Source organism: Prunus persica, chromosome G7, assembly GCF_000346465.2.
Source record: "Prunus persica cultivar Lovell chromosome G7, Prunus_persica_NCBIv2, whole genome shotgun sequence".
NCBI lineage: Eukaryota > Viridiplantae > Streptophyta > Magnoliopsida > Rosales > Rosaceae > Prunus > Prunus persica.
In genome coordinates, this window is record NC_034015.1 from 15745332 (window position 1) to 15862735 (window position 117404).

The 117404-nt window shown below is 37.2% G+C and overlaps 16 protein-coding genes and 1 pseudogene across 28 annotated transcripts; 14 read left to right on the forward strand and 3 right to left on the reverse strand.

Annotated features, from left to right (window-relative positions):
• Positions 4061 to 8135, forward strand: LOC18770532. Its single transcript, XM_007203168.2, has one exon. It carries the CDS (start codon positions 4878 to 4880, stop codon positions 7749 to 7751), a length of 2874 nt encoding a protein of 957 aa, XP_007203230.1. The 5' UTR covers positions 4061 to 4877; the 3' UTR covers positions 7752 to 8135.
• On the forward strand, positions 13890 to 17846 carry LOC18770263. 2 transcript variants are annotated; one of them, XM_020568716.1, is made up of 2 exons: positions 13951 to 15016; positions 15326 to 17846. In XM_020568716.1, the coding sequence occupies exons 1-2, from the start codon at positions 14567 to 14569 to the stop codon at positions 17432 to 17434; spliced, it is 2559 nt and encodes an 852-aa protein (XP_020424305.1). In that variant the 5' UTR covers positions 13951 to 14566; the 3' UTR covers positions 17435 to 17846. The 2 variants fall into 2 exon arrangements, with proteins under 2 accessions (XP_007203231.1, XP_020424305.1); XM_007203169.2 differs by having other exon boundaries at positions 13890 to 17846.
• On the reverse strand, positions 18368 to 23282 carry LOC18770264 (protease 2). Of its 3 annotated transcripts, XM_020569254.1 has the most exons (12): positions 22715 to 23165; positions 22463 to 22641; positions 22312 to 22372; positions 22150 to 22245; positions 21917 to 22058; positions 21638 to 21838; positions 21219 to 21350; positions 20959 to 21087; positions 20109 to 20527; positions 19690 to 19906; positions 19141 to 19331; positions 18368 to 18985 (listed from the first exon to the last, which is right to left on the reverse strand). In XM_020569254.1, exons 1-12 carry the CDS (start codon positions 23065 to 23067, stop codon positions 18808 to 18810), a joined length of 2298 nt encoding a protein of 765 aa, XP_020424843.1. In that variant the 5' UTR covers positions 23068 to 23165; the 3' UTR covers positions 18368 to 18807. The 3 variants fall into 3 exon arrangements, 2 of the variants coding, with proteins under 2 accessions (XP_020424843.1, XP_007203790.1); XM_007203728.2 differs by having other exon boundaries at positions 22150 to 22372; XR_002272679.1 differs by having other exon boundaries at positions 18880 to 18985; positions 20191 to 20527; positions 22150 to 22372; positions 22715 to 23282.
• Positions 24739 to 28055, forward strand: LOC18770820 (annotated as a pseudogene).
• Positions 30244 to 32455, forward strand: LOC18770471 (B3 domain-containing protein Os12g0591400). Of its 2 annotated transcripts, none has more exons than XM_020568820.1 (5): positions 30244 to 30361; positions 30481 to 30876; positions 31177 to 31507; positions 31663 to 31829; positions 32003 to 32455. In XM_020568820.1, the coding sequence occupies exons 1-5, from the start codon at positions 30272 to 30274 to the stop codon at positions 32075 to 32077; spliced, it is 1059 nt and encodes a 352-aa protein (XP_020424409.1). In that variant the 5' UTR covers positions 30244 to 30271; the 3' UTR covers positions 32078 to 32455. The 2 variants fall into 2 exon arrangements, with proteins under 2 accessions (XP_020424409.1, XP_020424410.1); XM_020568821.1 differs by having other exon boundaries at positions 31663 to 31740.
• Positions 34712 to 36399, forward strand: LOC18770971 (B3 domain-containing transcription factor VRN1). 2 transcript variants are annotated; one of them, XM_020568823.1, is made up of 4 exons: positions 34712 to 35133; positions 35439 to 35796; positions 35906 to 36067; positions 36262 to 36399. In XM_020568823.1, the coding sequence occupies exons 1-4, from the start codon at positions 35023 to 35025 to the stop codon at positions 36270 to 36272; spliced, it is 642 nt and encodes a 213-aa protein (XP_020424412.1). In that variant the 5' UTR covers positions 34712 to 35022; the 3' UTR covers positions 36273 to 36399. The 2 variants fall into 2 exon arrangements, with proteins under 2 accessions (XP_020424412.1, XP_020424411.1); XM_020568822.1 differs by lacking the exon at positions 36262 to 36399 and having other exon boundaries at positions 35906 to 36167.
• LOC18771487 (B3 domain-containing transcription factor VRN1) lies at positions 38659 to 40081 on the forward strand. Its single transcript, XM_007202923.1, has 4 exons — positions 38659 to 38751; positions 38866 to 39367; positions 39453 to 39688; positions 39839 to 40081. Exons 1-4 carry the CDS (start codon positions 38659 to 38661, stop codon positions 40079 to 40081), a joined length of 1074 nt encoding a protein of 357 aa, XP_007202985.1.
• LOC18770018 (B3 domain-containing transcription factor VRN1) lies at positions 41682 to 44173 on the forward strand. Its single transcript, XM_020568819.1, has 6 exons — positions 41682 to 41789; positions 41962 to 42397; positions 42560 to 42771; positions 42919 to 43405; positions 43568 to 43689; positions 43803 to 44173. The coding sequence occupies exons 1-6, from the start codon at positions 41682 to 41684 to the stop codon at positions 43839 to 43841; spliced, it is 1404 nt and encodes a 467-aa protein (XP_020424408.1). The 3' UTR covers positions 43842 to 44173.
• On the forward strand, positions 44842 to 48710 carry LOC18771847 (B3 domain-containing protein Os11g0197600). 4 transcript variants are annotated; one of them, XM_020568815.1, is made up of 8 exons: positions 44842 to 45193; positions 45510 to 45918; positions 46116 to 46327; positions 46651 to 46921; positions 47013 to 47374; positions 47543 to 47813; positions 47888 to 48111; positions 48235 to 48710. In XM_020568815.1, the coding sequence occupies exons 1-8, from the start codon at positions 45086 to 45088 to the stop codon at positions 48508 to 48510; spliced, it is 2133 nt and encodes a 710-aa protein (XP_020424404.1). In that variant the 5' UTR covers positions 44842 to 45085; the 3' UTR covers positions 48511 to 48710. The 4 variants fall into 4 exon arrangements, with proteins under 4 accessions (XP_020424404.1, XP_020424406.1, XP_020424405.1 ...); XM_020568817.1 differs by having other exon boundaries at positions 47963 to 48111; XM_020568816.1 differs by having other exon boundaries at positions 46119 to 46327.
• LOC18769112 (B3 domain-containing transcription factor VRN1) lies at positions 49136 to 53090 on the forward strand. Its single transcript, XM_020567757.1, has 6 exons — positions 49136 to 49997; positions 50655 to 51120; positions 51271 to 51479; positions 51662 to 51932; positions 52022 to 52359; positions 52528 to 53090. The coding sequence occupies exons 1-6, from the start codon at positions 49890 to 49892 to the stop codon at positions 52795 to 52797; spliced, it is 1662 nt and encodes a 553-aa protein (XP_020423346.1). The 5' UTR covers positions 49136 to 49889; the 3' UTR covers positions 52798 to 53090.
• On the forward strand, positions 53508 to 56300 carry LOC18770084 (B3 domain-containing protein At3g17010). 4 transcript variants are annotated; one of them, XM_020567762.1, is made up of 5 exons: positions 53508 to 53656; positions 54896 to 55417; positions 55604 to 55709; positions 55824 to 55871; positions 55968 to 56300. In XM_020567762.1, exons 1-5 carry the CDS (start codon positions 53579 to 53581, stop codon positions 55991 to 55993), a joined length of 780 nt encoding a protein of 259 aa, XP_020423351.1. In that variant the 5' UTR covers positions 53508 to 53578; the 3' UTR covers positions 55994 to 56300. The 4 variants fall into 4 exon arrangements, with proteins under 4 accessions (XP_020423351.1, XP_020423350.1, XP_020423349.1 ...); XM_020567761.1 differs by having other exon boundaries at positions 55979 to 56300; XM_020567760.1 differs by having other exon boundaries at positions 55604 to 55871.
• Positions 56671 to 59539, forward strand: LOC18771089 (B3 domain-containing protein At3g17010). Its single transcript, XM_020569006.1, has 5 exons — positions 56671 to 56779; positions 56975 to 57057; positions 58209 to 58343; positions 58689 to 59165; positions 59345 to 59539. The coding sequence occupies exons 1-5, from the start codon at positions 56671 to 56673 to the stop codon at positions 59537 to 59539; spliced, it is 999 nt and encodes a 332-aa protein (XP_020424595.1).
• LOC18770317 (putative B3 domain-containing protein Os03g0621600) lies at positions 62615 to 65057 on the forward strand. The gene is made up of 4 exons (XM_020567758.1): positions 62615 to 62758; positions 63130 to 63616; positions 63693 to 63838; positions 64254 to 65057. The coding sequence occupies exons 1-4, from the start codon at positions 62693 to 62695 to the stop codon at positions 64491 to 64493; spliced, it is 939 nt and encodes a 312-aa protein (XP_020423347.1). The 5' UTR covers positions 62615 to 62692; the 3' UTR covers positions 64494 to 65057.
• On the forward strand, positions 65139 to 68448 carry LOC18769441 (protein root UVB sensitive 4). Its single transcript, XM_007203576.2, has 10 exons — positions 65139 to 65875; positions 66114 to 66260; positions 66484 to 66630; positions 66728 to 66790; positions 66873 to 66949; positions 67064 to 67169; positions 67322 to 67424; positions 67524 to 67675; positions 67767 to 67832; positions 67960 to 68448. Exons 1-10 carry the CDS (start codon positions 65399 to 65401, stop codon positions 68197 to 68199), a joined length of 1578 nt encoding a protein of 525 aa, XP_007203638.1. The 5' UTR covers positions 65139 to 65398; the 3' UTR covers positions 68200 to 68448.
• On the reverse strand, positions 68647 to 74272 carry LOC18770670 (extra-large guanine nucleotide-binding protein 1). The gene is made up of 8 exons (XM_020567756.1): positions 72536 to 74272; positions 72300 to 72437; positions 72109 to 72213; positions 71828 to 72013; positions 71050 to 71230; positions 70476 to 70705; positions 69716 to 69879; positions 68647 to 69372 (listed from the first exon to the last, which is right to left on the reverse strand). The coding sequence occupies exons 1-8, from the start codon at positions 73637 to 73639 to the stop codon at positions 68778 to 68780; spliced, it is 2703 nt and encodes a 900-aa protein (XP_020423345.1). The 5' UTR covers positions 73640 to 74272; the 3' UTR covers positions 68647 to 68777.
• Positions 76786 to 78445, reverse strand: LOC18770823 (protein JINGUBANG). Its single transcript, XM_020569007.1, has one exon. It carries the CDS (start codon positions 78443 to 78445, stop codon positions 77036 to 77038), a length of 1410 nt encoding a protein of 469 aa, XP_020424596.1. The 3' UTR covers positions 76786 to 77035.
• Positions 83924 to 106116, forward strand: LOC18770940. 2 transcript variants are annotated; one of them, XM_020568439.1, is made up of 37 exons: positions 83924 to 84671; positions 84781 to 84877; positions 85015 to 86431; positions 86714 to 87245; positions 87855 to 87969; positions 88468 to 89325; positions 89513 to 89798; positions 89880 to 90352; positions 90524 to 90650; positions 90733 to 90857; positions 91679 to 92343; positions 92458 to 92575; positions 92713 to 92829; positions 93742 to 93836; positions 95509 to 95660; positions 96617 to 96672; positions 96777 to 96990; positions 97736 to 98155; positions 98237 to 98514; positions 98708 to 98793; positions 98868 to 98954; positions 99058 to 99319; positions 99477 to 99887; positions 99990 to 100086; positions 100499 to 100818; positions 101501 to 101617; positions 101759 to 101926; positions 102134 to 102256; positions 102372 to 102461; positions 102590 to 102696; positions 102776 to 102924; positions 103715 to 103797; positions 103881 to 103976; positions 104072 to 104194; positions 104857 to 104940; positions 105257 to 105400; positions 105598 to 106116. In XM_020568439.1, exons 1-37 carry the CDS (start codon positions 84391 to 84393, stop codon positions 105928 to 105930), a joined length of 9306 nt encoding a protein of 3101 aa, XP_020424028.1. In that variant the 5' UTR covers positions 83924 to 84390; the 3' UTR covers positions 105931 to 106116. The 2 variants fall into 2 exon arrangements, with proteins under 2 accessions (XP_020424028.1, XP_020424027.1); XM_020568438.1 differs by having other exon boundaries at positions 85015 to 87245.

A 117404-nucleotide genomic window follows, 5' to 3' on the forward strand; every position in this document is an offset into this window, starting at 1 on the left:
GTTGTTGAGGAAAAAGGGAAACGAAAATAAGCTTTTAGTGCATAAGTACATTGAAGCAAAACATGAAGAGAATCCAATATCTGAAAAAAAGGGGAGGAGAGGTTGAAAAGAAAAGAAAAAAGCATTTGATAACAAAAAAAAGAGATCATCTTTTACTCATTGCTTGCAACAAAAAGATCCCTTAGCTTATCCCACTTTTGGCAAAGTTGGTGTTCTTGTGCTTCGAGTCTCATCATTTTACATTTACCTAGTTGGGCATGGATACCATGAGCTAAGGTCGTGGCCATAATGCAAAGCCCCTTTAAGCCTTTTCTTTTTTCTGGGATTTTTTTTCGGGGTAGGAAGGAAGCATGCTAATTTAAAAGTCCTCCCTCGTGATTTGACAAGGAATTTGTGATTATTCAAAAGCTTAAGGTTGGTCAACCATGCATGATTCATTATGGATATGTTCGTATTCTTAGGCTGGCTTCGATATGATATAATTGATATATATACAACTTAAAAGCTGCATTTGTCATATTAAAACGGATCAAAACCATCCCATCCCAACAATGTCAAAGAATTTGCCTTTGTTTCAAGTATAAGTAACGTGTCCTTTTAGAATTTCGAATCAAAAAACTAAAAAAAACTGTATCCTTTAAGAATTTTTTAATATTAAGTCAGAAGAGAGATTTCTAATTTGTATCAATTTGGTGGAAAATTATTACATGTTGCAATCTCGATAACGAAACGGATGTAATTAGTTAAGTATATATATGATTATAATATTTCCAAATTATACATAGGCATGGCTTTGAATGTTTGACTTTATTTTCTTGATAAGAACTCAATTATCTCACATTTAAAAATAAAATGTTTGAACTCGTAGATGAATTCTTGAGCTTCTTTCACTTGCAAGTAAGATTCTCAATAACAAGGCCAGACAATTATAAACAGCAAAAATTGGCCATGAACATTACTATTTGATTAAAAAAAAGAATGAAAAATATATATATATATATATATTTTTTTTCTTTTTGACTTTTTGTTTTTTGCTTTAACTTTTAGTTAGTAGTCAATATATAAATCAGTCCAAAGTTGAAAAGTAAACTATAGTACTGCAGGTTCTAGGGTTTTGTGCACTCTCTCCTATTGAGGAGAGGGGAATCCAAAGGAGCTGTATACTTGTGAGTTGTCTCATTTGTATGTATGTATACTTTGAGAGCCTTGCTATTATACTTGGATTCTATATCTGGTCAAAGAAACAAAAAACTTGGATGTTGTTGTGCTCTCATTCACTCATCAAGAGCAGGGGTGCATGCCTGTTCTAGAATATGCCTTATATCGAAATTTTGATGAAATAAAATAAAATATTTAATGAATAGTTCAACTACTAATATCACTGAAGTCTTTTGTGATAAAATTCTATACTTAATTGAACTTTGAATGTGGTTAAGTTTGAGACAATTTCGATTTTGCTAATAATGGGTCACTGACCCATCTTTCTGAAATTTAACATGCCCCTTTTTACTGCAACACACATTACGTGACGGCGTGGTTGCACTTGCACGCTATCATAAGAATATCAACTAGCTCTTAAATTAATTTTCTTCTCAATATTAGAAGAAATTTAAGTTTAAGTTCGAATCCTCCCTCTTAAAAAATATATAAAAAATTACCCTCGTTGCCAACTTAAAACTTTAAATAGGATTATGATTTTATTTTTTTTAAATACAAAGCGATAATGTTTTATTAATGAGGAAAAAAAAAGTAACAAGTACAAAATATCATTTTATTCTATTTCTTCTCATTCTTCTCAACGCCCGAACACCAATAATATCAAATACAACAAACGAACAATCAACAATGATTATTAAAAAACTTTTTCTATATGGAAAGTGAACATCCATAATTCTGACAAGATTCCATTAAGGGCATACAAAAATGAATTCCACCTGTCAATATCCCATTGAGTTCACAATAAAGTAGAATGTTTTTGCTTTCTTTACCAAACCGTGACAAACTTTTTTCCTAATAACTACGTGATATGTATTTTTTAATTAACTACAACAAAGCAATAAAACTTGTCACATTAAATTGCAATTAGTACGAAATTATTAGGGAAATGTCGTGTCGTGCATTCATATCTAGAAGGAAGTTCCTCTTCATCGGTATGCTTCTTCAAACCCATCATAAATTAAACATTTAATAAGTCTTTTAAAAGCATTCATTAATCTTCTTCTCTACCATGGTGTGTTTAATACTAACTTAATTTGAGTCTTTTGGATCCTCTCTATCTTCGACTCTGAATAAGCTAAATTCCTGATTAGTTTACTCATTGTCTTGAAGTGCTTTATTTTTCTTGATTCTTGTATGCAAGAACCTCTTATAGTTGTGTTCATCATGTATTCTTCCTGTATTTCAACTAATGGAACTGCACTTTAAAAAAAAAAAAATTTGAACAAATATTCTTCTCTTCAACATTGTTTTATTGTGCAGATTTTTTTGTTGCCAAATTTTATTGTATAAATTTATTCATAAACAAAAACAAGGGGCCTGCATAATTACGTTTGAGCCTTCCCACTTTCCACCAAATCTCTAGACGATAGGGCTGCCTGCCATAACTACAATAATATACACCAAGGATGAGCTTAAGATATTCTGTTTATCAAGAATTAGCTGTTTCATTTCTAGAATGCCTCCAGTCTATGCACCAAGAGAGAAGAGGAGAAGAAGAAAAAAAAGAAAAAGAAAAAAAAAGTCTTTTGCGTATTCATGATGGATACAACTTACAAGGATAAGATATATGTTGAAATTAAATAAAAAAACATACATGGACTAATAACCAAATTACAAAACAACAAATTAGGGTTTGCTTTGTTTTTTTTAATTTGAACAAAAATAGTGTTGTTAAAGTTTTTATTCGTTTATTATCATGTGGGGTTAGCATCCGAGAAGCATTAAAAAAAGGAAACCAAAGACAAATTAAAACTCCTTCTGATTGATTGATATAAGAGTTGACTAAGATGTCATTTTGTGGTAGTGGACAAATATGCTTATTTATTTAACTTCTTTTTTTTCATGAGAGAATATGCTTTTAACTTTGCTAAAAAAAAGAGAGCAAGTGGACAATTTGCACAGAAGTTGATTTGCATTTTATTTTATAAGATTTTGCATTGCTATTCTTTATTTGCTTGGGAAAAAATTAAGGGAACTTATATAAATACTAGCTTGTTTTAAAAAAAGAGAAAGCATTTCTCACACCATAGACATACCTATCAATGTAGGGGGCAGAATCTTGTAGTAAACAAAAATACCATCCAAAATTTTATTTGACATGTTTGGGGAATGCTTCATAGACTTATAATTTTTTTATCTTAAAAAAAAAAAATCTTATTTGGAAATTAGTAGGTGTTAAGAACCAAGAAGTCAAAAACTCCAATTGTAAACACTAAACAATTTCTTGATAGGGTTGAGTAGTTTGAAGAACCACATGATGTTACTTATTGTGAATGCTTGTACTCGGGTCAAGTATTATGCCCTTTATATGTCTTTTGATCAATAAAATTTTTATCGTACCGTTGAGGTTTCTGAAAAAAAAAAAAAAAACAATTCCTTGCTAGAAAAACAACCTTTCCACATTCTTTTCAAACTGAAAAATACACCTTTGAAGTCCTTTTTTTTTTTTTTTTTTTTCCAACCAACTTTTTAAGTCTTTTGAGAATAATAATGTTTGCAAGGGAAGGGAAGATCAAAATCTCCCTATGAAATTGTAATAATAACAGAAATGGAATTATGGAGATATATTTCAATACTAAGAACTTGTTGAAAGTAAAGTTTAATTTGAGATTGAAACAAGAATTATGGAGCTGCCTGCCTGGTTGGACAGAAATCGGCTTTTGTACAAAGCCACCTGATTATTTGACTTTTAAGGCGCGACCATGGAAAGGAAGGATGGTGGCTTCCGCGGGTCCCACCACCAAAACACAGCGAAAAACCAACTAACCTGATTATTATGGATTGATTAAAAATTTGGAAAGAAAACTTAAATAAATAAATGAATAAATAACATCATTTTACGTTTGGTTTGTGAAAGTCAATGTTCTTTCTATCTGTTTGTTTAGGAGCGATTGGCGTGGAAGATTGTAGAGAGAGAAAGCAACTGTAGATTGAGTCAAAGTGAGAGAGAGAAAGATAGATAGAGAGAGAGAGAGTGAGAGAGAGAGAGAGAGAGAGTGAGTGAGTGGGGCTGAGAAAATCAATACCACTATGTTCTGGATTTACTAGAATTTGAGTAAATGAGCATGTGGTGTGGTGGGTTTGATTTGCTATTAATTGTGCTGCAGTGAAAGACTTTTGATTCTTGAAGGAAATTCTTAAATTTGTTCAATTTGGATTTCCTTTCTTTTGTAAAGTGGGTTCCTTTGGCATTTTTGAGATCTGGGTTTTAGGTTTGACCCATTTGATTTGATTTTCTCTCTTTCCTGGGTCTTTTATTTTCCCTTTTTCCAGAGTAATTCTCTTTGTTGACGTTTTTTTGGAAATGGGGTTTCTTTTGAATGAAAATTTGGGTTGAAAATTGTTCGTATGCTTCACTGAGTCACCGGCTTCTTTGATAGCGGTTCTTGTCTGCAAGCAAAGCTGCTTCCTTCCTCTCACAATATTTCTGTTTAAAAGCAATAGTTGCTTCCTTCTTGACTCCCAATTGAAATCTAGAGTTGGGTTACATTGATCTGGCCAAAATCATCTCTTTCTTGCCTAGGAGGACCTAGGGTTTGAGGCTGCTTTTCTGTATCCCTGTTTGATGGGCTAAAGCCAATACCCTTGTGTTTTGTTGCTCTGAGCTAATTTCCCTTCTGGGTTTTTGAATCAGATTGAATTCAGTTACACAAGCTTTCATGCATTTTTCACTATGGAAGCCCATATATCAGTGTGCTGCTCTGCTTATAGACAAGAAGAGCAGCAGAAAGAAAGATGGGTCAGATTCAAATCTTGACATCAAGAAAACCACATCAATTCTCCGAAAACTTCAAGAAAACAAGCTCAGGGAAGCTCTTGAGGAAGCATCAGAAGATGGATCACTTATTAAATCCCAAGACATGGAGTCTGAGTCCCTTGCCAACCAGGAGGAGGGCCTTGGCCGCTCCAGATCCCTCGCTAGGCTCCATGCCCAGCGCGAATTCCTCCGAGCCACTGCTCTGGCGGCTGAGCGCATTTTCGAGTCAGAGGACGCCATACCTGACCTCCATGAAGCTTTAACTAAGTTCCTCACTATGTACCCAAAGTACCAGTCTTCGGAGAAGATTGATCAGCTGAGGTTGGAGGAGTACTCACATTTATCTCCAAAGGTATGCCTTGACTACTGTGGATTTGGTCTTTTTTCGTACCTTCAAACACTGCACTATTGGGAGTCTTCTACATTTAGCTTGTCTGAGATAACTGCAAATTTGAATAATCATGCTCTTTATGGTGGTGCTGAGAAAGGTACTGTGGAACATGATATAAAGACAAGGATTATGGATTATTTGAACATTCCTGAGAATGAGTATGGTCTTGTTTTTACTGTGAGTAGAGGGTCTGCATTTAAACTGTTGGCTGAATCATACCCTTTTCAAACAAACAAAAAATTATTGACCATGTTTGATTATGAGAGCCAGTCCGTGAATTGGATGGCTCAGAGTGCCAGAGAGAAAGGGGCAAAGGTGTACAGTGCCTGGTTTAAGTGGCCAACCTTGAAACTCTGCTCCACTGATTTGAGAAAGCAAATTTCGAACAAAAAGAAAAGGAAGAAGGATTCTGCAACTGGTCTGTTTGTGTTTCCGGTGCAGTCTAGAGTTACTGGGGCCAAGTATTCGTACCAATGGATGGCACTGGCTCAGCAGAACAATTGGCATGTCTTACTTGATGCTGGGTCATTGGGTCCTAAGGACATGGATTCACTCGGGCTATCCTTGTTCAGGCCTGATTTTATCATCACATCATTTTACAGGGTCTTTGGGTTTGATCCAACTGGATTTGGCTGCCTTCTGATTAAGAAATCAGTAATCGGATGCCTTCAAAATCAGTCTGGGTCAACTGGGTCTGGAATGGTGAAGATTACCCCTGAATACCCATTATATCTTAGTGATTCTGTAGATGGTCTGGACAAATTGACTGGATTTGAAGACGACGAGCTAGCTGAAAATGGTGAGAAAGCCTCCGAGTCTCGCCAGGGATCACGGATGCCTGCTTTCTCTGGAGCATACACTCCTGCTCAGGTGAGGGATGTGTTTGAGACTGAGATGGATCAAGATAACAGCTCTGACAGGGATGGAACTAGCACCATATTTGAAGAAGCAGAGAGTGTCTCAGTAGGGGACATGATGAAGAGTCCCGTCTTCAGCGAAGATGAGTCATCAGATAATTCAATTTGGATCGATTTGGGTCAGAGCCCATTGGGTTCTGACTATGCAGGCCAGATTAACAAACAGAAGATTGCCTCTCCTTTGCCTCCATTTTGGCTTCTTGGCAGGAAGAACCATAAGCAACTTTCCCCAAAACCTACTTCTAAGATATATGGCAGTCCCATATATGATGACAAAGAGGTAAACTCAGGGCCACGTGATGACTCCCATGTGCTATCATTTGACGCTGCTGTCTTATCGGTTTCCATGGAGTTGGACTGTGTCAAGAAAGTGCCTGAAGAAAAGCAAGTTGCAGAAACAGGCCCCACTTCTCAAAATGGTAAAAGTGGTTCTGATCATCACCACAGAGAGATCCAGGAAGAATGTGGAACCAGCAAACCCTTACCTACTGGGTCAGTGTTAAATTCTGCCGTAAATGGGTTTTGTCCCAAGAATTTGACTTCAACGTCTCAGCATCATAGCCTAGAGAATGGATCAACCACTCAAAGTTGTGCAGAGATAAGAGAGAGTGCCATAAGAAGGGAAACTGAAGGTGAATTTAGGTTGTTAGGGAGAAGGGAGGGGAGTAAATTTGCTAATGGTAGGTTTTTTGGTTTGGAAGAGAATGAAGCACCAAGCAGGGGAAGAAGGGTGTCCTTTAGCATAGAAGACCCTAAAGACCATGGAAGCCATAATCTTGAGACAGGAGAAATTTCTGCAGCTAGTCTGGAGGATGAAGATTACACCAGTGATGGGGAATATGGTGATGGACAAGACTGGGACAGGAGGGAAGCTGAGATCATATGCCGGCATATTGATCATGTAAATATGTTGGGCCTCAATAAAACCACTTCCCGATTGCGATTTTTGATCAATTGGCTTGTGACCTCGTTACTGCAATTGAGGTTGCCTGGTTCAGATGGAGACAGCAGAACGAATCTGGTTCACATCTATGGTCCAAAAATAAAATATGAACGAGGTGCAGCTGTAGCTTTCAATGTGAGAGACCGAAATAGAGGGTTAATCAATCCTGAAGTTGTTCAGAAGCTGGCTGAAAAAGAAGGTATCTCTCTTGGCATTGGTTTCCTCAATCACATACGAATCCTAGATACCCCGAGACAGCAACATGGGGCTTTGAATCTTCAAGATACAACACTGTGCAGGCCAATGGAAAATGGAAGAAATGATAGAAAAGGCGGGTTTGTAAGGGTTGAGGTGGTAACAGCTTCTTTGGGTTTTCTCACCAACTTTGAAGATGTTTACAAGTTATGGGCGTTTGTGGCGAATTTTCTTAATCCATCCTTTATCAGAGAGGGTGGACTGTCTACTGTTGAAGAAGAATCTGAGACAAAATCTGAAACATCTATCAATGATATTGTTCCAAATTGAGAGAATTGTTTTTTGTTTGATGTGGAAAATTATTTGGTGGTCTCTCGAAACGTCTAAGCAGATGGTTTCCAAGCCAAAAGAACAGGGAGGGTTTACTTCCTGTATGGTTGGATTCTTTTGCTCTTGTTCGAAAAACTCATCAAAGCAGGCCTATGAATTTGTTGATTCATGTTTGTTATTGCTCTGCATTTTAGTTTTATTTTATTTTATTACTTTTGGGTTCTTGTAGAGTTGGTTTAGAAATTTGTATCATCTTGGCAAATGGTAAAGCAAAAGCAGAGTTAGCATTGTAACTAGTCCCATTAGTCACATTCTGCTCTTGCAAAATACATGGTGTAGCTTATTTCTTGTAAGAAATTTCAGATTTTGCCCCTCTTTTTTCTCTTTCGCATTGTTCTCCAGAACATGCATGATAAATACTTCCCCCTATGTTAACAATGGGAGGGAGCCAATGGGAAGAGTATTCTGGTCAAAACAAATTTGAGCTCTGTTAAGGCAGGTGAATTCCTTCTGTCTTCCTCATTTGAAATTCAAAGCTTATGTTTTACAGCTTCTATTCCTCACAAAACCTGTTATTTTAGTTAAGAGCATAATTGATGTCTGTGTTTAGCTAAGGCTTTTAGTTTAACCCCTTTTAACATTTTGAGGAAATAAAGGAAAATCAAAATCAGAGAAGGCACCGTTGAATTGGACATTGGCAAAGCAACATTTATCTGATAGGAACAAAATATGGGCATGCATTGAGTAATTGAATGTGAAGCTTTGTCATCAGAGTGGAAAAGGTAGAAGAAGAAACTAAATAGCGGCTGCTTTAGATGTATGGGGCTTCTTTTTCTCGTAGTGATAATCATCAGTGGGCCATAGCCGTTGGGTTTTGTTTCCCTGGAAATTACAGTGATCATAAAAGCGTATGTATCAGCATACTTCACTTTTGGCTTTTGTGTACTCTCTGTTGTCTGATAAAAGCTTGAGCCTCCCTTTTCTTGAAGTTGGTAGGTAATGTCACTGCATTTCATGCTTCCTTTTAGAACTTGATACTGATAATCAAACTCAATTTGATCATCCAAGCAAAGAAACAAAAAAAGACACCTAAAAAGTAGCAAAAACATATCCCATATTATATGGCAAATAATCTATTCTAACTAAAATACAGAATGGTAGTTATCAGCTTGACTCTTCAATTAACTATTGATATAGAAACCACTTTTGGGAGGAAGCTAACTGCTAGAGGAAACTTGTACTTGGTAGTTGGTGTGACATGAAACCTACCATTAAATGTATTCCCCTTACAAGAAATGGAAAGTCCAATGCCAACTCCTTGCACTGGAGCTACCCTGTTTTTGCTCCACAAAGTCTCTTGTTAAATCAAGCTGTATTGGAACTTTTGGGTCATTGTGCAGCTTCCCACAACTCCAAATCTGAAGAATTGAAAATTTAAATCATGAACACACCTGCCAAGTTTTTCATTTTATTGGCTCATAAAAAAGCTGCTTGTTACTCTTGTGAGGAACTAATGAAGTAGCATACTCAAACTTGAGACGCAGTGAAACAGTAACAAAAACCAAATGAAAAAGAGTATATTAGAAGAGAGAGATCAATTCGGCTGGGTAAAGAACATCCTTTTGAATCCAACCTGACCATAGTTATATTTAGAAGAGTCTATCCAACCAAAGCACCCGCTAAAAACCATGCAACAGAGAACAAATTAATAAGAAATAAAAAAGATACTTAAAAGTTAAAACCCAAAAGATCCATGTTTCATTGTATGCCGTCAAAACTGCAGCATGGAATAAGTATGGGCATTGATTGCTGGCCGAAAGCAACCATCACACTCCTCTGCCACAGTGCACTGAAGATATATAATCCAAACTACTTGTACTCTGTGGTAAGCAAACCAACCAGACAAAGCTCTATATGAAGAGAAGAAAAGGCAAGTATGCAGAGCAAAGGGGTCAATTTGAGATTGAAGTAAAAAAGATGGAGGGGTTTTTCCTGTTAGAGCATTTCCAGCAGGGCTGGAAACACTCGGGCTGGGGGGGGTTTGGGCAAAAAATCGATTCCAGCAGCAAAAGTCCAGCCCGGGCGAGCGTGGGCCCCAGCAAAACGGGCAGGCCCGAAGGCGAAATCGGCCCGAAGTCGCGCCCGAAGTCCAGGACAAAATAGCTGACGCCAGCATGGCGTCAGCCCAGAAATTTCGAATTTTTTTTTACCGTTGGCGCGTGCATTGCACGCGCCAACGTTAAAAAAAATTTCACATCAGCGCTACAGTGCCGCCAACGGCTCTTTGACACGTGGCGGCCTCTGGTCGCTCTGATTGGAATTTTTTCTTCAATCCAACGGCAGCCAATTTTTCTGCCAAAAAAAATTGAAAAAAAATCGAATTTTTTTTAAAAAAATACACAAAAATTACAGAATTTTTTGTGTATAAATACCAACCAATACTCTTCACTTTTAACACCAAATCCTCATATATTTTCTTCTCCTTCTACTATTGTTAACTTTCTCCTCAAAATTTATTCACTTTCTATTCAATATTTTTTCACTTTCAAGTTGTAATTTTTTTCTAGCATATTATGGGTTCTTCTAATGAAAATGGAGGGGCATGAAGCATGATGGAAGATGTTAGCTTGTGTGAGGCTTGGGTCCAAATTAGTCATTGTCCAGTAATGGGCAATGAGATTAAATTTTTTCATATGTGGAAAAAAATTCATCAAGCATTTTGTGAAAGGGCAATTGGTTCTACACGTACGGAAATGACATTATCCAGTAGGTGGAAAGTTCTTAATAAAGAGTTGGGGAAATGGAGAAATGCTTTAGCAAAAGCAATTGACAACCAACGAAGCGGAGAAAATCTTAGCAATGAGGTAAATTATTTGTCATTTTTCTTCTATTAATTTCTATGTCATATTAATTTTTATTTAAATGTTTCTTGCAATTTATATATTTTGTTAATATGTCTCTATTTTTTTTTAATACATGTTGCATTTTTTTATTAATTCTTTAATTTCCATTAGTTTTTTTTTTACATGTTGCATTGCCAATATTTTAAAAATTCTCTTGCATTTCCATTTCATTTTTTTTTATAGATTATACAAGCACAAATGTGGTTTGGTGCTACTGGCCAAGGGAAAAAAAGTTTCATCCATACCCATTGTTGGGAGGTGGTGAAGACTTGTAAGAGATTCCAAATTATTCCAACCGGTCCGACGGTAGTCTTGAACGAGACTCCACTTCGTGAGACTCCGGCATCGGATTCACCTATGGATTCCCCGATGAATCTAGACTCACCAATTGAAAATGAGCCAAGACCTATTGGGAGGAAGGCGGCGAAGGCGAAGAGAGGGAGTAATTCTAGCAAGAATGCATCTCAATTTTTGGAGGAACTTTCAAAGCACCAAGCCATGAGAATTGAAATGGACTTGAAACAACAAGAGCATGATATGGCTATTCAAGTAGAATATGCAAAAGAAAGGGAGTATGTGCGCAAAGAAAGGGAGTATGTACGCGAACAAAACATTGAAAAAAAAGATCGGGAAACCATGGCCATGGATACAAGCCATATGTCCCCTGAAACAAAACAATATTGGAAGCTAGAACGAAGGGATATTATGAGACGAAGACTTTTTCGTGACGATGGACCTAGCAACACGGATTGGTTAAATGATGGAAACCATTAAACTAGTTTGTTTGCCTTTCATGTCTTAGTTTACTTGGCTTTGATTTCATTGTATTTTTTGTTTTCTTTAATTCATGTACCTTTGATTTCATTGTATTTTTTGTTTTCTTTAATTCATGTACCTTTCATTTCATTGTATTTTTTGTTTTGTTTAATTCATGTATTTTATTTTATTATTAGTTGTATTGCTTTTCTTTTAGTCAGTAAAGAAAATATTCAACAAAAATCCTTTTTATTCAAAACATTCCATACATAAAAAACAAACCACAACCAAAGCATAAAAAATAAACAACCCACAACCAAAGCATAAAACATAAACAACCCACAACCAAAGCATAAAAAATAAACAACCCACAACCAAAGCATAAAACATAAACATAATAAAATAAAAACAACTTCTTCACTTCACTTTATTCACCTTCATTTCCTTCATTGCCTTTCACCGCCCATAAATGCTCCATCAAGTCAACTTGACGGTGTTCATGAATATATGACGATTGCATCTCCGTGTAGCGATCAATCATACGAGGCATGAAACTACCGTCTCTAACCAACGGTTCATGCTGCACTGCTTCTCCATTTGGCCCCACTGGTTTTTCATAAATTCGTGTTAGGGCCGTGTCCATGAGATTTGGTTCATACACGTCATCAGCATCGTAATCATATTCATCTTCCACAATCATGTTATGGAGGATGATACAAGTCATCATTATACTCCTAAGCACCTCCTCGTCAAATAGACGTGCCGCGCCCCTGATAATAGCCCACCGAGCTTGAAGGATACCAAAGCACCTCTCAACATCTTTTCTGTACCCCTCTTGATAGCAAGCAAAAAATTTTTCCTTATGGGATCGGGGATGTGGAATTGTTTTCACAAATGTTGTCCACCTCGGGTATATGCCATCAGCTAGATAATACCCGGTCTGGTAGATGGTATTGTTAATTTCATATGTGATATTTGGGGCTTCACCTCTCAAAACATCATTGAACACCGGGGATTGACCTAGGACATTCAAATCGTTTTGAGATCCGGCAACTCCGAAGAAGGCGTGCCAAACCCATGTATCAAAACCAGCAACTGCTTCCAGGATGATACTTTTCTGCCCTTTTCTATTTCCGTAGTCCCCTTGCCAAGCAGTTGGACAATTTTTCCACTGCCAGTGCATGCAGTCAATACTACCAATCATGCCAGGGAATCCTCGAGACTCAGCTTTTTGGAGAAGCCTTTGCAGGTCCCTGGGCGTAGGTTTGCGGAGGTAGTCTCTGGTGTACAGAGTTTCCACTGCATCACAAAATCGCACCAAGCTCTCCAAAATAGTGGACTTCCCCATCCGAGCAATCTCATCCACCTGATCAGCAGATGACCCATACGCCAACATTCGTATCACAGCTGTGAATTTCTGCTCTGGAAGAAGTCCCAAATTTCCAGCACAATTTCTCTTTTGAACAAAATATTCATCATAATTGCAAATATCATGCATGATTTTATTGAACAAATGGGGTTGCATTCTATATCTCCCTCGAAAATGAACATCAGAGTACAGAGATTGTGGGATAAAATAATCTTCCATAAGATTCTTACCCCGGGAATGTCTATGTCTGTCCACATTTGGGCGACGGCCTTCTCGTGAACCACGGCGAGCCTGCTTTTCTTCCTCCAGCAAAGCAACTGCTATGCCAAGTTGCTCATCTAGTTCTCTCTGCGCCCTTTTGCTTGCAGCTCGTCTACGCATTCTTTCTCTAGTTTCTCGCTCTTGCCTCTCCAAAACCTCTTCCATGTCTGCCATTGAGAATGGAGAATGAAATCTAAAATTTGACAAATGGAAATGTAGAGAAGAACTGGTGTGGGAGGTATGAGCTGAACATCTGATTTTATAGAAAAATGTACACAGATAGATATGACACGCGGCGCAATCTTAGAGGGTGAAAATCTTATCTGAAATTTGAAATTCAAATGAAATTTCAAATTTATCTGAAATTTGAATTCCGAAATGTATCTGAAATTTGACATTTTGAATTTATCTGAAATTTGAATTTTGAAATGTATCTGAAATTTGAAATTTATCTAAAATTTGAAACCGAAAATCTTATCCGATATGAATAGTATTGACACGTAGGAACCCAAAAATCTTATCCGAAAATATTATCCAAATTAATTGTTTAAGTAAACAAAATTGTGAAAAAAACAAAAAAATGAATAGTAATTGCCATGGCAAGCCCCAACTGCTGGAAACACATTTTACTGGAGGGGGCTAGGGCAGCCACTATTCACGTGAATAGTGCCTGCCCTAGGGCTAATCTTGCCATGGCAAGAGTCAATTGGTGGAAGTGCTCTTAGGACTATCAAGTTTGAAACTTTGACCAATGCAAATCCATTCTAGCTGCCCAGTTGAACAGAAATCAGCTTTTGCACAAAAGCCAGCTTATTATTTGACTTTTTACCATTGACCATAAGAGGAAATTGGCTTCCCGGGGTCCCACCACCAGCAGAGCAAAAACCAACCTGATTATTATGGACTGATTAAAAATTGGAAAACAAATCAATAAACAACATCATTTTACGATGGGCTTGAGAAAGTCAATGTCTTTTCTCTCTGTTTGTTAACAAGGGATTGGTATGGAAGATTGTAGAGAGAGAAAAGAATTATACATGGGTCAAAGATAGACAGAGAGATAGTGGGGTTGTCAAATCAACACTGGTATGTTTTGGATTTGCCTTACCACTCCAGAATATGAGCAAATGAGAAATTGTTGTGGTGGGTTTGCTTTGCTTCGCTATTAAATGTGCTGCAGTGACAGTTGACGTTTGGTGATGGGGGTTTCTTTTGAGTGAAGTTGTGGGTTGGTTTTGACCTGGAAATTGCTTCATTCAGTCACCGGTTTCTTTGATAGGGGTTTTTATACTTGGGTAAAGTTGCTTCCTTTGTGACAAATACTTCAATTTTAAAGAAATCCAGAGTTGGGTTTCATTGATCTGGCCAAAATCTGTTCTTGCCTAAGAGGAGTTAGGATTTGGAGGTGGACCTGCTTGTGCATCCCTCTTTGATGGGCTAAAGCTAAACCCCTCGAGTTCTTTTGCTCCGAGCCAATTTTCTCTTCTGGGTTTTCTGTAACATTGGGTTACTACACAGAAGCTTTCATGCATTTTTCATTATGGAAGTCCATATCTCAGTGTGCTGCTCTGCTCAAGGACAAGAAGAGCAGCAAAAAGAAAGATGGCTCAGATTCAAATCTTGACATTAAGAAGACGACATCAATTCTCCGGAAACTTCAAGAGAACAAGCTCAGAGAAGCTCTTGAGGAAGCTTCAGAAGATGGGTCACTCCTTAAATCCCAAGACATGGAGTCTGAGTCCATTTCCAACCAAGACGAGGGCCTTGGCCGGTCCAGATCGCTTGCTAGGCTCCATGCCCAGCGAGAATTCCTCTGCGCCACTGCTCTTGCTGCTGAGCGCATCTTCGAGTCTGAAGACACCATCCCTGACCTCCATGAAGCTTTCTCTAAGTTCCTCACTATGTACCCAAAGTACCAGTCTTCGGAGAGGATCGATCAGCTGAGGTTGGATGAGTACTCACATCTGTCTCCAAAGGTATGCCTTGACTACTGTGGATTTGGTCTTTTTTCATACCTTCAAACTCTACACTATTGGGAGTCTTCTACGTTTAGCTTGTCTGAGATAACTGCAAATTTGAGTAACCATGTTCTTTATGGTGGTGCTGAGAAAGGCACTGTGGAGCATGATATAAAAGCTAGGATAATGGATTATTTGAACATTCCTGAGAATGAGTATGGTCTTGTTTTTACCGTGAGTAGAGGGTCTGCTTTTAAATTGTTGGCTGAATCATACCCTTTTCATACAAACAAAAAACTGTTGACCATGTTTGATTATGAGAGCCAGTCTGTGAATTGGATGGCTCAGAGTGCCAGAGAGAAAGGGGCAAAGGTATACAGTGCCTGGTTTAAGTGGCCAACCCTGAAACTCTGCTCCACTGATTTGAGAAAGCAAATGTCGATCAAGAAGAGGAGGAAGAAGGATTCTGCGACTGGTCTTTTTGTGTTTCCGGTTCAGTCTAGAGTAACCGGGGCCAAGTATTCCTACCAATGGATGGCACTGGCTCAGCAGAACAATTGGCATGTCTTACTTGATGCTGGGTCATTGGGTCCCAAGGACATGGATTCACTTGGATTGTCCCTGTTCAGGCCTGATTTTATTGTCACATCATTTTACAAGGTTTTTGGTTATGATCCAACTGGATTTGGGTGCCTTCTGATTAAAAAATCAGTTATAGGATGCCTTCAAAATCAGTCTGGGTCTACTGGGTCTGGGATGGTGAAGATTACCCCCGAGTTCCCCTTGTATTTGAGTGATTCTGCAGATGGTCTTGACAAATTGGCTGGAATTGAAGATGATGAAGTAGTTGGAAATGGTGAGTTAACCTCTGAACCTCGCCAGGGAAAGCAGATGCCTGCCTTCTCTGGAGCATACACATCTTCTCAGGTAAGGGATGTGTTTGAAACTGAGATGGATCAAGATAGCTCTGACAGAGATGCAACCAGCACCTTATTTGAAGAAGCTGAGAGTGTCTCAATTGGGGAGGTGATGAAGAGTCCAGTTTTCAGTGAAGATGAGTCATCAGACAACTCATTTTGGATTGATCTGGGTCAGAGCCCATTGGGTTCTGACCAGGCTGGCCAGATTAGCAAGCAGAAGATTGCCTCTCCTTTGCCTCCATTTTGGTTTGGCAGGAAGAATCATAAGCAAATTTCCCCAAAACCTACTTCTAGGATATATGGCAGCCCCATATTTGATGACAAAAAGGTAAACTCAAGGCTACACGATGACTCTCATGTAGTTTCATTTGATGCTGCTGTCCAATCAATTTCTCAGGAGCTGGATTGTGTCAAGGAGGTCAATGAAGAACAATTTTCAGAAGCAGCCCCCACTTTACGAAATGGTCAAATGGGTTCTGACCATCATAATGGAGAGATCCAGGAAGAATGTGGAGCTATCAAACACTTGTCTAATGGGTCAATGTTGAATTCTGCCACAAATGGGATTTGTCTCAAGAATTCAACTTCCACTTCTCAGCATCAGAACCTAGAAAATGGATCAACCGCTGAAAATTGCAGAGAGATAAGAGGTTGCGCCATAAGAAGAGAAACTGAAGGTGAATTTAGGTTGTTAGGGAGAAGGGAGGGGAGTAAATATGGCAACGGTAGATTTTTTGGTTTAGAAGAGAATGAGGAACCAAATCGGGGAAGAAGGGTGTCCTTTAGCACGGATGACAATGGAAAAGATAATGTGAGCCATAATGTTGAGACAGGAGAAATTTCTGTGACTAGTATTGAGGATGAAGATTACTTTAGTGATGGGGAATATGGTGATGGGCAAGACTGGGACAGGAGGGAACCTGAAATAATATGCCGACATCTTGATCATGTTAATACGTTAGGTCTCAATAAAACCACTTCCCGATTGCGATTTTTGATCAATTGGCTTGTGACCTCGTTACTGCAATTGAGGTTGCCTGGTTCAGATGGAGACAGCAGAACGAATCTGGTTCACATCTATGGTCCAAAAATAAAATATGAGCGAGGTGCAGCTGTAGCTTTCAATGTGAGAGACCGAAATAGAGGGTTAATCAATCCTGAAGTTGTTCAGAAGCTGGCTGAAAAAGAAGGTATCTCTCTTGGCATTGGTTTCCTCAATCACATACGAATCCTAGATACCCCAAGACAGCAACATGGGGCTTTGAATCTTCAAGATACAACCCTGTGCAGTCCAATGGAAAATGGAAGAAATGATAGAAAAGGTGGTTTTGTAAGGGTTGAGGTTGTAACAGCTTCCTTGGGTTTTCTAACCAACTTTGAGGATGTTTACAAGTTATGGGCTTTTATGGCGAATTTTCTTGATCCAACCTTTATCAGAGAGGGTGGGCTGTCAACTGTTGATGAAGAGTCTGAGACAAAGTCAGTAACATCCGTGAACGAGTATGTTCAAAATTGAGAAAGAGTTTTCTATTTGATGTCGAAATTTATTTGTTACCACTGTCTGAGCGCCCGAGCAGATGATTTCCATGCCAGAAGGATGGAATGGCCTTAATTACTGATGTCCTGTGTTGTTTGCATTTTTTTGTTCTTCCTGAAAAAGCTCATCAATGCAGGTGGATGAATTTGTTAACCTCTGTATTCACCTCTTTCACCTTCTGAGTTCTTGTAGAGTCCTGTTTTCCTTTGTTTTTTTTTTTTTTGTCTTTTGCTAGAAAGGATTCATGTAGAGATTTGAATCTTCTTGACATTGTAAACCAAAAGCAGAATTAGATTGGAAGGGTTCCCATTACTCACAATGTGCTCTTGTACAATACAATTACATGGTATAATTTAGTTCTTGTGAAAAGGAAAACTCATTGATTTTGCTCTGTTGTTTTTTCGCGTTGTCCACCAAGAAATGGACAATAAGTTTCCCCCTACAGAATTGGCAAAGAAGAAGGAATCTGATATACGTAGTGTACAGATATATACATTGAATAAAATCATGTACCATTACGCATGTTCTGAGTAAAGCTCTAGGGTCCATTTGTCCTTGGATAAAAAAGAAAAAAGAAAAAAGAAGAAGAGGTCACCTAACCTGCAAATAGCATATCCCATATCATAAGGAAAATCATTTATGAATATCTAATAAAAAGAATACATACAAAATGGTCAATGGTGGTTCACTGTTTGACGACAAATGATTTTATTAAAGAAACCATTTTTGGGGAGGTAGGTAATTGGGGAAGCTAACTTCTAAAGGAAACTTTTACATGGTGGGTGATGACAGTGATCAGTTTTGACAAATTTCGGCCGATTGAATTTGTTGTTGGCCATGGTAAACTATTAGATGAAGATAGTGCCGGTCAAAGTCGCCATCAGAATCAAAAGGTGTAACGATAAATGAAAGTATTGCAATCAGAAAGCTTCTTTAAATTAATAATGTAAGATAAAGAGGATAAGGACATCTTCCTTATCCTACCTTGTATTTAATTAACCAATCTGGTACATTGACATGTAGGTAACAAACTAATTGATCACAACAGTTGAAAGCAACATGTACTATAATTTGAGTGTCTAATTCAGGCACCAAAGAATATTCTTCTGTATTTGGTCATTTGCATTACCAAACAAGACTTTACATATGGAGACCTACCGTGATCAAAAGGGGGATCCAAAATGAATATAAAACCTATAGTTTTTGCCCCTGATTGGATCGTGGTTGGCAGCTGAAGGATGTAACAATTTCAAATTGATTCTGGAAGTGATGCATATTTCCAAATTCCAACGGCTAGCTTCTGAGTTGCTGATCAACAGATTCAGTAACAGAATGGGGAGGTATAATGAAAACTATGATTCCATCACCTTTATAAGAAATGCAGACTCCAGAGCCGACTCCTTGCACTGTAGGTACCGGTTTTCCTCCACTATATCAGTTGTTAAATTAAGCAGTATCGGACGTTTTTGGTCATAAATTGTAAGCTCACGAACCCGTGCGACCCATTTTGCAGCTTCCCAAACTCCAAATCTGAAACATCTCAAACAAAAAGATCATGAACGGGGCCAACATTTTCCATTTTTCTGAGCTATGAAAAGCTGCTTCTCAATCTTGTGAGATACCATATTTCACATCCTTTCCCGCATAAGAGTTGAAAACTAACAAAAGTATATTTGAAAAATTACCGTGTATTGAAAGATGAGGATACCATGACAGCTGGATAAAGAACATCCTTCTGAATATTGTCATAAGGAGAATAGTCACGTATAGCGTGAAAATCAGCAATGTCCCCAGGATATCCAAACTCTTCATAGTCGGCTGCTGTAAGCGGTAAAATGGGATAGAGAAGAGTGTTTGTTGGATCTAAAAATGGAACCTGATGGACCGAGCAAATGGATTAAGTTACAAACAAAATATTTATAATTCAGCACAACTATGTATTTCTTTTATCCAAAAGAAAAAACTTAATGCCTCCTTACAGACATATACTTGCAAATGCCAGTTCCCAAGTATTAGTTTACTGTTTCTTTTGGCAAAAGAACACAAAATTAAAGTTGTTAAGAGAATAGGATGAGGTTCTCTTCATGCTGAGAAGCCAAAACAATTTAGACTCCTGATTAGAAAGAACAACTCCATTTAACCAAAGCAAAGCACATCAAAACTATACAACAATAACTAAATGAGAAACCCAAAAGACATGTAAAACCCAAAAGCAGATCAAGATCCATGTTTACCTTCAAAATTGCAGCCTTAAATAAATGCGGGGATTGATTGATGGCCGAAGCAACCACGAGTCCTCCAGCACTATAACCCCAACCAGCAAGCTTGTTTTCATGCACAATTTCTTTGTCAACAAGGAAATTCGCACATGAGATATAATCTTTGATGGAATTAATCTTCTTTGTACGTCTTCCATCATGGTGCCACTTCTTACCTCCACCTCCTCCGCCTCTAGAAATATTATCCAAACAAACATTGTTAGTAGGCAATCACAAGGCTCTTTAGGAAGGAGAAAAAACACGTGAGTTTTGCAATGCAATAGATGCAAAAATGCCCCTCAACCCCACAGAAAAAAAAAAGGCATCTCCTTTACCAAGTTTAATTAGTAGGATTAAGCCAAAAATAACTTAGAAATAGATTTATGACACCAGACCTAACATCAGCATATGCAATGATCCAACCACGACCAAGAAGGCTTTTCAACTCACTGCGCCACCGTTTGTCAAGTAGCTCACCGTAAGTTCCATGGACATGAAGCAATCCAGGGTTCTGATCCTCTTTCTTGTTCTTGCGAGAGTATACAACAGTCAAGGGAAGCAAAACTCCGTCATAAGAGGCGACATTATACTGTTCACAAGCATAAAACTCAGAAAGACCATTCCACAACTGATCATCATCAGAGTTGACTTCATTTGAAGGATTAGAAGTTTTTGAATTTAAGGTTTCCTCGTTGATGCTTGCTGAAGAAGCTGTTCCATACAAAACCCGTGTTCTCTCGTGAAGAATATTCTGCTGTTGAACGATATTCCACTCTCCATTTGACAGGTCATAATCAACCACAGCATCAGGCATCTGTGAAAAGTTCAGAAGATTGGGTTCATAATCTGAAATAGAGAGACAAATCAAAACTAATTTGAAGAACAATTATGAAACATCATATTTTCTGTCCTATTTAGGAGGGTGCTATCTGTGCTACAAATTCAGTAATCATAAAGCAGAAGGATGCATATTGTGCTTAATGGTCTTAATGCGTAAAGTGAAAACCTTGACCTTCAAATAATCATGAATTCTAAACCAAGCTGGGCAGGTGATCAAAATTTTGAGATCAGTCTTTTGGGAGAGGATTACTTTACACAACCCATTTAGAAAAGGCAGAGGCTCAAATTACAGTCATGACATTTAACATTTCTCTGGTATAACGAAAAGCACATTATGAAAGCATATAGCTATGGAATAATCCTGCAGCAATTTTTAGAAGGAAGTGATCATCGTAACTGACATACCACAGGTGATGATATTGTAAAGCGCATCTTTGATGAATGGTAGTCATAATTTGGTCCAGGTGAAATTTGCGAAACATATTTTGGAAGAGGCAGGAATTGTGGGTGAAGCTCCTTTAGATGAACTGGTCCCTGATACAGCATGAGGTGAAAAATATGAGAACAATAGAATTGAAGAGCATGTTCGAAATACTTTCACATTGAAATTGTTGTTGACAATGCATTATGCACATACCCCAAAGAAGTTGGTGTTGTTAACCTACCTTCCCAGCAGGCAAAGGTAAAGTGACGGAACAAAGTCTAAAGTTTCTCCCTTCCCTTAAAGTAACTACCAAGTGTGTATGACTGAAATCAAGATCCTCAACAACCCAATCCGGGTCATCAGTAAATACACTCTGCAGTAAATAAGGGCAGTAAATTATTGTCTTGGAGTAACTATCCAGAGTAAACAAGAAAAATCAAGCAGATAAAAACAGAAATCCAACTTAAATGCTCATACTTGAAAACAAAACATTTCTACTCAAACCATCCATTTGAAAGCCATACACAGATAAAGGACTAAAAAAGAGAAATGAGCTATAGTTGCATGCAGAGAATGACAAACAGTCAAAAGCAGAAAACTTCAAAATCCAAAAAATAAAGATTGATTAAGAAACACATAATGCACAGTTAAGCCACAGACCTCCCATGTTCTTGGACTGGAAGAAGAATCTAAATGACTACGAAGAAGATAATGGTAATCAACCGACTGGCCCTCTTTGGCAGCATCCGTAAACAGATAAAGATATCCTTGGTGATGCTCAAGTATGCCATGAGATATACCTTCACACTCCCAAACTAAGTTCACCCCGGACAATGGATCAGCTGCATTTATCAAAAAAACCTAAAAAGAAGTCACAATTACTATATCACTTGAAACAAAATGGATGCTCTGATCACAAAGTCATTTTCAAAGCAATACCTTGGAAGATGCGGTAGAGAAAGTATGTACAGTCACAAACCGGAAATCTTTGGTGTGTCGAATGTTAACATAAACATTTTCATCCGGTTCTTCTAGAATCAAAAAGTCATCATCGGTCGATCCAATCATGCTACAATATATCCTGATTGATCAAAAGCTTAAAATTAACAACATTTCATTTTGGTTTAACAAAATAACACACATAAATTGTAAAAATTTCGCAAATTACAGACCTACATGGCCGCATGTTTTGATCAGTAACAACATAAAGCAATGCCTGACCGTCTTTAGCCCAAGCCAAGCCCGAGACACGATCTGCTTGAGGCTTACTACACAATGCACCAGAATTCAAATTCCTAACAGATAACTTAAAGAAATCACTCTCCTTATCATACATTGTGTAAGCTATAAACCGATGATCTGGAGATACTTCTGATAACTCTTCGTAAGCATAACCTACACAAAATTAAATAGAACAAATAAATCCAAAAACAAAAAAAAATATAGCCTTTAAATTTATAAATTATTTAAAAAGTAAAAATTTACCTCCGAATCTTTGGGCTTCTCGATTGTAATCAAGGAGCTTCTGCTCAATTCTCTTCCCCGAAGTGAAATCAAATCCAGCAGAAGGCGATTTATGCGAAATGAACTCGTCGTTTAAACTTGCGAGTCTGCGACAGAGCACCGGGAATTGCTTTCCTTCCTCCACACGCCGATAGTACAACCTGTCTTCACAATTCTCAATCAGCTGAAACAACCAAAAAGGGACGAAGTTGAAGCGATAATTACGGTTCATACCACGGGCCCCAGCGAAGGGGAGGAGTGGAGAGGTCGGAGGCGAAGCGAGAGGCCATCTCGGACTGGAGCTTGCTCTGGAGGCGATCGGTGCCGGACATGGTGGCCTCAGTGTACTTCTCCTCTTGCTCCATGTACATGTCCAGGTGGCGCATCGCCACCTTGTCGTTGAGCTTCGACATCCAGCTGTACGGGTCCTCCCACGAGTGGTCGTGGAAGGTTAAGCTCTCGGGCTTCGGAGGCGGCCGTGGTGGTCTCGGCGGCGGTGATGGGCTCGCTGCCGCCTTCTGGGCCCTGTGGTGGGCCCACCGCAGGCGACGGCAGTTATGGCGTAGGGGTTTTAAGAGGTGGCGCATGGTGGTGGGGGTTAATGTGGTGGCGAGGGATCTACGTTGGGGATTTTATGTGAAGCCAAATTACGAAAATGGGTCTGTTTAGTTCGACCATTTGTCTACAAGTACAACGGTCAATTTATAAGTTCCAATTTTATCAATTTTGCCCGCAAATGTGGGAGAATTCCTCTCCTCCAAACGGAGAATTGAGAATTTATTTAGTTTGGTATGGTTTTCACTAGGGTCCTTTTGCTTGGTTTAATTTTCTATTGAGGTCTTTACATATCACTGAAAATGACTTCAAAAAACATTTATATACACTCATAAAGTTATCTCTCTCATCGCTTGTTGGGAAAGATAAACTTATGAATTAACAATGACACCAACAAATCTCTCCATAATCATATGTTATCTTTATATAGATAACTAGTTAATATATTCAAGGTAATTCTATATTCATAAAGTATGGTCTCAATAGAGTATGTGTGTGAAAAAATGAACTCTGAAAAAGTAAAAAATAAAAAATAGACAATAGAAACTCGGACAATGACTTAATAGTAATGGATAATGCTCTAAATTACTCTTATCGAAAAGCGAAAATCAGGGAAAAATAATTATATATATATAAAGGATTGGAGTAGATTTTTAAAGAGTATAGTCCCGCGACTATATTATTTATTAAAAAATAAAAATAAAAAGAACCCCAGTATAGCCGGGCATCTACATTGTTACAATATTTTTAAAGAGTATAGCCGAGCGGCTATACGATTTAAAAATCTTTTTTTATTTTTTTATAAGAAGGATACTCGTGTTTTTGTGAAAAGAGTATTGCTGTGTCGCTATACTCTATAAATAGATTTTTTTTTATGTATGGCGGCGCGGCTATACCCATTGAATAGCATACTATGTACTTCTCTTTTTTACATACTTTAGTTATTTTTTATGCTTTAATCATTATTTATTTAGTAAATAATTAGTATTTAAATATTATAATATTTTTTATTCAATAATATGTGAGTATTTTGTGAATAATATATGAATTTTGTGTGTATTATTGAAAATACTAAATTCTTTATATGAATAATAACTCTGAAAAAGTAAAAATTCAAAAGAGAACAATAGAGACTCGTGTAATACCCTAATAGTAATGGATAATGCTATTTTTTATAATTAAAAAGTCCGGCGTATAGCCGTGCGGCTATACTCTTTTTTATAATAAAAAAATCTGGGGTATGGCCCAGCGGCTATACTTTATATATACATATTAAATAAATAAAAAAAAGAAGACCCGCCCAGCACGTATCTTTGTAAAAGCGTATAGCCGCACGGCTATACTCGTTTTTATAAAAATATCCGGAGTATAGCCGGCCGGCTAGACTATTTATAAAAACCGGCTACACTTTTTAATAATAAAAAATCCGCAGTATAGCCGCGCGGCTATACTATTTTTTAAAAAGGACCCACCCAGAGCTCGGCGCCTTTTTTGTGAAAATAGTTTAGCCGCGCGGCTATACACCATAAATAGAATATTTCAAAAGTATAGCCGCCCGGCTATACTCCATAAATAGAATATTGCATAAGTACACCAAATAGAATACTTCCTATCTTCATTATTGTAAAATATACTAACTTTATATCACAACCAGTGAAGGTCATTAACCAAAGGTCCTTCCTCCACTACCAGTAACCCACAATTACTTTTCACAGCCCTTCTCTCCAACAAAAACCCAAGACTTTTCCTCTCTATAATTAAAGACCTCCAACGTCCTCTCTCCAACAAAAAAGGGCTCAAACGTTCATCCTCGCAGCAGAGCCTACACTACTTTCAACTCTCTGAAACTAAAACTGGGTTCGTGTGGAGCAGGAGAGAGGGTAAAGGTGCTGCCTTTCCAGTGGACACGCTAAGCTTCTTACAAGATTTTCCTTCAGCTGGATCTTTGAGGTGGAAAGCTTTGTAAGTTTTGGTCTTTTTTTTCCCCTTGCCAGCTTCATAGTCGCCCAGAAATAGAGATTCTTGGGTTTTTGTTTTTTTGTTTTCAATTAAACTGGTAGATGTCTTGTAATCTAAGAGAGAGAGAAGAGAGATGGATGGATCTAGTATTCCAGTAGCTGAGACTGAGGAAAGGTTAGCCAAGAGATTGTACGATTCTTCGACTCCCATCAACTCCCATTTGACTCCGAAGTGGCTGTTTAGTTTCCATGGCTGTTGCTAGGATTGGGAGAAGAAGGATAAAAATGAGAATTTCATTTATAACAAAAACCATTTATTTATTTTGAAAAGTAAGATATACGTTGTAAAATTGTGAAGTGGGTAACTGGTGATATTCAAACTTTTCCATTTACATTCTTTTCCTGGCACTAAGATATAACTTTGAAATTTGAGAACAAGCGTAAGAATTGTGTTTGTGAGTAGCAATTTGGGTTTTTTTTGCAGTGATTATACTGGATACCAATTTAATTGGACTTTACTTTTGCTCCTGTATACTTCCAATATTTCAAGTAACTATGGCTTTCTTAAGATTCTTCCACAAATTGGAGACAAAGTTTTGAAGTTCTTCTATGGCCTGCCCAACATTTTCACCTACCACTCCCCATTTTTTCAAAATCATTCTAGACAACAGTTCTAGAGACAGAAAACTTGTAAGCACCTCTCTCTCTCTCTCTCTCTCTCTCTCTCTCTGTGTGTGTGTAGATGGAGTTTCAATTGGTAATGCGTGTTAGATGTTTCATCCCTTAGCTACAAAAAGATCCGGAGGTAATTTATGCATTATGGTCAGTTACTTGACTTGTTTCTATTGTGCAGGGGATTCTAGAGAAATTTGTGATGGAATATGTTGATGGTCTGTCAAATCCAGTGTATCTGAAGCTCCCAAGTGGTTCAGAGTGGAAAATAGAACTTAGAAGATGGGATGGTGAGGTTTGGCTTGTCAAAGGTTGGCCAGGGTTCTCCAAGTTTTATTCTCTAGACTTGGGTCACTGGCTAGTTTTTGGATATGAAGGGAATTCCAAATTCCGTGTTTGCATATTTGATGGAAGTTGCACAGAGTTTACTATCCATTAACAATGGCCCAGATGGAAGAAACTCAATGCGATGATGATTCTCGTGATGGTTTTCGTGATGTCTCTTTTGAAGATTCTGATGAGAATTCCGTGGAAATGTTTGATTTTCCACCCTGCCAAAGGAAAACAAGGGAGAAATCTACATTGTCTTGTCCTTGGCCTCACAAGAAATGCAGAAGAGTTCAAGTGGTAAAGCAGAAATCAACACCAACTTACAAAATGGGTCGCATTGTTCTAAATCAGAAGTGAAAAGAAAAGAACTTATATGATTCTATTTTATTACCTTATTGTGTTTTCTGATATTCTATTCTTTCTTATAATATCCTTTATTGTATATTTTCACAGGGAGACATGATTTTCTAACCAAAAAAGGTGGTGGAGGCACATCTGGCAATCGAACTGGAAAAGCTACAGCTCTTGATAGAGCTAATGCTCTCAAATCGCAGAACCCTTCTTCTTTTATTGTTTCCATGAGACCCAATTACATAAATAATTGAAGTTTGGTAAGCATTCTATAGACAACCTGCTGAGCCATTACCAATTCTCTTTACTTATTTCAGTAGACTAATCATTAATATTCTCCGTCATCAAACATTTTCTGACTTTCTTTTCTTTGGTTTGCTTCTTTGTTTCAGTGGTTGCCATCCAAGTTTCACAAGCTACATCCTATTAATCATTCCTGTGAAGTCATCCTTCAAGTTTTGAATGGGAGAACTTGGTCTGTTGATTTGAACTGTGGTAAAGGAAGGACCACATTCGGGCATGGTTGAATGGACGTTGTGCGTGACAATCATTTGAAAATTGGTGATGTGTGTGTTTTTGTGTCGATTTCCAACAGCGGTATACCTTTATTTGATGTTGTCATTTTCCGCTCTGGAGAAGGTTCAAATGCACCAATGATGGGGAACAAACAGTACCTACGATGGAAGAAACTGATAATGAAGACGGTGATTCGAGTGACGATTCAAGTGATGATTTTGGTGATGATTCCAGTGATGATTCCAGTGACGATTCTGTTGAAATATTGGACAAGTTTCCACCCCCAAGAAAAACAAGGGTTGTGAAAAGATCTTGAAAATCTGGTGAAAGGTCCTTAGCAATTGTTCTTTAAGACTTAATATTGTTTCTTTTTTGTGTATGCAAGTCAGTTAACCAATTGGATAAGCCAGACTCCTTCCTCTAATTGCAAGATGTATCAGTCCTTTTGTGGTTTTTTAATTTCTGCTTTCTTTCCATACCGAATTTGCTCATGAGATTATCTGCCCTATCAAACTAACAAAATCACCAACATCAACTTACACAATGTGGTTCCATTTTTTTATTAGACCAAGAAACTCTCAACCTTTTGAAATGATATTTGAGAAGTCAATTGAATGCAAAGTATTCTTTTCTGCCATTCTGTTCTTGCTTCTAATATCTTATGGTAATCTTTTTACAGGTAAAGATGGTTTTCTTGCGAAAAAAGGTGGTGGAGGCACGTCTAGCACGAGAAGATTCCAAAAACAAACACCTGGAGGATGCATCCATCGACTAAAAGTGATCATGAAGATGATTCAGTTGAAATCTTGGATGATTTTCCACCTTGCCCAAATACAGAGGAGAGTTCTCCAGCACCACTAGCTCAAAAGAAAAAGAGAACAAGTTCAAGTCGTAAAGCCAGAGCTGGCCCTGAGTTTTGTGGAGCCGGGCCAAAATTCTAAAATGATTTCCTTTTGAACAAGTGACTCCTTTCTCTAATGGTTTTTATTTTATTTTTAGGGGCTCATCACTGTCCAAAAAAAGATCACTTAGTTTCTAGTGATTGAATTTTGGTTAGCAAAATGGGATTTTATTTTGTTTATTTTATCTAAATTTCGGTTTGTAATTCATTCTACAAGCACATGTATTTGTACTGTCTAGCATCTGTGGTGTCTAGATTCATGCCCAGCTTAAAACATGCATGTTTTTATCTATATTGGAGATTTCACTAAAATTGGTATAAATAAATTAGGCCTAAGTGTTTTTTTTTCAAAATTAAAAGCATATGAACAATCCTGGTAAATTGGATAAATTGACCATTGATGAGTAATCGAGTTGACTGGTTGCTGTTCCTCAACTTCTATTCTTTAGGCCATGGACGCATGTTAGCAATCGATATGAAGACCCCAGCAAAGCCGTACGGCTATACTCTTTTTTAACTTATAGCCGCCCGGCTAGACCCATTGAATAGCATAATCTTAATTTCTCTTTTTAAAAGACTTTAGTTAGTTGTTATGTTTTAATTATTGGTGAAAAATTAGTATGTAAATATTATAATAATTTTTTATTCAATAATATGCGAGTATTTTGTGAATAATATGTAAATTTTGTTGTGTATTATTGAAAATTTTGTAAAAAATAAGTGTATTGAACATGAAAAATATATATGTACATGTACAATACAAATATTAAACGTGAAAATGCTTAATTCTTTATACGGGTAATAACTCAAGAAAAAGTAAAAACTCAAAAGGGGACAATAGAGACCCGAGTAATGACCTAATAGTAATGAATAATGCTCTAAAATACTCTTATCGATAAACAAAAATCGGGGAAAAATAATTATAAAATAAAAAAAGATCACACTATCCCAGTTTGTATGGAGTATAAATTAGTGAGTGATCCTTTAGGGAGCAACAGTATTAAACCAATCTCTCAGCATAAGTAATAATAACCCCTGTTTTGATTCATTAATAACCCCTTTTTTTGGTGGTGATTTTTGCAGAAACTATCTGCATCCTTTCGCAAGCAACATTTCTGGGCAAAAGGCGTTTGCAATATAAACCTACAGGATTCAATGGGAGAATTTGGCCTGCTAAGTGCCAAGTCGAGACACAGGCAAGAATCTGTGGTGGATGGAGAGCATTTGTGTGAGAGAATCGCCTGAGATTAGGGGATGCATGTGTGTTTGAGCTGATAGAAAAGGGCCGTGAAGTTACATCAAAGGTTGGCATATATACCGAGCTAAAGATGCAGGCTGATGCATTAAACAACACGTAATGTTAGTGTAGGTTTTGTGTTGATTATGTTCCCAGCAGCTTATGTGAAACCTCTCTTAAGACATGTGATGCTATGTTCTTGGTTACTCTTATCAAACTTTAGAAAAAGGATTTTAGGAAAAATAGTTTCTTTTTCTTTCTTCCCTCCTACGCTCCACACCTTCCCCTATATACTGCCCATCATAGTTTAAATCACCTTTTTTTTTTTTTTTCATCTTTTGGTATTGTGGAAGGCCGAAGCCCAAACAAAAACCTCATATCTGACAAGTGCCAACCCACCTCCAAAACAGAAACAAATTCAAAAAGGCAAAGCATGCTGGCATATATTAGGATATCTAGCTAGCTTAGCAACATTTTGGTGAAAACTTTCTGCTTTGTAATTTGTAAAGCATCTCATGATCAGTTTGTGGGTTTGATTGAATCTGCCAATCTTGAATTCTGACTCCCCAAAAAAGCTGTTTGGATGATACACAAAGATTTAAATCTCTACCTATAATGAAAAATCGCATCTTACATCTCCAAGCTCGCATTGGCAGATAATAAAACCTCTGCTGCATTTATTAATACTATCCTGCAATTCTGATAATAGGCTGCATTTACTAAAGCTCAATATATATATATATATATATATATATATAAAACTTTGCCCCCCAACTCTACTCTTTATATAAGAATGGTAATCCAAAAATACGAAGACAGAAAAAGCATTGTAACTCAAAACAGAAAGAGGCAAAGAACATTTAAACAAAGTCTCTGGTTTGTCTTGCATACTGACATATAATGGTGAAAATTTATGCTTGTAAAGCATGTTGTACGTAGTCTTCATATTGTTGGCGAGTCCTTTGTTTGACACATATGGCTACAGCTATGTGTATTCATGACTTCCAAAGACCTGTGGATCACACAGAAACATTCAAGTAACCAAATAAATATAAGATAAAATGTTTCAACAAAACTAAAACACAGAAGAAAAATATGAAATAATAAACGGTTGAGATCATATAAAAAAGATCCAATGGTGAAATGGTTTGTTCAAATATAGCATTTGAACAATTACCTCCTCCTATCGCTGCAAGCAAAGCCTGTTTCTCTCAACTCTCTCTTTTTGCAGCACAACACCTACGCTAGCTCTCAACTCTCTCTCAGCTCCAATGGGTTCATCTAGTCGACATGGCAAAGGCCTTGCCTTTCCTGTGGACTCTCGGAGCTTCTTCAAGATAGTCTTGTCAAAGGATGTTCTTGTAAGTTGAATACTTTCCTTCTTTTATTTATTCATATTACTAAGTACCTTATTGTTATATGCTAAAGCTAAACCCTATAGCTCTGGATATCTTACTCGGAGGAAGTTATTCATTTACAGAAATTTCCAGAGAGTGTTGTGACGAAGTATGGAGATTGTCTAGGAGACACAGTCTTTCTCAAGGTTCCGAATAGCGAGGTATGGCCTATAGAACTGACAAAGCGTAATGGCCAGGTTTGGTTACAACAGGGCTGGTCAAACTTCGCAGATTTTTACTCACTAGCCTTTGGCTACGTATTGCTCTTCAGCTATGAAGGGAATCATTCTCATTTCCAAGTAAGGATTTTCATGAGGTCTCCTTTAGAGACAGATTATTTCGGTTCAAGTGTTAAAGAAGAAGACAACTTAAATGGTGAGATGGATTATTCAAACTCACCCGAGTCCCCTGCCTCTCTGATGAATGCTCCAAGCTTCTTTAAGATTGTCTTGGGAAGGACACTTCAAGATGGGAAGCTCGTAAGTTGATAACTTTGCTTCATTTTCTCAGTTTAGCTTTAGTCTGTCAGTTTAAAGTTGAAACCTTGTGTTGATATTTCTCATCTTTTATTTTCAAGTTGCTTCATATAATGATTTCTTCATGCACCTCTTCTTATATCCATCTTGTTCTCCATTTGAAATTAACTCAAACCAGCTGCTGAATAACGTCCATTGATATTTTCATGGTTTTATTTGTTCATGTCATATGTCTTGTGTTTCTATATGCTACCCTATAAACTTGCATGCACAGCTTAAATTTGAGGGCACTATTAATTACAGGAAATTCCAATTATTGCTGTGCATACGTATAGAGATTATATGGCAGACACAGCGTACTTTGAAGTTCCAGATGGATCAATTTGGCCCATTGAATGGACTAGGCGTGATCGCGAGATTTGGTTAGGAAGGGGCTGGCCAGAATTCGCAAAGTCTTACTCCCTAGAAGATGGATGCTTCTTGGTGTTCAGCTATGCAGGGAAATGTTCCCATTTCCAGCTTCGCATTTTTAGAAAGAATACTTTAGAGATGGAGTATAACAGTTCAAGTGACGATACTGAAGGCAATTCTAACACAAGTCGTGATCAAACTGAAGGAGAAAAGAGGACGCGTGGTAGGTTCACCTAGTTTCCATAAAGAATTTGGTTGGTATATATGGAAATTTGGTTCTGTTTGTGTGAGTGCTCATAAGGAATAATGCTTTTGGAATGTTTCTCTTTCTTTTGGGACTTGTCACGATGAAATTGAGTCTTTGGAATAATAAAACAGGTGGTGATGGAGGAAAGACTGCTTCACACAAATCATCAGGGGTTGATTTGAGAACTGTTAAACTTGAAAGTTTGAAAGGTAGAGCCTTTGCCAAAGCTAGCAGTTTCAAATACGACAATCCATTTACTGTGATCAGTATGCAACCATCATATGTTCTAAATCACTTGGTAAGCTTTGTTTATTTTATTTTTTGGTCCCCAACAACTCCATTTGTATGATGAGAGACACGAATTTGGCACAATGGACTCCTTCAAAGATCAACACATTTTGAATAATCTCTCAGCATATATGTAACTAATAACTCCCTTTTGGCTATGTTTATCTTCTCTGATGTTTTCAGAGCATCTCGCCATCCTTTTGTCATGAAACATATCCTTTCAGATGGCGAATGCAATGTGACCCTACAGATTTCTGATAAGAAAACTTGGTCTGTGAGGTGCTTGATCAATGTGTACGGTTGTCGGTTATGTGCAAGATTAGATAATCATGGCTGGCAAGCATTTGTGAGGGACAATCAACTGGAAGAAGGGGATGCTTGTGTGTTTGAGTTGATAGAAAAGGCTCCTAAAATTAAACTCAGAGTTCGCATATTCCGAGATAAAGATCAAGTTTGACTGATCCCACCCACAGTAGTGCATGGAAGATTATGACTCTGATTATTTTTAGCTCATGTGCAAGACCTCTCTTTAACAAGTTATATGCTTTCATCTTTTGTTGTGAACTTGTGACTGGTAACTACTTAAAAGTCTGTCTGGATGTATTTAGATGTTGATTATTACATCTCTACCCTTTTCTTGCATGTTCTTTGTTTTGTTTGGCTATAATGCTTTGTTAAGCACCTAAAAACATCTTGTCAAAATTGGCATTTTCCTCTACCATTTTTTTGCCAATGTTGTACAGCTGTATTTGGACTTCACAAAGAGCTGATGGGTGGTGTTTTTCTGCATCATGTCATTCCTCTGCTTTTCTGAAAAGTTTATGCCTTGTTTGGCAATGGTATAGTACTAGCCTCAATCTGCTCATAATGCAATATCCCGAAAACCATTTGGTGTGGTAAACAATTCAAACAAAATCATACTTGTGAAGTCACTTGGCAAGTTGGCACAGCTTTTTCTTCGATCTCCACAATTTTCTATAATAAATATATATATATATATATCCACATTTGTCCAATGAGTCCAATCCCAATTTCCTACAACCCTACAAGCTTTTCCTCTTTCATGTTAAGTGTTTGTGGTTGGCAGAGCCTTCATAACACCCTGCCACGGTACTTCACTTTAGGTGAGATGGCACACATGCAACTAAATGAATACAACAGAGAACAAATCCACCATAAAAATGAAGCCACAGGTCTTCATTTTGAACATACATCTCAACTCAAAGCTTTTATTTTTTAATCCCTGGAAGTCTTGTCTGTGAACATACATCTCATCTCAACTCAACTCAATGGCTCCTTCTCTTCGCCCAAACTTTTCTGCTACAACTCCCCATTTTTTAAACATGATCATAGACAAGAATTCCAGAGACCAAAAACTTGTAAGCTAGCCCAATTGTCTCTCTTTAACTATATATATGTACATGCTTTGCACTACATATAGGACTTTTTCTTTCTTAGTCTAGGACTTTAATAAACAGGGAAGCTCTAGATTGCTTAATGTGAAGTAGACATGACAGGTTTTTGTGTCGTTACAAGAAAGTTTCAGACTTAGTTCATGGTTCCCATGTGTGCTCATTGTTAGATTAGATTAAGTTGTCGGCAATGCCATATAAGCCTGTGTAAGCTTAGTTGTAACTGATCTGGTTTAGTTTGTAACTTAATCATTGAGACCTTTTCTGCTTTTCTTCACTTCCTCTCGTCTGATACTTGTTAAAAACATTATAGCTGCACAGCTATACAATTTATTGAATAAATTAAATAAACATTACTGGGGTCCTTTTTTTCCATTTATTTTTAATAAATAATATAGCCGCGCGGCTATACGCTTTGCGCGTGTTTTTAGCCACTCGGCGATACTCCAGATTTTTTTCTTTATAATAAAAAAGAGTATAGCCGACCGGCTTTACTAGGGTCCTTTTTATTTATTTATTTTTATTAAAAAAAATCCGGGGTCAAGCCGTTCGGCTATACTCTTTTTTTATTAAAAAAATATTCCGGAGTATAGCCGATCGGCTATTCTCTCTCTCTTTTTTTTTTTTTTTTTAAAGAACTCACCCAACTGGGGTATAGCCACCCGGCTATACCGGTTATAAAAACAAAGCACCCGCAGTTTGTAAAAAGAGTAGAGCCCCGCGGCTATACTCTAGAAGTTTTTTAAAAGTATAGCCGCCCATTGAATAGCATAATTTGAATTTCCCTTTTTTTAATTACTTTAATTAGTAGTTACATTTTAATTATTATTTACTTGGTGAATAATTAGTATTTGTATATTTTATTAAAATTTATTTTTATTCAATAATATTTGAGTATTATGAGTATAATACATGAATTTGTGTGTATTATTGAAAATTTTGTAAAAAGCAAGTGTATAAACATGAAAAATAAGTACGTACATGTACAATATGAATATTAAATGTGAAAATGCTAAATTTTTTTATACAGGTAATAACTCTAAAAAAGTAAAAACTCAAAAGGGGATATATAGAGACTCGGGTAATGATCTAATAATAATGGATAATGCTCTCAACTACTCTTATCGACAAACAAAATTTGGGGAAAAACAATTATAAAAAAAAGATCACAATACCTTTAAAAGTTTATTTATTTAAAATTTTGTACAACTCAATTTGCTTTAAACATTAACTTAATTATTATATACTAAAATAAGAGTAGCACTTTATTCAAATTCTATAGCTCAAAATCGACTCCATTATGCTTTCAATTAAAACGAAGAAACTTTCTAATGCACTTGAGATGTCACCAATTGTAACCCTTGCCAACAGCCCAACTTGTATTTGTTTCATGGGACTGAGCCTTGCCTATGTATACTTATGACTTCACCTACCTACGTTAGGGGAAACAAATACGAAAAGGAAAAAGCTTGTCAAAATTTCATTTGCTTTAAGGAGGAGCTCCTAAGGAGCCAAGCTTTGCTCATATGAAAAAAAGAAAAGAAACAGAAAAAGAGTCTACATCTATGTCTGCATATCAAAAAAGTCTCGATCAATGTGGTCCTAAGTTCCTAACCCATCCACATCTGCATTAATTATTTTAAATAAAAACACAGCATTTGCACATGGTTGATAAGCCATCTTCTCTGATGTCTTCACAAATGGATATATCATCAATCACCCTCTCCATAGCGTAGAAAGCCTCCCAAAAACAAAAACAGAAAAACAAAGGGTCTCATTAACTTTGATCATATGAGTTCTAGGAGCAGGAGAGAGGGCAAAGGCCCTGCCTTTCAATTGAGCACTCCATTTCCAAGCTTCCTCAAGATTGTCGTTCAGCAGGCTCTTCAAGATGGGAAGCTTGTAAGTTGAAACCTAGCTAGCTTTTTCTTCATCTTTATTCTCATGGTCAGTCTTCTTTTCTAGTTATAAATTTTAGACCTTAACATGTTTTCCTTTTTCATCTAAAAGAAAAAGAGAATGCTATACTCTTTAACACTAAATTTAATTAGTTTTCAAAGGGTAACTCAAACTCAAAGGAAATTAACCAGCTGCATGGCGCAAGTAGTCCGATCTTTGTATCCTTTTTATTTATTTATTTTTCATGCACATATTTAAATTTATACATGAATACATATCTTAATTTGAGGAAGTTTTTAATATTGTAGAAAATTCCAAAGATGCTTGTGATGGAATATGGAGATTTAATGGCGGACAAAATATTCCTTGAGGTTCCAGATGGTGCAGTTTGGCCAGTAAAACTGACTAGGCCCTGCAACGGAGAGATTTGGCTGCAAAAGGGATGGCCAGAATTCGCGAAATTTTACTCCCTAAAGCATGGTTGCTTGTTATTCTTCAATTATGGAGGGGAACATTCCCATTTCAGAGTTCGCATTTTCATGAGAAATACTCTAGAGATGAACTATTTCAGTTCAAGTACTGATGATGAAGCTGAAGGCAATTCCAATCCAAGTAGTGAAACTGAAGGTCAAGGAAATAAGCATGACAGGGAAAAAAGAACTCATGGTAAGTTCACCTAGTCCTTAGAGAATTCTGTAAATTTGGTTATGATATTTTTTTGGTTCTTCTTTTCTTTGGTGACTTGTCATGGTTTTGAATCATGGGAGCTAAACAGGTGCTGATCATGGAGGAAAGTCTACTGCATCAGAAGCTCCATTGAGAACTTTTGCAAAGACAGAACTTGAAGATTTAGCATACTCAAAAGCTTTAAGCTTCAAATCTAACAATCCATTTTTTTGTGATGAAAATGCAGCTATCATACTTATCAACTCACCTGGTAAGCAACCCTAATGAGGTTAGGAGAGCAATGAGCAGGACACTTTTTTCTTTTCTTTTCAATTTTGGTTTGGTAAATTTGGTTTGCTTATTTTGGTTTGGTAAAGGGTACACTTTTGTTTGAAGCCAATAAGTGTACCCTTTGCCAACAAACACATACTTGCAAGAGATGTTTCATCAGATGTGACCCTGCAGATCTCAAATGATGAGAGATCTTGGGCAGTCAAGTGCATTATCACTGTATACAAGGGGAGACCAAGAACAAGATTCCACAATTTTGGTTAGGGGGCATTTGTGAAGGACAGTCATTTGGAAGAAGGTGATGCCTGTGTGTTTGAGCTTATGAGTAATATGTTGTTTCCAGCTTATATGCAAGACCTCTTTTATTATCATGTTATGCTATCTTCTCGGATAACTTGTGACTTAATTTTATGAATATTTGAAGATGATTTTTTGTTGTTGAACTTTTTAATAATATGGTTCTGCAATATTTTGGAACATTATGAACAGGATAAAAAGTAAAAATCAAAATGCCAAATTCAGGAAAAATACAAAGCCATCATCATCCCAGTAAATGCTCCTTGTCCGTAATATTTTACTTAGCATGCTGCTGTGGTGATTGGTGGGTCAAAAAAAGGAAACACCAGCTAGCTAGCACATATTGCGAGACTCGTAATCTGGTCAATGACGTTTGTGGTTTGGCTGAGGGGACAAAAGATTCTCACGTGGGTTTTGATGAGCTTCTTCTTCATAAATCATAATAGCGCAGCTCCTACGATAGCTAATAACCTTGAAAAAGAAAGGAGATGTGTTGGCGTATCTGATCTTATCAAAATCTTGAGTTTTAGGTGCATTATCTTATCGTTTAAGTTTCTAGTCAAAATCTTATTGATACATCGTATAAAAGGAAATGATTGTTAATCACAAAGATTTTTTCAGCAAGGTTTTTTTTTTATTTATAATTTTATATTTTATATTATATATATATATATAATATAATCTGGAGTGGGCCCTACAAGGGGTGTCCCTCAAATAAGCTTATTTGAGGGATCCCTCAATGGAAGTTCTTTGTATATATATATATATATATATAAAATACAACTAATAGCTACAAGGGAAGTAAGAGTTTCTCACATACACACACATTACCAAGATGTTATATGGGTTCGAACCTAAGACTGCTGGACTACAAGTCAAGACCCTTTTCATCGGGCTAGACCTCGTTGCCAACAAGAGTTATTATTGTTGAAGTAAAAGGAAATGAGAACCATGAGTGTAAAGATAAACCATTTGACTTTTTCTTGATCAAAATCAAACTAAACCCATAATTATAATTTGGATTCGCTGATTTAGTCAATTTAGCCCGATTGATGCCCACCCCTACTCTGTACAGACAAAATTTGTTTATTTGAATTATTATCTTGTCTTAACTTTCCATCAACTTAATTCCTAGGTAGGTGCACGATGAAAAGGGACAAAATAACAATGCTTGGATCTAACTACTAAGGACATTCTCATCCGTACAGCCATTAACCATGCACAATTTATTTTGACCAAATTTATTACAAAACACCAATTATGGGTAAGTAAAAATGTTCTCCTCAACAGAGGGTGGGCATGATATGTTCTCCTCGACAGAGGGTGGGCATGATCTGATTTGGATCGGTTTCACTTCAAAATTGTAGCCAAATTAATTACAATATAATGATTTGGTTCAGTTGGTTTTGACAAAAATCATGGAGGAAACTAAACCAAACTAAACCAATTTAAGACGGGTTGATTCGGTTTTCTTCGACTGGTTTAGGTCTAAACCCAATTAACTTTCCCGTTTGCATTTTTCAACATTGTTAGCCTAATTACAACAAAAAATTCATAACTTGCTACATTTTTTTTTTTTTCCTTCTATAGGATCAAACCATCCTAAAACTCAACATGTCATAAAACTTTAAATTTCAATAACTAATATAGCTACAATTCAAATATCATTAACTCCTAAGGTCCATCAAATTTCAAATTCAACATCCATATATTGTTATTATGTAATTAAAGTGCTACACATGTAAAATAAAAATAAGAGCTCAAAATCGAACCAAATCAAATCATATATGGTTCGGTTCGATTTTAAATATTTTGTTTTCTTCATCAAAACCAAACAAAATTGATAATTACGATTTGAATCGACCGATTTTATCGGTTTGACTAGATATTGATGCCACTAATCATGAACCAAAGTGAAGAAAAATAAGTGGCACACAGATAATATTGGAGAAATAACTTATATTTTTTGTTTAAACATGAAGAAATAACTATATCTCAAAAGAAGAAAATAATAATTGAAGAGTTAAAGACATGAATAAATAAATAAATAAAAACCAATCAACAAGTATGGGGTCGTAATAAGTACTGACTAAAGTATTGACTCTTCATTTTCCCTAAAAAAAAAAAAAGTAATGGCCCTTCTGTTGATTGAAATAATTAGATTCCTTTTCGAGCTTAGACTATATCAACTCCGTCTAACATGCTTCCATAAAACTCATTCAAGCTTTTGATTTTGAACACATCTCTCAATCAAGCTTTTGAGTTAATTCAGCCATGGCTTCTCTTCATGACACTCCAACATCTTCAGCTCCCATACCCCACTTCTTCAAGATCATTCTAGATGACACTTCTAAAAACATCAGAATTGTAAGCATCTCTCTCTCTCTCTCTCTCTCTCTGTGCTAAGAATGTTTTCTGATTATTGAAATATTCATTTCTTTTGTTATTTTTATTGAAGCTTTAACTTGTTCTGTTCTGCAGAAAATTCCAATGAAGTTTGTGATGAAATATGGAGAACATTTATCAAGTCCAGTACATCTTAAACTTCCAAATGGTGCAGAATGGGAAATAGAACTCAGAAGATGCAACAATGGTGGGGTTTGGTTTGACAAGGGTTGGCCGGAGTTCTCCAAGTTTTGCTCTCTTGACTACGGTAATTGGCTAGTCTTTGGATACGAAGGGAACTCAAACTTCCATGTTTTAATATTTGATAGAACATCTACTGAGGTTGAATATGCCATAACAAAGCCCGAAATGGAAGAAACTGATTATGAAGAAGAAGATGATAACTCTGTAGAAATCTTGGATGGTTTTCCACCCTGCCCAAGAAAGGCAAGGGAGAAATCTCCATTGCCATGTCCTCAGCCGCACAAGAAAATGAGAACATGTGGTAAAGCAGAATGCAACATCAACTTTAGACCAACAAAGACTCAAACTTCTCTGAGAAACAAAGCCTCAGATTCCTCAAGATCAGAAATGAAAAGTAAGTAATATGTACATTTTGTTCTTATTGTGTTTTGTCTCATTATGTTCTAGTTTGCAATAAATCCTATTATAATCTTGAACAGAGGAAGATGAATCAGATGATGATTCTGTTGAAACATTGGACGCGTTTCCCTCCTGCCCAAAAACAAGGGACAAATCTCCATTAGCACCATCAGAGGTCAAAGATCGTGTTGGGAGGATGCATGCATCAACTACATGTGGAAAATCCATAGCTCTTCAGAGAGCTATTGCTTTTGAATCTGTAAGCCCTTCTTTTACTGTTGTCATGCAGCCATCGTACATCCCATACGGTCCTTTGGTAAGCTTTCTAAAAACAAGTTACAACTATTTCCGTAGTCTAATAATTTAAGGCCGTAGCGTGAAAAATATTAAGAAAAATAATAAATCAGTATTCTCTCTTCAAAACTGTTCTTATTGTCTAATATCATGCTTTCCATTTTTTTTAAAGACTCTGCCAATTAGGTTTGCCCGGAGTTTCGTCAAACTGAGGAAGCAAACCGCGACTCTTCAGGTTAGAGAGAGATCGTGGCCTGTGAATTTGATTGGTTGGACTAAAGAATCATCAGCTAAACTTTCTGGTGGCTGGCCTGCATTTGCGACGGAAAATTGTTTGAGGAGAGGAGATGTTTGTACGTTTGAGCTCATCGAGAGAAACGACATTGTACTGAAAGTTCACATTTTCAGAAATTGATTAGGCAAAGTTATGTCATTTAAAGAGGGATGCAAAGAGCTCAGTTATCACATTTTGCTATGTAAATGGACCACTATTTGCTGTAGTTAAAGAGGATCTCCGGATACTAGTTGGGAGTCACTTTGTAGTTAAATATTTCTGATGTTGTACAATCCTGGATTTATTGTAGGTGCAACACACTATATTTTGATGCATAAAATAAAGTTTCCTAGGCAGACATCGTGTGTTTGCATTAATTCATATCCGTTTGCTACCTAACTGCACAAATTTCACTTAAACCAGAATTCTTAATTAAATAAAGATGAAAAAAGATGAAGAAAAATGGGGTTTCAAAAGCTTCCTATCTTCATTACTTTATATCAGAACCAGTGAAGGTCATTAACCAAAGGTTCTTCCTCCACTACCAGTGAACCCACAATTACTTTTCACAGCCCTTCTCTCCAACAAAAACCCAAGACTTTATCTCTCCATAATTAAAGACCTCCAACGTCCTTCTCTCTCCAACAAAAAAGGGCTCAAACGTTCATCCTTGCAGCAGAGCCTACACTACTTTCAACTCTCCCAGACTAAAACTGGGTTCGTGTGGAGCAGGAGAGAGGGTAAAGGCGCTGCCTTTCCAGTGGACACGCCAAGCTTCTTCAAGATTTTCCTTCAGCAGGCTCTTTGATGTGGAAAGCTTGTAAGTTTTGGTCCTTTTTTTTCCCCTTGCCAGCTTCAATTAAACTGGAAGATGTCTGTAATCTAAGAGAGAGAGAGAGAGAGAAATGAAGTGGCTGTTTGGAGCTTGGGCCAAAATTCTAAAATGAATCTATGAAGCCAATTTCTTAAGCTGGTGCCCCTTCTTTTGTACTTCTCAAGGCAGTCAATGTCATGTCTAACTTCATGGGAGATGATCCCATGTGCCCCGGGCGGATGAATTTACTACAACATTTTCCCCAGATCTGAATATAGCAAGCACTTTTAAATTACTTTCATATATTATTGGCTCCATTCCATCAACCTAATCAAACCCAACTCAAAAAGTCACCAGTTTACGTCCTTTCACTGACATGATATAAAGGCTAGGACAAGGATTGAGTTGATTGGTTTGTTTCCCAACTTAATTGGACTTTTGCTCTTACCTTCCCAAATTTTCTTTTCCAAAAGATTTTTATTTTTATTTGCTACCAACATAGTTACAACATTGGGTTTGTACTGCAAGCGTGATTGGTTTATCACATACATTGTCATGGTGTTATAGATGTCCAAACTTGAGATTATCATTTTATAAATCAAGATAATTTTTCATTGAATTAAACTTCGTTGGCACATGATTGATTTTTTTAATTGAAAATAAAATGCCACATATATTCTCGACAAAAAAAAAGTGCCATATATATTGAGAAAGAGAAGGAATGAATTTATCCTCAATTTTAAAGAGCCAAGTTTTTTTGTTATTTTTTTTTTTTGGTCTAAAGAATATAACAGTATCACATGAAGTGTCAGGTAGGTTGGAAAAAAAGTTGGACTTGCATTAACTCCGTTACTTTACCGTCATATTACTCAAGTAAACCACGGCTACTTCCAAAGCTTTGAAACTCAATACCACAGAAGTTCAGCTATGGCTTCTTTACCCCAAGAAATTGATGACTGGCCAACATTTTCCCCTACCACTCCCCATTTTTTCAAGATCATTCTAAAGGGCAACACTTCCAGTGACGCAAAACTTGTAAGCACCTCTCTCTTTCTCGCGCTCTCTTTATATTTTTAGTCATACATGTGTGAAAAATGCTTGTTATGCTATGCGACGTCTGAGATGATTCTTTTTTTATCCACACAAAAAAAATCGGATGATTCTTTCACGTTTTGATCAGTTACTTGACACAATCTCTGTGGTGCAGAGGATTCCAAAGAAATTTGTGATGAAATATGGGGATGATCTATCAAATCCAGTATCTCTTGAGCTTCCAAGTGGAAGTGGTTCAGCATGGAAAGTAGACCTCAGAAGATTGGATGGTGAGGTGTGGTTTGACAAGGGTTGGGCAGACTTCTCTGAGTTTTACTCCCTGGACAGAGGTCACTGGCTAGTTTTTGGATATCAAGGGAATTCCAAATTCCATGTTTGCATATTTGATAGAACTTGCACAGAGGTTGACTATCCTTTGAGAAAGCAGAAGATGGAAGAAACTGATGATACAGACGATGATTTTCATGAAGAGTCTAGTGATGATTCTGTAGAAGAACAACCAGACGATTCAACCTGCCCAAGAAAAACGAGGAAGAAATCTTCATTGCCTTGTCCCAGACCTCAGAAGAAAAACAGGACAAGTTCAAGAGGTAAAGCAGAATTAAACTAAGAAATTACACAACTTTATAAACTGATGTTTCAGAAGTCTAAATCGGAAATGAAACTAATAGATTACGTGTTCTTAATAATTACCATGTGGTGTTTTCTGACATTATGTTCTTGTTTGCTACCCTGTTGTATTCTTTTAACAGGGAAAGATGATTATCCTGCTAAATTAGGCAGTGGAAGCACATCAAGCACTCGAAGATTCGAAAAACGAACACCCGGGTGTCTTGGGAGTATCGGTCCATTGCCTAAAAGTGGAAAAGGTATAGCTCTTCAGAGAGCTAATGCTTACAAATCTCAACACCCTTTTTCTGTCATTGTTGCCATGAAGCCCTCTTATATCACAGGGTACATTTTGGTAAGCTTTCTATAGACAACCATGCTTGCTGGCTGGGCCATAACAAATTCTTTTACTTATATCAGTGGAACAATCATTAGTGTTCTCTCTCTTTAAAGATTTTCTTATTGTTCTCTTTTTTCTTTCCATTTTTTTTTTCTTTTCCAGTGGTTGCCATCCGAGTTTCACAACCTATATCCTATTAAGAATTCGGGTGAGGTTATCCTTCGAGTTTTGGATCGGAGAAGTTGGCCTGTTAATTTGAAATATGGAGGAGGAAGAGCTCAATTCCTATCTGGTTGGATGGAATTTGTGCTTGACAATAATTTGAAAGTTAATGATGTGTGCGTTTTTGAGTTGATTGACAATAAGGTTAAGCCTTTATTTGATGTTGTCATTTTCCCCAACATAGAAGCTGCAAATTGCCCCAATGATAGGGAACAAACAGTGCCTGAGATAGAAGAAACTAATGAAGATGATGATCCTAGTGATGACTCGGGTGATGAGTCTGGTGATGCTGATTATCTTTCTGACGATTCCGATAACGATTCTGTTGAAATTATAGAAAATTGTACACCTTTCCCAAGAAGAACAAAGGAGAAATCTCCAATGCCATGTCCTCAGCCTCCCAAGAAAAACAAAGCCAGTTCAAGTGGTAAAGTAGAATTACACCAAGATCAAACTTAGTCAGACTAAGAAGCATTCAATATGATGAAATGAAGTTTGAGAAGTCCATGAAAAAAGAAAGATTCATCTATTTTGTTAACCTTATTTTGTTCTGTTCTAACCAGTAATGTTTGGTTATATTCTTCAATAGGAAAAGTTGATTTCCCTGCAAGCGGATTTGCTATAGCTCTTCAAAGAGATGATGCTTTCAAATCCGAACACCCTTTTTTCAAGGTTGCTATGCGTACCAGTTATATCCATCACCGTAATATGGTAAGCTTTCTATAGAGCCATCCCATTCCTTTTACAGAGAAAATTAGATCATAAACATTCTCTCCAGAGTTTTATCATTGTCTTTCCTTATATTTATTTATTTCTTTTTCCAGAATGTGCCATCCACGTTTGTTAAGGAACATCTTAAGTAGACAAATAATTATGTCTTCCTTCGGGTTTCGGGTGCAAGAACATGGTCTGTCAAATTATGCCAATATGCTGGAAGAGCTAAATTCCAAGGTGGATTGCCGAAATTTGCGAGGGAGAATAGTTTGGTAAAAGGTGATGTGTGTATCTTTGTGTTGGTTAACAGCATCAAACCTTTATTTGATGTTGTCTTTTATCACACTCGAGACTCAACAACCACAAATCGAAAGAGAAGCCTGAATCCCGATAGATGAAGTTGTTGAATATGAACATTGAAGGCAGAGGAGGCCTGCAAATTAAGTTGCTTTTATATATATATATATTTGTCCTTGTTTGTTATTTTGAATATCAGTTTTCATCTTGAACAACTCTTTTGAAAATGCATTAATGCAAATCTATTATCTAGGAGATCTCTGTACTCTTTTTTAGTCAGTTTTAGTTGATCTCCATTATGAGGATTCATTTTCACCATCATATTCAACTATACATCTGTTTTATGTAGAATGTAGAGCTGGTTTTTCCAGGAGTTTCGTAGACACGAGAAATTCAGTGTTTGAATCCCAATTGCCAACTTAATTATCTAGTGGATTGTCTGCCTTTGCAAATTACGGTGACAATTTAAAAAAAAAGATTCTTTTTAATTTTTGTTTTTTAAAATTACGGTATATTGATGAAAAAAATGCAACTACTACGCGCATTTTTGCATTCATCACACTATTGACCAAGAAAATATATCACAAAGAATACAAATATCCCTACACTAAAAATGACCTCAAAAACTCTCAAAAAACAGACAGAATAAAAAAGACCTCAAAAATACTGGGTGTGTGAGTTGAAGCACACTGACGTTGAGTTGATTAAGTTGAGTGAGTGATCAATTACATTTTATTGTCTGTTCAATTAATTTAAGCCCGAGTAAATTGGTCACCACCTTCGTCAAAAAATATAAATATAAAAAAATGGTCACCACCAAATCACATAGAAACAATGTAGTTGTATGAAGTATTTACTCCATCAGGTAAGGTTCTGGGTTCGAATTTTAGCATTCGTGTAATGTGTGTGTGTTTAGTATGCTTTCGCGTCTCTCAATAAGAAAGATTCTCAAAAAAAAAAAAAAAATCACATCGAAACAGAACAGAAACCCTGTTTTTTTGGCTGGGAGAGAACTGGGAAGACAAATGAAGGAAACTACAGATTTCCCTCAACTTTGAAACACATCACAACGCTTTTGAACTTCAAGTCTTCAACAATGACTTCTCTTCGTAGGGAAATTGACAACCCTACAAAAAGATTCTCCTCTACCACTCCCTATTTCTTTATGATGATTCCAAAGGGTGCTTCTAGAGGCATCAAACTTGTAAGCAGCTAGCTCTCTCTCTCTCTCTCTCTCTCTCTCTCTCAAACTGTAGTTTGCTCTGCTCTCTATATATAACTTAGTCAAGGAACCTGGTAATGCTCAAAGTTTCTAATTTCCATAAGAATCATTACTGATGATTGAATCCATTGGGTTGTTTTAAATCAAGTTTACTCTTTAAAATTTTAATGCGTTTGAAAAATGTTTGGTGCAGTGGTTATGCAATATGTTATTGAGATGTCTCATATCTTAGCCACAGAAAGATGAGATAATGCTTTTCACTTTGTGGTCAGTTACTTAAATGTTCTGTGTTGTGCAGAGGATCCCAAATAAATTTTTGATGAAATGTGGAGATGATCTGTCAAATCCAGTATTTCTTAACGTTCCAAGTGGTTCAAAATGGAAAATGGAACTCAGAAGATGGGATGGTGACGCTTGGTTTGACAAGGGTTGGTCTGAGTTCTTTGAGTTTTACTCTCTGGACAACTGTCACTCGTTAGTTTTTCGATATGAAGGGAATTCTAAATTCAACGTTTGCATATTTGATCAAAGTTTCAAACAGATTGACTATGCATTAAAAATGCCCAAGATGAAAGAAACCAATTCTGATGATTCTGGTGATGTTACTGAAATCTTAGACAAATCTTTACCCCGCCCCAGAAAATCAAGGGAGAAATCTCCGTTGCAGTGTCTTCGGCCTCACAAGAAAGCCAGAACAAGCTCACGTGGTAAAGCAGAAGTTCTACATCTCAATAAGACCAAGAAACACTCAGCCTTATGAAATGATGATTGAGAAGTAAATTGAAAATGAAAATTGGTCCAAATCAGAAATGAAAATTCCGTACATTTTTGTTTTGATCTTTTACATTATTGTGTTTTCTGTGTGTGTGTCTCCTAACTTGTAATGTCCTATTATATTCTTTAGCAGGCAAAGTTGATTTTTATGCCAAAAGACATGGTGGAGGTAAGTCTATCACTGCAAGATTCCCAAAGCGAACAGAACCGATTCTTGGGAGCCCGCATCCATCGACTACAAGTGAGAAGGCTATAGCTCTTCAGAGAGCTAAAGCTTTCAAGTCTGACAACCCATTTTTCATGGTTTCCATGGGGAGCACTAATATTGATGGATATCATATGGTAAGCTTTCTATGTACTGCCATGCTGGGCCATCACAACTTCTGTTAACTTGTATGCATAGATCATGTCTTGAGAGAGCTAAGGCTTTTAAATCTGAATACCCTTTTTTGAGGTTGATAAGCTATTCATCTCCAATATTTCCTTGGAGGTTTCCTGGTAAGCTTTCTATGGAGGCATCATGTACAATTTCTGCTAAATCTATCTACACATTCAGTCTGAAAAGAATTAAGTTAGCAAAGATACCTCCTTTTACAGAGCAACAAAATCATAAGTACTCTCCAGAATCTTATTATTGTCTTTGCTGCGTCCCTTCTTTCTTTCAGTCTTTGCCAGCCGAGTTTGTCAAGGAACATTTTAACCAGGTTCATGATAACGCCATCCTTTGTGTTTCGGGTGAAAGAGCTTGGCCTGTCAAATTAGGCCACTGGGGCAGAGGAAGAATCAGATTCCAGAGTGGCTGGGGGACGTTTCTGCGAGACAATCATTTGGAAATTGGTGATGTGTGTGTCTTTGAGTTGATTAGCAACATTAAACCTTTATTTGATGTTGTCTTTTTCCATGCTACAGAAGCTCCAAATTGCACCTTATCACCAGGAAAGTTGTTGACTAATTTTTGAATTTATTATTTGATGGAAGTGCCATAGACAACTATCCCTCACTGTCATATATTGTTATGTGCCTGCAGATGTTGATGGGGAACAAACTATACCCAAGATGGAAGAAACATATGAAGATGATGGTTTTATTGAAACTGTGGACGATTATCCATCATGCCCAAAAACAAGGAAGAAATCTCCAATAGAACCACAGCCTCACAAGAAAAGCAGAACATGTTCAATTAGAAAAGCAGAAAGCAAAATCAAAGATGTTTGTGGGGCATCTAGGACTCGAAAGTTCCTAGTTCGAGGAACTGAGGTTCCTAGGAGGATTGATCCAGTTGAGGCAACTGGAAAAGATATAGCTCTTCAGAGAGCTAAGGCATTCAAGTCCGAATACCCTTTTTGTTGGGTTCTTATGCATCACTCGTATATCCATAGAAGTTATTTGGTAAGCTATCTATAGAGGCTTCAAGTACAACTTCTGTTAACTTCTATGGGTACATGTCAGTCTGAGAAGAATTAAACTAACATAGATACTTCCTTTTACATTAAAAATTAATCATAAATACTCTTCAAAGTTTTACAAGTCTTTACTGCTTTCCTTTTTCTCTTGCAGCGTTTGCCAGCCAAATTTTCCAAGGAACACATTAACTGGACTCATGACAACATCGTACTTCATGTTCCAAATGGAAGAACTTGGCCTGTCAAATTAGGGCAAGATGCCAGAGGAAGAGTAATATACCTGAGTGGTTGGACAACATTTGTGCGAGACAACAATTTGGAAGTTGGTGATGTGTGTGTCTTTGAGTTGATTAACGACGTCAAACCTTTATTTGATGTTGTCTTGTTCTGCGCTACAAAAGCTGCAAATTGTACCTTGTCACCAGGTGAGTAATATGTTGGTTAATTTGTGAATATGTTGGTTAATATGTTGCCTAATTCAGGAGTAATTTGTCACCAGCTGATGACGATTCTGGCTATGATTCTGGTGATGATTCTGGTGATGAGTCTGATGATAATTCTATTGAAATCCTAGATGATTTTCCACCCGTCCCAAGAAAAACAAGAGAGAAACCTCCACATATATCTCTTGAAAGAGCTGTTGAGAGAGCAAACTCTTTCGCATCTAAATACCCCTTTTTCAAGATTGCTATGCATGCCACTTATATCCATGGGCATCATATGGTAAGCTTTCTATAGAGCCATCACATTCCTTTAGAAAGAAAATTAAATCAGAAACTCTCTCCAAAATTTTATCAACGTCTTCCTGCTTTCCATCTTTTTTATTTTTCATTTTCTTTTTCCCAGAACTTGTCATCCTCGTTTGTCAAAGAAAATCTTAACCAGACAAGTACTTATGCCATCCTTCGGGTTTCGGATGGAAGAACATGGTCTGTCAAATTAGACCAATATGGCGATGCAAGAACTAGATTCCAAGGTGGTTGGATGGACTTTGTGAGAGAGAATAGTTTGGTAATTGGTGATGTGTGTGTCTTTGTGTTGGTTAACAACATCAAACCTTTATTTGATGTTGCTTTTTACCGCACCAAATCAAAAGCTGCACATTGCACCTTGAATAATTGAAAGTGAAGCCTGATAGATCAACTAATTGAATCTGTACTACCAAGTTGAGTCTGAATGTTCAAGGCAGAGGAGGCCTGCAAATTTAAAAGGTGTCCAAATCCAAACATAAGTATGTTTATTTGTCCTTCATTGTTGTTTTGATCACCTTAGAAAAGGCTCAATCTTCGAGTCTATAATGACATTGTTCTTTTTGAGTTTCAGTTGCCATCTTCAACAATTCATTTGAAAAAGTCATCACTGCTCCATACTTTTTGTAACCAAATCGAATTCTTCCCCATTGAAAAGGCAACTGTTCAAGTTATTATTGATCGTGGCCTGTAAATTTGTTTAATCAAATCTCTGTTAAAAAAATATACTTTTAAAGACAATGATAAAGTGCTACATTTCTCAATTTTATTTTGTTTTATTCCCTTTTTTTTTTTTTTTTTCAATCAATCACATTGAGTTCTCTAACATGCCAAAAACAAAAATATAACTTTAAAAAAATAAAGAAGTTTAAATGCATCAATGTAAATCTAGGAGATCTCTATACTTTTTTTAGTCAATTTTAATTCATCTCCATTTCCGAAACCTCGATATTTTAGACATAATTATGATAATTCATTCTCACCATCATATTCAACAATACTGTTTTAGAGCATCTAGTTTTTCCAGGAGTTTCTTATACACAATAAATTCAGCCTTTAATAGATTGTGTGGCCTGTGGAGTTGTTTGAATTCCAGTCGCCAACATTTATTAAGCTTCGTTTCTTTGTGACAAAAAAAGAAGCAGCTTCTTTTATTTTATTTTTACGGTATTTCACTTAATTGAAAACTGTTAATATTCTGTAACCAAAAAACTGTTAATATTCAAATTTAAAAAAATACAACTACTACAAACACTTCACTCACACAAGTATCCCAAAGAATATTGAAAAATAAATAAAAGTATCCCAAAGAATACAAATAATACCCCTACACTAAAAATGACCTCAAAAAGAAAAAAGGCTAAAAAAAGATCTCAAAAACAAAGCTAAAACACTGGGTGACTTGAAGCACAGACGTACGAGTTTATTGAGTTGAGTGAATTAGCATATTTTTTTATTTTTTTATTTTTTTATTTTTTATTTTTGCGAAAGAGTGAATGAGCAATTTAATTACTCTCTTCTTTTTTGTTGGTCAAGTCAAATAATTACACTTTAAGTCCAAGTAAATTGGTCACCCTCACCACCAAATCACATAGAAACAGAACAGAACCCCTGTTTTTCTAGCTGGGGGAGAACTGGGAAGACAAATGAAAGAAATATATTCAGAAACTACAGATTTGTGCCCTGAACTTTAAAACACAACTTAGAGCTTTGAAGCACATCACAAAGCTTTTGAACTTCAAGTCTTCAACCATGACTTCTCTTCGCAGAGAAATTGGTAACCCTACCAAAAGATTCTCCTCTTCCACTCCCCATTTCTTAATGATGATTCCAAAGGGTACTTCTGGAGACATGAAACTTGTAAGCAGCTCTCTCTCTCTCTCTCTCTCTCTCTCTCTCTCTCTCGAGTCCATTCTCCATTGGGTTGTTTTATTTCAAGTTTACCCTTTAATAATTTATTATAAAATAAATGGCAATCTTTTTCTATGCGTTTGATAAATGTTTGGTGCAGTGGTATTTTCTGTAATAGTGCTCACTCACACTTGTGACTACACATATTTATGCATTCATCACAAGCTCATTTATCTCAAGACATAAAAACAGAACCGCTGTTTTCCTATCTGAAAGAGAACTGGGAATACAAATTAACGAAAAAGATTCAGAAACAACAGCTTTGTTTGTTCCATAAACTTTGAAACACTTCTTAAAGCTTTGAAACTTGAAGTCTTCAACAATGACTTTTCTTCGTAGGGAAATCCATAACTGGCCAAAATGTTATGCTACCAATCCCCATTTCTTTGTGATGGTTCCAAAGGGTACTTGTAGAGAGAGCAAACTTGTAAGCTCTCCATGATGCCCATTTGACATATATTGGAATTAATTGGCTTTGGTTCATGCTTTCATGGCTGCTGTTTTCTGTTCTTTAGGGCATGGACACCTGTTAGTATTTATATATTATAGAGATGACTCATTTCTTGGCCACAAAAAGACCAATTACGTTTTTCACTTTATGATCAGTCAGATGACACGTTTTGTGCTGGGCAGAGTATTCCAAAGAAATTTTTGAGGAAATATGGAGATGATCTATCAAATCCAGTACTTCTTAAGCTTCCAAATGGTTCAAAATGGAACATAGAGCTCAGAAGATGGGAGGGTGAGGCTTGGTTTGACAAGGGTTGGCCAGAGTTCTCTGAGTTTTACTCTCTAGAGCACTGTCACTCCTTAGTTTTTCGATATGAAGGGAATTCCAAATTTCACATTTGCATATTTGATAAAAGTTTCGTAGAGATTGAATATCCATTAACGATGCCAGATAGGAAAGAAACTGACGCGGATGATGACTCTAGTGATGAATCTGATGATCATTCTGATGACGCTTCTCTTGAAATCTTAGACAAATTTCCACCATGCCCAAGAAAATCGAAGGAGAAATCTTCGTTGCCATGTCCTCGGCCTCACAAGAAAAAAAGAACAAGTTCAAGTGGTAAAGCACAAAACAACATTAACTTACAATTGGGTCCAAATCAGAAATGAAATTTATGGAATATTCATTTGGTTTTCCATGTTTTATACTGTTGCCTTTTCTGCCATTCTTCTGTTCTAAGTTGTAATTTCATGTTATATTCTTTTACAGGCAACGTTGATTATCCAGCCAAAAGACATGATCGAGGCACGTCTAGCACCCCAAGATTCCTAAAACAAACACAAGTCGTTCGTGGGAGGATGCATCCATTGACTACAAGTGGAAAAGCTTTAGCTCTTCAGAGAGCAAAAGCATACAAATCTGACAAGCCTTCTTTCATAGTTCCCATGCATCACTCTTATATCGGTCGACATCCAATGGTAAGCTTCTATAGACAACCATTCTGGGCTATCACAACTTCTGCTAAATTGGATGTATAGATCATTTCAGTGTGAAAAAGAATGAAGCAACGATACGTACTTTCACAAAGCAAAATCGTAAATATTTTCTCTTCAAAATTTTCCTAACGTCATTTTCTTGTTTTCCTTTTAATTATTTTCAGTGGTTGACATCCGATTTTTCCATCTTTATGGGACATCTTAGTAAGAATTCTGCCAACGTTATCCTGTGGGATTTGGGTGGGAGAGCTTGGGTTGTTGAATTTATAGCAAAACCAAGAGCCAAGTTCCAGTCTGGTTGGCATGAATTTGTGTGCGGCAATAATTTGAATATTAATGATGTATGTGTATTTGTGTTGATTGATGACACTAGACTTGTGTTTGAAGTTGTCATTTTCCGCGCTGTAGAAGCTGCAAATTGCACCTTGTTACCAGGTACATTGTCGTTTAAATTTTGAATTAATTTTGATGGAAGTGCCATAAAGATTAACTATCTATCCCTCATCTATTGCAACATGGGGCAGATGTTGATGGGGAAGAAACTGATGAGGATGATGATTCTGTAGATAGCTTGGATGAACTTCCACCATGCTCAAAAACAAGGAAGATATCTCCAATAGCACCACAGCCTCACAAGAAAAACAGAACATGTTCAACTAGTAAAGCAAAAAATATCGAACATGTTTGTGGCTCATCTAAGACTCGAAAATTTGTAATTCGAAGACCTGAGGTTCCAAGAATGATGCATCCAGTTGCAGCAAGTGGAAAAGATAGAGCTCTTCTGAGAGCTAATGCTTACAAATCTAAATACCCTTCTTTCACGGCTGCTATCCATCCCACAAATATATGTGGATGTTATTTGGTAAGCTTTCTATGTCACATACAACTTCTGCTAAATTCTATCTGTATATGTCATTCTGAAAACAACTAAGCTAGAAAATATACTTCCTTTTGCAGAGCAAATGACATCATAAATATACTCTCACAAAATTTGATTGTTGGTTTTCCTGCTTTCCTGTTTTCTTTTCAGGCTTTGCCAGCCAAGTTTGTCAAGGAACATCTTAACCAGGCTCATGATAAGGTCATCCTTCGTGTTTCGGATGAAAGAACTTGGCATGTCAACTTATGCAAATATGGCAGGGCATTCAGACTCCAGAGATGGATGAGATTTGTGCGAGAAAATCATTTGGAAGTTGATGATGTTTGTGTGTTTGAGTTGATTAACAACATCAAACCTTTATTTAATGTTGCCCTTTTTCGCGCCAAACAAGAAAAATTGAAAGAGCAGCCTGATGGATGAAGTAATTGAGGAAGCTGAATATTTCACCAAGAATACTACCATGTTGAATCTGAAAATAGAAGGCAGAGGAGGCCTGCAGATACCAACTTGCTTATATATTTGTCCTCCATTGATGTTTTTGATCACCTTAGAAAGGCACTGATCTAAGAATCTCTTTTGTTTTTGAAATTTCAACTTCATCTTGAAGATTTACTTTGAAAAAGCATCAATGTAGAAGATCTCTATATTTTTTTAAGTCAATATCTAATCCATCTCTATATTCTATAGTCATTGTACAATTTGTATTTCAATTATGTGTCTAGTTTGTTGCCGGCCCACTTCCTCTTGGCTCTTCTCTAATCAAGGTCCTATGGATCCATCCAAGTGTGAGGTTTTTATCTCAGTCTGGGTGCAAGTTGGAGAGAGCGACCCTTTATGAACTTCCACTTTTCCCATGGACAAATGGTATTTAATCCATAATTCCTAACATACTTCTCGCATCACATGAATTGTAATTAATTTAGGTAAACGAGAAAATTACCGGAGTTTTTTATTTTTTTATTACTTAATAAAAAGATGAATATTTCCCAAAATATAAACTATAAAATAAGCTAACAAAGGAGTAAAATATTTTTAAAAAATATAGGTACTGGTGAGGAGAGTTGGTCAGCAAATGTGATCAACAAATATTGTTTTTAAAAACCAAAACATAACTTGGGAAAAGTGAACATTTTGGACGTTTCTCCAGCAAAAAGCAAAAAAAGAAGATAATACGTTTCTCAGAAGGGGACGGAAGATCGGGATGGCAAGAAAATCAAGTGCAGTAAGAAGAAAACCCTCATTTTTCAAGGCTCTTGTAGGCAACTTCTCTAACCAGCTGGTAAGTCCACCTCCTATTATGTACTCTGTCTACTCTACACTTCCCTCTAAAAAGAAAAATCCTTTCAATTACTGGAAATGAGAAACCTAAGCTTGTTATATCACAGTGGGTTTTGTAGTTTTGATGATCCAAACCAAAGCTTTGAATCCAACAGTTTTTTGTTTTTGTTTTTGTTTTTGGGTCAATTGAATCAACAGTTTAGATAGAATACTAAAGCTGCATGCTTTACTGGGTGTCGAACAATAGTACTTTTTTGTTGTTGGAAAAGGTCGTACAACAGTACTTTGTAAATCAGTGATATCAGTTTTGGCTGTTCTATGAAGTATGGACCACCAATATCTTATTGTTGTAAATCAATGATATCTTGCTTGCTTTTTTCCCTTTTTGATGTAGTTACTTACCCCATTGAGTTCTAAACTGAGTTCATATTTTGTTTGTTTGTTATCTATATTTTGTGTTCATAATATTTTGTCTTTTGGCGTCAAATTAGGTTATGCAATGCAATGGGGTCTTAATCCTTTTAAGTCCCTTAAACACCAATGAAAAAAATCTGTAGAATCTGTAAAATGGTTAAGGTTTTGAATTGTTTAACATAAGTGACACCCTTTCTTATGAAAAAATCGTTCCTGTGGTCCTTCAATTTCACTTTCGTTAGGACAAATGGTCCTACCGTCAATTTTGTTATCTTTTCTGTTAAATGCAGGGGCAAAATGATATTTTTGTATTATTCTTAATTTCTACTATCTGAATATTCATTTCACCCAAAAAAATAAAAATAAAAACTAAAAAACCTTCTTCCTATCCTCGCCATTGCAAGTAGGGTGGGTATGGTTTGGGTGGGGGTGGGGGTTGTAGGAGCTCCATCAGTTGTTGCCGAGATGGTGGATTAATTGGCTTGGTGTCGGGTGGAGGTTGTCCATGGCTTTGTTGGAATATTTATATGGTGGAAATTAAAAATAATACAAAAATACCATTTTGCCCAAGCATTTAACAGAAAAAGTTAATAAAACTGATGACATGACCTTTTGTCCTAACGAAACTAAAGTTAAAGGACCACAAGAACGATTTTGGAAATTGAGGGCCAAAATGCGAATCTGTCAAAGTTCAAGGACCACAAAAATTTCAGTCTTTGTGAATAAACGTTGTTGTTATGTTTGGTGATTGGCTCAAGATTATATATTTGGGATTTTCTCACAAAGTTCGTTTCTATCTACATATTCCTACTCACTTTTGTCGCAGCAAATCCCGCCAGCATTTCTTGTGCATTTTGATGGTGGAAAAGTGCCTCAGAAGTCCCACCTTCGGACCTCGGCTGGAACTTGGCCTGTTAATGTGAAGAAGGCTGATGACAAGTTCTTTTTCCAAAAGGGTTGGAAGAAATTTGTGCATGACAATGATTTAAAGCTTTGTGAATTTCTAGTCTTTGGATGTGCTGGAGATTTGGGATTCTATGTTGACATTTATGGAAGAAATGGCGGCAAAAGAGAGTTTGTAACGGCCGAAAGGGACAGACCTCATGAAGAGGGACATGGTAATGTATTTCACAGAAAGAGCCCAAGACATCATGGAAAACAGAATTTGCCTTCAATTGATCCCATCAAATATGAAGCAACCGATACTGAATCTGAAACATCAATGCATCCATTGGCTACAACAAGTACTGGAAAAACTATTGCTCTTCAGAGAGACAATAGCTTCAACTCTGAAAAACCTTTTTTCAAGGTTGCATTATGGAACTCGTACATGGATCGAGGTGTGATGGTGAGCTTTCTATAGATAACCCTGCTGAGCCATCACAACTTCTGTTCTGCTCACTTCTATTTATACATGTTTGTCTAAAACAAATTAAGAATAATCATTCACATACCAAATTAAATCTAACATATTCTCTCCAGTAAATTTTATTATTCCCTTTCTTTCTTTTTTTTTTTTTTTTTCTTCTTCCAGTGTTTGCCAAAAAACTTTGTCAAGACGCATCTCACCAGGCACCGAGCTAATGTTACCCTTCGGGTTTCGGATGGGAGAACTTGGCCTGTCAATTTGATATTTGAAGGTGAAAGAGGCAAACTCGGTGGTGGTTTCATGGCATTTTGCCGAGATAATAATTTAAAAGTTGGTGACATGTGTGTCTTTGTCTTGATTAACAAGATTGAGTTTTTGTTTGAAGCTGGCTTTTACCGCAAGACAGAAGCTGCAAATTGCACCGTGCCACCAGGTAAGGAACCTGTTATTTTGTCAAATTCTACTCCTTTTGGTCTGCCCTCTGCAAAACTTAGACATGTTTTGTTCTTTCTTTTTTGTTTCGGGGAAGGCAAATCACAGCGGAGGATCAATTGAAGTCAAGTGATTAAAAGAGAAGCCTTCATAGACGAAGCTCTCATGATATGCACCTCCTGCGAAAGATGGTCGTTGACGCCTACAAATTTAAAGAAGTCCAAACATAAGTACTACAAGTTGCCTGTGCATATTTTGCCCTCCGTTATTTTGATCACATTTCAACTGACTCTTCTGAAAGAACATTATGTTATGGATATCACGGGGTGTAGCGACATAGTATTACTATTCCTTTAATTTTGATTTTCAACGTCTTCTTAAACAATTCATTTGACTTTGGGCATCAATATGCTAGATCTCTATACTTTTTTCAAAGTGTTTTTATAAACTGAAGGAACAGATTGCCACTCTTCAGGTCAGAGATATACCAGGCATGTGAAGTTTGATTATCTGTTGGCTGGTTTGCATTTGCAAAGCCAAATTCTTTGTTTCAGTAACTATTTGCTGGGCATAAAAGAGATGCCAATGCAAAGTCACTTTTGTTTTCTCGTCTTTCTTTGGTTTAAAGGAGGCCTAATGAAAAGGAGAGGAGATTCAATTTCCTATTCCCAACAAAGTTGGGTTTTGTATTAAAAAAATTGGTGGAAACATTTTGGATTATACAAATTTGAACTTGTTTGGTGCAATTTATTGTTTTTGTAAATGAAAATAAAATAAAATTTACTGAATGTGAAACAACGATGCATCCGTTGGCTGCAACGACTGGGAAAGCTCTTGCTCTTCGCAGAGACATTGGTTCTGAATCTGAAAACCCTTCTTTTGAGGTTGCAATGTGGTTCTCCTACATCCGTAAGTGTTACTTGGTAAGCTTTTTATAGAGACAACCCTTTTGAGCCATCACAACTTGTACTACCATTAAACATGTCTCTGTGAAAAGAATTGTGCAATGATACTTCTATGGAGCAAATTAAATCATAGATATGTTGTCTCCATGAATTTTAATTTTATTAGTCCTTCATGCTTTCCTTTTTTTTTCGTTTTCAGGATTTGCCGGCTTTAGTTTGTCAACGATCATCTCGCTGAGCAGCCTAGTTCGGGTTTCGGATGGGAGAACTTGGCCTGTCAATGTAAGAATGTACCAATTCCTAGGTGTTTGGAGGGCATTTGTGCGAGACTGGTTTAAAAGAGGGTGATGTGTGTGTCTTTGTCTTGATTGACAAGATTTTATTTGAAGCTTTCTTTCACCGCAAGACACAGGCTGCACATTGAACCTTGTTACCGGCAAGTAATAAATTAATGTGGTGAATCTCTGCTCGGTCTTCCCTCTGCCCTCTGCATAACTTAGGTGTCGTTCTTTCTTTTTTCGTTTTGGGAAGGCAAACTATGGCGGAGGATGAATTGAAGTTGAGAGATTAAAAGAGAAGCTTCATACATGAAGTTCTCATGATATGCTTTCTCTGCAAATTTGAAGTATAAAAGATGAGCAAACATAACTAGTACAAGTTGCCCATGTATACTTTGTCCTATGTGATTGTTTTGATCATTTTAAAACTGGTTCTTCAGAAAGAACTATGTTTTTATTTGTGATTGCACAAATCTTTTAACTTATTAGGTGCAATTTTCTATATTTTGTTCACGAAAAAAAAAATTATTACAATGCAAGGTAATGTCATTGAGCACTACAGAGGTAGTAAAGTAACCATTTGAAAAAAGCACTGGAAGGCCTGCAGATATTGTTGGGTATTTTTAAAAACCTTTTTTCCTTCATGGACCTCTTTTAATTTGCTGTACTTGACAACATTGAAAAATTATTGGTTGAAGGCAGGATTGTATAACAAATTTTGAAGGCATAATTGAAGAAGATCAAAGCATCTAACTTTGAATCTCATGGCTAATATCAATCCATGCAACAGAGAAAAAAACAAAAACAAAAAAGAGTTTTTCTTCTTTTTTAACTACTCATTCATTCCCGTCAAATTGAAACAATAATGCTATTTGTGTCACTTTTATTACAATGTCATTATGGCAAAACACTAGAGAGGTAGTAACCATTTAAAAAAGGAATGGAGAGGCCTCTAGTTACTTTCTTTCATAAATATTCTTCTCAAAGCATATATCTTTGCATCTCATGGCTAGTATCAATCTAGGCAACGGAAAAAACAAAAGATGAAATAAACTTGGGACAAAAAATGTAAAGAAAGAAAGAAAGAATAATACAATATTAAAAGGGGGTATGTTTCCAAAGTGTGGCACCAACCCAAAAAGTAAGTTCTTGTAGAAAGCTCTCCTCAGTCCAGAAGAGGAAGAAGATAGGGTTCAAACAGGAAACAGGAAACAAGAGAAAGAAAATGGTGATGGCAAGAAGAAACCCCTCCTTCTTCAGGTTCTTGTAGGTGACTCCTCTAACCAGTTGGTAAGTCCAGCTCCTATTTCTACTCTCTTCTACTTAACAAGCGAAAAAAATGGTCCCTTTTATTACTAGAAATGGGTTATGTTCTTTCCAAATATATGATCTCATCCTTTGCACTGGCATTTTGTGTTTTGGAATCTAAAACACAAATTATGAACAAAATTTTTGCAAAGCGTGTAGTATAAAATCTCAAATCTGTTAAGATGTTGAATTGTGTATCTTAAGCATCAAACTCATTGTCATTATTGGGGCATAAATTTCTGTGTACGTGTGATGAAAATGTACATGACATCACATACCATATTACTTTGTGTTTGCCTTTTGTATTAATTTTTCAATGTACCTCAGCAGTCCCACCTTTGGACCTCAGCTGGAACTTGGGCTGTTAATGTGAAGAAGGTTAATGACAAGTTCTTTCTCCAAAAGGGTTGGAAGAAATTTGTCCATGACCATGATTTAAAGCTTTGTGAGTTTCTAGTCTTTGATTACGCTGGAAATTTGGGATTCTATGTTGACATTTATGGAAGAGATGGCTGCAAAAAAAAGTTTGTAACAGCCATTAGGGAAAAAGGCCGCAGACCTCATGAAGAGGGACATGGTAATGTAATTCACAGAAGGAGCCCAAGACATCATGGAAAACAGAATTTGCCTTCAATTGATCCCATCAAATATGAAGCGATCGATACTGAATCTGAAACATCAATGCATCCATTGGCTACAAGTACTGGAGAAACTATTCCTCTTCAGCGAAACAATAGCTTCAACTCTGAAAAACCTTTTTTCAAGATTGCAATACAGAACTCGTACATCCGTAGAGGTTATATTGTAAGCTTTCTATAGACAACCCTGCAGAGCCATCTCAACTTCTGTTCACTTCTGTTTATAAATGTTTGTGTGGAAATAATTAAGCAATGATACATTTACAGAGCAAATTAATTAAATCATAGACATTCTCTCCATATACTTTATTATTGTATTTCTTGTTTTCCTTCTTCTTCTTCCAGTATTTGCCACGTAATTTTGTCAAGACACATCTCACCGAGCAGCGAGCTACTGTTACTCTTCGGGTTTTGGATGGGAAAACTTGGCCTGTCAAGTTGGCATTTGAAGGTGAAAGAGGCAAACTCGGTGGTGGTTTCATGACATTTTGCCGAGATAATAAATTAGAAGTTGGTGACGTGTGTCTTTGTCTTGATTAACAAGCTTGAGTTTTTATTTGAAGCTGTCTTTTACTGCAAAACAGAAGCTTCAAGTTGCACCTCGTCACCAGGCAAGTAACCTGTTATTTTGTGCATTTGTACTCCTTTTTGGTCTGCCCTCTGCATAACTTAGACATATTTTGTTCTTTCTTAAATCATGCCGGAGGATCAATTGAAGTCGGGTGATTAAAAGAGAAGCCTCATTCATAGATGAAGCTCTCATGATATGCTTCTTCTCCGAAAGAAGGCAGTGGACTCCTCCAAATTTAAAGAAGTACGAACATAATTAAGCAGTACAAGTTGCAGTCCTCTGTTGTTGTTTTGATCACATTTCAACTGGGTCTTCGGAAAGAACATTATGTTATGGATTTCATGGGGTGTAGTGACACAGTATAACTATTCCTTTAAATTTGATTTTCAACGTCTTCTTAAACAATTCATTTGAATATAGGTATCAATCTGCGAGATCTCTATACTTTTTTCAAAGTGTTCAAAGTGTATAAACAGAAGGAACACATTGCCACTCTTTAGGTCAGAGATATACCAGGCCTGTGAAGTTTTCTGATTAGTGGTGATTGGTTTGCATTTGCGAAGGCAAATTCTTTGTTTTTTGTTTTTCTAAGGGAAAGGCAAATTATTTGTTTAACTTTTTGCTCGGGATAAAAGAGGTGTCAATGCAATTTTGTCTTTCTTTGGTGGTTTAAAGAAGGCCTAATGAAAAGGAGAGGAGGTTCAATTTCCTATTCCCAACAAGGTCAGTTTTCCTATCAATGATTTTGGTGGAAACATTTTGGCAAATTCTAACTTATTTGGTGCAATTTACTGTTTTTGCTAACGAAAATTAAATCAAATTAGTTGGTTTTGCAACCATTATGCGAAACCAATATCCAAACTTATAAGTCAAATTTGGATTGGATTGGATTAGATCAATCACACTCATGCCAGTTAGGGGTGGGCACGGTCCGAATTGGATCGGTTTCACCTCAAAATCATGGCCGCACCAATTATAATATAACGGTTTAGTTTGGTTCGATTTTGACAAAAGTTATGAAGGAAACCATACCAAATCAAACCAATTTAAGACGGTTTGATTCGGCCAATTTAGGCCTAAGCCCAATTCTCTTTCTTTTTGCATTTTTATCAATATTTTTAGCCCAATTATAATCAACAAATTCACAACTTGCTTCATACGTAAATCACTTTATAGACTATGAAATCATCCTAAAGCTCAACATGCCATGAAACTTCATATTTCAATAACTTATATAGCTCAATTCAAATATTCATATATAATTATTACCTAATTAAAGTATTACACATGTAAACTATAATATAAATAAATAAATAAATATACACATAAACAGTTCGGTTTGGTTTAGATTGATTCATAAAAACTCAAAACTCAAAACCAAACCATATACTATCCAATTCGATTTTTAAACCGTTTGACATTTTCTTGATTAAAACCAAACCAAATTGATGATTACAGTTTAATTCGGCTGATTTTCATCAATTTTGGCCAGATTGATGCCCACCTCTACTGCCAGTTTCTCATAAACCAACCTTATCTCATATTTTCATGATAGCAAAATATGAAATAAAACTTGAACTTAATATAATGTAACAAGGAATAAAAAAATTAGAATAATTGAATTAAGTAGAGTTGTTTCCTTCGCTTTCTAGGCATGTTTTCCTTTTCAGACAAGCTTAGGTGGAGATTCTTCCCAATGTGTCATGAAAACTCCAACATGAAATTATTGGTCTGCAACTCTATGTACTTTTTCACTGGTCTTGACCCAGTGCCATCCTTTTTTATTTTCTTTTTTCACTTGGCAACAGAGTAATTAATTCATTATAGAATTGGGCCTTGATCGGCTAATAGCCGACATAGAGTTACTCTTCGGTATACACAATATTAGGAGTGGTTGCGGTTCGGTAACCGCGAATTTTTACTCAAACCGCAAACCGACCGACTATTTGCGGTTTGGTGATTTTTGAAACCGCAAACCGACCGCGTTTTGCGGTTTAAAACCGCAAATTCTCAAGCATTAACAAAAATATAAATTTACAACCTAAATAAATAAATACACAACCTCAATTTCTCAAGCATATATAAATTCACAATCGATTCCAATTCTCAAGCATTCACAACCTAAGAAAATTAAAGTTACAATTCCAAACATTCCAATTAAAGTTAAACTTCTCAAGCATTCCAATTCCAAATCCTTTAAATTTACAAACCAAAAGCAAAATGAATTAAAGTTACAACCAAAAAGAAAATCCAATTCACAGTTAATTAAAGTTACAAACTAAAAGGAAAAATGCAATACACCAATGTTACAAACTCAAGTGTTGGTGGTGAGTGGATTTGAAGAACCCCTTTGTATTGTTTGAGCACCAATGCTATCTACAAATAAAACAACATAGTTTAGTACATTTTATTATAAGAAGAAGCATAAATAACATTAGCATAAATAAACTAATTACTTACAAGTTGTCATATCTTCCATTTCCTTGTAGAATTCAACCTCATCATCTGTTGGTTCCTTGTAAAAGGAAAATTCGTCCGCTCTAAGCCAATCACTAGTACACACTAATGCTTCTACCATTTTAGGATGCAAAGAGCTTCTAAAAGGATCCACAATCCTCTTGCCTAGGCTAAAAGCATTTTCACTAGCAACCGTAGAACTTGGAATTGCAAAGATATCCTTGGCAACTTGTGAAAGAATAGGATATCTTGTTTGGTTCCCTTTCCACCAATTCAAGAGAAGAGAAGGGTTTACAATTTTACTTAATTATTCATAGAGTATAGCCGTGCGGCTATACTTTGCGGTTTGCGGTAACCGCAAATTTTGAAAATCAAATACCGCAACCGCAACCGTAAATGCGGTTCGGTTCTTAATACCGCGATTGCGGTTCGGTTTACCGCGATTGCGGTTTTATTGCAGTAAAATATCGGTTGGTTTTTGCGGTTTTTCGGTTTTTCGGTTTTTCGGTTTTTCGGTTTAAAATGCCACCCTTACACAATATCCCCATGGCGACACGCTTCTACTTTCTGACTAGAGGGAAAGACCGTTCCTCCATTCACAAGACAACAGGAGAAGAGAAGAAAAAGGATACATGACATCATAAAAGGAGTTAGAGAAAATCGTGATGGCTAGAAGAAGAAGAAAACCCTCCTTTTTCAAGGCTCTTGTACATGACTTCTCCAGCCAGTTGGTAAGTATAGCTTCACATGAAAAGGAAAACCCCATGTTCTTAATTCTTAACAGAGAAAAATAAAAATAACCTCACTTTGTTATTATGGACAGAGAGGGTTTTGAAATTTTCTTGATTCAAAACTTCAAAATACTAAAGTTTCATGCTTTATTGTCTGTCTGAGTGTGTTTGTGGTACTACTAGAATCTAATTTATGATATCATTTTACTTTATCCCATTAGTCTTGATATGAATTCCTGTTTTCTACAGTAGCTCTTTCTGTGGATATTTTTTCTTTTTGCTATTTTCAAAGTGATTATGAACCAAGGTAATTTGCCAAATGTTAGGTCTGATATAAATTTCCATTTGCATCCTAATCACCTTTGTTACAGGAAATCCCTCCGGCTTTTTACGTGCATTTTGCTGGAGAGGTACCTCGGAGGTCTCTTCTTCGGACCCCAGCTGGAACTTGGAATGTAAATGTGGAAAAGGTTAATGATGGTTTCTTTTTCCAAAAGGGTTGGAAGGAATTTGTGCACGACCATGGTTTAAAGCTTTGTGAATTTCTAATTTTTCGATATGCTGGAAATTCGAAATTTGATGTTGACGTATATGGAAGAAATGGGTGCGCAAAGGAGTTTGTAATGGCGGTTAGCAAAAATGACAGATCCCTTGAGGAGGAACATGATAATACAATTCATGGAACGCAGAATGTAGATGGCCAGGGCTTTGGCTCAGCTGATGGAACTACAACTAGTCAAGCCACTTGTGCCATAAAAAATGAAGTAATTGATGTTGATTCAGATACATCGATGGATGTTGATGAGCCTGATACTCAAGAGGATCAACTTAACGAGGATTCCGAAATTGGGTTGCCTAGTAAGTTTCTGAATGGATAAGTTTTAAAACCCTTTGGAAAACTGCACATGCTCATTTTTTTAGTTAATTCATGCAGGAGAGTTGGGTTCTACAGAGCATTTTTATTCAAGGACTCAAATGGAAAATCCGAGTGAAGCTCTTGAAGCAGCCAAAAAATTCTCTTCTAAGCATCCTTTCTTCAGAGCTATTATGCGTCAAGCATATGTGGACAAGGGAAGACTGGTATGAACATTGGACCCGTCATTCTGATGCATATAAGTATACAATAGTTCGCTACCTCTTTATTTTGATTTAGTTTTACAAAAGAAGAAAAGAGAAACAAAAAAACTTGAAAGTAGTGATTTCATCTAGACTGTCATGAATCATGATTGGAGATCATATTGCTGATTCACGTCGTCGATCATATCTGCATTTTTCTTGTAACCATAGCACGATGATTTGGAGAAGCATTAGTGCTGTTCGAATTTTGCTACTCAAGAATTGTGAAATTTATTGTGCTCTTGTTCAGTTAGGATTTCTTTTCTCTCATAATTATATTCATTTGTTGGGCTAGCTTTCTTTTATTTTGGTCAGGCATCAATTGGTTGATATATTGATAGTATATATGCAATAATACTTTTTAATCTAACTTTTGCAGGTTATACCAAAGAGCTTTCAGACTAGTTGTATTGGAAAAAAAAAGTATGTCAGGCTTCAAGACTCAATGAGGAGGTGGATTGTGAAGTGTATTTCTCGCCGCAACTCTAGCAGGCTCTCTGCAGGGTGGTACCAGTTTGTAAGGGATCGTGCTTTGAAAGTGGGAGATGTTTGTGTGTTTGAGCTGATTGACAGAAATGATGCTGTGATGAAAGTTTCTATTTTCAGATGCAACAGTTGAGTTGTTTTTCAGTATAATGGGCAGAGCATGCGACGCCAGATGCTTTTGAGCCATAGGCTTCCAGGTTTTGGCTTATTTCTGTACGTTTAAGAAAGGAAAAATAAACTTTCATTTCTTGTGTATTTTGAGACTCCAAGGATTTCACTTTGGTCTATCTAGTCTCCAAGTTTGAAGGAAATGGAGATGGTGTGAGTTTCGTGAAGACTCATCAGTTATGGACTTGGATGTGGCCGGTAACGCCAAGGTTGGGTTTGCTTAACTAGTTCCCTTGGCCAATGGTTTTTTAAAGTATGCAAGGAGCAAGTAGTTGAGAAAATTTACCTCAGCATGTCGTCTATTATCTTTCTTTCTTCTTTTTTTGGTCAAAAATATGTTGTCTAAATATCGTTTGTATGAAATTTTGAAGCTCCCCATTACGAGCATTAAAATGACTATTTTGATGAGATCAACTTAAACAACACCCGTTAAACCTTTCGCCCCAAATGCAAACTATGTTATTGTATTCATCTCCTAAAAAATTTCCATAACTTCTCCACAAAAAAAAAACAAAAAAAAAATCCCTTAGTAAAACTGAAAATAAAAGATTTTTTAGAAGAAAAAGAAAAAAAAAGTGAGTCTTGGGCGTGGCTGCCTTTTGTGAAGTTGGGCGAATCTTATCTCTCATTTATGTTTTAGAAAATTCTGCTTCCTCTTTTTCAATAAAATAAAATAACACGAGATTGAGGAACTTCTCTTTCCTCTGTTTCTCACGGTAAGTTAGCTCGGTCAGTGGTATAGTCAGTATTAACTGGTTCTGTTTAAGCTCTAAAAACCCTTAAACCCTCACTACTAAAAAGTCCCCAATACTTGGCGCGAAAATTAGACCCATTTAATTACAAACCCTAATTTTCACAAGTACATTTCTCATGCAATCTGCTTTCTACACAGCCTCCAACTCCCACCAGTTTCCTCTTCCATGGAAAATCCATGAAACCCAATTGACAGCTCAGAGACCATTCCCTAAGAGGCTCAAAACCTGCTTCAAAGCCCCAACCTTTACCAATTCATTGAGAACTTCAATTGGATATGAACCAGAAGAAAGCCTTGGCAAAGAACCAGGACCCGCCACGCCGGGTCATCTTCCGGTGGTGATTCGGAGGTCAGGTAGAGTTTCTAGGTACTTCTGGGATGGCAGTTGTTTGCAGTTAGTTGGAGTAGATGGCGGTGCGGCGTCGTTTAGTTTCAATTTCGAAGATGGGTTCCGAAAATTGTATAGAATCTGTAGTTTGGCTGTTAGGGATTTCTTTATCCCTAAACAAGTTAGTGGAAATTACATGGATTATGTGAAATGGAAGTTCTTGCACCGGGTTTTCAGTTCGGCACTACAGGTCCTCGCCACTCAGGTACGAATTTATGTGATAAAAGGCTTTTTTCTTTTATTAGTTGATTGAAATGTACAGAATGAATAAGTGAAATAAGCCAAAATAAGTTGTCAGGAGATTTTACACGCTGGTTTTGTGAGGTTTGATAATTTTAGGATTATAATGCTTATAAGATAGAATTAAAAACGATTTTAATTTTAAGATATGTATAAATTTTGGTTGATATGGTTCGTTATACGTGGGGATGCACCGATATTAGGCAATGTTTCGAGCTATTGGCATTGGGTACTCTCGTTCACTTCCAGCAGCTGCTGCCCTTAATTGGCTCTTGAAGGAGGGACTTGGACGGCTGAGTAGGTGCATCTACACTGCTAGTCTAGCATCTGCTTTTGATACCAATTTGAAGGTATTCTACTCCACAGTAATATTTGGTCAGAAAGACCGTCTTCAATTGCTTTCATATATTTCTCTATGGCATGGAATTTCTTTATTTGAGGTTGTTGTAAGCACTGTACTTTCGTTGTTTTATCAAAACTAAACAAAGTCCGAAATTCTGTAATATGGACTCCTTGTGCATTAGAATGTGATAGCTTCAGCAACTCATCTATCTTCTGTTTTTTCATTTGAAGAGAGTTAGGTTTTCAACATCAGTGCTATTCAGTTTGAGCCTTGGAGTTGAGTTGTTGACCCCTGCATTTCCGCAATACTTCTTGGTTCTGGCATCCTTGGCCAACATGGCAAAACAAATAAGCTTGGCTTGCTATCTAGCGACTGGTGTAAGAACTGAGACACTTTTTCTTGCCAAAGTTGTATGAGGTTGGGTTTTGGCTCCTCCTCATTTTGAGTGTTAATGTTCTTCCTCTGTATGTGCAGTCCGCTGTTCATCGAAGTTTTGCAATAGCAGATAACCTTGGTGAAGTTTCTGCAAAGGCACAGGTGTGCTATAATCTTTCCTAGAAATTAATTATCTTTTGTATACTTGAAACAAAACATATTTTGACTGTTGGAATTTTTTCAGATTCAAACAGTGTGCTTTGATAACCTTGGCCTTTTGCTCGCTGCACTGTTAAATATGTTGTTCAAGAACAGCCAAAGGTTCTCTTTTCCAGCTTCCATTACTTGACTTTTCTTCCTATTTGATGTATTCACTGTTATGATTATCAAATCTTATTCTTTGCATGCTTTTCTAAATTGTGATTGCCGTGCCAGATTGCAAACAGCCTTGCCCTTTTTTGTATACCCCATTTTCTCAGTGATTGACCTCTTTGCAATATATCAAGGGCTTAAACATGTCCATTTACAAACATTAACTAAGGTGAGTGATTATTATCTCTTCTATCCTATTTCTGTTAGTAGCCTGCACAACTTATGCCTCATTACCCATTATTTAGAGGACTAAATGAAATTTCCTGATAAATAAGTATCTTAATTTTCCGTGTCTCGCTTTTGCTTGGTTCTTGTGTTCAGGATAGACTTGAAATTCTACTAAATACTTGGATTGAGTTAGGTTATGTTCCTGCACCTGCAGAAGTTAGTAAAGAGGAAGGAATTGATTTCCTAAGGAGCAAAGGTTAGGTCTTTCACATGCATTTCTTATAACCTTGTTCAGTGGCTTGCTTTTTATGCAAGCACCTATGAGCTCAAGGCCGATAACTACGGTTTGAATCAGACAAAGGATTATGGCCTACCAGAATAGGGTACTTGGATCCCAAGAATCAGATCCCTGAGTTGTCCATGATGACAATGCGTTCTACAAGTGGTGAGGATTATTACTTAATATCCATGGAGATGTTCTACACAAGAATTAGAAGAAGTAGGCGAGTAAGTATACTAACAGATGTTCAACCTACATTTCATGTGCTTATGTATCATACTCTAATGATATTAATTTCTTTCCCTTGATGATTTCTAGCAAGGCATCCTTATTTGTGTACGGGAAGGAGCCAGGACAACAGATATTGTCATGGGTTTGTTACAGGTAAAATTACCTTTTTTCAAGAAATAGAAAAAATTTTGTACCATTACTAAATTAGTGTGATGCTTGCACCGTAAACAGTTTCTGGCTCCTCAACTTTTGTGAATGTGTGTGATAATATGCTATGTAGGCATGCTATATCCGCAAATCCCTCCTTATGAACAAGTATAGGTGGGAGAATTTGTTTGATGCTGGAGATGAATTAGAGTCAGCTCTGAAGGAGTGGTCTAAATTAATTGAGGAGTGCAAGCGCCGTGCACAAGGCGACATGTGCCTCTTGAACAAGCAAATGCTGACTTTGGGTTGGGCTACGAAAAACGTTTTATTGAGTTCGCAAGAACAGATTCGATACAGTTTTGTAGATGACTGAAAATTCCTTTATGCTAGAGATTCTTGCTTTTTCCTTTCTTCAGCTGTGGTTGGTTCTCCTTCATAGCATGGAGAGTTTTGGGGATTATACAACAAAACTCAGATGTAACTTATTTCATGTATAAGTAATTTTTGTATTTGCAGCTGATTTTTTATTTTGATTTGTGTATTAGATGTAGGCCGGAGGAAGAGCAAAAAATAGAATGAAATTGCCTATTTATTGGTTATCTATAAATTCTTTTCTTCTCAATTTTATTTCCGTACAAAAATTCTCTTGTTGAAAGAAGCCTGCTTTTGTTTTCCTGATAAGAATTGTTAATAAGATCAGGATTATCTCACATGCATGTCAGGCACAGTTGCAGAAGCTTTTCTAGAGCATGTTCTCTTGTATAATATTGTTCTTTTTAAAAATATATTCTAAGAATTATGCTCAATGACCTTGAAAATCTTGAAGCTGCTAGGCCTGCTTGAAGGCAACGATCTTTTCTATTGCTCATATACAAACCATTATATTCACAGTGGAATTGATAAATGTCACACTAAAGTAAAACTCATTTACAAGCCTTTTCAGTTTTGACATCAATGTGAAAAGGAGCTTGCCTCAGTGCTATAGACCGAATAATCAAAGCTGAAATTGGCTCTCTCTTCATCCCATTTCAAAATCTCCCTTGAATATTTAAGAGCTGTGTCCACGCTATCAGGCTGCAAGCCTTTCACTACGGAAGCGTACAATTTCTTCCCCGTTAGAGAAGAATAGAGCCTCTTGAACTTTGCTGCAATGTAGTGGGATGCTAGATGACCCAATGAGGGGCTACTATTAATGTTGTTGCTGCTGGTGTTGCTATTTGAGCGATGACGGGTAATCACTGGATGAAAATCGTCAAACCAGACACACTGATTCAACGGCACCCGTTCTACCTTTTCCTCAAACAAATCAAACTTGTTTAGAATCAAAAGGAAGTCCATCTGCTCGAAGGTCGGATGAGTAACGATGCTTTCAAAGAAAGTCCTGCTCAGCAACATCTTGTTAGTGAATGACCCATTCCCATCGGCAGAAAACTGATCATAGTCGCTCAAGGACACGCAGAAGATGACCATTCCAACATCTTCAAACATCTCCAACCATTTGCAGTTTTCTCCAAGTCCTCTTGCATTTACTCTAATAAGTTGGTACCTACGAAACAACCAGATAAAAGAAAGGTTAATGAACAGTCAAAGTGAACAAAGCAAGAAGTAAACATCATCTCAGTGACCAGTGGAAGTGAAAAAGAGAATATGAAAGTAGCAGTCAACTCAAGGTGTTTGACAGTACAAGGAAACTAACTGAATATATTTATGTTACCATTTCTAGCTTTAACTTCAGTTTTCCAAGCATCTAGTCTTATCTATTTCCATGGTTTTTCACCAACACTTATCCACACATGAGCTTATCAGTAGAAATAATTATTTAAAAAACAAAAAACAAAATGTAAGCAGCTCAGGGTCATCTGAAGTGTGAAATAAACAGGGTAACAGACCTAAGCAAAGAGTCATGCTGATCACTAGTGTTGATGCTATCTTCAGATGCTGAGTGGGGAAATGAGAAGTCCACACAAGCAAGCCCATTAGATGAAGTTACACCTTCAGCATATAGGATGTCTAGATCCGAGGGCTCATAGTCTATTCTTAATATGTCCACAGCCTGAAAAGGGAAATTTTCAATTTTTGAAAGCATAATAATAAACTGCAAAGCCACAAATGAGATTTGGAGTAATACATTATGAAACAGATGAAGGACAAGCAATTATCTGGCAACCAAACATTTCCAGAGCCAAAAATAGACCTAAGAATCTACTTGGTCTTTTTAACACATGTTGACTAGAGCGAACCAGTACATCTTCCCCATTCGTACAATTTTGTTTGTTTGAACTACAACTAAAAACATGTCCAAGGATATGATCATATACTTGCATCTGCAAAATGGCCTAGTTAGAGATGTGCGTTAAGGGCACTCCCAACCTAATCAGTTGCCCCAACTCTTGCTCTCTGTACTATTTTTATAATACATCAGCATATTTTACAGGATTTCACTCTATCTTACAGCCACAATTATATCTCTTCCTCCACAGACATTGTGCATCCCCATCTTTCCTATAGTCCCAATTAGTTGATACAAAATTTGTACAATTAATAGACCCAGTCCATTAGATTAAGCACAAGATAATACTATTGAACAGCATGAGTACCACAGAAACAATTTACAAGAGTTAAACACAGGTGCACACAGCATCATCTTACCCTCTCTAAGAAATAAGTAGCAACACTAGGTAGCATTTCCAATTCACTTCTCCGCTTGTATGTGGCCTGAATGGCTGAATCTTTCCACAACTCTTCAACCAATGGTGCATATTCACGAGTAGCCGCTGGAAAAATGGCTTCCAGATTGCCCGACACCATAGTCTTGAGAAGCCAATCAGAGAATGCTTTCAGCCTCGGCCCAATGGAGTAAAGAGTTTTGTCGTTATTCCCTGTTATTAACCAGAAGAGACAATTTTTAAGCAATATATCAATCTCAACATGGTTATTCTGAATGCAAGCCTCTCCAAGTATGATGCATGACTAGCCAACCTGACTAAGAGAATTATAATAATACATTGTTAATCAATCAATGCAAAAAAAAGAAAACTGAATTCCTTAAAGTGGAATTTACATAAAGTCAAATCTGGTGTCAAACAATTGTTTTGACATATAAATATCTTATAAACACGTTATCTAGTTCTCATTCTGAACAACATAAACTATGGGTATGCAGATGCACACATGCATAAAGTCAAAGAGATGGAAAAAGTTATAAAAGTATATACAATCATACCATTAGCATCCGTTTGACTGGAAGAACATTGTTTCCTCATCTCATCCAAACATTCCTCTTCAAACCGCTCACGACCCTCAAGGAGTATACCAAGATAGCCATACACATTGCTCTGTATTGTGAACTTGATATTTTCACGTTCATCCTCCAAGAAAGGGATAGCTTTATATAGAATCTTGGCCTGGAACAAACATTCATAATTACAAAAGGTTAACGTACTTTGTAAGGGTTTATCAAAATTTGGCGCAGAATAAGAGCTCCATTCTGAACAACTGGATATGAATTAGAAACTGAAAACCACATGCAAACCTGTTGGCTAAGAAATGCATCCTAGTCAATATATCTTAAAACAAAGACTCAATGACTATTCTTTTCCAGTATATTTGCTATTACATGTAGCACGCATACAATTCAAAATCCATATGAAAACAAAACTACCATTTTCAGAAAGTATGCTTGAACAATAACAACTGCATATAAATTTAAGGCATAAAGCTTGACTAGAAGTTGTTTTCTCATTTTTTTGTCAACACGTAAACTAGACTTTGAGAAGCAAGCAAAAATGTGTAATTATTTTATGCACCACTATTGAAGCGAGATTTAACTTACAAACCACACATGTTATACACACGTTCATTTGGAGATATTATCCATCTCTTGAAACTTAAAACAACAATAATTTATTCAGCTTCAGAGTTTACTATAGACAAGTCATCTTCACATAAACAGAATAGCAAGTATGAGCCATTACACTCATAATTCCTGATAAATCAATCACCTGTTTGAATATAGTACTTGTTCCAGAACCATTATATCCGACTAAAAGGATCTTCTGAAGTATTCTCTGCTCAATGTAATCAGGAACGACTCTGGTACCCACATAGTTCAGGGGTTCTCCGCAAAGATTTGAAGATTTAGAAGGGACTGGTAGTGACAAGACAGCACATACTAGCTTTGTTCCAGCCTGAATAAGTAATTAAGTGTAATTTAATATGCATGAAAATCTAAAGAAGCAAACAAAACTTAAATGATGAATGCAAGTATTCTCAGAAACCATACCTTTCCCCATATGTATCCTTTAGTGTTCTTCTGGCCCTCCTCTTGGTATGACCCATCCTCATTCACCCAAAAGTGTGGGTTACCAGCACACTGAACCCCTGCCAACTGCAATGTTGAAGAAAAGTTTCAATTAACCCTGCATATTAACCAGTTGCAACAATGATTCTATATGTCTAGAAAGTCTATTCAACCTGCAACATCCGAAGCTCTACTTTGGTAATTTCCCGACCATTTATGTAAACCTGTGTGTTTCCATTGCTAGCATTTGTCTTGATGGGACCCCCAACACTAAGATGGGGACTAATTATCTTGGAAGGCTTCTGCCCTTCCTGTTAAAATTCAACAGCAACACGAAATTCCAAAAGGGTATTAGCACAATGACAAGACAACAAGAAACAACAAAACGAATCAAGTAAACCATATTCACCTTTCCCCAAAGACCAGAAACTTTATCATACCAATAGTTTCCTGGTTTTAGCTTCTTTGGTGGATTTGGGCAGGTTTGCAATATAACCAGCTCCTCATGACAAAGAGGCTGTCCATTCACACAAATATAATCCGCCGGCAGCTGATTTGCTTCACAAAACTTTTCAGCTTTCATCACCTGTCGAACCTCCAAATCATTCAACAGCCGCTTGAGCATTCTAGAGCACTTTCCCAAGCTCCCTCTTTTAGACTCATCAATAGGAAAACCAATGCAAGTCACACATTTTCTACCTTCGGGCATCGACCCCATTGCTCTAAGCACACAACTACTGCAATACTTGGCATCACAGACAATGCAAACCTCTTTTTCAGTGAACCTGGTCCCCTTAAAACACCGATAGCACGTCTTCTTCTTCCCTTTGCTTTGAGGTTCCCGCTTGGCCTGTACAACCTCAGCTTCCTCTTCATCAACACCATCATCAGACTCAATGTCCCGAAACGTCACAAGCGGAGGCCGTCGTACATCACAATCCAAGGCCTTACTGGATGAAACCCGAGACGACGGATAGTCCAAGCTCAAAACGGACTCCGTTGAGGCCCAATCAGGATCGGGTTCGGGTTGATTCGAATCGCTATTGAAGTCCAGACTCTCCTTCCCACCATTATTCACATCCGAAAACTCACCCGACCTGTAATTTAACCCATTCGAAAACTCCAACGCACCAGAGCTACTCAACTCACCAGACAACGCACAGCCAACCCCACTCTCCACAACTCTCTCCTCAAATCCAATCACCGAAGTAGGCGAAACCGTCGATTCCGAGCCTTCCAATTCCTTCGTGTCGTCCTCGCTGCTTCGATCGAAAACGGAAGTGGGAGAGACTGTAGATTTTTTGAGCTCCTTGGAGAAGGTTTTGGGTGCCAGTACGGGCTGGACCACGGGTAAGGTGAGTTTCTCAGGCAGCGAGACCGGTCCGACCACCGCCGCCACCGGGATTCTATCGACGTTGATCGGAACTGCCCGGGGCAGATCGTAATTGACCGGAGGACCCTTGTACTCTATAGCAAACGAGTATTGGGCCCCATCGTCGGCTCCTGAAGGCATTGCGTCGTCGAAATCTAGCTCGAAACCCTAATTTGAGCAGGAACGGCACAGAATCATCTAGAACATGAGCTCGGGATTAAGACTACAAATTCACAAGGAAGGCAATGGCTTGGCTGAATTTTGATTGGTGGAGAGTGGAGTGAAAATGGAGGAAAGGGATTGACAAAAGGAGAGAGGAGAAGTTTTCATGGGAAGCTGAAGGTGAGAGAAGATGAGGGTAGCGTTTGGGGCGAAGGAAAATGTGTTGGGAAAGTTGGGGAACTGAGAGAAAGTGACGGGGAGAAGTGAAGAAAAAATATACACAGCAAGCTGGTTTTTGGATTGGAATCTTTTACTACTTTTTTTTTTTTTTTTATGCTTTTCTGGGTTGGTGGAGAGGGGTGGGGTCCAGTTTGGGGTACTTTTGTCTTTTTTGCCGTGGTGTTGGTATCGAAGAGGACCACGAAAGGGCATTACAGACCTTTTCTTTATGCACTTTTTATATTTTTTTCTTGGGATGTCGTTCTGCTTTGGCGGAGTTGCAGCCAATCAATTTTCTGAGCGTGGAACTGGATTTAGGATTCTCTGTTGCTTTGTTGAGTTCAGTTGCATTTAATGCTCTCTCCCGCAATGAAATCTGCAATAATGGGCTGCTTGTTCTAAACATGAAATTCCAATTATGAAAGTGGGCTTCGATCATAAAATTTTATTTTACTTTCAACAGATATAAAATGAAAACTTTACAACAATTACATATGATACATGCCTTCGATGAAATCTAGATATATTTGTGGAAATTTCTTTTTATTTATTTATTATGTCTCGTTGATATTTAAAATGCTTGTTTGATTTCATATAATTACTGATCTAATAAGATAAACGATTGTTGTTGAAAAACACTTTCATTTAATAATCATCTATTTTATTAGATAATTAAAGATTAGTTAGGATCTTGTGTGATGGTGAACTTTTCAATATGTCAAAACCTAATTTGAACTGCAATAATATTTGACCAGCAGGTGTCATGAGAATTGGTATTTAAGCATTCTTCTTATAAAAACCGGTAATGAGGGTAAATGTGTGACTTGCTTTGTGTTAGATTCTTCTTCTTTAGAAGTCACAAATATAGTGTTTTTAATTTGTAAGAATGTAAAGAAATGTCTCATATCATATATCTTTTTTATTGGTTGAGTTTGGATATTATAGAGATTGCATCACTTGTGGTGTTGTAAGTGTTTGTAGTCTATTAAGAAAAAGTGAAAAGAAGCCAACGTAGTCTGGCCAAAGGGTCTCGATATATAGATTAATGGTCTCACGTTTGAATTCATGTGGCACTTTGATATTGTGTGTGTGAGAAACACCCCTCATGTAGTTTAGATTATAATTTGTATTTAAAAAAATAGTAAAAAGAAAAATATATTCTTAAATTGTCTGTAGTTCAACCCCACCTCTGCACCTATACATATATACTCTCCACTAGTGTATAGTTCAAATTTGTGACTCAAATCATATATAACGATATGGACCTTACATTTCTATACTGTATGGATAAGCAAAATGCATAGGATTGGCTAGTTTAAATCTTATGGTTATTAGATAAAGGTGGTGCTAAAAAAGTTCAAAAGCATGTTTTTTTCATTTGTCGGCATGCATGATATATTATAGTGCATTTTTACTGAACCCACCACCACCATTTTCCCCAAAGTCCGTAAATATTACAATTCGTGTATAACGTGCGTGTTATCAAGTAGCCAGAATTATTTTATAAAAATAATAAATAAATCAAAGTAGCCAGAATTAGGAATTTGTTACTAAACGTCAATAAGTTGCATATATATTCAAAGATTAAGGGGATTGATTTTCCCGCTCTTCTTTTGTTAATTTATATTTTCTTTTTTTGGAAATTGTATGTTCTTATTTCTCTTTTGTTCACTTACACTCTCTTATTGGGAGTTGTATGTTATAGTAAAATGTTTTTTTTTTTTTTTTAAAGGGAGTGTAAGTGGACAAAAGGAGAGTGGAAAAATCATCATCCAAGATTAATAGGAGAACAAATAAGTTGGGAGGTGTTTCAATCTATCGATCCCAATGATATATTGAGTTGCATACAATTAGATCAAAGGGCTTAGACTACTTACACACAAAGTACTTTTTCCCATAAGTCTTTTTTACTCAACGCTCTCAAGCGTTTAGTTTTAGTTCTTTAAAAAGTGGGCTTTAAACAGGCCGGCCCGTTGGGCTTCGGGCTGGCCCAACTCATTAGGCAGAATTTTCTTGTCTCAACTTGCCTAAAAATACGGGTCGTGATGTGTCGGACCTTACTTACTCGGATCATACTTAGGCCGGCCCAATCCATTTTAACACCTCTAATCACGAACATAGAGAAATGTATCATTCACAATAAACAAAAAGAGAAAAGACAATTAATTATATATATAATTTTATGATGAGTACTAATAGGAAGATAAGAGTAGAAAATAGGAATGGAGGATGATAGTAACACCACCATTAACCAATAGGAATGTAGAGGCACCAGGAGAGGACTGGAGATGAGATAAATTTTAGAGAAAAGGAGGAGCCTTGATTGGGTTGGTGGCCACCATTAAACAACCATTAATCAATAGGAATGTAGAATTTCTCCTAAATCAACCAACTCATTATGTACAGTACAGTAATATATATTCATCCACTTGTTTTCATCTTTGACTCACCTGTATCCATAATCTGATAGTCCAAAACCACCAAAAGTTAAATTCGAAGGCAGGTTGCTTACAAGTTACAGCCACACACAGAGAGAGAGAGAGAGAGAGAGAGAGAGAGAGAGAGAGAGAGAGAGAGAGAGAGAGATTCCTCACACCTAACCTTAATATATCATACCCATTGAAAATTAGTAAATATTAAGTAAGATATTCTAAGATATGCCATATTGTCACGAGTATGAGAAGACTTTTGGTGATTCACATTCGTTAGTTTCAATACCAACGAAGCATATATATATATAGGAATCAAAGATGGTGTGAAGTCTTAATCATCATAAAGTAGATAGAATTTTAATTGGTAATAATTAGTTTTTTCAAGCCATATTTTTATTGTTTAATTTGTAAGCCTGCCCAACTCAATTATAAACGAAAGACGACCAACAAAACACGCGCATGTAGAGTTGAAAACATAATTAAAATGTGTAGTTACGCAATTAAAATCCTTCAGACACAGTATATATGTTTGTTAATTTGTGACCTCAAGATCAACAAGTGGTGAATTTGGCATCCCACTCATGCCCTAAAAATTTAGCTTTACAAACCCACCGAGCCAAACCTTCTATCGACGAACATGTTATAAGCATGCACAAAGTCACATCCATTGATCACATGCACACAAACACCATCATAATAAATTTGATCATACATAAATCAAACCCTAAAATCTTCTTGAACCCATTTTCCCTCCACGAGAAGCAAAGCTAGGCGCCGAGCTCAACATTGGCACACAATATCCATCCGACGTGTAATGCTGGTGCTTCTGATTCGGCACCATCGGCTGTGCTTGCTCTGAAACCCTCCACATCTTCACCGACTTGTCCAAACTCCCACTGTACACTGTCCACCTTTTCTCTCCGGACGTTGAGTTCTCATTATCTCTCTCCACGGCCAAGCACTTCACCGGCCCAGTGTGCCCCGTCAGCACCGACAAGCAAATGTGGTCCCCATCTACTCTTCTCCATACGCAAATCCCCATGTCCGCGGAGCCGCTGAATACCAAGCACCCGGCCGTGGCCAGGCAAAGAACCGCCAGCTTATGTCCTCTCAAAACTCCGCCGTGTTGGAGGTTCTTCTCCCGTTCCCAAAAGTTGACTAGCCCATCGGACGATCCACAATAAATGATCGTGGCGTTCGAGTTCACAGCCAATGCTGTGACCGCGCATTCTTGCTTTAAAAGCGTTTGTGAGAAGAAGTGCTTTGTCCCTTTTCCTTGTAACTCTTTTCGCCAAATCTTCACCGTTCCATCAGCGGATCCGGTGAAGACCAATCCATCGAATCCAACAACCAAGGCATTAACTGCATCGTCATGAGCGGTAATTGACTCTAAGCACTTGAAATCTGAAACCCTCCAAACCTTAAACGTCTTGTCCCAGGAGGCCGAGTAAAGCAACGTCTGATCTTCGCTCAAGCTCAAGCATGAGATGGAATCAAAGTGCTTGATCCATAGGACTTTACTATTGCGTTTCACTTCCACGTAATTACTTGGCTTCATGGAACACTTTATGTAATTCTTCAACGTTGGCAAAGTTCCTATCCGCCTGTGATTGCTTGCGTTCTTGGAGGACACCTTCCAAACCCTAATTTTCCCGTCTTGATGACCGGTGAAGATCTTCTCTCTAGCTATGATGATCGCTTTTACCAGCCCGCTATTCGACTTGAACCCCGAATACTCGTGGTGCCTCTTCCAAATCCGAATGTTCTTGCTATCCGAACCAGTGTACAATAAGTCTCCAGAGGAGGCCAACGAGTATATGTGCCCTTCTTCGCGCACCAACGAGCCCATGAGCACGTTGGGCGAGAATCTCTCGTTGGTCGTCTCTGAAGAGTCGTTACTATTATTCTTGTCGTCACTAATGTTCATGTGGGCGGACCACGGGGACTTTTTGAGAGGAGACACTGGGGCCGCCTCCTCAGCGCCCATTAAGTAATCCGGGCCGTAGTCGGGGGGGCTACTGATCGTAAAAGTGGAGTCGTTATGCTCCGGGGAGTTCTGCAACTTGTCGAACTTCTGGCCACGAATGCTGTTCTCTTCGGAGAATATGCGGTTACCTCTTGATGAGCCTTTCATGCTTTACATATAGGGTGAAATATAATAATAAAGAGGAAAAACCAGGTGTGAAGGAAGCCGACAGCTTTGAAAGCTGAGGAATAGCAACAGCCTGGGATTTTCCCTTTTTTCTGTTTTTTTAGTTTTTAGTTAAAAAATCGAAGGGAAAAAAATTTGGATTTGCCGCGCACGTTTGAGCCCGGATATTTTGTTGCGTGGTAATTGTGGATGAGGAGCTGGCCAATCAGGTGACGCCACGTAGGACTGTTGTGTGATTTCTGGTGGTAAAAATTAATGTTGTGTCCTACGGAGCTTAGGTGGCAACAAGTTGGCGCAGGTCGTAAATCTAATTTTGGATAATACCCGCCACCAGGAACGGAGCAACAGAAAAAAGGGCGGTTAAGAAGAAAAAGGTAAAAGTGGAAGTTGGCCTTTGACTTGGTCAATGGACCAAAATTGGTCCGCCATCTTCGTGCTTGGATCATTATTGTGGGAAAAGTGCTGGATAAAAATAGGATATATGTGGCAAATAGGGGAAAAATCTAGAGTCATGCTAAAAATAGGAGTTTTTGTATAACATCTCATGTTAAAATGAATTTTTGAATAAATATCTCAAATATTCTCCAACGAAGAAATAAGAGTCCTAATCTAATAACGATAGAGCCCAAAACAAGTAGTGTCTATGATTAGTTATTGGAGGGATGTATACACCTAATTAAGGAGAAATTATAGAATGATACAGTACTACCACGTCAGCTGGTAGCACTTCCATTCAAAATATGCCATATGTCATTTTTTTATAAAAATTATAATTTTTTTTTACAGCTAGATTTAATACTTTCTTTTTAACTTTAGAATAAGATTTTTTTAATTTTAAAAAGAGAAAGAACCCAAAGAAGCCGCCGAAAACCACCTCCCACCACAACTCAATCCCCATCCTCGCACTTCTTCCATCCAACCCAATAGTCCATGGATTAAGAAAATAAAAATTAAGAAAGCAAGCTCATTAGGGACTCGACAAGTTTCTGTATGTGATGGTTATTTCTTTTTGGGTTTGTTGATAATCATTTGTACATAAACCACAAAGGAAATAATCAGTTTTTGTTATTTCCAGTGATTTCTTTATGTAGTTCTTGTTTTAGATTAACCAGGTGGCCAACCAAAACCCTTGTGCGATTGGGTTGGGTGGTTGGTAGTGCAAGGTAGGAAGATTTGGGTTGTTGTGGGAGTTGGTTTCCAGCGTCTTTGGTTTTTTTGTTTTTTAAATATTATTCTAGAGGGCAAAAGTCCAGCCGTAAAATAAAACATTATAAAAAATTTTAAAGTGACATATGGTATATTTTGAATGGAAGTACTACTAGCTGACGTGGTAGTATAGTACCATTCTATAATTTCTCCTAATTAAGGAAGAAAATTGCTTATTGATTGAGATTTCAATATTGAACCTTACATTTATTATTATTAGAGCAAACACGAGCATCTATGTTGCTCAAGGTTTTGTATTTTAATTTCTATAGGGAGCTGATTTCCCCACTCCCATTTTCTCCACTTACACTCCCTTTTGCTTTATAATAATTTTTAATCAATTTTTTTCTTTTTTGTTCTTTCTCTTTCCTCTTCTACCCTTATCCTAAATTAATGTTTTGATAATTAAAATTAAGAAAAGTTAACATAAAATAAAAAAGAAGTTTGAGCGTCTTCTTCTATTTTGATACCTAAACCCTCTTCTTCTCCTTCATCGTGTCTTTCCCACTTCTCATACCCATAGCTACCCAATCCTTCTCCTACCCAAAGCAAATACTCTTAATTATTGATAAAAGGTTAGCTATGGATGAAGAACAACAATTGGAGTCTGAGTTGCAGAGGATTTTAGACATGGTGGGCAACAGTGATTTGAGTGGAATGACAGAATTTAGTAATCCTTCAAATTCTCAAGATATTATGCATGGTACGTTTTATTTCTTACTTAATCTAACTTTATCGATTATTAGCAATGAATTAGCATATTGGTTTTATGTATGTGTGTGTATCTTTACATTTAACCTTTTCATAAGGGATTTGTTAACCTTGTGGGGAGATGGCATTGATGGTTTACATCTCTGTGTCCAAAAGGAAGCTTTTTGAACTATAGAAGATCTTTCTGTATTAAAAAGAAATTCACTTGGCTAAGCATTACCTATTATCTTATTCATAGGTTCAATTTTACAAAATACTTGGTGCTCTGATGAATTGCAATTCAATTTTGAGTTTGTTTTTTGTATGCTCTGTCTTTCTTTTGCCCTCTTATCTTCTCATGTGCACACAAAGACAAGTTTAAATTAGTGCCACTGCTATCTCTTTATTTTTGCCCTTGGGCAAAGGTCGTGGTGACCTGCTGGTGCAACCCATTGGAGGCGCCAACCAACTGCTCGATGAAATGTTTCATAGCAGTACCTATTCTGTTATATATATTCATTCTTAACTAATATGTGATAGGCAGTGAAGCATAAACATTCTTCATAGTTGTAGCCAATGTGTAGTTTATATTTCATATAAATTGGATGGTTTGTGATATAGGCAGTGAAGCATCGATTGATAAAAGTGACAAAATGCTCTCTTTGACAAACAAAAATTTTCAAAATCGGGAAGACCTCATTGAAGCTGCTCGTAAGATTGCCTTTGCGCAAGGGTATGCACTGTTATTAGAAGATCTAAATCCGAGATATATGTTGTCCTTGGTTGTGATAGAGGTGGTAATTATAAAAGCAGAAAAGTTCCACTAGAGGAAAGAAAAAAGAAATCAGCATCTCGCCTCATAAACTGTCCATTTGAAATTTGGGGCAAAAAGAAAAGGAAACTTCAAGGATTTTGGAAGTTGGAGATTAAAAGTTTGTTGCATAATCATGAACCTTCAACGGACATGTCTGGACATCCTTATTGTCGTCGATTTTCAAATGAGGAAATTATGCGGATTAAAGAAATGTGTATGGCTGGTATACCACCGCGCCAAATTCTCTCTTCACTTCGACAGAGCAATCCTCATCTTCGAGCAATTTCCCGAAACATTTACAATAAGAAGGCTAAAATTTTGGAAGAGAGCCTAGCAGGACGTACGGTTATTCAAGCATTAGTGGATGAACTTGGTGAAGGTGGTTTCTCTTATAACATTGAGTATGACCAAGAAGGGTATTTGACTCATTTGTTTTTTGCTCATCCTATATCAATTGAATTGAGTAAGAGTTACCCACATGTCTTTCTGATGGATTGCACTTATAAAACTAATAAGTATAAGATGCCATTATTGGATATAATAGGAGTTTCAAGTTTCAACACTTCATTCTACTCTTGTTTTGTCTTCATGCAAAAAGAAGAAGAGAAGGATTATGTGTGGGCTCTAGAAATGTTCAATAAAATTTTGGGAGTTCATAATCAGCCATTGGTGATCATATCAGATAGAGAATTGGCCTTAATGAATGCTATACGCATTGTATTCCCAAGTGCTTGTAATTTGTTATGCATGTGGCATATTGAGAAAAACATTCTTGCAAATTGTAAACCTCATTTTAGAGAAGAAGTTGATTGGGTTGCTTTCCTATCTACTTGGGCTGATTTAATCAAATCTCCAAATGAATCATCATTCGATAAAGCTTGGGATTGTTTTGAAAATGAGTACAAGGAGAATGCAGCTGTTTTGAACTATATTAAAGGTACTTGGCTGCCATTGAAAGAAAAATTTGTAAGTGCATGGACAGATGAGGTTGCACACTTAGGTAATCGGGCTATTTCAAGAGCTGAAGGTGCACATGCAACACTAAAGAAGTATCTTCAAGTTTCAACCGGAGGTCTTCGTGAGGTAAAAGAAAAAATATGTCTTGCTATTGAACATCAATTTCAAGAAATCAAAACTCAACTCTCAAGTGAAAAGGTTCGTGTTCCACATAGACTTCGGATTCCATTCTTTAAAGAAGTTGTTACTCATGTATCTATGTTTGCTTTAGATGAGTTATACAAGCAACATGAAGCTGCAAAATATGGTAATCTTTCATCTCAATGCACATGCCATTTTTTCAAAACGATGGGCATTCCTTGTGGACACATGATTAAGGATATGAAAATTCAAGTATTGCCTTTAAATGCCATACATAATCAGTGGAGGATCGATGCACGATTGTTTAACAATGATCAACATGCAAGTTTGGATGATGAAAATGATCAAATAAATAGTCTTCTATTGGACTTCAAAGAAAAGTATGAAAAACTGCCCATTCTTCAAAAAGATGATACAAAGAGACAACTATCTCAATTTGTTGGTACTTCTTTTCCCTTAATTCTGGAGCCTAAGATTCAACCTCATAAAGGACGGCCACTAGGGTCAAAGAAGAGAAATGAATCTAGCTCTACAAGGCGTGAACCATCAAAATTTGAGATAGTTGAAAAGTCTCGTAAATGTAGTGTTTGCAAAGGTGTTGGCCACAATAAAAGTACTTGTCCATTTCAAGTTGCCTCTTAATTCTACCTTTTGGAAATGGATAGAAATGTAAGTATTTGTATGCCAAATTATTTAATTTTTTTTAACCAAGTATGTGAGTACTATTTTTCTTTGTTATAGTTAATAGATAATAAATTTTTTCGACTAACATGTTTACAGGTAGAAGAACCAAAGAATATTACTAACCAAACTGTCATTAGGAGCTTAGATATGCAGAGAGCAAGGTACTTCTTATGCATAATAGTCTCATATTTTTATTCTTTCATAATTTTCAAAGTAATTGTACATGTCATCTTATTAAAGGGAATTGTATCTCATCAAATTTTATAGTACTAAATAGTATTATGAGAGATCAATTAGTTTGTTAATTAATTAGTCTTCTTTCTTGTAGGTATTTTGAAGTGGTTGGATGGATTCATCCTTATTTCACATGTCTTTTTTTTAACACAAGGAAGAAGTGTTGTATGGAATGATACAGTTTGGTTAATGGAGCTAAATTTTTTGGCAACCATGATGGTTTTGTCTGTACTTTTTGGTTGTTACTCTTGTTGCTATCTCTGTTTAGCCATATTTTTTGGTTTTCAATGAAGTTTCAGCTATTGACCAAAAAAAGAACATGCCAATGGAGCTAAGTTTTTTGCTTTCTTTTATTTCCCATGTTATCTGAACAGTCCAATGAAGCATCTAAGTAAATATTTATATTTTGTTCTCGAATGGATCACTATTTTCTAGTTTGAGAATGGGAGATGCCAGATGCAAATGAATCACTAAAGAAATATTTTGCCTATTCACAAAAAATAAAAATAATAAAATAATAAAAATCCCTATGGTTGCAAGGTTTATCCGTGGGCATGTGTTTTTGTAGCAAGTTGAACACATAATTTTGCCTAGACAAATATACAGTGTTAATTATTTCTTACTTGATGAAAGGAAAAAAAAAAGCAAGTTGGAAAATTAAGTGTAAAGAAAAAGAAATAATATAAAAGTGAAGTAAAAAAGAAATAAGATAGGCTAAGGGTAGAATAGGAAAGAGAAAGAACAAAAAAGAAAAAAAATTGATTAAAAATCATTAAAAAGCAAAAGGGAGTGTAAGTGGAGAAAAAGGGAGTGGGGAAATCAGCTCCCTTTCTATATACTTAGATGAGTATTCAAAGTAATTATAATATAAAAAATAAAAGAATAACAAGATTTTATCACAATGGACAAAATAGTATTTTTTTTCTTAATTATAATAAATTTTCTTTTTTATCAAGGCAAGTCTGATTTACTAGCCGGTTCCGAGTAAGCCCAAGCCCAACCGACTATAAAGAAGAAGCTGTCCGATTCAGTTTAATTTCCCGCCGATACACTCGCACTTCTCATCGACAATCTTCACTTCACCTTGTCAGGCCAAATATTTTCCGTGTGTTTCTCGAGAAAATTCCGAATTCTCTAATGGCGAAACTACGATTACCCTAAAGCACTCATCTCCTAGCGTCAGATAACAACCTAATCACAGATGTTCCTGAACAACGTAACCCGACGGAAGCTAGCCTCTCTGCTACGGCCATGGCTTCGAGAAGAGCCCGACCTCGAACTCAAATTAGGGCTTCTCAATTCCCATGCGGTCGCCAAGAACCTCCGCTTCGATACTTCGGTTCTCAACCAGCTCTTCGACGAATCGTCCCAGTTTTCCTTCAAAGAGATCACTGTCGAACACTTGACCGTTCGGTTCTCGAACTGGTTCGTCCCTGCCTTTTCAATCGAATTTCAAGGCGTCACTGTGACACTATCACCTGGGTAAGTCACTGCTCCTGCTTGCCCGCCTGTGTTCAATTTTTCTTTTTTCTTCTTTGCATTGTTTGGTTTTTGCGAGCTTGATTTTTCCTTTTTTTTTTAATATTGAAAGGGAATTGATGGAAGAGAGAAATGTAGAACTTAGGCCGAAACCGAGGGATAAATTTGCAGAAGATATGAAGAAGAAGCTTTCTGAGATTGATCCTGAGGTAGGCATTGTTGTTGTTAGTGTTTAATCTCAAATTTCGCTCTTATCACATGTAGATAGGTGAAAACTTGTTTGCTTACTTGACTGATGAACCGTTAATCTCCAATACAATCCCTGAGGCTTTTCACTGGAATTCAGGGTAGTGCTTTGCGTGGTGTTCTCGAAAAGCTCTTGGCCACTTCTCCTTCAACAAATAACTTTAGGACAACCCTTTGCAATCTGATACTTAAACACTGCCAGCTTCGAATGCATGACATCAATGTGCAAATGCAGGTTCCCATCTTAAATGATTCACTTGTTTGTTTGTTGAATTTAAAAGATATTAATGCAGATCCTCAGTATCTTGATCATGGGTGTCTTCTTCGAGGCCTATTTGGTGCACTCTTTCTACCTTTGAAAGAGATCTCTTTTACTCTAGTAGGCAGTGGTTTTGAGGTTGGGTTTAAGAGGGCAGATCAGCTCAAACACGTCTTGTTATTGTCTGATTTGTGCACTTGCATTAAATTGAATGACCTTCAGCTTGTGGACATAAGTCTTGGAATTCCAGAATTACGTTTTTCATTTTCTCCGGATGATATTTTCTTCTATTCAGCATTTGGTAAAGCATCATCACAAGAATCTCATTGTTCAAGAAATGCTGTGCAACTATGGAAACTAGCTGCAAGCAGAATTGACAATGTGATTTCAGGCCCTAGACGGTCGTTGCAAAAATTAGTTGTTGTTGTTTGTTTATGGCTACGTTATGTTAATGCTTATGAGCATTTACTGTTACTAATTGGATATTCTGATGACCACTCATTGAAGAGATCAGCTACTAGAATTTCACAGGACAAGATGTTTTTCAGTTCTGTTAAAAACCAAATGAAGGTGATTTCTGATATTGAGAAAGAGTTGCCGGCTGAAGCTATTGCACAGGCGTGGAGAATAGCACGTCATAGAGCAGCATCAAATGTTCAATGTGCCAAAGATGGTTTAAGAAAATCATTTGCGACAATTCACTTCAACTTCCTTCTCAAGATCCTTTTCATACTAGCCTGTATCTGGAGAGTTTTGTGCAAGATAATCCACTTTATCATACGCTTGTTAACTTTTAGGAAAGTATTGGCCAAAGAGCCAAAAAAAGCGAATTTGAAGATTGTTTCTGGAGGTCCATGTACAGAGTTTTGCTTCATTTTGATCCTTGGAAATGTTCTAATCACTATTTCTCATATAAATGAAATTCAACTTGCAGTAAATGAGAAATTAGAATCCCATATTGGGACCTCTTGCTCGGATTTCCTTTCATTTCGTCTTTCAGTTGATTCACTGTTGTTAAAATATGTAGAAAACACGTGTGAACAGTCTGTACTTATATCCTGTGGGCAGTTAAAGGTTAGATCCTCATCTCTTTTGGAAGCTACTGTTAAGGAAAGCAGCTCAAAATCATATTTTAGTTCTATGGAAGCACATTGGAAGGAGAGTAATGATGATTTGAAGAATATTTTGTGGGCTGAGCCAGCACAAAATTTTCCTCTTTCAGAAACTTACAAACCTGGTTATGCCGATCATGTGGAAGGTGCTTGTCTCTCACTTCTGAAAAATTTTCTTGGAGACATGTGGTTGAACTGGAACACAGCTTGCAAGGAATTTGAAAAAAGTGAGATCCAGTACTTTGAAAATCCATTCCTTCTGTGTGAAATTAAAAACTTCTTGACATATCCAGACCTCAAAAATTCAGATTCTGGGTTTTTGAAATTCTTTTTGACTCTAGGAAAGTTGAACATAGTTTTGGGATGTTCGTCAATACTATCAATATCTCTTCTCTTTAAGCAAATACAACATGCTCTATTCTGGACAGAGGACAATGGTCAATCAGGAGTTCTGTCACATTCTCCAAGAGCTAGTGAGGACAACAAATACAGGTGCTATGCGAGTAAATTAGAAATGACATTGCTTAAGATACTTCCAGAGAAACATATTCAACTAGGGATATTTGCAGCTGGTCCTCACATTCATATTTCATTGGGAAAGAATTTTGATGCTGGAAACAAAGACATAAACCATGAAGTTGGTCAGGAGGAATTTCACCTTGCATTTGATTTTCGCAACATTGAAGCTGCAGTTTGGCCAACTTCCCAATTTGATATGGAATCATTTGTGGCGCCCTCAGGACCTGATGATATAGAACCAGAGTGCCTCAGGTTGGAGCAGCCTCTAATAGTCGATATGTTTAAATCAGATAGTGGGAAGTATCAATGTCAGGAGTGGATTTCTCTTGGTTCTTACTTACGAGTTGGTGGTTTAGAGGCTTACCTGGTCGACTCAGCAGGAAAAAGACAAAGCCAAATTTTAGGTTTGAAGCCAATGACTGTGCGTTTGTTATCCTTCAGGTAGGATTTTATTGCTTTGTTTCTTGTTATATTTGTTCTCCTGGAGCTTTGATAGCTTTATCTCACACACTCTTTTATCCAATTTTTTCAGAGAGTTTTTTGATGGTTGCTCTATTGAACTTTACAGCATATTTTCCATTAATATTTTATATTCTCTAAATCCTTCACACAGAGAAGGTGAATTCCTATGGTTTTTATTTATTTGTGAATTTCCTTTAGGCTAAATCTTTTGCTCACCAGTGTTAATCTAAGGTTTTCACATTCTTTATTAGTATATCAATTTCATTAAATTCTGAAGTGCATTGAGGATTTTATTGACATAGGAGTAAATTCTTTATTTATACGAACGTTGTCTTGTTTTTTCTTCTTCCTCTTTTAATATTTTCTTAATGTTTCGAATTCTTCTAAAGGTGAAAATGCTTTTTACTCTTTTTCTTTACTTTCCTTTCCTTGTATGTGAGACTTTTGAAGATCATAAGAAATGTGGTGAAACAGAGAACCTTCTTCCTTTATTTCCCCCACCCATCACATCCAGAAGAGAATACAATTGCATAGCCTGCTGACTAAATTATCTGTCTTGTCATGATAGTGAATTATTTTGTTGTGCAGGGAGTATGTTCATTCATTTAGCACAAGTGTTATTGCTTTCTCAGCAGCTTTGTGTGGGACAGCTGAAGGATTCACTATTTTATCATATGCAGATGAGTTTTATGTTTTCTTTCAGGTGATTGTGCTTGTTTGCTGCTTACTAATAAATTTGTGTTTTTAGTCTTGATATTAATGTTTGTGAATATTTGTTTAGAGCTGATTATTATACAGTTTTCCTAGTTTTTTTTACTGAATGTACCCATTTTAGACTTTGTTTGTCTTTAAAAGTAAAATAAAATTATAGACGGGTCACCTTTACTTAATTAGGAGACTATTTGGTTATGTTGAGGTATCTTTCTTGTGTTCAAGTTCGATTTCGATAGTAACATTATTTTTGTTGCTTTCAGGTTCCTTTCGTACCTTAGTCCTGTTAAAGTAGTATTCTTGTTGTCACTGTTGTTTCGTTGCACCTCGTCAACTGCTGCCTTCTTGCTGTTGTTTGTACTTGTGATGATGATTACTGTTATTCCGAAAGGACCCATAATTTGGGAGCTGGATGAGTTTTTGAATTATTTGGTCAACACTTGTCTGTGATATATGTTGATTTCATTCATACCATTTTTCTTTCTGACAGGTGCTTGAAAATTTATCTTCTGCGATATCATATTCATTTAGCAGTTTTGGGTCTATTAGTTACTTGCCTTTTAAGTTTGCAAAGCAAGAATTTGCAATTTCTGAACCTGAGAATGCGGAGACAACTGCACATGGAGCCCCCTTGAATTATAGCAATTCCCTATTTTCAATTAATGGGACCTTCAAAATCAAGTCAGTGGCTATAATTCTTCACAAGTCCAGGATCAGTGGTAGTGTGGACAGTTCTGTAGGAAACTCTGATGTTTCAAGTAGCAAAAAGTTAGCTGAGCATGACTTGCCTGACTGTGGAATTTCAATTTCAATTCACCAAACAACTGCTGATTTATCTTGGAAGGAAGGAAAAGTGAAAGTTCTTTCTAATTTATCAGAAATCCAGTCTGTAATTTTTAGATATAAGAATCAGAAGGGAAAAAGTACTGATCATTGTGATCTGCTATTGCAATCTTTTGATTGCTTATATGAACTATCGCTTTCTAGTTCTGTATTCAATTTTTCACTGTCCCTCTCTCAGAATTACCTATCTTCAGATAATGTTAGCAATGCACCTGGTACCTCTACTTCTGTTGATAAAACAGTGCACGTGGAAAATCTTCCCTTCACCACTAATTCTGAAAGTTCAAATGGTCAGGACTGTAGATTTCTTCAGGATATAGAATTTGCTTCAAATGTACCACCACCGGGCTCAGATCATTGGTTACTGATAAATGTTGTGTTGGGTACTATTTATATGGGAAGGTACTCAGCAAAGAATGTTATGAATGGGGCACATCAGCTAAATAAGTTTTTGTCATCACTTTCTGTTGGTGGTGAATTTCAAACAATCTGTTGTGGAATTCAGGTGATATTTTGTTTTTTGTTTTTGTGTGAATTAGAGAGGGATCAATGGTCTTCTTTATACTTCTTGGGTTTAAATACATTTTACTCGTTTAACTTTGGATTAAGTTTCAGTTGAGTCCTTGTATTTCTAATTTAAGCAATCAATTCTTCTAATTTTTCCAGTAATGTAAATCTGGTAATTTTTCCAGGGTGGTTTTCTTTTCCTTGAAATAACAGCTTTGGCTACCTTCGTCAACTGTTTTGCTTCGTATCTTCATTGTTTCGCAAATCTTTTATCTGGTTTACAATCATCTGATGAACACATCGAAGAAGCTGAAATATCTGTGGATACAACCAGGCCAAATGATCATTCTGTTCAGGAGTATATGCAAGAGACTCACTGTACATCTCAACAGGCCCAAATCACACAGATGGAAGCTTTCATCTTAAATATTTCTCATTTTTCTTGTGTTCTTGTGATTGAAGACGAACATGGTATATGCATCTGTTCTCCACTGTATGTTACAGATGCTGAGTTACTATATATGTATGTAAACAGTTAGTTTATGTTTGCAGGTGGTATGCAGGAACTTGTGCTTGAGGTTGATGTCCATTTGAACTTTCAAGTGACAAACATGAGAAGAAAACTCGTATTTGATCTTTCTCGCATGTCAATCCTTTCTCAGGCCTTTCAAGAAATTGTGGAAAATGAAATCCAAATTCCTCATTTTTCTTCTGTCACATCAAATGTTTTTCCGTCTGATGTTGTATCTGGAGGTTCTGCTGAATTTTCTCATCATGGGGATAGGATTCATCCTGTTAATGATGCAAGCTGTTCAAGAGATCCTGGACCACAGGAAGAGTTTTCTGTACATAATTCTCTGCCTGAGGCCTTCCGTCCAATTCATCAGAATTATATCCTGAAGCAAGCAGGTGCCGTCATATCAGTTGAGAAGCCTTTAAATGATTCTTTGTGCTTAAACGAGGTTTGGGTTGGAAGTGGATCTATATCATGTTTTGATATTACAATATCTCTGTCTGAAATACAGGTGAGCAAGTCTATATTTCTCTGGTTCTTTCTAAATTTGATATATTATTTTAGAAAATGGGTTCATCCTGCTATTGCTTTGTCTAGTATTAAAACATGTGATTACCTTGTTTGTGTCGTACAATTGCTAAGTCATGTGTCACTCGGTCTATTCTGCTTTTTTTTACATCAGATGCTCTTGTCTATGATTTCATCTTTCTCTGGGGTATTCAAAGAGGAGATGATCAGTGAACCGGATAGAAGGCACCAGTCAAGTAATGAGGAATTTAAAAACAGTTCGGAGACAATGATTCCTAACGGTATACAGCTTTCCAAGATGCAAAGCATCTCTTGCTTGCAGATCTGAGAGGACTTGATTAACAGATATTTTACTCTGTATAGGTGCAATAGTTGCAATTCAGGATGTCCATCAACACATGTACTTCACCGTTGAGGGCGAGGAGAATAAGTTCAATTTAGTGGGTGTAGTTCATTATTCTCTTGTTGGAGAAAGGGCTCTTTTCAGGGTATGGTATTTTTGACACTTCACATTTCTTTGGCTAGATCACGATGAATACTAATTTTCAAAAAAGTAAAAAAGAAAGAAAGTGTACTTAAATATGTACTTCTAAGTAGCTCTCTGCATAATGATATGAGTTTGCAGCTAGTTTGTTACTAAAATATTATATTCCAAGCATGTTGTTCAAAATACTGATACCAAAATCACAAATTTCTGGTCGTTCTCTTAGTTTTGTATTTTGAGAGGGAAACCTGATAATTTATGTGCATTCACTATCTGGACGGGATGCTCGGCTATGTGGCTTTTGCCCTATTTTTTGGGTCTTTTTTTGTTTTTGTTTTTCTGTAAATATAGGTCCTAAGTTTGAGTTATTTTATCAAGGATACTGTAATGTATCCTTATAGAGGTCAAGGTAGCCATTGTGCTAGGCCGGAACAAACAAGTCATATGAATGTGAATTATAGGAAATATATAAGCACTGATAAAGCTGGTGAATGGTAAGGATATAAATGAAGAAGAAAATTAGGGGCGGAAGGTGGGAAGATAGATACAATTTGTAAGGTTGAATGACTGACAAATGCAGCATAGAAACAAGAGGTGATAGATTAAGTAGCATGACATCAAGTAATCAATGAAGCCTTACCCAAAAAAAGAAAAAAACTGAAAAAGAGTTATTACAAATGAAGATTTTAACTAAACAATTATGACATTATGCAATTGACTACTCAGCTTTGATACAACTCTTTGGTTCTATTTATTGATTTCTCTTCTTTATCTTTATGGTTTTGCTCCATGATATGTGCCATCTCTACTGAAATTCATGTGTAGGTCAAGTATCACAACCAAGGGAGATGGAAGTCATCAGTTTCGTGGTTCTCCTTGATATCATTGTATGCTAAGAATGATTTAGGAGAGCCATTGCGCTTGAACTACCGTCCAGGATCTGGTTTTGTTGACTTATCTAGCGCTAATGATAATGGGTGGGCACTTTGGAAAGCAATTTCTTGTGAGCCTGAGAATTCTGAGGGTGACATTGACTGGGAGCCCAACATTCAATTGGTTCAAAGGACCTTTTATCTTTTGAATAAGAAGAGTGACTCTGCTGTTGCTTTTGTAGATGGAATTCCAGAGTTTGTTAGGAAGCCTGGAAATCCATTCAAGTTGAAAGTGTTCCATAATGCTTCTGTAGCTCGTGACATAAAGATGGATAGTTACCCTGGGGAGGCATCTGGAACTAGTCTGCAACATGATGCACTCAGAGATGACGGGAACACTTCTGTGAGAAGTGGAAAACTCCCTTGCATTGATGTTACTTTTGACAAAATTTCTTTGACCATTTTCCATGAACTTGTAGATACAGAAGACATGTTTCCTCTCCTTTGTGGTTGTATTGACCAAACCAAACTTACTGTCCAAATTCTCCCTTCTAAAACCAGGGTTATAAGCATGTCAACTGCAGTGCTACATTACTTTGATGCACAAAAAAACTTATGGTGAGTATTTATGCTGAATAAAGTTGTACAGATTCTATTATTTTGTAATGGGTTGCTTTTACTCTGTATTTGGTAAGCTTACAGTACATGTCCTCTATTGTTTTTGAAATGTAGGAGAGAACTTCTCCACCCAGTTGAAGTATGCCTTTTCTATCGTTCTAGCTTCCAACTTCAGGGATCACAAGCTGTTTCGCCTGGAGTACCTGTTCATATCCACTGCAGAACTAAAGAGGTTAAGATTCTGGTTTCTTGAATGATTTTGTCATTAAGGATCCATACAATGAAACAAAGAAAACAGAGGCGAAGTAAGCACCCTTTTGCCTACGTATATCCAGATTTTAACCAAGTGTTCATATGGAATATTTGCAGTTGAATATATCCCTTTCCGAGCTTTCACTGGACATACTTCTCTTTGTGATTGGGAAGTTGAACTTAGCCGGTCCTTATTCAGTGAGAAGCAATAAGATTTGGGCCAATTGCTGCAAGGTTTGCCACTGTGCTTGTAACTATTGCTTATATGTCAATATGTAATAACTATGAATTTCATATGCATCCATGTTCCGGCCTGCATGTATCTTGTGGAGAATAGTTTTAGTTTCTATGCCAATCACCTGCCTTATGAGAGCGAGATCCTAGTTTATCAACATGTTACAGTTGACAATATGTTTGTGTTGTCTAATCTTTTGCCTAAATTTCATGAACTGACATCTGCTCACATATGGTCGTACTAAGTGAGTGTAAAAAAATTATGGGAGGCTGTGAATTATTGGGTAACTTATTGTTATGGTTAGCAGCCCATGAGTCCCAATGGAGTCCAATTGATAAATCTTCTGATGAATTGCTAGTAGCGAGATGCTTTGGTGGATAATCCACCAACCTCATTGTTCATGAATTTATATACAAATTCCATTTGGATTACTAGTGACAGGCAGTAGTGTGGGTCAGGAATTTGGATATTGATATGGAATTTGTCCTACTGCATGTAGAGAATTTAAGATGTCTGATCAAATATGTATGAGAGCTTAGCATTTACATTTAATTTCCTGAATCACAGACTCCATAAGTTCATGTTACCATTAGGGGATACCTTTAGAACATTATTAATGGAATAGGTGTTGCTATTGGTGCCACATATAACTGGTCCTTCGTTTGTGGTGGCTTTGGTTTGAACTTTTATTGGGTCTTTTGTAAGTAGCTCTTATTTATAAATTATTGTTGACTTCACAAACAATATCTTGTCATGGAAGTGGAGTTTTCTTTTCGTCATTTCTCTGCTTTGCTGCCCTCCCTCTCTTTACTTTGCTCCCCTCCCTCTATAGTTTTTTGTTGTTGTTGTAGTTTCTTGCAATAAATCTGATCCTGATTGTGGCTTTTATTACAAATTTTCTACACTGGCAGGTGGTGAACCATTCCGGATCAGACCTTCTCTGTCACTTCTTTGACAAGCAAAGTGTAACAGTTTCTAGAATGCAGTCTGCATCCGTTATTTTAAGGTAGCTCATCGTAATATGAATTATACTAATCCGCATTTTCAAGGCAGCATCAGATGACATATCATAACAAAATTTTCCATTTTTCTAATGATAGTGTACCATGTTTTGAGCTCTGTATTAATGAGAAAGTTCTGAATCTCCAGTAAACTAGATGCAGAATGTATCAAACATTTCTCATTTCGAAAGTTGTTATGATGAGTTTACATGGGGTGTGGCACTTATGTTGTAAATTTAATATTGCTTTAGCATTCTTAAGGCATGCGACACTGGTCATGTGAATCCTTTTGCATGGGTAAAGTTTGGCTTTTGGTATGCTAGACAATGTAAATTTTGCCTTATCATTGAAGTCTTGAATGGAGGCAAAGTCAAGTAATTAGGTTCCATATTTTAAAAAATTGTGGGTCCGGTGCACCTTAGAACGTGGTGGTGGATGCTTTTGACGTAGCGCCTTCAGTTTCACTTTTTCCCGAATAGTGTATGCTTTTCAATGTAGCATACGCGTTGCTACATATCTTACACTTTTTCCATGATGCTTACGCTATGTGGGCTAAGCAGATTTTTCCCTAACCCACCCAATGCATCACTGCAACAGCTCTCTTTCGAACCGAGAAAACCATAAAACCCAAGTTTCCCAAATCTAAAGAACCCATCAGTTAGTGGCGAAATCTTGAGGGAGATCTGGTGAGATCAGTCAGAATCACTGGTTGACAATGAATAGACTATTAAGAGAGAATGAGTATACTATTCTCAGACCCCGTGTGTGTGTGAGAGAGAGAGAGAGAGAGAGAGGCAGAGAGAGAACCATACCTGCACGAATGATAGCAGAGCGACTAGCTCTGGTGTGAGGCTTGAAGATGGCAATTTCTAAAATGTTTGATATGTATTTTTGAAAGAAAAGAAGAAGGGCTGGATGACAAGCAGGAGAGATTGTCTTTCAATTGGTTTTTCTATGTATTTTTTTCTTATACAAATTTCGAGTCTCAAAAAGCTTCTACCTCAATGCTTTGAGGCTTACGCCTCGCCTTGTTGGACATACAACGCCTTGCTCTATGCTTTCATGTTTTAGAACACTGATTAGGTTATTGTATGAAGTTGATTACGTTTTAATTAATATCAAGAAACCCTGATTGGGAATTGATTTGATTTGGGATGTTTTATGGATAAAGAAATTTTGAACTGTTTTGTGTGCTTATTTTCGGAATTGCTTGTGACTTCAATGGTGAAATAATGGGATTGCTCAGGACACAGGCTGACATATGTTATCGCTTCTAATTTTCTTGATATCTTGCACCACGAAATAAGACGTTAGGAACACATAGTTAAGTCAATTAATCAAAAAGTTTATTAATTGTTGGAAAGTCTTAAATTTAGCTTATAGGGTCTTTTTACGCAAACTTTGGTCTGAATATATGTGATAAATTGAGTGATCCTAATTATTTTTTTGAGATAGTCTAATTCTCCCTTGTGCTTATTTGTCAAAGCATTTTAAAGACATTCCTTTTAGTCTAATTCTTCTGGGGTGCTATTATGTGTTATTGGTTGACTTTGTTGAACTAGATTTGATGGACTTCTCGTCCATCCATCTTACTTGGATTTTCTTCTATTTTATTAATCAAGTTGGGATTGTATCAAAAAAGAAAATGATTGATCTTATTTATTACTTAACTGTAAGGTGCTCGGATTTGGCAAATCAACCTCCAGAGATTGCTTCAGTTGTTTCAATCCAACTTGCAGTTCCTAGATCTTTTGTGACTAAATCAATTGATGTCTCTCTCATAGAAACTCAAGTACTTGCTTGGAAAACGCAAATAACGTCACTTCAAGGTATGCTCTATTCTCTCTTATGGATACAGCCTGAAATTTTTATGTTGTCTTAGTAAAGGGAATCAAATTATTTTTTTTTTGTGCAAATGGTTATAAAGTTCGATCTTTAAGTCAAATAAATTGTGAAGATGGAGAATAAACTCTTGAACTTAATGGACATGGTGGATGGAAATTCGCAAGGTTGTTGGTGAAGTGAAATATGCTTCTAGAGTATTTGGAAATGTATAATTTATGAATTTTAAAACAAACTATATGAATGACCGTCATACATTAATTGAAATAAAGTAGCTTTGATTATTATTACGAGCATATGGATACGGCCTGAACTTTTATTTAGTAAAATGGAATTTAATTCTCTTTCTCCTTTCATTTGTCCAAGTTGGTTATAAAGTTGGTTCTTGAAGTCAAATAAATTCTAAAGGTGGAGAATAAATTCTTAAACTTGATGGACATAGTGGACGGAAATTCTACAAGGTTTTTGGTGAAATGAAATACGCTTCTAAAGTTTTCTGAAATGTAGAAAATATGAATGGGTTGGTCATACTTACGTACAAGTGCGTTTGTATGCATTAATTTTACCAGATACAGAAGTTTTTATAGATAAAGCCAATTCATGAAAGAAGTACTCTAATATCAAACTTACTGGACAGAGTTAGGCTAAGATTGGTTGAAGGCATTAGCTTTACGTGATTATGATGAACTTACTTGCATTCTTAATCCAATTGGCTTAGTTTCAAAATTTGCACCAACTACTAATTTTTTAATGTTAGTTTTCTAGGTTTTTTTTTCTTTTTGGAAATTCAAATTTTATTAAAAGAAATGAGAAACAGTTCAACTTTGAACTGAATAACAAATGAGTTTCCTAGTTGGTGATAATTTCAGAATTCCATTTTAAGTTTCTTGTCTTTGGATTTACATTTTCCTTGTTTTTTCTTCTTCTTTTCCTTCTTGAACAGATTCAAAAACTTTCCCTGGCCCATTTGTTGTTGTTGATGTTTCAAGAAAATCTGAGGTATTTCATCAATTGTTCTGCTTTTCCTTGAGTTCATAATAGAGATGCTCACACTATTTTGATTATATTTTCTTTTTTGCTTATTAGTTTCTGTTTGTTTGTAGGATGGTTTGTCGATTGTTATTTCTCCTCTGATAAGAATACATAATGAAACTGGATTCCCTATGGAGCTACGATTTCGACGAGCTCAGCAGAAGGAAGATGAGTTTGCTTCAGTGATGCTAAATGCAGGTGATGCAATTGATGACTCCATGGCCATGTTTGATGCTCTAAGTCTTTCTGGTGGAAGAAAGAAGGCACTGATGTCTTTAGGTCTTGGTATGTGTTCTCAATGTCAGTTATTTTAATTAAATCAGAATCTCATTTTCTTTCTACTTTAGTCCATGTGTTATATATTTCTTAGCTAGCATGCCTCCACAATCATCATTATCATAAGCATCTTCGAAAGTTTGGTATTAAATGCATAATGTCAATCAGTTAGTCTTAACTGTATAACTCTTTTGTCTTACATCACTTTTGAATCATAAATAATTAGTTAATGGAGGCAAACTTTTTGACTCTGTCTGTGTTGGTTTTCCTCTCATCTATGGGCAGTAGTACAATGCTTTCTACGAATATTATGCTGCATATATCCTTTAACACCTCTCGCTGAATTCAAGTGAAGAATAAAGTGACAGCCCTCATAATCAGACTGCAACCTTACCTGGAAAGTTAGGCTCCTGTGAGGCCAATCACAATGTTATTCTGTTATTTCAGCTCTAGCTGCAGAAATGCGGACTCTTTTTTTTTTTTTTTGGTCAGAATAGAAACATGGTATCTGGTCTGATTTAACTGGTTCTTTTCAAGCCTTAAGCTTGAAGCCAATAGATTTTTTCTAGCTATTAAAAGTATATATAGACATGTTAACCTACTAAGGGCATAATATATTTTGTTGCCATTGCTCTTTTCCTCTGATCTATAGTCCGATAGTTAGGACATGCAATGTTTCCTCCACATTCTTTTTTTCATTATCTTGTTTGATGCTTACTATTGCCCTGAAAACTTCATGGTGACTGATATGCAGGTAACTTCTTGTTGTCTTTTAGACCTGAAATTCCAGATGGCTTCATGACTTCCAAGAATTCACTTTCAGTGGAATGGTCAGATGATCTTAAAGGTGGAAAGGCAGTTCGTCTCTCTGGAATTTTTGATAGATTAAGCTACAGAGTGCGGAATGCTTTGTTTACAGAGTCGGTGAAATGTTCCTTCAGCACTGCACAGTGTACCCTTAAATCTGAAGGGGCCAGTATCTCTGACATGCATTTTCTGGTTCAAAGTATCGGGAGAAATGTTCCTGTTGTACAACCTAATCAGTCTACAGATGTCCTCGAAAATAACAAATCACCAGTTGCATTTCAAGAGCAAAAGGATATTTATCTTCTTCCTACAGTACGCGTATCCAATTTGTTGCACACGGAGGTACATGTATTTTTAAGTGAATCAGGTAAGCAAAGGGAGTCTTCTGGGATTATCATTAGTTATTTTACTTTACAGCTTCTGAGTTACATTATTTGGCCCAGTGCAGATCGATGTTACACTGTTGGGTCTGACAACGATAGGAATCAATCAACCATATCATGTGGTTCGATGGTCGAATTTTATGCCAATCCTTCCATAATTTACTTTACTGTTACTTTGACTGCTTATAATTCAAGCTGCAGACCAGTGAACAGCAGTGACTGGGTCAAAAAGTTACAGAAGCAGAAAAGTGATGTCCCTTGTTTGGACATTGATCTGGATTTTGGTGGGGGAAAGTATTTTGCTTCCTTAAGATTGTCTCGAGGGAACAGGGGAACATTAGAGGTTGTTATGCAATGGCTGTCAGTTTCTACTATATTCGTGATGTATATCTAGTAAACAGAGGCATTACACACATTTTGGATTTTTTCATTTAAAGTTCTGCATGCTGTATGAGTTCTGCACACGTATGCTAATCATATGGCTAATTTGTTTGGTTCATATCTTGTTGGATTTAATCTCTATATCCCATTTGCAGGCTGCTATCTTTACATCATATTCCCTGAGAAATGACACAGAGTTTACCCTTTATTTCTATGTGCCTAATAAGAGGCCTCTTTCTAGGTAGTCCCTCCGTCCCTCTATATTGATGATCACTTCTCTATCTTGCCTACTTGATAGCCATAAATTATGTGCAGGGATGAAGCAGAGAACTATGGTTCGGGCATTCCTCCAGAGTTTGGATCATATTTGCCTCCAAAGACAACCAGATCATGGTTCTTGAAGTAAGATAAATAATTGTTAACGTATTTTTTTAATTGCATGATTTTTACAGGTATCCCTTTATATCATTGCCTTATGGACATCTTATGTGCCCTCTGTTTTCAGACCCAACAAAATGTGTCTCAAATTGCTGGAAGATAATGCATCTGAGACGCTGATCGACTTGGATGCTTTATCAGGCCTTGCGGAGATAAGCTTGGAAGTCGAGGATGGATCTGGAGTCAAATATATTACAAAGCTTGGGGTTTCCACAGGACCACCTTTGAGTAGAGTGGTTATACCATCACAAGTAGTAACTATGGTCCCAAGACATGTTGTAGTTAATGAGTCAGAACAACGTATCATAGTTCGTCAATGTTATTTACAGGTTTGCTCTCAATGTTATTTCTTGGGGGGGTCCTTTTCTTTTCTTTTCTTTTCTCTTAACACATGTCCTTTTTATTTGTTTGTTTGTTTATTTAATGCTTTTTATGTTATTTTGGCATTGTATTCTGACTTTATTGTCTCGTTTTTAATTGTGAAAGGATGACTCAGTAGGCATGATCCCCATAAACAGTAAGCAGAGGGCAACTCTACAGCTGCAGGATGGCATGAACAAGAAGAGAGATTTCAGTTTATTTGAGCACATTATGAAAAAGCACAGAAAAGTTAATGATGATTCACTAATATATCTTCAGTTTCGATTGAATGAGTCTAAATTAGGTTGGTCAGGGCCCGTATGCATTGCATCACTAGGAAGATTTTTCCTCAAATTCAAAAAGCCTCATATGGACCAAGTGACAGCACTAGAAAGCAGTGTAACAGAATTCGCTGCTGTTCATGTTGTGGAAGAAGGTTCTACTCTTGTTTTACGCTTCCATAAACCTCCAAATGTCAGTCTACCATATCGGATTGAGAATTGCTTGCATGATGTATCTATAACTTACTACCAGAAGGTTGTTCTGTTACATTTTCTCAACTACTAATTTATTAGATACAGGTTGTAACCATTACGTGTGTGTTAATTTTCCTTTTCATTATTTACTTGAATTTTCCAGGATTCATTGGAGCCAGAGATTCTTGGATCTGAAAGTGGTACTGATTATGTTTGGGATGATTTGACTCTTCCGCATAAGTTGGTTGTCAGAATCAATGGTAGCCGTTAATCTCTTTTTGTGTTGTATAAGTAATTTGAAGTAATTCATTAGATTGCAAATGATAATTTTTGTTTCATACTTCATGTCATAATCAACATAGAGATGAAGCTTGCAAATGACTTATTAACACTTCTTAATTCTATTAAAAACTTGTGTTCTCATTCATTTCAAGATCTCGCGTGTTTTTTTTTCTTTCTAGAAAAGAAAAGCTTCCTTGTGCATTTTGTGCTGAATTATGGGACAGAAGTGAGCTTTTTTAATATTTCCATACCAACGTGCAATGAGGACAAAATGTTTAAAGGATCCCTGTAGCATGGATACCCATAATTTATGAATCACATTAGTTCATTACTTTCAACGTTATCGATATTGAATGTGTAGCTTAGTGAACTACTTAATTTTTCTTGTAGATAGTCTTCTACTACGTGAAATTAACTTGGATAAGGTGCGGGCATGGAAGCCTTTCTACAAACTACGGCAACAGAGTGGGTTGGCATCTCATTTACCATTGGGAAAAAGATCAGTAGACCAGAGGATTGATTTTGGTGAGTTAAATGCCATGGAGATGGTGAAGGTGGGGTACGAAGTATATGCAGACGGTCCAACCCGGGTTTTGAGATTTTGTGAGATTTCCAGGAGCCACAAGGGAGATAAAATGTTTCATTCATGTGAGAAGATTCAACTAAGAGTTCCACAATTCACAATCCACTTACTTGAACATGAAAAGAAGGCAAGTAAAAGAGTCATATTGAACGCTTAGGTCACCGTATTACCTACTATCCTGCTATCCTACTTCCTTTTATTGATATTATGCAACCTCCTGCCTGGATCCTTTTATTTTAATCACATTTGTATTAAGTTTGCAGTTTTCTTTGTCAAAGGATAAGTTAAAGAAATAATAATAATTAAACCTCTCTTGGTGACTTGTTGCTCAGTTCCTGGTGGTTGTTCTTGATCCAGTCAACCAGTGAATTTTAATATTTATATTTTTAGTTGGAACTTAGACTTTTATTGCTGACTTTTATTGCTGAATTTCCTTCAGTTCATGGTTCTTGTACCCAGTACTGATTGAAATTTTTGAACTTCACATACACATGGAGGAAAAAATAAAGGAATGGCTTCATATTGAGTTTTTCTACGTGCATGTGTGGAGGCTAGGGTGCAGTGTCTTAGAAAATACTTCAATCGCGAGCTTTTAGTATGAATGACAATATGAAAATATTATCTCCATTTTACTAGACACTATTCAGGTTTCACTTTATTATTCTTAAGCATATCTGTTTCCAGCAATTGTAACGAGGGTCTTGCCTTTTGAGTTTTACATGGAGACCATATCTATTTATAGTGTCAGTGTCATCTTTCTTAACCATGTTGTTCAACTGAGTGACATATCTGACGATTTGATTCTGAAGGATGGAGATGATATGGAGCCATCAGCTTACACACCAATCTTAGCTGCTAGAATTGGGAATATTAACTTTGATTCTCTCTTTACTCATGAGCAAAAATTTAGCCAGATCTGTGTACAGGTATTATTCTATATGCTTGTTGACTTACTGAGGGTCTGTCATCTTCTTTTCTTTTCTTGTTTTCAAGGGCTTTAATACAACGCTTGTTTAGACATTTTTTTTAAATAAGCTTGCTGTGGTGCCTTCTTGAAATCAATGCAGTCAGTGAATTTGGAGCACAAGTGGGTGGGGGCTCCTTTTGCAGCAATGCTTCGTAGACATGAATCCGACTACAATGACTCAAATGACTGTGTACTCAAAATTGTTGTTGTCTTCCTTTCAACCAGCTCTAATGTCGTACAAGTTAAATTCTCATCTATTGCTCTGCAGGTAAAATCAGTCACCTTACACCTAATCGTTTATGTTAAACTCTTCTTTTTTCTTAAGCCTTTGTATATGTGTTTTTTTTTTCCTTGCCTTTCGTTCCGTTTGCTTCTATAGATGTCAGCTGGTGTCCTTTAGATTTGATAGTAGTATGTCCACTACTGCTTTGGCTGTAGCAGCTCTGAATTTGTGACTTGGTCTTGTATTCCACAGCCAATGGATTTAAATCTTGATGAGGAGACATTAATGAAAATCGTCCCATTTTGGAGAACATCTCTTAGTAACTCCAAGAGTCAGCAATACTATTTTGATCATTTTGAGATTCACCCGATAAAGGTTAGATGCTTTTCATTTTATTCCTTTATAGATTGTCTTAATTATGCTTATAAAAAGGTCATCCTTATTTATAGTATACCATGGCAACTGACCTGTGTTTGTTTGTCCTGTGTAGATTTTTGCAAACTTTCTTCCTGGGGACTCGTATTCAAGTTACAGTTCAGCTGAGGAGACTCTAAGGTCCTTACTGCACAGTGTAGTAAAGGTGTCACAAGATACTTATGGAACTTTTCTTTTCTTACACTTAAAATGTTTAAATCACTTTGTCTTTTCTTGGATTTCACGAGAGTGTTTCTCCATCTATTTATTTCCCCTATTCTTGTATTTCTTTAGGTCCCTGCGATTAAAAATAAGGTTGTAGAGCTCAACGGCGTTATGGTCACTCATGCTCTGATAACAATGCGTGAATTACTTATCAAATGTGCACAACATTATTCATGGTAAACCTGTCATATTCAGTCTTGTTTTGTGATTTATGTAGTATGCTTGTTCATTTCTGAGCACTAAATTGATTATTAGGTATGCCATGAGGGCTATTTATATTGCAAAAGGAAGTCCATTGCTTCCACCAGATTTTGTGTCAATCTTTGATGACTTGGCTTCATCCTCTCTTGATGTCTTCTTTGATCCTTCCCGTGGGTTAAAAAATCTTCCAGGTTTGACTTTAGGTATGCCTTTCACACTTTTAGTTCTTTGATTATTCTTTTTCTGTTGTTCCTCTTTTCCTTCTATTCTCCCCTGTGGCTCCTGTTTGTTTCTTACTTTAGTTGCCCAGTGATTGGGTTTTTGTTGGTTGGTTGTGATATTTCTTTGACATTTAAAAAATATAAATTCTGTTTTATTTTTTTATTTTTTTATTTTGATTTCATTTCTGGGATTGGGGTCTAACAGATGAGTGCATGGAAAGACAAATTTGTTGAAGTTTCTTTTCAGGGATTTGTTTGAAAGTGAGGATCAAAGATCAAAATGCCTTTGACATGTCATGAGGAATTAAGACGTGCATCCAAATTTCATTCATATAATATTCTGGATTTCTTGAGCTGTAACGGAATTTGCCAAATCCTTTGAATTGAGTAGAAATGTATGCCAAAGATACAGGTCAGAGAGTTCACCTTAACAGGCGATTGACAACATGAGAATCAGAATTAAGCCTAACATATTAAAGATTTTAGTACCACCGTCCAGCTATGTATTTTTGCATTTTGTGGATTGTTATTTGCATAAAATGCATGTTGGCTATTGTTGCATTTGCAGGTCTGGTAGATGTATCAAGTTGATTGCTTTTGCCTGTCTTTTCCTGTCTGAGTGAACTTGTAATTCCACATCCATATAAGCACTTAGGTCTTTCGAATAACTATGTCCAGTCCCGACTCTGCAGTGTCATTTGTCCCCTCTGTTTTATATCTGACTTGAAAATTTTTTTTTTTTTTTTTTTTCTGCTTTGGCATTATGGATCAGGTACCTTCAAATTAATCAGTAAATGTATTGATGGTAACGGGTTCTCAGGGACAAAACGCTATTTTGGTGATCTAGGAAAATCTGTAAGTTTTATATTCTTTCAGTTACCGATACGTTTGCAAACTCCTGGACGTACCCAACTATCAATTTTATGGTGGCTTTACAGTTGAGAACAGCGGGGTCAAATGTACTCTTTGCTGCGGTCACTGAAATATCAGACTCTGTTTTGAAGGGTGCAGAAGCAAGTGGTTTTAACGGAGTGGTAGGATTAATCTTAACATTACCAGCTGCACACTTAGTTTGGTTACATCTGAATAAGAAATGACACATTTTGGCTGTAATGGTATTTTTTTCAAGGTGACTGGATTTCACCAAGGAATTTTGAAATTGGCTATGGAGCCATCATTACTGGGGACCGCTTTGATGGAAGGTGGCCCAGATAGAAAGATTAAGCTTGACCGGAGTCCTGCGGCTGATGAGGTAATACCTTTTTCAAATTCCTCTGGTAAGAGTTCTAACATTATATTGGGGGCATTTACATGGGAAGCTTTCAGGCTGTGAATTTCTATGTTTTAGGGCACAGCTGTTATGATGTAAGCTTACTAGTTGATACCAGAATGGCAATGCCAGCAGGCTTAAATACCTGGTTTTGATAATTGTGCCAACATTTTGAACCCGTACACGAATCCGCCAGTGAGAACTAATATGAAAATGAGGTTAAGACACGAGTTGAAATTCAAATGGAGATGAGTAGAACAAGTTCAGTTGATTACGAGTTATAGAATTACTTTCTATGAAAAGTTTATATTGAATCTCAAGTTTGATCAGACTCAATTTGGTGAAGCAGTGAGTACTAAATTCTAATGGTAATGGTAATGATAGCTATGCCTGATTGTAAATTGTAATAAAATTACAACCTTGCCATATTCCTTCCCTTGCCTTCTTTCTTCCTCTTAACAGTGTAGTTCTGAACCTAGTAACTTACTGAAATTGCATTCTGGTGTAGCTTGTGAATATAGCTAGGTAAATACCATAAAGATTATTACAAGAAATACCAAAAACCAATAAAGAGCAACTCTTTTTAGAATGAAATGCTGTCCTTTGAAGATTAATCACCAATCGGTTTTTTTGGACTACTGCAGTTATATATTGAAGGTTACCTGCAAGCCATGTTGGACACAGTGTTTAGACAAGAATATTTGAGAGTCAGGGTCATCGACAATCAGGTAATCTTAAAATAAATCAGAAAGTTTTTCAGGCATACATGGATATGAATTTAAACTCCATTCATGCATGTTTTTATCTTGGTATTAGGACTTATCACTCTGTCTAGTGGCTAGAGTGTTGAAGTTTGGCACACATTTTATGTTAGTGTCACGTGAAATCTTTGTTTGGTAATGATGGGTGAGTCCGTGTGCAGTGAAGTTTATTTGAATTCTAGCAACAGAAAACATTTCTACTTGCAAATCTTTTAGTTGAATTTTGTTTCATTGCCAGAAAGTATTCTACTTGAGATTCTAATGTATGTGTGTGTATGCTTAGGTTTACCTCAAAAACCTACCCCCGAACAGTTCTCTTATAGAAGAGATTATGGATCGTGTGAAGGGGTTTCTTGTGAGCAAGGCATTGCTAAAAGGAGATCCTTCAATTACATCTCGCCCCTTGAGTCATCTTCGAGGTGAAAGTGTAAGTGTCCCCCCTTTCCCCCTCAACCTTTGTTGCTCATTTCTGTTCTGCGTGATTTTTTCCTTAGCTGCGAATAGATATGTACTATTGTGATTATTATCATGAAAAATTCACTTTACCTACTGCATTTCACCACTTACATTACATGAGTTCACCCCATCAACCATTATAAGTAACTAAGAAACTTTTTACAACAGGAGTGGAGACTCGGACCGACTGTGCTGACATTATGTGAGCACCTGTTCGTGAGCTTCACCATTCGATTGCTGAGGAAGCAAGCGAATAAGTTCATTGCCGGCATCAAATGTAATTCGGAGGGTGACAATGCAAAGGCAGTTGTGCCTGCAAACCCTGCTGAGGTAGCACCCAGGGTTAAGTTCACTTGGAAATGGGGCATTGGGAAGTTTGTTTTATCAGGCATTGTAGCATATATAGATGGTAGGTTATGTCGTTGTATTCCTAATCCAGTGGCCCGTCGCATTGTCAGTGGCTTTTTGTTGACTTTCCTCGATAACAAGAACAACGAATGAAACTCCTTTTCCGTTTGCATTTTTTATTTCTTCCTCCTTATAAATTGTCTATATGTTGTAATTTTAGCAGTACATTATAGTTTTTTTTTTTTTTTTTTAATCTTTTGGGAAGGGGCGATTCAAACTTAAGAGAAATGTCACTAGACGAATAGCTAATTGGTACAGTAATATTTTACTATTTTAGCAGTTTCCGTTTCAGTCAAATGGAAGTTCATATCTGAAGTTACCCTCGTAAATGCACAAGAGACGCCCCCAGTTTATAACCAAACCAACTGAAGTTGCCCATTGTTTCCTAACTTGGATGCTTATCAACTTGCAAATATTTGTTGTGGATTTGGATGAAACATGAAATGAAAAAGATACTCCAGCAGTTGACTTGAAGGGCCTATCTTCACAAGTAAATTTTGGCGCTCATTCAATATTTAACTAATAATTGTATCCTAAATTCACAGCTTCAGCGAAGCTCAAATAGTTTTTTTTGTTTATTTATGAAATTTTGAGAATTCCACTATTTGGAACATCATAATAATATATCTTAATTAAAAATTTAAAAAAACCAGATACAAAATAATTGTATCCTAAATTTGCAAAAGAATCCACAACCATTTTTTTAGCAATTTAATTTGATTTATTTGGCACGACTTTTTACAAGATTTGATCTATTACATTGTTGTTGAATCAAATACGAAATCGTTTCACCGACATTGTTGGTTTTGGAGCTTTCAATACATAATTTTTATTTTTTCGATCACAACTTTTGTTGCTAAAAAACAAATTTACAAAGAATAAGGATAAGGCTGTGGGGGCCAACCCAGTGACATCAAAGGTTGGTAGATTCCGTGTTCATGTCAGTCGTCACACCTCAGGTGGCTGACAAAATCAACCGCTATTGCATTGGGCTCCATTTCGACAAATAACTCTCTGATTTAATTTTACAATAAGAGACAACAAAAAATAAAACAGAAAATAAACAAAAATCATCTTCTGACCCAAAAATAAATTTCCACCTATACCTCTCTCTGGCTATTGGGAGCAGAAGATCAACTATTGTACCCTACGTTACCTCTTGAAAAAAAAAACATTAAAGCAATGAAATTTCACCGTTGAGTCGGCTAATCACAATTGTCCATGGTTTGCATTGGATCAGAAAAACTACAGGCCACGGAGAACCTTGAAACCCAACAAACCACTTACAAGCTGTGAGGACCAACACAAAAATGAAATAAATAAAACCAACAAACCACCGATACCAATCTCCTATAAAATCAAGCCCCATACGCCATAAGGCACTCACATTGCCTCACCCTCCTATATTATATTATCCCGACACTACATCTTTCACAAACTTGCTATTATTTCCTCCCCAGAAAAAGAAAAATGGCTTTCATCATTTCTAAAGCTCCACCACAACAAAAGCAACCATCTTTCTCAGAAGCTGAGAAGAAAGATGGGCATGAAGAACTCTCAGAAGCACAGAGTTCTTCCATCACCAGGCATGTCTACTTGAAATCATCTGCTGCTGCTGCCATGGACAGAGATGTTGTTCTTCGACGCATTCGTCACCACAAGAACTTGAGCAAGGTCAAAAGTGCTTTTCAAGCTCTGATGGGCAGCTCACAGGAAGCTGCTTCTATGGCCTCAGTGGACCAGACATGGCTGCACCAGGAGGACATTTTCTCTTCCCCTTAAGTCTTTAGTTTATTGATCTTGTAGTTTTACTTTTTATGTAGTACAAGTAGATGGAAAGCTATTATGTCTTAAGCAGGCTTTGGCCAAAGCCATGATTAACTGCTTGTTAAATACCAGTACGGCTTCAACTCATTATGTATCTACTTATGCCTTCAACCCATCTGAAGATTATAAGCTTTCTTGCTCATCAAAATTGAAACATGTATGTGGATCACTGATCAGTGAGCTGATATCAGTGGAATCTGCAAGCCCCTTGATATGATCTTGAGCAAGAAACAGATCACTCACTTGAAAGGGACCTGAAGGGCAATTTAATTACTTTTGGTGGTCTGAATCAGAATGTGTAGATAGACACTAATTAAAGCAGCTGAGTTTTCACTTTGGAGAGGGACCTCTTCTATAAGGACAGAGAGTGAGGAGCTTATTTGAAAGGTTCAATCCACCATCTCAAATCATTTAAAATAAATGGTGCGATTGAACCCCTTAAATAAGCTACTCACTCTAAATTTCTCGTTATAGTAAAATAAATAGTGCGTTTGAACCTTTTAAATAAGCTACTCACTCTAAACTCCTCGTTATAACTAGGGGTCCACACCTGAGCTTTTTAGCCTTTTCTTTTTCTTAGTGGACGTTGAGTCAGTTTTCCTCTGGGCCCGTTGTCTACGTCGTTCTTTTCCTTCACGGCTTCAATGTGATCCAACTAATTCCTCATATCTATTCCATGCTAGTAAATGGATTTCAAGCCTATCGAAGTATCAAGAAGCATAAGAAGAAGAAAAAACAATAGTTTGATATCTTAATAGATTAAAGGATATCAAAAAATTCGAGAAAATAAAATAGCCCTTCCTCCTACCCCTTTTATATAAGTTCTGTGACTGGTGACAAACACCAGAAAGCACAACAAACAGAGTTCTTGGCTTCCTGTAATTTGGGTTTTTTATTTTATTTTTAAATTCTCTTAAAATTGAGCAACGCAGCTCAACTTAGAATTTGCAGAAGAACTAAGGTCAGCTCAATTCAATGAATTCAATTTCCAACATTTTTAAAATCTGCTCCTTGTTGCTAAAATATGAAAATTATGAGAGAATATTTGTTTGTGGGAATTTTCTGTGTATTCTTCTCCTTGTAGGAGGTCATATTTATAATACAACGAAATCTGAATGGGCAAGTAAATAATAAATTCCTAAATCTATTTACAGTAGGAAATCAGGAATTAAAGTAAATCAATTACAATTATAATAGGAATTCTTGGTGTGTAAGGAAAGTAAGTCAATATCCACAAGTCACGCCAACACTCCCCCTCACGTTGGTGCATAGATGTCGACAATGCCCAACTGATCTAGTGAATTGTGGAATGCTTTACTGGAAATCGCCTTTGTCAAAATATCCGCCAATTGATCCTCGGATTTCACAAAAGGAAACTGAAACACTTTAGCCTCAAGCTTCTGTTTGATGAAGTGTCGATCCACCTCAACATGTTTAGTACGATCATGCTGAACCGGATTCTGTGCAATGGCTATAGCAGCCTTGTTGTCACAAAAGAGATTCATTGTGGACGTAGGTTTATACCCGAGTTCAATAAGCAACTTTCTTAACCAAAGAAGTTCACAAATCCCTTTAGTCATGCCTCTGAACTCGGCTTCTGCACTGGATAAAGCTACTACATTCTGTTTCTTGCTCCTCCATGTCACCAAATTACCTCTCACGAATGTGAAGTAACCCGATGTGGATTTTCTATCTGTTACATTACCTGCCCAATCTGCATCTAAATAACCATCAATATTTAGATGACCATGCTTTGAGAACATAAGTCCTTTTCCAGGTGCAGACTTCAAATATCTAAGTATCCGAAGAACTGCATTCATGTGGTCTTCACTTGGAGAGTGCATAAATTGATTGACAACGCTCACCGCATAAGCAATGTCTGGTCGAGTATGTGACAAATAGATCAATCTTCCCATTAACCTTTGGTATCTTTCTTTGTTAGTTGGAACTTGATCCGGATATTCTCCAAGATGATGATTCTGAACAATAGGAGTGTCCGCAGGTTTACAATCTAGCATTCCTGTGTCTGTCAACAAGTCTAAGACATATTTCCTTTGAGAGAGAAATATGCCTTGCTGCGATCGAGCCACCTCAATTCCCAAGAAATACTTGAGTCCACCTAGATCCTTCATCTCAAACTCCGTAGCCAGATAGTCTTGTAGCTGTGATATTTCCTGTTTATCATTCCCAGTAATAATCATATCATCAACATAGATTATTAATGCTGTTACCTTCCCTTTTTGATGTTTCAAGAACAGAGTATGATCTGAGTTGCACTGTTTGAAACCATTGTTCTTCATTGCCATGGTGAACCGTCCAAACCATGCACGTGGTGACTGTTTCAATCCATACAATGCTTTTCGTAACCTGCAAACTGTTCTAGTCTGAGTAGTATTATATCCAGGAGGAATGTCCATGTACACCTCCTCCGTGAGTTCACCATGTAGAAAAGCATTTTTTACATCAAACTGGTGTAGTGGCCAATCCAAATTAGCTGCAAGGGACAATAAGACTCTGACGGTGTTTAACTTTGCAACTGGTGCAAAAGTTTCTTCATAGTCTATACCATAGGTCTGTGTGTACCCTTTTGCCACAAGTCTTGCCTTGTATCGCTCGATAGATCCATCTGCATTGTGTTTTATAGTAAACACCCATCTACATCCGATAGTCTTTTTTCCTCGTGGTATAGTCTCCAATGTCCAAATCTGATTTTTCTCAAGAGCTTTCATCTCCTCTTTTATAGCTTGGACCCACTTAGGATCTTTCAATGCTTCAGAGACCTTGGTTGGAATATGGATAGCAGACAACTGATGCACAAAAGCCTTGAGTGGTGCAGACAGCTTCTCAGTGGATACATGATTTGCAATTGGATACTTGGATGTCTTGCCAATATCCGGTGAATAACGGTTTGGTGGCTTCCCACGATTTTGCCTGAAAGGTAATTGATATCCAATAGTTTTATCATCTAAATGCACAAGTCTAGTAGAAGTAGTTACCTCAAGGATATTCTCAGGAGATTGGTCTGTTGGTACTGTTGAGTTAGAAGGGGAGTCTTCATCTTGTTGTTCTGTATTGTCTGTAGGTGTGGGACTCGGATCAGAAATATCTTCACATGGATCAGGTGGGTCAGGCAATTGATCGCTATGAATGGGCGATTGGTCACTTTTCAACAGAGAGTAATCTCGTGCTCCAGACTCGGGATGATCAATCATTTCTGTACATAGGAGAATTTCTTTGTTTTCCAAGTTGCTCCAATTCTGTTCTTCACTTCGTATCTCCCCCTGAAGCGCAGAATTGGATGATGGGTCATGGAAGAACAGCTCAGATTCCAGAAAAGTCACATCCAAAGTGACATAGGTTCGTTGGGTAGGAGGGTGATAACAGCGGTAACCTTTCTGATGAGTGGCATAACCCACAAAAACACAACGAAGCGCACAGGGATCAAGTTTGCTACGTTGATTTTTGTGGAGAGGAACGAAAGCCACACATTCAAAGATTCGGGGTGTGAGTACCAAAACAGAGGGCAGAGGTCTGTGTTGCGCAAGCACCTATAAAGGAGTTTTAAAGGTCAATGTAACACCCCGACCCCAAATTTCTCCAAATTTTACCCTTATTTAATTATTTAATTATTTAAGAGTATTTTAGTCATATTTTTAACCGGGGAGAGTTTGGGACCGTGACTTATATTTTTGGATAGGTCGTACTGAGACGAATTCATAGACACGTAGTGGGCTCGAATCGGAGTTGTAACTAGAGAGATATGGTCAAAAGAAGTCCAGTGGCATAATCGTAAATATTTCAAAATGGAATTTTTTATAAAATCAGATTTCTCTCTCTCTCTCTCTCTCTCTCTCTCTCTCTCTCTCTCTCTCTCTCTCTCTCTCTCTCTCTCTCTCTCCCGCGACTTCTCTCTCTCTCCCGTCGGCTCTCTCTCTTTCTCTCCTTGTATCTCCGGCCACCGACCACGGCTGTGGGCGGGGCCGATACCAAACTGACCGGGACGACGTCCCCATCCTTCCCCGACCATTCCCCGCCGGCGACGCGGCCGTTGCTGGCCGAAAAATGCAGAAAACCGCCGGAAGGTCGTCGAAACTTCAACGCCGTCGATCTCCCTCCTCCGGCCACCATTTCCGTCGACCCAGGTATGGATCTTGAACCTCTCGAGCTGTTCTAGCTGCCTGTTGGTTGGGTTTTGATCGATTCGATCTCTAGATCACTCGATTTTCGAATTGAAAGTCGTCCGAAACTTCGGCGGCCGTGATCGGCCATTTTCGACCACTTTTTGGGGTAGGTCCAAGAACAAAAGTTGCTCCAAATAGGGTGTTATACCTAGGGTAGGAGTTTGGAGCCGAGATGTTGAGATTTTTCGGCGAAGCGTTATCGCTTTGGGCACCCACGCGCTGCCGGCGCGTGCGGCGGCGCGTGGGCACTGTAGAAAAGTAGCGATGTGTTCCGATGAGATCCTTAGGTTGTCACGAGTGCGTAGGATTTTGCGGATCTCAATTCGGACGTCGTTTGACTATCGAACGGATAATCGCATAGTATGCGTTATCCGGGTTCGATAGGTTGGGACCGTCGGATGGTCCCAAATTTAATATATGTTAATCTAGGTAATTCTAGGATCGTGTAGGAATTCACGGATCGTGAATCGGAGCCCCGGATGTTCCGAATAATAATTTTAAGTTTATATTTTATATTAACCGTCGGATCGTGCGATCGTGAGACATCCGACCGTCCGATCTGAACCAAACTTGCAGGACAAGTGTCCTATACCTGGTAGAACCCATAGGGACTTCCGGATCGGAAATTGGAGGTCGTGGGTTCTGCAGGTTCGGTTGACCAGGGTTAGAATAGTTTGACCCTTGGTTGACCGTGAATCTTCCGGAGTAATCCCACCTTTTTAAGGGGGGATTATCGGGTGCTAGACCATTGTGGAGGATTACACAATATTAGAATTTATTTATATAATTATAATTATATATGGTTGTACAAGGATACAACAGAGTTTAGAATGTCAGTTTGGAGTACTATACGCACTACTCTAGGTACCTCCTCGGACTTTGGATTCATTACAAGCACCACCAAGTGAAAGCTAGGTCTCGCGTGGCGTAGGTTATCCGGCGTTGGGACAGGCCCCATACGTGGCGTTGGTTGTACCGGCGTATGGGGAGCTATTGTGATATTGTGTTGAGGTCGCACGTGGCGTAGGTTATCTGGCGTGTCGACAGACCCCATACGTGGCGTTGGTTGTACCGGCGTATGGGGAGTTATGTGATATGATGTGCAGGTATCACGTGGCGTAGGTTATCCGGCGTTAAGACAGACCCCATACGTGGCGTTGGTTGTACCGGCGTATGGGGAGATATTATGATAGTGTGGCATGGTCGCACGTGGCGTAGGTTATCCGGCGTGTTGACAGGCCCCATACGTGGCGTTGGTTGTACCGGCGTATGGGGAGATGTTATGTGAAATACAGAGAAATGAAATAAGGTATCGTCCAAGTATGGAATTGGATTGTAGGGAAGAACTACGTGTGGCTTGATCCCTCAAGGAGGGTACGTAGGCAGCCTAAGGTTATTAGGTGCAGCCGCAGACTAAATATTAGTCATATTTTGTATTTGAATTGTTTGGTAGTTGTTGGAGAATTATTGGAAGGCCAAAGGGCATTTGTGTGGATTGCATGAAATTATATTGTGCATGCTGCCAGTTGTGGATATTAAATGTGTTTTTATGCAGGTTGAAATTTTGGGAAATGTCCAAATTATAGGGGAGACTCTGCCGAAATTTCGGCAGGAAGTCTCAGTTTTTTTGTAAGTGGGCCTGACATCGGGGTGATGTCAGGAATTCCAAAGGGTTCGTCTCGGATTTTGAGAAAATTCGGGGCGGGTCCTTTCAGTCAATATACCAGAAGGCATGCAATTGATCAGGTGAACTGCAGTGACAATAGCATCATCCCAGTGATGGCGAGGAACATGAGCGCCAATCAGAAGTGCTCGGGCAGTTTCAAGAAGATGTCGATTCTTTCGTTCAGCAACACCATTTTGTTGCGGTGTCTGAGGACAAGTCGTCTCATGGATAATTCCATGTTGTTGAAAGTAAGTCTGAAAGTCATGATTGACAAATTCTCCACCATTGTCTGAGCGAAGAATCTGGATTTGAGCATTAAATTGAGTTTTCATCTGTTTGTGGAAGGACTGAAAACGGGAAAACACTTCGTTTTTATTCTTTAGCAAATTAATCTATGTCATCCGTGTACAATCATCGATGAATGTGACAAACCATCGAACACTAGAAGGAGCAGTGATAGGCGAAGGTCCCCAGACATCAGAGTGAATTAATGTAAATGGAGTAGTACACTTGTTCGTGCTCAACGGGTAGGGCACACGGTGACTCTTGGCCAAAATACAAGTATCACATATGAAGTCAGAGTCTTTGAAACCTGAGAATAAATCTGGTATAAGATGCTTCATAGAACTAAAAGACGGATGTCACAATCGACGATGCCACAACCAGATTTGCTTTTGTTTGCTATCAAAGAGATGTGTCACACTGTTAGCCACGCCGGGACTGAAGTCATCGACATAATATAGCCCCCATCTCTTAGTACCACGACCAAGAATCTCCTTAGTGTGAATATCCTGAAGCAAACAAAAACTCGGGTAAATGAGTACACAACAATTCAATTATTCAGTAAGCTGACTAACTGACAACAATTTAGTGGATAAAGATGGAACAAGTAAAGTATTAGACAGTGTGAGAGAGGATGAGAGTGCAACAGTGCCAGCCCCTGTCACAGGATAAGTAACACCATTGGCATTTGCAATACAGGTTCGTCGAGGTTGTGTAGTATTCAGAAAATCATCAGGATCAAACGTCATATGATCAGTTGCACCAGAATCAATTATCCAGCTCTTGGAATCAATCTTATCGGAAGTATGGAATCCATAACCAGTACCATTACTGGTCATATTGCATTGTCCTCGATCTGTAAGAGTAGCCCACCAATCGGGGTAGCCATGCGATGTAAAACAAGTCTCACAAGTGTGTCTCGGATCACCACAATATGCGCAATTTGGTCCATGTGTCGGGGTCGTTAGTCTAGAAGTCATAATCTGTGCAGCGGAAGAAGCATAGGATACAGGTTGAGTAGGAATTTGGATCGAAATCTGAGCCTGAGTCGGGGCCGGAGTCGGAGTCGAAATCGGGATCGGGGTCTGAATCATAGACAAATTCGAGGTTGGGGTCATCATCGGAATGGGGGTCGGGGTCGTCTTCGGAGTCGGGGTCAGGGTCGTCGTCGTCATAGTCGGGGTCGGGGTCGGGGTCGTCAAAAGAGGATCCTGATTCTGGATCGGGGTCTGAATCATAGACAAATTCGGGGTTGGGGTCATCATCGGAGTGTGGGTCGGGGTCGTCTTCGGAGTCGGGGTCGGGGTCGTCGTCGTCATAGTCAGGGTCGGGGTCGTCAAAAGAGGATCCTGATTCTGGATCGGGTTCGGGGTCAAAGTCTGCATCTGTAGGGGCGGAGCCATCTGGGCACTCAACTCAACGATGATTGGTTGAGAATGAGAGAAGGAGTCGGTGGTGCTACCTCCATGAGGGTTGAAAAAATCATCAACCCTCATAGCGGCGGCGGGTTTTGAAACTAGAGTCAGCAATTCCAAGATCGCCGCTCTGATACCATGCTAAAATATGAAAATTATGAGAGAATATTTGTTTGTGGGAATTTTCTGTGTATTCTTCTCCTTGTAGGAGGTCATATTTATAATACAACGAAACCTGAATGGGCAAGTAAATAATAAATTCCTAAATCTATTTACAGTAGGAAATCAGGAATTAAAGTAAATCAATTACAATTATAATAGGAATTCTTGGTGTGTAAGGAAAGTAAGTCAATATCCACAAGTCACGCCAACACTTGTTACATTCAATGTTGTTTTCTAAATTTCTCTTGACATTTGACATGTTCTTCAAGGAGGGATGCATTCAACCTGTTAAATACATGTAGAGAAGTATTTTGTATTTGATATGGCACATAGGATTTTAGGACATGGCATGTTTTTGCTTATGCTTCACTTTTCAAACAACATTTTACATGAAGAATACTACCACCTCTCTTACTACTTTACCCATAAATCTTTGTTTGAAATTGTTGTTCTGGTTGGCAAAGAGATTGCAAAATCACCATCTTGCATTTTTCTTACAACAAGTAAAAAATAATCTTAGCCTCTCAAATTCTTTCGCAGTTAGTAAAATACGAATAAAATACGTACATGTTTTATTCAGTAAAATTTTGGCAAGTTACAACTGAAAAGTTCGGCCACTATATAATAATATATGAAAATTATGTGTATAATACATGAATTTTGTGTGTATTATTGAAAATTTTGTAAAAAACGCATGTATTAAACATGAAAAACACGTACGTACATGTACAATACTTGTATTGTATGTTAGCTTTTAAAAAAGTGTATTTTACCGAGTCTTTAAGACGTGTATAGAAAACGGAAGTATTATCAAAAAATACATACGCACGTGTATAATATGAGTATTAAACATGAAAATGCTAAATTTTTTATAAGGGTAATAACTCTGGAAAAGTTAAAAATCAAAAAGGGATAATAGAGACTCAAGTAATGCCCTAATAGTAATGGATAATGTTATAAACTACTCTTATTGATAAACGAAAATTGAGGAAAAAATTATTTTTAAAAAAAAATAAAAGAGGGATCCCACTATATATTTAAAGCGTATAGCCAGCGGCTATACTATTTATTTTTTAAAAAATTAAAAAAGGGACCCCATATAGCCACGCGGCTATACTATTAATTTTTTTTAAACCACAGTATAGCCAGACGGCTATACGCTTTAAATATATTATATTTACAAAGCATAGCCGCACGGATCTACTATTTACTTTTCTTAAAAATAGGGACCCTTTCTCTCGCCTAGGCGGCCTTTATTTTTATTTTTTTATTAATTTATTTTAAAAACATAGTATAGCCGCGCGGCCATACTATTTATTATTTTTTAAAAAAAAAAAAGACCCGCCTAGCCCTAGGCGGTCTTTATTTTTGTTTTTCTATACTATTAAATTTTTAAAAAATATCACAGTATATAGCCGCCCGGCTATACTGTTTAAATATATTATATTTGCAAATCACCTTTTAGTCGGCTAATCACAATTGTCCGCGGTTTGCATTGGATCAAAAAAACTACAGGCCATGGAGAACCTTGAAACCCAACAAACCACTTACAAGCTGAGGAACAAAACAAACATGAAATAAATAAAACCACCAAACCTCCGATACCAATCTCCTATAAAATCAAGCCCCATACGCCATAAGGCACTCACATTGCCTCACCCTCCTATATTATATAATCCCAACCCTACATCTTTCACAAACTTACAATTATTTCCTCCCCAGAAAAAGAAAAATGGCTTTCATCATTTCCAGAGCTACACCACAACAAAAGCAACCGTCTTTCTCAGAAGCTGAGAAGAAAGATGGGCATAAAGAACTCTCAGAAGCACAGAGTTCTTCCATCACCAGTCATGTCTACTTGAAATCATCTGCTGGTGCTCCCATGGACAGAGATGTTGTTCTTCGACGCATTCGTCACCACAAGAACTTGAGCAAGGTCAAAAGTGCTTTTCAATCTCTGATGGGCAGCTCACAGGAAGCTGCTTCTATGGCCTCAGTGGACCAGACATGGCTGCACCAGGAGGACATTTTCTC

Coding starts and splice junctions, on each gene's coding strand:
- LOC18770532 (XM_007203168.2), top strand. CDS start 4,878: ATGCATTTTTCACTATGGAAGCCCATATATCAGTGTGCTGCTCTGCTT.
- LOC18770263 (XM_007203169.2), top strand. CDS start 14,567: ATGCATTTTTCATTATGGAAGTCCATATCTCAGTGTGCTGCTCTGCTC.
- LOC18770264 (XM_007203728.2), bottom strand. CDS start 23,067: ATGCGCCACCTCTTAAAACCCCTACGCCATAACTGCCGTCGCCTGCGG. Junction 19,907..20,108: donor ATTGCATATGCTGATGTTAG/GTCTGGTGTCAT, acceptor TAATATTTCTAG/AGGCGGAGGAGGTGGAGGTA. Junction 18,986..19,140: donor TCCTCATCTTTCAATACACG/GTAATTTTTCAA, acceptor GAGATGTTTCAG/ATTTGGAGTTTGGGAAGCTG.
- LOC18770471 (XM_020568820.1), top strand. CDS start 30,272: ATGGGTTCATCTAGTCGACATGGCAAAGGCCTTGCCTTTCCTGTGGAC. Junction 30,877..31,176: donor CACTTCAAGATGGGAAGCTC/GTAAGTTGATAA, acceptor TATTAATTACAG/GAAATTCCAATTATTGCTGT. Junction 31,508..31,662: donor AGGAGAAAAGAGGACGCGTG/GTAGGTTCACCT, acceptor ATAATAAAACAG/GTGGTGATGGAGGAAAGACT.
- LOC18770971 (XM_020568822.1), top strand. CDS start 35,023: ATGAGTTCTAGGAGCAGGAGAGAGGGCAAAGGCCCTGCCTTTCAATTG. Junction 35,134..35,438: donor CTCTTCAAGATGGGAAGCTT/GTAAGTTGAAAC, acceptor TTAATATTGTAG/AAAATTCCAAAGATGCTTGT. Junction 35,797..35,905: donor CAGGGAAAAAAGAACTCATG/GTAAGTTCACCT, acceptor GGAGCTAAACAG/GTGCTGATCATGGAGGAAAG.
- LOC18771487 (XM_007202923.1), top strand. CDS start 38,659: ATGGCTTCTCTTCATGACACTCCAACATCTTCAGCTCCCATACCCCAC. Junction 38,752..38,865: donor CTTCTAAAAACATCAGAATT/GTAAGCATCTCT, acceptor TCTGTTCTGCAG/AAAATTCCAATGAAGTTTGT. Junction 39,689..39,838: donor ACATCCCATACGGTCCTTTG/GTAAGCTTTCTA, acceptor TTTTTTTTAAAG/ACTCTGCCAATTAGGTTTGC.
- LOC18770018 (XM_020568819.1), top strand. CDS start 41,682: ATGGCTTCTTTACCCCAAGAAATTGATGACTGGCCAACATTTTCCCCT. Junction 41,790..41,961: donor CTTCCAGTGACGCAAAACTT/GTAAGCACCTCT, acceptor TCTGTGGTGCAG/AGGATTCCAAAGAAATTTGT. Junction 43,690..43,802: donor ATATCCATCACCGTAATATG/GTAAGCTTTCTA, acceptor TTCTTTTTCCAG/AATGTGCCATCCACGTTTGT.
- LOC18771847 (XM_020568815.1), top strand. CDS start 45,086: ATGACTTCTCTTCGTAGGGAAATTGACAACCCTACAAAAAGATTCTCC. Junction 45,919..46,115: donor AGCCAGAACAAGCTCACGTG/GTAAAGCAGAAG, acceptor TATATTCTTTAG/CAGGCAAAGTTGATTTTTAT. Junction 47,814..47,887: donor AAATTGTACCTTGTCACCAG/GTGAGTAATATG, acceptor ATTTGTCACCAG/CTGATGACGATTCTGGCTAT.
- LOC18769112 (XM_020567757.1), top strand. CDS start 49,890: ATGACTTCTCTTCGCAGAGAAATTGGTAACCCTACCAAAAGATTCTCC. Junction 49,998..50,654: donor CTTCTGGAGACATGAAACTT/GTAAGCAGCTCT, acceptor CTTTATGATCAG/TCAGATGACACGTTTTGTGC. Junction 51,480..51,661: donor ATATCGGTCGACATCCAATG/GTAAGCTTCTAT, acceptor AATTATTTTCAG/TGGTTGACATCCGATTTTTC.
- LOC18770084 (XM_007204001.2), top strand. CDS start 53,579: ATGGCAAGAAAATCAAGTGCAGTAAGAAGAAAACCCTCATTTTTCAAG. Junction 53,657..54,895: donor GCAACTTCTCTAACCAGCTG/GTAAGTCCACCT, acceptor CTTTTGTCGCAG/CAAATCCCGCCAGCATTTCT. Junction 55,418..55,603: donor ACATGGATCGAGGTGTGATG/GTGAGCTTTCTA, acceptor TTCTTCTTCCAG/TGTTTGCCAAAAAACTTTGT.
- LOC18771089 (XM_020569006.1), top strand. CDS start 56,671: ATGCATCCGTTGGCTGCAACGACTGGGAAAGCTCTTGCTCTTCGCAGA. Junction 56,780..56,974: donor AATGTGGTTCTCCTACATCC/GTAAGTGTTACT, acceptor TTTCGTTTTCAG/GATTTGCCGGCTTTAGTTTG. Junction 58,344..58,688: donor GTGACTCCTCTAACCAGTTG/GTAAGTCCAGCT, acceptor AATGTACCTCAG/CAGTCCCACCTTTGGACCTC.
- LOC18770317 (XM_020567758.1), top strand. CDS start 62,693: ATGGCTAGAAGAAGAAGAAAACCCTCCTTTTTCAAGGCTCTTGTACAT. Junction 63,617..63,692: donor TTCCGAAATTGGGTTGCCTA/GTAAGTTTCTGA, acceptor TAATTCATGCAG/GAGAGTTGGGTTCTACAGAG. Junction 63,839..64,253: donor ATGTGGACAAGGGAAGACTG/GTATGAACATTG, acceptor TAACTTTTGCAG/GTTATACCAAAGAGCTTTCA.
- LOC18769441 (XM_007203576.2), top strand. CDS start 65,399: ATGCAATCTGCTTTCTACACAGCCTCCAACTCCCACCAGTTTCCTCTT. Junction 66,261..66,483: donor CTTTTGATACCAATTTGAAG/GTATTCTACTCC, acceptor TTTCATTTGAAG/AGAGTTAGGTTTTCAACATC. Junction 67,676..67,766: donor GAATTAGAAGAAGTAGGCGA/GTAAGTATACTA, acceptor GATGATTTCTAG/CAAGGCATCCTTATTTGTGT.
- LOC18770670 (XM_020567756.1), bottom strand. CDS start 73,639: ATGCCTTCAGGAGCCGACGATGGGGCCCAATACTCGTTTGCTATAGAG. Junction 72,438..72,535: donor TTTCTGGTCTTTGGGGAAAG/GTGAATATGGTT, acceptor GAATTTTAACAG/GAAGGGCAGAAGCCTTCCAA. Junction 69,373..69,715: donor CAGCATGACTCTTTGCTTAG/GTCTGTTACCCT, acceptor GTTGTTTCGTAG/GTACCAACTTATTAGAGTAA.
- LOC18770823 (XM_020569007.1), bottom strand. CDS start 78,445: ATGAAAGGCTCATCAAGAGGTAACCGCATATTCTCCGAAGAGAACAGC.
- LOC18770940 (XM_020568438.1), top strand. CDS start 84,391: ATGTTCCTGAACAACGTAACCCGACGGAAGCTAGCCTCTCTGCTACGG. Junction 89,326..89,512: donor CAATCTGTTGTGGAATTCAG/GTGATATTTTGT, acceptor TAATTTTTCCAG/GGTGGTTTTCTTTTCCTTGA. Junction 100,819..101,500: donor TACTTGAACATGAAAAGAAG/GCAAGTAAAAGA, acceptor TTGATTCTGAAG/GATGGAGATGATATGGAGCC.